General features: G+C 38.2%; 13 protein-coding genes across 22 annotated transcripts in view; 12 read left to right on the top strand and 1 right to left on the bottom strand.

Annotated features, from left to right (window-relative positions):
- The first annotated feature begins 16498 nt into the window (after positions 1-16498).
- On the top strand, positions 16499-23438 carry smarcb1b (SWI/SNF related BAF chromatin remodeling complex subunit B1b). 5 transcript variants are annotated; one of them, XR_013788270.1, is made up of 10 exons: positions 16784-16885; positions 17286-17397; positions 17560-17668; positions 17998-18135; positions 19016-19143; positions 20019-20185; positions 20528-20718; positions 20908-21050; positions 22004-22568; positions 23058-23435. XR_013788270.1 is itself a non-coding variant. In XM_079487249.1 (9 exons), exons 1-9 carry the CDS (start codon positions 16802-16804, stop codon positions 23095-23097), a joined length of 1122 nt encoding a protein of 373 aa, XP_079343375.1. In that variant the 5' UTR covers positions 16499-16801; the 3' UTR covers positions 23098-23438. The 5 variants fall into 5 exon arrangements, 3 of the variants coding, with proteins under 3 accessions (XP_079343375.1, XP_079343377.1, XP_079343376.1); XM_079487249.1 differs by lacking the exon at positions 20908-21050 and having other exon boundaries at positions 16499-16885; positions 20528-20739; positions 22437-22568; positions 23058-23438; XR_013788269.1 differs by lacking the exon at positions 20908-21050 and having other exon boundaries at positions 16781-16885; positions 23058-23438.
- Positions 23439-27763: 4325 nt separating this feature from the next.
- Positions 27764-45254, bottom strand: mmp11b (matrix metallopeptidase 11b). The gene is made up of 8 exons (XM_079485801.1): positions 44937-45254; positions 37463-37758; positions 34395-34538; positions 32191-32324; positions 31346-31584; positions 30657-30861; positions 30092-30352; positions 27764-29947 (listed from the first exon to the last, which is right to left on the bottom strand). Exons 1-8 carry the CDS (start codon positions 45039-45041, stop codon positions 29820-29822), a joined length of 1512 nt encoding a protein of 503 aa, XP_079341927.1. The 5' UTR covers positions 45042-45254; the 3' UTR covers positions 27764-29819.
- A 6880-nt stretch (positions 45255-52134) lies between these two features.
- On the top strand, positions 52135-54824 carry chchd10 (coiled-coil-helix-coiled-coil-helix domain containing 10). 2 transcript variants are annotated; one of them, XM_079486068.1, is made up of 5 exons: positions 52135-52161; positions 52272-52328; positions 52863-53091; positions 53341-53482; positions 54623-54824. In XM_079486068.1, exons 2-5 carry the CDS (start codon positions 52291-52293, stop codon positions 54640-54642), a joined length of 429 nt encoding a protein of 142 aa, XP_079342194.1. In that variant the 5' UTR covers positions 52135-52161; positions 52272-52290; the 3' UTR covers positions 54643-54824. The 2 variants fall into 2 exon arrangements, with proteins under 2 accessions (XP_079342194.1, XP_079342193.1); XM_079486067.1 differs by having other exon boundaries at positions 52146-52172.
- Positions 54825-55226: 402 nt separating this feature from the next.
- Positions 55227-57678, top strand: ddt (D-dopachrome tautomerase). Its single transcript, XM_079485803.1, has 3 exons — positions 55227-55495; positions 56224-56399; positions 56685-57678. The coding sequence occupies exons 1-3, from the start codon at positions 55370-55372 to the stop codon at positions 56755-56757; spliced, it is 375 nt and encodes a 124-aa protein (XP_079341929.1). The 5' UTR covers positions 55227-55369; the 3' UTR covers positions 56758-57678.
- Positions 57679-57693: 15 nt separating this feature from the next.
- Positions 57694-59938, top strand: gstt1b (glutathione S-transferase theta 1b). Its single transcript, XM_079485802.1, has 5 exons — positions 57694-57904; positions 58189-58276; positions 58398-58548; positions 59365-59541; positions 59697-59938. The coding sequence occupies exons 1-5, from the start codon at positions 57793-57795 to the stop codon at positions 59895-59897; spliced, it is 729 nt and encodes a 242-aa protein (XP_079341928.1). The 5' UTR covers positions 57694-57792; the 3' UTR covers positions 59898-59938.
- Positions 59939-60650: 712 nt separating this feature from the next.
- Positions 60651-64998, top strand: p2rx4a (purinergic receptor P2X, ligand-gated ion channel, 4a). 2 transcript variants are annotated; one of them, XM_079485783.1, is made up of 12 exons: positions 60651-60979; positions 61062-61209; positions 61650-61721; positions 61894-61966; positions 62051-62147; positions 62263-62343; positions 63225-63366; positions 63470-63606; positions 63702-63795; positions 64106-64171; positions 64331-64426; positions 64533-64998. In XM_079485783.1, the coding sequence occupies exons 1-12, from the start codon at positions 60840-60842 to the stop codon at positions 64554-64556; spliced, it is 1170 nt and encodes a 389-aa protein (XP_079341909.1). In that variant the 5' UTR covers positions 60651-60839; the 3' UTR covers positions 64557-64998. The 2 variants fall into 2 exon arrangements, with proteins under 2 accessions (XP_079341909.1, XP_079341908.1); XM_079485782.1 differs by having other exon boundaries at positions 60653-60979; positions 61062-61236; positions 64533-64993.
- On the top strand, positions 64998-71825 carry idh3b (isocitrate dehydrogenase (NAD(+)) 3 non-catalytic subunit beta). 2 transcript variants are annotated; one of them, XM_079485785.1, is made up of 11 exons: positions 64998-65151; positions 65669-65842; positions 65963-66083; positions 66173-66233; positions 66321-66453; positions 66659-66792; positions 67454-67556; positions 67662-67808; positions 67890-67984; positions 68267-68327; positions 70657-71825. In XM_079485785.1, exons 1-11 carry the CDS (start codon positions 65107-65109, stop codon positions 70732-70734), a joined length of 1152 nt encoding a protein of 383 aa, XP_079341911.1. In that variant the 5' UTR covers positions 64998-65106; the 3' UTR covers positions 70735-71825. The 2 variants fall into 2 exon arrangements, with proteins under 2 accessions (XP_079341911.1, XP_079341910.1); XM_079485784.1 differs by lacking the exon at positions 70657-71825 and adding an exon at positions 68914-70469.
- A 241-nt stretch (positions 71826-72066) lies between these two features.
- ptpra (protein tyrosine phosphatase receptor type A) lies at positions 72067-97077 on the top strand. 2 transcript variants are annotated; one of them, XM_079486288.1, is made up of 24 exons: positions 72067-72554; positions 82546-82647; positions 83193-83239; positions 83904-83991; positions 85338-85742; positions 85850-85876; positions 86065-86149; positions 86627-86700; positions 88055-88191; positions 88392-88482; positions 88947-89023; positions 89126-89162; positions 89311-89408; positions 89587-89706; positions 89838-90004; positions 90088-90223; positions 90490-90639; positions 90746-90839; positions 91424-91500; positions 91778-91912; positions 92083-92208; positions 92311-92462; positions 93245-93380; positions 93574-97077. In XM_079486288.1, the coding sequence occupies exons 3-24, from the start codon at positions 83219-83221 to the stop codon at positions 93646-93648; spliced, it is 2508 nt and encodes an 835-aa protein (XP_079342414.1). In that variant the 5' UTR covers positions 72067-72554; positions 82546-82647; positions 83193-83218; the 3' UTR covers positions 93649-97077. The 2 variants fall into 2 exon arrangements, with proteins under 2 accessions (XP_079342414.1, XP_079342415.1); XM_079486289.1 differs by lacking the exon at positions 82546-82647.
- Positions 97078-99494: 2417 nt separating this feature from the next.
- On the top strand, positions 99495-102650 carry gnrh2 (gonadotropin-releasing hormone 2; the record flags this gene model as incomplete). The annotated part of the gene is made up of 3 exons (XM_079487135.1): positions 99495-99632; positions 102385-102468; positions 102612-102650. The coding sequence occupies 3 exons, from the start codon at positions 99495-99497 to the stop codon at positions 102648-102650; spliced, it is 261 nt and encodes an 86-aa protein (XP_079343261.1).
- A 1514-nt stretch (positions 102651-104164) lies between these two features.
- On the top strand, positions 104165-106664 carry LOC306911647 (beta-1,3-galactosyl-O-glycosyl-glycoprotein beta-1,6-N-acetylglucosaminyltransferase 4-like). Of its 2 annotated transcripts, XM_079487136.1 has the most exons (3): positions 104175-104485; positions 105259-105295; positions 105390-106664. In XM_079487136.1, the coding sequence occupies exon 3, from the start codon at positions 105392-105394 to the stop codon at positions 106511-106513; it is 1122 nt and encodes a 373-aa protein (XP_079343262.1). In that variant the 5' UTR covers positions 104175-104485; positions 105259-105295; positions 105390-105391; the 3' UTR covers positions 106514-106664. The 2 variants fall into 2 exon arrangements, with proteins under 2 accessions (XP_079343263.1, XP_079343262.1); XM_079487137.1 differs by having other exon boundaries at positions 104165-104485; positions 105259-106664.
- A 5092-nt stretch (positions 106665-111756) lies between these two features.
- LOC306911560 (beta-1,3-galactosyl-O-glycosyl-glycoprotein beta-1,6-N-acetylglucosaminyltransferase 4-like) lies at positions 111757-121335 on the top strand (the record flags this gene model as incomplete). The annotated part of the gene is made up of 4 exons (XM_079487029.1): positions 111757-111824; positions 112254-112261; positions 114770-115171; positions 120158-121335. 4 exons carry the CDS (start codon positions 111757-111759, stop codon positions 121333-121335), a joined length of 1656 nt encoding a protein of 551 aa, XP_079343155.1.
- A 4070-nt stretch (positions 121336-125405) lies between these two features.
- LOC306911561 (beta-1,3-galactosyl-O-glycosyl-glycoprotein beta-1,6-N-acetylglucosaminyltransferase 4-like) lies at positions 125406-126533 on the top strand (the record flags this gene model as incomplete). Its single annotated transcript, XM_079487030.1, has 1 exon — positions 125406-126533. One exon carries the CDS (start codon positions 125406-125408, stop codon positions 126531-126533), a length of 1128 nt encoding a protein of 375 aa, XP_079343156.1.
- A 5104-nt stretch (positions 126534-131637) lies between these two features.
- Positions 131638-132421, top strand: part of LOC306911562 (beta-1,3-galactosyl-O-glycosyl-glycoprotein beta-1,6-N-acetylglucosaminyltransferase 4-like) — a gene marked incomplete at both ends in the record, with an annotated part of 4305 nt that continues 3521 nt past the window's right edge. Inside the window, one exon of the mRNA XM_079487031.1 lies at positions 131638-131693. Within this exon, the coding sequence (XP_079343157.1) occupies positions 131638-131693 (56 nt within the window). The remainder of the gene's footprint in view (positions 131694-132421) is intronic.

Genomic DNA, 132421 nt, shown 5'->3' on the forward strand with positions numbered 1-132421 from the left:
CATTAATTCTCTATAACTGCACAGCCATCAAGTAGGCCTATTTTCCAGGTTGTTGAGAGTTCCATATCACTTCACCAAATTATCAGAGCAAAAGAAAAATCATTTATAAATGACCATTTCTGGAGAGGTTTCAGCACCTGGTTGGACGCTGAATGGGGCAACTAAATTAAACACAAAAACAAAAACTATGTATCTTAAGGTGAGGTCAGGTGCATGTGTGAGAATCAAATTCTCTCTGTCACACACCTAAACGTTTTTAAGCCAACTGCTTGATCAATTAAACAGTGTCGCTATTAAAAAGCTACATTACTTTAATGATAACGCTAAAGTTTTAGGGACTAGGAAGGGTTGCCAAATCTGTGTTTTTAAGCAGAATTGGGTTACTTTTAAACTGTTGCTAGAGGTTTATTATACAGTGTTTTTTTTTAAATTGTGTGTAATGCATAAAGGTGTCTCCACGATATTTATTGTAGGTATTCGAGTGGAATAATTTGCGGTTTGGTAATTGGGCTGTGGTCGTTGGGGTCACTAGGGAAGTTACGCAGTTCTGGCAACCCTGGGGCAGGACAAATTTAATAGACGAGTCATATGCTCTTGGTCCTGACTTTAGATATATGACCTTTATCTGCCTGTAGCACACACACACAAGCTTTAAGACCAATTTCTGCTTCGAAACATCAATAAATATTATAGCTACTATAATAAATACTATAAATACTATAGTTATTCAAGAATAATGGTAGCTTGTTGTGCAATGCATAAATATCTTAATCAGTTTCATTAACTTTTTAAATCCACATAAACTCGATATAATACGATAATGTTTGTAAGTTTGATAAATGAAAGATATCCAAGTGCACATATGTTAGAAATGAATCAACACTGCAGCAGCAGGGCGATTCATTTGGTTACGCAGCGTTTTATCGCAGCTGAATAATGGCAGAGCTTCTGAACAGAGCAAACCAGCAGGCGATCCTAAAAATCCCTCCGATGTCACAGAGAAGCACCTACTGTACATCACAAGGCAGACCAGATGGAGGAGAACAACCAGCCTGGTTGTGAGCCAACAAAAACTCACCTCCCATATGGATGAGTGGGGTGGCTGACTTCAGAATGAAACGTTGGCGTAAGATCACCATCCATCCCAAATGTCCCCAAGCTCCTGAAGAGAGATGAAGGCCCTTCGTTCTAATAACAGAGCTGGCTGCTTTGCTCAGCATCTGGCCTGCCAAGATTCGCAAACACAGTGTGACATTGAGTAAGGTGCTTAACCATATTTTACACCAGAGGAGCTTTTCCTTCAATGATAAGAGTTTGGATAAGAGACAAGTGCTAACGGGTAAGTTACTAGCTACTTTAAACGTAACTTTTAGATAAACTTAATAAATTATGATCTGTTAAAGTGACTACAGAACTATTGAAAAAATGTATACAAATAATTTAGATAATGCAGTATTTACTGCTGCTACTAAAATGTTTCAAATAAAAAAATAACAACAACAAATATATTTTAGAACTTAAAATTTTGTGTCTGGTTACAAGATAATGTGTAGTTAGCCATCTCAATCTTATTTGCATTTGCATTTACATTTAGTCATTTAGCAGACGCTTATATTCAAAGCGACTTACAAAGAGCTCAGGGAGCAATAAGCGATTGTTATTGTTACCCATAATGCACTGCATAGTAGCTCATGCCATGTGTCTGCGGGAGACCAAAAAAGTTACTTAAAAAAGCATCTACTTCAACATCCAAACACAAATGAGCTAAATCAAATCTGAAATCTGAAAGGTGGAAAGTTAGTTCCACATCCTTGACCACCTCAAGGCACTCAAAGGAAAAATGTAGTTTAAATGGACAAAAAAGACAACAAACCAATAGCATGCATTTGGCTTGTGGCAGGGGAGAGTTTTTCATCCTGTAAATGGAACATTTTGGGAAGGAGAGCTGGATAATTGCGAGCCATAAGCATTATATTCAGGCTCCTTTATGAACACGCAGATGAAAGAAAATTCTTTACTTTTCTAATAGCAGAATAGGGAGCTGTTATCGGTCTCATTTAGTGCAAACAATGTTTCAATGGGAAACGGGAGTGTTGTAACATCTACCAAAATGATTCTACTGGGCCCAACACGATTACACAAAATAATAGATTTTACAATGTGTATAACGTATCCCTTTAAAACCGTTCCTGCTGTTTTAAATCACAATATTTTTTTTGTTTTGTTAAGCTCATTATATTGCTATAAAATATTTGAAATGTTAAGGAACACAATTATTTAAACAGATAAATTCATACATAAAAGGATAAATTCATTCATCCATGCAGTGCTTCAAATCACCTTGGCATAAATATGCAAATAGAACACGCTTTGAGACGCACACACCAAAACATTGAGTGGAGATGTTTCAAGAAAATATGTTGCAACACTCTGCAATCACCTCTTCAAAAAGATGGTGTAGATCAAGTCAGTCGAGGATTCTTCCCAGGAGCTCACAGATCCCGCGCCGGAATATCATGGGGGGTGGACGGAAAGTGGAAAGATGCAATTTCCAATCATACTTCTAGAGAGTCTGATAGAATGTCCTGCATGAGGTGTAGCAAGAACCCACCAGGATATAAGACTATAACAAGGATCTAAATTTCAGCTCGAGTTAAATATAGGGAGACACCGAATTCCAACAGCTTTCGTTTATTCATATTCATGATTTTAGTTTATAATGTTGAATGACATTTTTTAATGAAGTGTTTTGTTGTGGGGGTACAGAGAACAGTACATTCTTTCAGCAGTCAGTCATAGGTCTAATATTGGCTATTCATGAAGGGAGAGGGGCCAGAACATTTGGTTTCAATTTAGCCTACTTGTTTGGTTTGATTTTATTTTAACTTACATTGTATTATATTGAAAAGCAAGACAGAATATAAAAAGCGTATTTTGACCATTCACTTTATGCCATAATGAAAAAATTGGCAACATAAATTGAGGAAATGCGTAAAGCCATGTTTGGTGTTCGGTATTCAGCCTTCAGCCAAGGGTTTAATTTTGATTCGGCTTCGGCCAAGAATTAAAATTTCAGTGCATCCCTAGTTAAAAAGATGGAGCGGTTCTCAAGCCGGCGAAGAGAGGTGACTGCGACGCATCCCATAATACTGCCACCTGAGGAGATTCAACCACAACCAGCAAGCTTTCCATTAGCCAAGCCACAGGAGCAAGCAGACGAAGAGGTGAAAATCTAGGGTGGAATAGAGGCTTTGTGAAGGACATATTCAGGTGTGACTGACAAGCAGTCGAGGAGAGAAAAGTTAATGTAGGAAATGAGAAAATGAAGTGATGGAGTGACAAAGTGAAAACATACAGACGTTTACAATTAACATACGTCTCTCCTAGAGTAAAGAATCTATACTTTATACCACAACACTGCTCAGTTCTGTTATTCCAGTCTTATTTACTTTCCATATTTGACGGGAAGAGTTTAAACCAAGGTGCTTTTTTCTTCTCCCGAGATTCAGAAACAGGTTAATTGACGCACAAGTTCATTTTTAAAGACTTATTAAATGCATTACGCCAACTGACAATCACAACTGGCCCCTTTTTATCCTTTCATCCACCTGCCAGGAAGAGTCCAGGTGCCGCTCTACGCATGCCAAACCGATGCCTCTTTTCAGCGACAATAACGAGCAGAAGGCATTTATTATGACTGCAACCCAAGCCCTCCTGAGGGAAAGTAAACTTATTGTACTTCATCTCTCTCTCTCTCTCTCTCTCTCTCTCTCTCTCTCTCTCTCTCTCTCTCTCTCTCTCTCTCTCTCTCTCTGACTGATGCTCATTTTCCTCCAACTTTCGCCTACACCATTGAACATCATTTACACATGCACCGAAACTCTTCATTATCGTTCACAGCCATGACAGGTACAGCCTCATACCTGACCCTTTGTGTGCAGGCATTCGCTCTCAAAGGACCACAGCAAAGTTAAATTGAATTCTGCATTATCCGAAAGCTCAGTCACCACCCGTCTGGATTAATTTGAAAATTACAGAGTATATTCAGCTCTAACTAGCGTGGAATGTGACTCAGCCCTATTTTCAATGATGATAGTATTTATCAGACGTACTTAGTGAGGGAGCTTCTTGTAGTGATATGGATCCCCAAAGGGGCTTTTAACAAAACAGGAAACTCTGGTTTAATTAAGAGTTTTTGCGACTCGGGGCTTCTAGCTTCAGCTGTCATTCACTATGGAGGGTAATACTAAAGTTACTGTATATGGGGACACATTCACAAATTGAATGAGTTTTATCTCATAATGAGAGGAAGAGACCCACTGAAGCAAACATCATTCATTTTAGCTCATGAAGGGAACGGCGATCTTTAAGTATTTTAAAAAGTCATATAAAATGATTCAAAACGCAGAAAGGCATTTCAGACGATTGTAAAATGTAGTAAAAACCCTCATATGCCCGGTTTCACAGACAAGGCTAAAGACTAGCCCCAGACTAAAATGAATGATTGAGCTTTCTAAACTTAAAATAACTTGCCCTGACATATCTTAAAGTATGTCTGTGCCATTCTTTTGTGAATTTCTTTTCCTAGGCATTTTTATAAAAGTGACTCATGTATCTTAATTTAACTAAGCTAAGCTTTGTCTGCAAAACCTGGGCATAGTGTTCAAATCAATAAATCCTTTTGTCCTTTTAAAACCCACTTTCTTGAGCGGAGATGAGGATGCTGAGACCACTGGACTTTGACTGCGTGGTGTATCATGTGTATCATTAAGTCTTGTTTTAGTCATTTGATGGTTTGATTTGTTTAGTCCTGCTTTGTTTTGCCCCATCGTGGGAAGTATTTGTTTCATGTTTACATTTGGTTACTTTCCTGTCTTTTCCCCCATCGTGGGTTTTTATTTTATAATAAAAATTTAGTGTGTTCGCTACTACTGCTTTCGTTTGGGTTCTTCTCCCTCCTGCCAACCCTGACATTAAGAATCTTACCACATTCAAAAGGAGGCCTCTAAGGGTCCATTTTTATGAGGGAACAAAAACAAACAGAGCAATCCAGGCTTAAAGATAACAGGCTTGTCTGGGGATGATGATGCAGGCAGGTGTGTACAACTGCGAGTGTTTGTGTTGATCTCGCAAAGCATCTGCATTCCAACACTGTCAGGAAAAAAATAAAAAAGCTGTAACTGGTCCGAGACCCTTTCAAAAAGTACACCTTTGAACCAGTGCTAGTTTTTTTCTCATATACAAATGGATCAATTAGGGACATATTATTTCTAGTTTACCCATAGTGTTGTCCATTTTTTACTATACAATAGTAATATGTTTGTCCACAAAAGAATCCTGTAGAAACTGCAGTAATTCCTAGATATTATAGTGTTTTTGAACCTTACTATAGTAAATATTAAAGTATAATAGAGTTGATTAATTTACATCAAGAATAAAAAAATTTGCTACATCAAATATTATTGAACACTACTTTTTCATTGGAGCGTTTAGGTTAACCAGTGTTTTATTTTGGTAAAACACTTTAGTTGTTGTGAAGACACTCCCACAATATTAGTTTGTTTCAGTGTATGTAGTTCAATAGGCAGTTATTCTTACCTTACTTCTTGACTGTCTCTAAAATTATTCGTTCCGCGATTCATCCGTCGAGTCCCCTTCTATCATTGAGCCTACTCTCATGTGATTGGTAATATGTTGTAATATGTTGTGATTGGTCAAACACGTTCAGCTTGTGCCGCAAAGATCGTGTTGACTGACATGATAAAATGGACACACAAATGAATATTCTAAATTTCGTGTCTATGCCACGACCTGCTGTGAGATACTCATGTGTTTATGTCGTCATACAGTGAGACATACAAATCCATGAGCGTCACACGTGTAGCACGTTAAACTGTGCAACAAATTCACTCATACACGCAGAATCGGCAGATGACAGATTTAAATAGGATTCTGCTTCCGCATCACGGAAATCATAGGGCTCTAGATAACTTGTATATAAACTCGATGCACCAGGGAAGCGAGTTTCAATCGAAAAATACACTAAACTAAGTAAAAAAGCGGTGCGCCATTGATTAACGTCACACAAAACATGCACAAGGACAAACACACTTCACACAAACAAGCCGCTCAGTCTAATGCGCTTGCAAAACTGCACGCGTGAAACCTCGCAGCACAGACGAAGGAGATTCGAAAGCGGACCGAGCTCTCTGCTCTCGCGGTGCTTCAATGTCATATGCCAATGGGTCAGACAAGATCATGTTCCTCGTGATTCCGTTGTAAGGTGGATTTGAGGATGCCTTCAAGATCGATCGCGATTTAAGATCTTCAGATCGCCAACGCCCATCTGTACCTAAATGATCTTTTTAAAAGAGTACTTTCCCAGTGAAAGCTTTTGTACGTTTTCTTAGATGGTGTAGTTAGCTTGCAGAACATTGAAGCTTGCATTGGTTACTTGTCTGTATAATTGAACAATCTTGGCCTAAATAAATCCTTTTTAGCCGACCAGGATATGACTGTTCCTGGTGTCTCCCAAAGCAACTTATCTTCAGACCTGACTGGCTGAGTTGGGTCCCTGGTGTTCTTTATTTTGTCAAATCACTCAAAATAACCAGCTCTGGCACAAACACACACACACATACAAAAGCCTTGATAACTCTGGCTTTATTTTCCTATAGTCTAGTCTTATAGTCTAGTGAGTTATAATCCGTTGCCATAACCTAGATCTACAATTTAGGAGCCTGCCAGTGGATCAAAGTGACATATGGAACATGGCAAGCCTATGTGTCTTGTATGCAGGGTGAGATTTTGTGGTTGTCCTGGTATTCTGATAGTTTATCTATCTACTGCACGTGTTACATTTATAGATTTCAGTAATTATTTCAGTTATGTCAATTATGTACTTAAGGACCACAGTGTGACCGCATGTATTAATCGTTGCGGTTCTGAATTTTTAATTTGCTAATACTAAACAACATATAAGGCTAAGTCATAAAAAATCATTAAAACAAGTAGTGTACATTATTTAACATTAAAAGCCAAGAAGTGCCTGGAAAATACAACATGAGACCAAAGCACACAACCAATGCTGCGCCTCGCATTTTTGGCAGAGCCCTCATAGTGCCTGCAGTTGAGCAAAACGTAATGCACCTTATTCCCATTGTTCAATCAAATGATAGGAGAGAAAGGACTTCAGTTGTGGTGACCGACATTTTCAGTTGCTTGAAACGGAATAAAAAACTTGTGCTGAAGCAAGTTAACCGAGCAAGGTCAGAGCAAGCGCCTTGTACTTGTAGGGCCTACCTGTTTTAGTTTCTGCTAATATGACAAGTACCACGAAAAACTAAACAACAATTATTTAGATGTTAACAGGGTTGGTTGTGTTGCACACCATAGAAAACAATATTAGCAACTGTAAGTTATTACAGTGGAGAAAACTAGTTAATTTTGCCTTCCAGGTTTAAAATCCTCATCTGGCCAACGTCAAAGGGTGTGAAGTTACGATGTACGATAGTGCATTGATGACGCATCAATGTCTCACAAATATTCATGAGACTGTGTTTTCTTTTCCAACGAGAAGATATTTCTCCTAATTATTCATTAGTCATGACAGCATCTGGTGTGTTTCTATGTCCATGGCACATGATATTTAACTGATGGATAAATGAATAAAAAGCAGAAAACTTACCAGAAGTTGCAAAAATACATATGCCGATACAGATATATGCAAGTATATGTAAAAGTACAATATATGCTGTATGTGGGGGAAGGGCTTCTCCACGGAAAGTGATAAATACATGACAGTTGTATCTGGTTTCTCTCAGTTTTGTTTATGTGTGCATGTCGGACAGCACAATAGTAAAAGTTTCCAACGGAAGTTACAGTAAAAAAACGCATAAAAGTCCGCCCTCGATCATGCACTTGATATCAAAAAGCTGCGGAGAAGACATATAAAAATATCTCTTTGCTAAATGACTAAATGTAATGTAAATGTAAATGTAAGTCGCTTTGGATAAAAGCGTCTGCCAAATGCGTAATGCAATACAGTAATAAATACAGGTTCTGACCGTTTTTCTGCTGCATTTTTAATTACTATACAGACTATTGATGGCGACAACAATGCACGCGAGACACCTTGCAAATCTCAAACTCAACACGGTTCTCTGTGTAGCCGGATTATGATTATGCAGGTAAACGTAAAAACAGATTTCTTTCATAAACTTCTTTATAAACGCACTCACTGACGAAAGGGGGTTTCCCGACCAGCGGAATGCGATGGCATTCAAACAGTTGGTAAGCCTGCCTCAAATGCTAGTTGCTTTGTAAAAGCGCGCGTCTCCCATGCCAGAGCGATCGTGTATTTGAAGCCCGCTTGTCATGGATGCAAGTAAGGCCGGAACTCTTGTACTCGGGAAAGCTTTTAGAAATGGAGACAAGTGGACTTTTGGACTCGCTCATGAAGGCAGTCTGTGTCAGGAATGTGTAACCGTGACCTGAGGACTGTTCCATCAAATGCGGTATTTTCATATTTTAACTAGAACATTTATACTTGCAGTTAAAAAATAAATGCCTACATTACATTTAGTGTTTTCTGCAATACCGATGTGGCTTGAAAGTATGATAATAGACCGTATAAAACAGGTGATGACTAAGCCCAGTTTTTACCTGTGCGTCGGACCCAACGTGTCGGTTTTCATTTACACTTCCGCGTCGACAGGCAATTACCAATAGGCGTCAGTGCCCACGCGTGTTGCTTGTCCAAACCAAGACAAGAGCCGAAGAAGAATTGGCTCGTTTGAGAAGCATTAGCAGTGGTAGCGGCAAGTAAACTGTCACTTTTGTTGTAGCTTGAGATGTTAAATACAGAAGAACAAATAATTTACTTTGACGATTCATTCGGAAATGCATGATGCTATCGCTGAGTTTTTTTACTTGAGGGAGGGGTTCAAAACAGACCAATCACAGCCCTTGCGGTCCACGTGGGGCCCACGTTGAGTTGACGCGTTGTTACATTTTGGGAGAGGTGCAGTGAGGGAAATAACTATTTGACCCCCTGCTGATTTTGTAAATTTCCTTGCTTCAAAAGCAATGAAGGGTCTACAATTTTTATGGTAAGTTTATTTTAACTGATAGAGACCAGATATCAACCAAAAAACTCATTTGCATTTCAGTAAAATAAGTATTTGATCACCTACCAACCAGCAGGAATTCTGGCTCCACAGATTGGTTATGTGCCAATATGGACCACATATTCGTCTTTAAGAAAGTACTCCTAAGTCAGCTTGTTATGTATAGAAAAGATGCCTGCCAACAGAATCTGTATCTTCTATTTTAACCTCTCCACCACCATGGTCAAGACCAAATAGGTTTCAAAGCATGTCAGGGACAAGATTGTTGACCTGCACAAACCTTGAATAGGCTACAGACAGACGCTTGGCGAGTAGGAGACTGTTAGTGTGATTATTTGGAAATAGAAGAAATACAAAATAACTATCAATTGCCCTTAGTCTGGAGCTACCTGCAAGATGATCATGAGAAAGTTTAAAGATTAGCCCAGAACCACACGGAAGAGGCTTGTTAGTGATTTGTTAGTGAAGTTGCATAACATGCATAACAACAGCATAATTTGGGTTTATACGTGGGCTTTATTCAAATATACAAAAATGCTAAAATAAAAACAAGCTTAAAGTATAGATTGACTACAGTTATAGCAGTTATTAAGATTTTGTTGATCCCTTCCTGGGATGGTGTAAATTTTCCATAGTTGGACATAACATTTGGCCGCTACTGTACCATCAGTGATCAGAAAAGAGCAGGTTGAAGTAAAATATTTTATCTGACATTTTTGTCCAAATTTAGTTATTCACATATTTTTATTCTGTCACAATTTATTTACACTATGTGATGTATGTCCTTTACGTTAAGTATATTTTAAGATTTTAAGTCTACAAAGCCAAATGGAATGCAAAAACTCAAATCGCTTAATCTCAAAGCTGCTCCGAATGCAGATAGACCATATAATTTTAAGGTGGTGATTATTTTTCAAAGAAAAACTGTATGAGATAAGCTAGATACAGAATGTATATGGGATAAGCACTTTTTTGGACTAAACACTTTTTTACTGATGATTTTCATTTTAGTTTTTTTCAAAGACACACATTTATTTTGAAAACCGCATGTAACACCCTTGACTTCTTGCTATAAAACTTAAATGCCCACAACGCTCCTATAATTACCAAGCCACCTCACTGTCTGTGAAAAGCAAACAGGTCAAATTGGTTCTTCCACCGCAGCCCTTTTCAATTCCCATCTATAATGAGCCAAGTGTTATACTATACAGCAAGATCAGTGCTGACCGGTCATTAGTCCTTTCAAGAGATGACAGCCTCCTAGAAACCTTTTGAACAAATCACATCCCTGTTATTTATAACATGAAATTGTGTTGTTTTTGTTCACCTGCACTAATCCGCCACTATTGTTGAAAGCCCCTCGACTCAACCCGGACGAGCCTGATAAACCAGCATTACAAAGCATAGGGACAAAGAGCCTCGTTCTGAACAGAAGGAAAGAGCCATTGAATTTTCAAAGGACCATTGTAATTGCAAGAGCCCAGGTGTAATGGGAAAATGGGCATGTTTCAGCAAAATCCCCTCTGCTATCATCGTTTTTCAAGTAGGGCAGGCATCACAGCTGCACTGTGACTCAGAAGTGAAATTTCCATTGGAAATGGGAGGCTTAGTCCTCTGGCGTGACAGCGGAGCGGTGCAGGTGGATGAGAGAGACAGCATGAGGATCCTGTGGATCCATCCTAAAGAGAGATGTTGCATCAATGTGAAAACGGAAAACTGCATCAATGTGGCTGAGGGAGTCTCAGCGAAACCTTTCTAAAGCTCACGGGGGCCCTCATAGCATGTAAATAGGCATCAGTGAGGATCCCCAGGACGGTGAAACAGAATTTGAAAAGAATAAGGTAATAAAAACTGCTTTACCATGAAACCGCTTCAGAATGGCATAATAACGGCAATTCGGTAGAACGGTTTGACTTATGAATAGGCATGAATATACGCCAAAATGCATAAGCCCCCTACCGTCCTTTGTCCATTGTTGCGCGCGGCACAGAAGTGGAGTTTTATGTCGCTTGGCACGAGAGCTTTGGGGAAATGAAGGATTTTTCCAAAGCAATCACGCTAATGGTTTCCAAGTCCACAGTGGAGTCAGTGTGTGAACTCTGGCATGGCTTCATGCTTTTAGACACGGCAGGCGGACTGGCACTGCCTAGATTAACATTTCATTTCCACTGCGCCAATAAACTTGGGTAAACAGGCCCAGTTGCTGTTCAAACCTCAGGCAGATTTATCCACCGTGAGAAGGCCGCTAGGGTCAAGACGAGGTCCCACCCTGCGCACCTCACACTGTGATGTGTCAACCCCATCCCAGAATCCTGTTTTTAACAGCGGATCTGGATGATTCCCACATCTCGGGAGGAGAACAGGACTGATTCCAATAAATCTCAGAGATGATGAGCAGTTTAAAAAGCGGCGGCTGAATTCGCTAAGCGTCGGATTTGCAAGAGTGTGGAACGAAATCAACCGACCTTAATTAAGGCTCTCCAGTTGAGATGTTTCACAGTAATTATGTTTTCAACAAACACACTCAGAGCGACAGGGTCGGGTTTGCTGCTGAGTGTCGGCCCCTGCTGGTAGATGTTGTAACTACACTATTATGGGATTATGGGATTGACAGCTATTAGTCCAAATAAAAAAGTTAGAAAGCAAAATAAATAGCACAAATGTTTTACCAGTTCCTGATTGGTCGTCTTGGAAAGTACTGAAGATATGAAATCATATATTTCTCACAGATCTTACGCCTGTTGCTTTAGAGCGACATGACATATTTGGAACATCTGATTGGTTATAAAGAAATTAATGTCACATATCCATGTGGCGGATGTCTCTGCCGCTCTTGAGATGAATGGAAATTGTAATGAGCTCTTTCCGGATCTTTCTTCATGGAGCACCTATTCAAACTGGATCAGGCCTTAATGGAACATTAATAGACATGCTGAGAATTCATTTTAAATCTGTTATTGGACTCTCAGAATGACACTTCACTATTGTAAAGGCTTTAGAAATTTCTGGTTGTCCAGTTCAATACATTAACCTGATCCCTAATGTGAGCAAAGAATGGGGTTGCCCATGAAATGTCTTTTAAGGGTCCAATGTATTAAATTTACCAGCATCTAGTGGTGAGGTTGCGAAATGCTATTAACTGCTCACTCCACTCCACCCACCTCCCCTTCGAAGCACTACGGCGGCTGACACAGGACTATGATGTTGTCACGTTTTCGCTTCTTTGCTGAAAGAGATAACTTATTTACAAAACGCGATCTGTAGATCAGTTTGTCCATTTAGGGCTACTGTAGAAACAACATGGCAAACTCCCTGCAAGGGGACCCGAGGTGTATGTAGATAGAAATAATAAAACATAAAGCTTCATTATGCAAAGTACACCTCTTTAGACTTATAATATAATCATGTACTGTATAATATATTGCATTTCTGTCAATAGATCCCCCCAAAAAATACACACTGGACCTTAAACATTTCATTTACTAAAAGCTGATGAGAGTATTCTTAGCATCACTGCCCCGAGTAAGTCCAATAGTTAAGAATGTCTTCTTTTTTAGTCTCAACATCAACTGAATTAAGATGTTTTTAAAGATGTGACTTGAATGTACAAAGTGGGATTAGATATTGAGCATTGCGCATTTATTCAAGTTGTTCTGAACTATTAGAGGAAAATCTCTGCTGTATCTTGTGGATTGGGCTCAGTGTCAGAGACGCGACAACAATGATTCAAAGTGGATTTAGCAGTGAAACGCAGTTAGTGCATGAAAGTGAATTTGTACTGAAGTACATTCACAATACACAAAAGAAACAAGCATGTATTTATCCGTGCACAAACATCTTTTGTGCAGGTATCTGTGTGGAAATATATGAGAGAGAACAACAAAACAAAATACAATCTGTTGGATAACATAGAACTGAACGGTATCAGGAAGGCTACAAAAAATATATATTTTGTGTTTTAAACATTAAGTAATGCTGACAAATGTCATGCAGACATGAAACAATTAAAACATAAGTCAGAAAGAGATTTCTAATAAAATAATACAGAAAAAGCATCAGAATTGTTTACTAACTTTCCATGGCCACAGGCAGACCCGGTGCTTATGTGTATTGTATCTTTTCCACCTTTTGTACTGTAAAGTAGTATCTGTAGGTGCATTTATGTTTCATCCAACACCACAGTCCCCCACAAGCTTTATAAGGTTATGCAATGCACCACTTTCCAGTTTAGCCTTAATCTAAACAAAATAATATACAGAGAGACTGAGAGACATTCAGCAAAACACATGTTCTTTACCCGTTACACTGAGATTTGGAGTCCCATGTCCTCAGGGTAGGGCAGGGAATATGTTTTACTACTTAAGAGACACTTCTGTGCTTTCTTGAATGTGAGCCATCATCCCAAATGACTTCTTAAAGCATCTCTCGGTCTCCCCACCCATCTCTCTTTTTTCTACTGCTCACGATTTCTTAAAATGTATGCTCTGCATGCTTGGCTGCGCTCACGACAACAATGCATCAATCACTGGCAGCCATAATTAAAAACATAATCAGAATCCTCTGGATGCATGATTTGTAGCAGGTAAATTCTGGTGTTTAAATCGGACAGAAACATTTTTTGCTATAGATTTCCTCTGGTGAAGTCAGAGACTAAATTAAATCAATGTGTGGGTTTTGTGGCTTTGAATTGTACTGTATGTCTTTAAAATTTTAAGCTATTTATATGTTTTTCATACTTTTAATAAAAATTATATTTAATTGCACTTTTAAGAAATGTACAGAGTTTCTATCGCAGAAGAACTAAAGGCCCAGTATATGAAATTTAGCGGCATTTAGCATTCATGTTGCGTATTGCAACCAACAGCTCACTCCACCCCTTATTTCGAAGCACTACGGCGGCTGACACAGAACTAAGATGTCGTCACGCTTTTACTTCTTTGCCGAAGGAGATAACGTATTTACAAATCGCCCTGTGTAGAGCAGTTTGTATGTAAAGGGCTACAACATGACGAATTCCAGGTAAGGGGAGCTGCGGTGAATGTAGATAGAAATAGTTCATTCTAAGGTAATAAAAACATAACGCTTCATTATGTAAGGTTTTCTACACCTCTGAACACATTGTTACAAACAGTATGTCGCTCTATAGAATGAAAATTGCAGTTCATTTGGGTAAACAGACATAAATATTGTCGACTCAACATGTACTAGTTTTTGTTCTCTATAAGAAAATACTGTGCAACTTTGTAACTTCCGCATGCAATAGGAAAGACGTCAGCACAGTATAGAAAACCGTGCTTGTCAAGCAATTTCCACAGTCCTTAATTCTCTATAGAAAAGTGTATTCAATGATCTTCATGACAGGCCTGAAATGCACTTGGATATCCACTTTCACTGGATACAAGCATGCAGGCTGTAGCACAGAAAATCGATTACCGGGAATTAGGCAGTGAAAAAGACAGCAGGACACAGCTGTCTAAATTGCTAAAGAGCTGAGAGCAAAGTGAACAAAGCAGGAGGCCTCAAGAGTGACAATAAATGTAAGTAAAAAATAAGGGAATAGCAAAAAGAGAAAGCAGTCCTGAAGGTTTTCCAGAGCCGACAAGTGTCAGGAGGATGAGCGTTTGAACCATATTTACAGATGAGACATTATTGATTTCTTTATTCATGCAAGATAATAAATTACAGATCAATCCAGTCTGATTTACTGTCTGATTTCAAGGGGGTCTCCAACACTTCCATCTCTTTTAATACGAATAGCTCTGCAAGGCTCCAGTTTGCCCCTATATTTAACTCTCATAAAAAAACAGAAGCTTTCTGTAGGGTCACAAACAGTATTGCCATTGTGCATGAAGCCTATGCAAGTACATCCATATGTGCATTGAATTATAATGACAGGAATCAATCATCATAATTTCTTCCCAGAAGTCAGGTTTATGTAGGCAATATTGAGTGAATTGAAAATCCTGCTTGCACTGTAAAGTTTATGGCTGGTATGAGCGCAGGATTATGACCAGTCTAATAGAAAAAACATGTATTTTCAACAGGACGTGCACGTACACTCACTTATGCATACAGAGACGCCTACAAATTTTTTTTTATAATAATATTACCTTTGGGTGTGACGCATATAAGTGCACAATAGCACCAGATGCAATTAGAGTGTCTATGTGAGATTGAGAAATATGGAACCCTGGCAAATGTGCCTGTATTTCATTTCATTGCTTAGTTTGCAGTTTTTCGGCCTGACAACTGTAGCCATTCAAATCTGCCTCACCACACAACACAATAGCCCATTTCGATAGCGCCAGACCGGTGATACACTCATAGACTCCAGCACAAAAAAACAATTATTCAAGTTTGTGAAAGGCAGATTGCCCTGTGACAATTTACCCCATAGTAGGATGTATCATTCAGGGCTCTTAATGAAATATTCCATACCTTTTTGTAGACAATAAGTATGTGCCTTTACATAAATTACAAAATGAGCATACCATCAGAGAACGGTTCACCCAAGTAAAAAGAGCGTGTCTCCTCTTAAATAAAGTTCATGTTAAGGAACACTTATACAAGACTGCCATCTTGTGTTCATAACAAATAGAGCAGTCAGCAGAATCCAAACCGAATTGAGCAAATTGAAGTAAAATATATCCTAATAAACACTGTGTTCATTGTGTGTTGTATTGGGTGCTCACTGTTTATCAAACATGTACTATTTATGTCACATAAAAGTAACTGCTATTCAAACATGGTCTGAAATATAAAATACATGACATCTACGTCATCATTTCATTTGGATTAGAGACCAGTTTAAAGCAAACTGCATGTTATTCTGAAGATCATAAAGAAACTCTGTACAAGTAAGATTAAATCTCGTTCCTCTGAGTTTATGCTTCACCCCATGCCTGACAACTCCAATGTCAAATAATCTTAAAGTAGCAGTAGAATTATAATTTATTTTATTAGTTGATTTATCAGATTAACTTTTAAATAGGATACAGAAATAGGGAGCCAGAAAGTACAATTACAGCATAGTGTCCCATGTGTAGCAAGATCATTTTTGCATTGACCAAGTGTCCTTTTGCATTGGTATGGGTCATAATCCCATAGCCTACTAAATGTTTTAATGCATCTAGATGAAATAAAAGTAAAAAGCATGTATAACAAGATCGTAACTTTTCTAAAATAAAACATTCTGCACGTGAAACTTTTAAAATAACACTTTCCCTGAGAACAGAAAACCAAACCAACACTTCTTCTAAATTATTCCCTAATTATGTATTTTTTTCAATAACTTTCATTATTTTCTTTTCAACGGGTGGGATCGTTTGCTTTAGTTCACTGGATAATTCTTCCTTCAACAGATGTGATTCAGCAGCCTCGGGGCGTTTTTAACAGTGAATGAGATTGGTAATGACCGATTATTAATGTTCCAATCAAAGCTATAATATGTAGTTTAATGTAGCGTGTTAAATGAAAATGTGTTTTATTGATGAAGCAAGTTCAGGCTGTGTCCGGTGTTAATGGATTAAATCAACGGTCTGCTCTCAGAATCGGGCTTCCAGTGGCGGGCCGATCCGCAGGCCTGCAAACTCGCGCCTCGCTGCGTGAGCTCTTCCCCCTTTCGCCGGTTACTGTACTGCGCATGCGTCTTCTCGCTCATTGTGTTCGCAAAGATGGCGTTGAGTAAAACGTTTGGACAAAAACCAATAAAATTCCAACTCGAGGAAGATGGGGACTTTTTTATGATAGGTTCCGAGGTATGTTTTCTGACTTACTTTATGAGCTACGAGTGTGTTTGAGTCTGATACGTTAACGTAGCAATCACATAAATCCAAAATATTATCTTCCCCCACTTCTCTTTGTTGGTTCCTGTCTGTTTAAGATGCTGCACGTCCACTGAATGAATGATTAAACGTTTATTAGAGTTTAAAAATACACGTGTTCTTGTATATAGTAAATAACTTACACTTCCGATCTACAAAAGTCAGATCAGAAATGCGAGTATACATTCAGGCCAAACGAGTAAGTTCGCGCATGGTGTTACGAATTTATAGTTTCGCTTTAAAGTGCAACAGAACACATAAAAGCGTCTATTAAATTCAACGATGTTGTTTAGACCGTGCATTTATTGTGTAAAACATTGCTTTTGTCATTTAGGTCGGCAACTATCTTCGTATGTTCAGGGGCTCTCTGTACAAGCGGTACCCGTCGCTATGGAGACGCCTCGCATCCGTGGAGGAGAGGAAGAAGGTTGTAGCATCATCTCACGGTAAGGGAATATTTTCTTTTCAATTAAGTCCAGAAAGCATTTTCCAAGTGTAAGGTTAACCACCGTAGAAGCTTCATAGTTTAGTCATAGTCCCAGTCCTGCTTCTGGACGGCAGATTGTGCAGTGTTTTCTTTGTGTTCGATCACGCTTGCACAATATTAGCCACCAGTGTGACCCTGCTGAAGGCATCGGAGTGTGAAGAAATCTTCGAGGGCAATGATGAGAAGTACAAGGCGGTGTCGATCAGCACAGAACCTCCAGCGTATCTCAGGTAAGGGGACAAATCAATATTCAATGAATTGCTGGTTGATTGATTCTCTTTTTAAAAATCCCAACTCGCGTTTCTTTCTCCTGTTTAAACATGTAAAAAAATCTGAAATAATTTTACATTTGTGGGAAAAACTACTTTGGTTTGAGCGATTTGATCACAAAAATGTCGAGTGATTTCCTTGTGACAACCTTTCGTGCAGTTGTTTTTTGTGATCAAATCGCTCCAACCAGAGTATCACTCAAAATGGATGTAGTCCTTAAGAAAAGTCTTCGTTCTGTTGGATTTTACATCCATCTCTTACGTTTTATCTCTTTTTATTTGACTGTTAGAGAGCAGAAGGGAAAGAGGAACAGTCAGTGGGTGCCCACCTTACCCAACAGCTCCCATCACTTGGATGCAGTGCCTTGCTCCACCACCATCAACCGAAATCGAATGGGACGTGACAAAAAAAGGACTTTCCCATTATGGTGAGTTGACTAAACGTGATATGTCTAGAAATAGGGCGTGGAAAACAGATTTTAGGTCAGAGCTGTCAACATTCTTTCAGCACATTATTCAATGTAACCGTAATGACTCGCCATAAACATTTAAGCATTTGTTTATTGTAACAGATGTTGTTATCAGGGCAACATCAGGACAGAGGATGTTTATGAAGAAACCAAAGCATATCTCCACTACATACTTCCCAGTGTTGTTTTAGATCAGCAGATGTAACGACAAACCAGGGCAATGACTCTAAGGTTTCTTAAGGTTATCTGTAGTATCTCATCTGATCATGATACAAAAAATGCATTTGTCAGGCTTATTTTCCTTTAGTGTATCTTTCTTACCTCACACAGGATACATTACCTCAAGAAAGCCTACACTCCCAAAAAGGCCCTCACAAACAAAACTCAGCCAGATGGAATTGTGGTTTTAGGTCCTCAATTTACACAAAATCTCCTTATGTTAGGAGGCCGTCCTCCTGGAAAATCTACTCCAATGTCAACAATCCCCTCTGAAGGCTGTGATAATTGTCAGCAACTGGTTTTAAATGAGAAAGAATTCAGACTGAAATACTGCCAACCAGCTGTTGCTTTCAAACAGTGTCCAAAACAACCACTAAAGATTCATTACAAGACAAGTGTTCTAAACCTCTCGCATAATCACGTATGATGATAAACAACATATCCACTGATGGCATTTGGCGTGTCTGGAAAGGACAGATAAGTTCATGCAGGACATAGAGAGAGTCATGTGGGATGTTGTTTAGCTGTTGTGTGGTGTTTATTTGGACATGTTGAACATATGCTGCTGAGTAATGATGGCGTGTGTTCATCTGTTTCTTTTGTTTTCTTCAATGCCTAGTTTCGATGACCATGACCCTGCAGTTATCCATGAAAACGCATCTCAGGCAGAAGTTCTGGTGCCCATCCGTTTGGATATGGAGATCGATGGGCAGAAGCTAAGAGATGCCTTCACTTGGAATATGAACGGTAAAGCAGACAAATGAATGTCATGAAGGCCTAAGCAATACTCGTATACAGCCGTGGAAGGAAATAAGAGATCACTCGAATTTAGCAAAAATAAGCATTTCAAGATGTATTGTGGCAATTTCCAGTCCAGTGTTGTGTTGCATATCAACAGAAACAAACCTCAGGAATGACAAAAAGTCATCCAACCGAAATGTGAAAAACTGAGAGAATTCAAAGACGCGTAAAAAATGTTTATTCACATATTCATTGGTGTTGTGTTGAAAACATGAATATGAACTTGTTGTCTGTGCTCTTGCATATTTTTGTTATTTGACCAGGTTATCCCGTTTCAGTGTTCTGCAAATAAAAACAATAATTTTATTTGGAATTTGAAATAAACGATTTCACTAGTTCACAGAGTGAAACATAAATAATTATTTCATTTAAACACAAACCTGTCAATGGTACATTTAGAATGAATAATTATCGAGTGGTCGCAAGTGTTTCTGCAGCGATATATGAAAAGCATTACTTTCCTTTTCATCAAATCTAGATCGTTCTTTTTTTATTTTTGAAGATAATTGAAAGAATGTCAGTACATGTCAAACAGATCTCATCCCCATTGACTCCCATAGTATTTATTTTCCCGACTATGGCAGTAAATGGAGGGTGGGATCTCTGGGATATCTTCCTTTGTGTTTAACAGAACAACCCGAGGGTGAACGATCCATTTAATCTGTAGTTCATAAAGAAAGTCGTAATTGACTCACTCTTTTCATTCGGAAGCTGAATATGTCAGACGTCTTTGGAGACCAAATCTGACACCATTGCTCTGAATAAACTTTTCGATATGTTAAACATTGAGCACAATCGTTTTTCTCCTTCTGCATGTCCAGAGAAACTTATGACTCCAGAGATGTTTGCTGAGATCTTGTGTGATGACCTGGACCTGAATCCTCTTGCCTTCGTCCCTGCCATTGCATCGGCTATTAGACAGCAGATCGAGTCTTACCCCACCGACAGCATTCTGGAAGAGCAGATGGACCAGAGGGTCATCATCAAGGTGGGTGTTACAGTCACATCCAAAAATCCGTATTTACTTTTTTATCAGTATGACCACTGTCACCATTATTAGATGCATTTAACTATTTATTAAACATTGTTGTCTTGCATCCCGTTTCGGGTGCATTTGTTTCATAAGACACTCCTGACCAATTGTTCAGTTTTTCCGGGGTCATGGAGTTTGTCTACGTTCCTTATTCCTTTTTTACGTAATTGTCCAAGGCTTGATGAATGTGGTTCTGGACAAGTTTCATTATAATGAAAAGGGGCTTACTGTAACAAATGTGTATAGCTGATAGCTGAGGGTTGGCATTGGCTTTCCTCCCTGTGATTGTACTTGCAGCTAAACATCCACGTCGGAAACATCTCGCTGGTGGACCAGTTCGAGTGGGACATGTCAGAGAAAGAAAACTCCCCAGAAACGTTTGCTTTGAAGCTCTGCTCTGAGCTGGGCCTCGGAGGAGAGTTCGTCACCACAATCGCCTACAGCATCCGAGGACAGCTCAGCTGGCACCAGAGGACGTACGCCTTCAGGTGGGCATCACTCGAATGCATGTACATATACAGCTATTTGCACATTGGTGTCTCGTAGAAGGTTGTCCAATAAAATGGTAGTATCCCTAATCGTACTATCAAACCCCCCACCCACAACCAAAATCAGTTCTGTTGTTGTTTTAAAAATCACTGTCACTGATGATTTATATGTGCGGGTATGATCTCCAGACTCTCATATAAACAAGAAGATTGATGCAGCAGAGATCTCTCTGTGGTTTGCATTCTTTTTCCTCTGTGGCCCGACGTTGAGAAATGTATCTTCAGAATTTATAGCCGTGTATACCACCAGAAGCCTCACGATTTATCAGAAGGTAGAAATGAATTACGTCCTTATGTTGCCTAAGCATGGGAGGTGTTTTGAAATGGGAATCTTTTTTTTATATATATCCCCATGGACCACCAATTGTTAATTTTTTTTATTTGTTTGACACACAAACTCAATGTTCAACACTGACCAATGAAAGCTGTGTTTTGGGGTCATGTGTCCAGACTGGCACATTGTTTGTGTCTGAACCTAAAAAGAAATGACTGTAGCTACTGGGGCTAATTGCTCATGAAGCAGACTTGTCAAGCGTACAACAGCTTTATTGTTTGTTATGATTTGCAGGCCATTTATTATAATTCTGACAAAAGAGGATTTAACATTAGGCAACACAGCAGTCACCATCTTTCATCATCGCATTGAGTTTGTTTATGTCGCCCTTGTGTTTGTATTTGTATCCTGTATGATTCTAGAGAAAAGTGATTTACTTCAATTTAAGCTTTTTTTATCGCTGTTTATTATGTGGTCGTAAACACGAACACGCGCACTCTTTTATGCCACTAAATTAAAACCGTCTCTAATGTGGTCTAGACCATCCGCTGGTTTCTTACAATCACAAAAAGCAGGCATCTGTTGTGTTTTCCTCATTGTGCCTTAAAACGTTTTACTCTGTGGGTGATGGTTTGTGTTCATTGCGTTGTTTAGTTTTCCCTTTACAGTACAGCCCTGCTAGATATTCTGTTTGTGTGTCATGAAATGTTTCATTATTCTGTTGCTTTGATCCTGCATGCAGCCCTGGTTTTATCTGTTTTTAAGGGATGGGGGGCATCAATCCAATTCACATTACACTTTCTAATGCTGTCTGTGGCTCATGCTCGCTGTAGATGCTAAATGGCTTTGTTTGCAGCGAATATTTAAATAATTGTTCATTTGCTTAAAATAACGTCATTGCTTTGCCATAGTCTTCTAATTGTTTGCTTCTCCCACTGTCTGTTCCAATAGGTCTGATTTCAGGTCAATATACTTCAAAATTTCTTGATCTTCTCTCCCTCTTACCCCGTTTCATACCCCGGAAAGCTGAGTACTTTCATCACTTATTTTGCATAGGCTGTTTTTGCAGGGATTCTCCCTGCATGTGGTAATGTCTAATGTCATTTTTTTTAGCTGATCTTGCAACGTTACATAAACATGCTATTTGTCGATTTTCATTTACAGACATATTTTCTACACCCCTGCATGTGCAGTTGTAGCGTGGCTTTAATAATGCTTGATTATAATTAGAATAAAGGACAAAACAATTATTATTAAGTTTAAGTTAAGATGTTTTTATTCATCACCTTTGTGCCTTAAGAAGGGTCACCCATGAAGCACCATCCAGATGTTTAAGTGATTCCGTTGTCAATTTCTGACTCTGTGGTGATGTCACTTCCTGTAGTGAGAACCCTTTGCCAACGGTGGAGATTGCTATAAGGAACACAGGCGATGCGGACCAGTGGTGTCCACTGCTGGAGACTCTGACAGACGCAGAGATGGAGAAGAAAATTAGAGATCAGGACAGAAATACAAGGTGAGAGATGCACATATTTAAAATACAAGAAATGGCTCTTTATATCATAAGGGGTTTTCAAAATGGGGTCCGGGACCCCAGGGGGCCTCCAAAATTTTGTTTTAAAAAGTTATAAAAATCTACTGAAGATTACTACAATTTCATTTAAACAATATGTTGTTTTTATAATATCACACTTACTATTTTAAACTGTTTAAATGCTTCTTTATACAAAAAAAGGATATGTACACTGTTGGGGGTGGCCCTAGCAAAAGGTTTAACATATTTGGGGGTCCTTGGCATGAACATTTTGAAAACCCTTGTCATAAACCTCCTGTTCCATGACATGCAATCAAAAAAAATATGACAATAAAAGCTCAAAGCCACATTATTTTTACATTGTTTTCTTGGAAAATTACTTAAAGCAAAATTTTTGTAATCTAGAATGACCTGCTACGTGCAGTTTTTATCAGATTTGTTGATATTTATAATGTATTACTTATTTCACAGACGCATGCGGCGGCTTGCCAACACTGCCCCCGGCTGGTAGAAAAGGGGCATTACTGATGCTGCCACTCAATGAGCTTTCAGTCTATAAAAGGGCCTCAGGATTGCTGGAGACTTTTGCACAAATAAACAGCGTTCTAGATGACATTTCTCTGGCCTTCTGACCTCCTCAAAAGCATTACACACACTCCACACACTGGGCTTTTGCTCATAGGAGCAGTTTGGACTTCTCTGATCATAGGTCAGATATGAATTTGCCAGTCATTGTAGTGGGCTCCAGTTATAGAGACCTCTGTATTGAGTATTGTGGTTTTTTTTTGTTAATCGTGCTAATCCATGTGAACATTACTTGTTTTTTTTTAAATAAACGAATTTGCAAATTGTATGGATGTGGATCTGTTTTTCTTGTGGGGATTTCTAGATGTGTAACAGTGGAAATGAATGAAATAATGTCGTGGGAATATAGTTATATTTACCTCTGAGAAATGACTTCCAATTTACTGAAATTGGAATAAAAGGCGTGTTATGTTACTCAAAACCAATGAAATCCTGATCATTCTAGAAGTGATTTAAATGTCAGTTCAAGCATTCCGCTCTGGTCCGCTTCAGGTTTATAACTCTTTTTTTCTGTGCATTAGCACATCAGCTGTGCCCAAAATCTGTCCTCTTAAACACATACTTCATGCACAAAGACCCACGCGCTGTGGTTTCCAGAGCATTTCTTTGAAATGTGAGATGTTGTATCTTTAATGTGTATGGAAACTGGAATCAGTTCAATCAAACCCCAGAAAGGCCTCATTATCTGATGCCTGTGATAGATTATATATTCCCATAATCCTCTGGCAGTCTGTCGTTGCACATACAATGGGTGGAACAATAAAAAGTAATGGAACAGTAGAAATTGAGTTGTTACAGCTCCCCAGGGATACATTTTTCTTGTGCACTTTAACTGTTAAAGATTTTCTATTGTTGAGACTTGGCGACGTGCATCTTTAGAGGGGAATAAAGGTGGAATGTTGACTTGTTGAAAGCTCTTCAAGTTACATATGAGGAACTGGACATGCTGTTTACTTTGTTCTCATTTATGTTACATTTATGCATTTGAATATCCAAAGCAACTAATAGTATATAAGTAATAGTTTAAAGTTTAGGTTCCCTGGGTATCCAACCCATGACTTTTGCACTACTATGAAACACTAAACTATGACATTCTAACATTGATAATCTGTGCAACAAATCATTATAATGTGAATAAAACCGTTTGGATTGCACGTTTAGATGACAATGTGTGTTTGTCTCCTTAAAATCAATTTAGAAACCACAATTCTTTCAAGTTTGTTGCAAAACTAATATATTTTTAAATGTATTACACTTGTCGGGGTTTTAAAAATGACATTAAATAAAATGACAGATGAAAAAGCCTGTTTTGAGGTTCAGAACCGTTCCCTTTGATTGATGTGAAGATACGAATGATCTTCTTTTTAATTTAATGAGAGAAATGCTGCAAGGTCGATCAGGTCAAATGTGTGCGCATGCTTGTGGTTAAACCAGTGTAGACTTGCTTTACCCTAAAGGTAAAATCCCTCTTCAAGTTCAAAATGCAGACATGTTTTACAACGAGTGATACATGCGTGTGTGTGTTAAAGCACTTTGTCTGTGTCTGGCACAGTGTCTGGCATCAGAAATAAAAAACAATTTTCTGAAGACGTCATGCCTGTGCAGACCTCGCCACTATGTTGCTAAGTTGCTTGGATGATTGTGAGAGTGGTTGTCATGGCTCGGGTCACACTTTCTATGTCTGTGGGATTTTTGTGTGTACTTTTACTTTCCAAATCCTTTTTTGCAGATTTCTTAATCTTACAATGATACAAAACCTCTGTTTGTAGTCAGTTTTCTTGCTACTGTGCAATATTATGTTGCCTGTTGTTCTATAGCTCAGACAGTTTGGGGAAAGATATGACAAAGTGTAATGCTCAAGTTATGGGTTTTGAAAATGAGCAAAAGTGATGCTTTCCTTAACAAGCACTACTTGTAAAAACACGATTTTGGTTCTAAGTGACTGGTTCGCTGACCCATTCGTCACACTCTTTTCGTTTGAAAATGATAAATGAACAGGTTAAACATGAGGTGACGACAGCACAATTACTTTAAAGGGAGATAACGGCAACTTTGATCTGAATGGTAATTGTTCAAAAGAGTAAAAGTTGTTAAAAGTTGTTGCATTTGGGTCAGAGCTTTAAATTCATTTTTTGTACATAAATCTTAAAAACTTGATTTACAAAAGACGTATGTCAGCAAAATATAAGTAGTATCTCTTGATTGAACTTTCAAAGAGAAAGAAATCATTAGAAACACATCTAAAGGAGTTTGGTAACCAGATTAAGAGCAAGACTTTCTTAAAAGCAAAACAAGGTCAGTGGCTTCTCAGGGTGAAGAAAACATAGTAAAGTAAACTCTAATGCTAAGCCCACTCAGTAAGCGCATGATATGAATATCTTCTGTTTCAAAGCCTCCCGATAACACAAGGATTAGAGTTTGGGTTTCCTCCAAAGGAGGCCGACATCTGTATTTACTAAAGTGAAACCCTTCAGAATGCGGTGACTAAAAGTTTACGGCGCCAAGTTTCATCAACAGATGCTGGAGATAAAACATAACTGCAATGATGTCAATATGTTAGAATGGCATTGTGTTACAAATGAGGTTTCATTGTATGGGGGGAGAGGGGAATTACAGTTCGAAAGCTCTTTGTGAGAGAGCGTGCAGAACAGTCGTCTTTCATTTCCACTTTGAGAGCTTTGGTAGAACATAGTAGAGAAGTGAGGACACATGGAAGAGTTTCTCACTTCTTCCATCTGAGGTCATACACAGATTCTTTTACTATGGGCATTTTAAATTTCACCACAAAAACAGGTCCTTAAAATGATCTTTTGTGTTTGATAAACACCATATCTTCTGTGAAATTGCAATAGAGTATAACGGTTGGGTGCCGTAATTGTCATAAGAGGTTATTAATAAAAAGTACACGATAGATGCTAAAATGTTTTATACATGTACAGTGGGGCAACAAAGTATTTAGTCAGCCACCAATTGTGCAAGTTCTCCCCTGAAGAGGCCTGTAATTTTAATCATAGGTACACTTCAACTACGAGAAAGAATGAGAAAAAATCCAGAAAATCATATTGTCTGATTTTTAATCAATTTATTTGCACATTATGGTGGAAAATAAGTATTTGGTCAATAACAAAAGTTAATCTCAATACTTTGTTATATACCCAATGACAGAGGTCAAACGTTTTCTGTAAGTCTCCACAAGGTTTCTACACACTGTTGCTGGTAGTTTAGCCAATTCCTTCATGCAGGTCTCCCCTAGAGCATTGATGTTTTGGGGCTGTCGCTGGGCAACACAGATTTTCAACTCCCTCCAAAGATTTTCTATGGGGTTGAGATCTGGAGACTGGCTAGGCCACTCCAGTACCTTGAAATGCTTCTTACGAAGCCACTCCTTCGTTGCCCGGGCGGATCATTGTCACGCTGAAAGACCCAGCCACATTTCATCTTCAATGCCCTTGCTGATGGAAGGAGGTTTTTACTCAAAATCTCACGATACATGGCCCCATTCATTCTTTACCTTACACGGATCAGTCGTCCTGGTCCCTTTGCAGAAAAACAGCCCCAAAGCATGATGTTTACACCCCCATGCTTCACAGAAGTTATGGTGTTCTTTGGATGCAACTCAGCATTCTTTCTCCTCCAAACACGGCAAGTTGAGTTTTTACCAAAAAGTTATATTTTGGTTTCATCTGACCATATGACATTCTCCCAATCCTCTTCTGGATCATCCAAATGCTCTCTAGAGGGGCTCGGACATGTACTGGCTTAAGCAGGGGGACACATCTGGCACTGCAGGATTTTAGTCCCTGGCGGCGTAGTGTTACTGATGGTAGCCTTTGTTACTTTGGTCTCAGCTCACTGCGGGTCATTCACTAGGTCCCCCCATATGGTTCTGGAATTTGGGATCACTGTTCATGTGATCATTTTGACCCCATGGGGTGAGATCTTGCGTGGAGACCCAGATCGAGGGAGGTTATCAGTGGTCTTGTATGTCTTCCAATTTTTTTAAATTGCTGCCACAGTTGATTTCTTCACACCAAGCTGCTTACCAATTGCAGATTCAGTCTTCCAAGCCTGGTGCAGGTCTACAATTTTGTTTCTGTCCTTTGACAGCTCTTTGGTCTCGGCCATAGTGGAGTTTGGAGTCTGACTGTTTGAGGTTGTGGACAAGTGTCTTTATACTGATAACCAGTGGAGGACAGAGGAGCCTCTTAAAGAAGAAGTTACAGGTCTGTGAGATCCAGAAATCTTGCTTTTTTTGTAGGTGACCGAATACTTATTTTCCACCATAATCCTCTCATCTTTTTAAATGGGAGAACTTGCACAATTGGTGGCTGACTAAATGCTTTTTTGCCCCACTGTGTATGGTTTATAGGTTTAATGATTTAAAGAAATACATGGTTTTTACAGTTTTTCATTATGTAACAATCTTTTTATTATTAAAAAAAATCAATATCTTGGTAAAAATGCACAAGGAACAAAAAATATAATATTCCAGCTGTAAGGAAAAGTAGGTTAAGAGCAAAAGCTATTTGGCGTTTTAATATGATGAACATCAATAATCACTTATTTTCTCCAAACAATAATCAAGACACAATAAAGAAAGAGTTTAGTTTATTGGAGCTGAAAATATAATACAATTCTTTTTACAAACGTTTCACAAAAATGTACACAGTAAATTGATCCTTAAAAACAATACCAAGGGAAATAACGGGTTACATACATAAAAACAGTGAACTGAAAGCAAATTATTACCAGTGCTTCGTGAGAACCAAAGGGATTTTTTACCTCATCATCCCGACTACGCACGCAGAGAGTTTATTTGAATTATTAACATGATCTATAGAAAAAGACCTCATCAGTGACCTGCACTGCAACACATACATTATGAATATTCAAGAACAGGTCTTCCAGAAGTAAGTTAAACCCAATGCTCAAAGAACAACATCAGTTGTAGTTCTATACTGTATATAGTTAAGGTACTTCAACGTTTCAGCAACTAACATTTATTATACGTTAAAAATTGTTTATGCTCGACTTAGAAATAATGGTCATGTTAGCACCTATATGTACTACATAAGAATCTTCATATAACCATTGCTGCGAGAAGTCAAAAACTACAAGATCTCAAAACCAGTGTGGTTACAAAAAATGTAATGCATCATCATTCAGCATATTTGGCAGTGAAATAGTAAAAGCTGTTGCTTATGTTAAGAATACTATAATGTACACGAGGTACCTTTTCTTTTAGCGCCTTTATTTGTACCAAAAGTGCTTACACATTAAAGGAAGAGTTCACACAAAAATGAAAATTCTGTCATCATTTACTCACCCTCAAGTTGTTCCAACCCTGTATTTCTTTGTTCTGCTGAATAACATTCCATAGTGAAAAAGATTATTATGTTCTGTTGATAAGCATAAATGCTGAATAAGCATTTAAATTTGTCCTTCTATGGTAGTCAATGATGACCCAGATCTGAAAATTGCAAACATTCTGAGTTAATGATGACAGAATGTTCATTTATGGGTGGAGTATCCCTTTTAAAGTCCACATGAAACGGAAGTTGTTATAGACTTCTTTTCCATATCGTGATGTATATCTGAGTTAAAAAGCTTCTGAAATTAGAAAAACCTTAAGTCGGGGCTTTATTTTGCCCTTTCCTTTTTGATTACAAGTGCAAATGATCAAATAAATCATGGTGTGGACGGATAAATCGTTTATCGTTTCAACACCGTGTAAAACACAATTTCCCTGTTTGATTTCATGCTGACCTAAAACTGATGATTTATAAAAAAAAAACTTTTATTTTGAAAATATGGGAATTAAAACATGTATGTGTTTTATGAATGTTCGGTGTTCGATTCATTTCGCTCTATAGTAAAGTACTTGCAATGAAAGTATCTGGGGCAAAACATTACACGTATTATTAAAAAAAATATTAAAATATACAACTCAAAGAAAGTTAATATTCAATCATTACACATGTTAACATGAGTCTCATGACCTGTTTGTGTATGTAAAAAGTTATTTGCGCCTTCAGATGCCCCAAATACTGCCATTGTAAGGATGTTACTATAAGTACTATAAGTGTGAGTCATTGTAGTGGGCTCCAGTTATAGAGACCTCTGTATTGAGTATTGTGGGTTTACGCTTGTTTTTATTTTTTACAAATTACAGGAGCATATTGTTTCCTGTGGCAACTGCAAACTTCTCCGGAAGAATGGTTGTTACATGTTCCTAACACTCTCGACTGCCAACACAATATACAGGTAATAAATAATCAAGTACACAAAACATGTCAAATATTTTAAGGCCAGAGTTTCCTGCTTTTCCTGAGAGAGAGGAGTGTATTTGAGAAGATCCGCATGTTCAGATAAAAGCATCCAACTAATGTCAGTTTCTACAAGTGAATAATTTTTCAAGAAAAGTGTTGCAGTAAACATGAAATAGCACCTTGGGCCACAGATGGAGCAGTTACACGGTACCTGCTCGAAATGAAAAGTGTATGATCCAATTGTCAAATATACTGCATATCTGACACTTTACCTGAAATAAAATATACCAACCCTGCCGCTCGTAAAAAGATCTTGCAAAAATGCAGGGGGAATTAGGTGCACTAGGTGTGTTAAAAAGAGTAGAAATCAGGGATTAAGTTAGCGATAAAGAGCCGGGGAGCAACCGAAGAAATCCATGCCGATGTATCGGGGATAACCTTCTAGTACGTTCACTTCCACTGGATCAAACTTCCAGTACTGGTTTCCTCTAAGGAAGTGTGCGAAGCCTGCGAACAGAATTACAATGAAAATCACATTAAATTTGTAACATTCATAATTCTATTAAACCATATAAAAATAAATGTCAGCATCTGATTTTCTATTTGTATTTAAGGCAGACAGTCTGAATAAATTCAACGTGACAGCCGTACCGTAGCGATCTTGGAAAGCAGCATCTATGTCATTGGGTATGCCCCTCCAGTCCCTCATGCTGCGAGCCTGAGTCGTGTCTATGCGGTTTTCCATCAGGTTGAAACGCCAGTAGTTGCCTGATTTGAAGAAGTAGATCTTCTGGGTCTTGTCTTCTCCCCACATCAGGGCAGCTTGGATGTCGGTCACGGATAGACCCAGCCGATGAACGGAGTCCGGCCCAGTGATCTGCCGCTCTGCGTCAAACACCCAGTAACTCTGCCCTGTAGAGACGTTGGGTGAGCCAGGTAACAAAAAAGGTGATGAATTTTACATTTAACACATATTCCTGCTTTAGTCTATTAGGCTATTGTGAAACTAAATGCAAACTTTGCATTTCTGTTTTTGAATTTATCACCCTCCATAGACTTCCATTGAAACTGAACTTAATCTCAATTTGACTGTAAACAGAGTCTTAATCAATGGACCTAACATAGTTTCTATTGTATCTTTTTTAATTTAAATGTCTGGCATTTTTAAATGTATTCTTTTGGAATTGTATCACATAGAGTCTTATTTATTATTTACCTTGAAAGAACCAGATATTTCCAGATCTGTCCTCAAAAGCAGCATCAATTTTTTCCGGGATTCCTCTCCAGTGCCTGGACGCCAGCGCAGGATATCCAGCCTGCAGTTTTCCATCACGAATCCTCCACACGTAACCCGACTTGAAGAAAAACAGCTCGCCTCGGATCATAGATACTGCATCAAAGTCTGTCTGACAAGCATCAGGCTTGGAAAAAGATAGAAAAAGGCATCATTAACAGATTGGAAATGGATTGTTTTGCAATAATTGCAATAATATTTTATTTGAATTGTGTTTTTCACAAAACATATGGTCTTATTATAAGCGAAGATATTTACATAGGATGAAGATCTAGCTAAGATGGGCTGGCAAATATCTACAAGAAGGAATATAATGCATACATAATACAGTCGCTGTCCTTCTGAAACCTTGTATTTCCAAATTAGCTGTTTTTCATGAAATGGAAAAAAAGCTTTCTCAATGATTGCAAACGGTGTTGTCAAAGTTGACAAGCACTTTTTATTGGTTATATATTTGCAAAACCCAGTGATAAACATAAAGGGTGACTAATAATAATGATTTATGGCCATGAAATATGGAGATACAAGGTTTCATAAGGACACCAGCGATATGCAATGTCAAACACTATGAATAATTTAAGGTGAAAGCTAGAATAATGCCAAACACGCACCACTGTGATTTCAATCTCATTTGTTTCTGGGGCTTCTGGCGGTATCTCATTCTTCTCTACTTTCTCCTCCATTTGTTTGGCACCGTAAAGGGACTGTATGCCCCGCTTGTCATCCACACTCAGCTGAAGCGGGTACGAGAATGAGTAGAAAGGTGACATCACAGCTCCAGGTTCTAGGGAGTGTTGCAGTCCTAAAACATGACCGATCTCATGAGCGGCCACCTGGAGGAGGTCAGTACCTAAAAAAGGATTTAAAAAATAGTAAACATGGGTTCCGATGATCCATGTTCGAAAGCCTTACATAGCAATCTGCATTTATTTTTCATTACATTTTAAAATGAATTATAACACACGTTGACAACATTTCACAAAGGTAAGGTTGTCCAGTGTATGAAATTTAGCGGCATCTAGTGTTTAGGTTGTGAATTGCAACCAATGGCGCACTCCAACCCTTCCTTTCAAAGTACTACGGCGGCTGACACAGGGCTAAGATGTCATTGCATTTTCGTTTCTTCACCGAAGGAAATAACGTATTTACGAAACGCGCTCTGTAGAGCAGTTTGTCCGTTTAGGGCTACAGTAGAAACAACATGGTGAATTCCATGCAAGGGGACCCATGGTGTACGTAGATAGAAATTGCTCATGCTAAGGTAATAAAAACATACAGTTCATTATGCAAGGTCTTTATACACCTCTGAAGACATACTCATTATGTATATTATATTGCATTTCTATCAATAGGTCCTCCAAAAAATGTAACATTGCACCTTTAAATGATACAATTGTGGTGTGAGATCAGCCTGTAAACACATTTAGGTACAGATTTCTCAGACTCCCTCACTTACCCATGCTGTTGCCAATTGTCCAAGACTCATCATAGTCAAAGTGGATGTCCCCCTCCCGATATGTTCGGGGAAAGAATGCATGGGCCAGAATACCTCCTGTGCCATCAAAAGGTAGGTTGTCTCCATGCCAGTACCTAAATGTCAAACATAATAGCGTTTTGCTTTCTTTGCTGATTTCAAGTACCTGTTAGCATACTAAAAAAACACACTTCATTGCATAAAATAATTAGACAAGAACGAATATACGACCCGGATAGAGATTTTGCTGGGTCTCACCTCATATCATTCCTTATTCTTTGAATTCAACATCAGATTTGAACAGAATGCTAAATTCCACCCTGGTCGAATGGTGTTAAATAAACTCAGCCTACAATTTTCCATTTTGAAAAGTAGAGAGGTTAAATTATCCTGGCAACATTCAGAAGAACCACGTTCAGAAGAAATGGCAATGGCAAATTCAGATGGATGTCGGAACTTACAAAGCTCTATGCTTTACTGCACGGTCAGACCTCCATATGTTTCAATTTATGTGTGATGGACACAGATATTTCCATCCGCTTTGAAGAACATCAGTAACATTCATTAGAGCTGTAAGCGCGTGTTACAAATCCACATTAGCGCTTTAACAAGAAGACAAATTTTAGGCTTTCATTTTCAAACAGCTACGTGGGCACAGAGCCATCGGCATAAAATGAGCTGTTTGTAATACAGTACGAAACAAAATAGCCTGTCATGTTTATACAACTCTCTTGCATATAGATAAACAAGCACGTTTTTGCATTAAGGCATTTGTGTGCATGCCAAATGAAGGCATATGCTCAGCAAAAAACAACAAACATTCCTCTTTGTAGTGCACTTTGTAGTTATAATCTGTCACGCTTTGCAACCATTAGGTTTTGTTTTTCAAACCCAAAGAGAAGCATGTTAACGCTGGGATTTCAAGCACCCTTGCGTGTCCATACGTAAAGCAAATATAAACCTGTGAACTAGCCTCGCAGATGTTCTGAGTTACGGCTTTCCTCTGCTTTCAGTGTCCTGTTACCTTGCCGATTCATAAAGTAACACAAGAAAGGACGTGCTGTGTAAATTTTCTACCCATAATCCTAAACCGACACCCTCTCTAATCCGCCGCTTCTACAGGAGACGAAAAGCATCTGTGTTTGTCTAGTGAAGTGGAAACCTTTCCTTTTTGTGTCCGTGCGCACACATCTCTTAAACGACAGCGTGGTGTTACAAGTTTTGGGAGACTAATGCTCAGAAAAACTTAATGGCGAACAATATTTTAAGAAGATGCTGAAGAGATTATGTAATGTAAACAAAATCATACCGTAACTTTTAGAACTTGAATCCAGTCCAAAAATGACTTGTTTGTTTATTATTAATATTGAAACATACAGTATATGAAATAATATTATTAAAGATGAGGTAACACACTATTTCATGCATTATGATTTATTTACACATGCTGGCTTCTCAAGTTTAACATGGTCAACTTGTCAAAAAACGATTTTTAAGTATGACGTAGTATTTCTGTGCACATTCATTTCATGCCCTACATCTGTTCTCCTCTTGATTTGGTTCCCTATTTAATGCCCTTGTGTCTTATGTCTTGTGCTGGACCTTTTGCCTTGTTTGTCCCTTGTTACCCCCCTGGTTGGTATTGTTATCTACCATGTCTAGTGTTGTGCTTAGTCTTGACCTGTTGTTTATGTTTTGAATTTATGATTAAATGTCTGTGTACCCGCTGTCTGCGCCTGGGTCCTCTGTCTTTGTTCCCTCACCGATCCTGACAGGTCCCAGTGTATCGTATGTATTGTGAGCTCGTGCTGTTGTTCTGAAACCAACCACCACTAATATTCTGTTTATTTATACCATGTGGGAGCAGTGGAAACCTTGTTCTGTATCTTGCTATGTGTAATGCCACAAGAACTATACTGAACCCAAAAGCAAACCCACAAGCGAGCGGTGAACCAAAAATAAAATTCACTATCACAGATATTTTTAGGATAAATAAAACATTTAGTTTGAAGAGGTCAGACAATTGTCATGAACTTATATTTGAATAAAGAAATCTTGCTTAATTAAACACGAGGTTTGTGGGAAATCATGAAACGTATAATACCACCCCTTTAAACCAATATAATAAAGTATGGGGTCATAATTGATTCCCAACATCTGCTACGCATTCAGGAGCATCTTTTTACCTGTTGAAGTCGATGGTGATATCCGCCCGGCCGCTGGTGACCTCAGTAAAAGTCAATGGGGTGACGTCGCTCCAGGCCTGCAATGCCTCATGCAGCACATGTCTGACTTTCTCTAAACTCATCTGCCAAGGCGTGCGCATGATCCTGTTACACAAACGCACACAGAAACACACATTACAGACCACCCAATGTGACTTTCATTTGCTCTCTGGTGCATTACCCCATGATCAACTTTGTGTGAAAGCGCTTGCTAGTCTCCTTGGTGGTTCCAATGTTAACCAACAGTCTTTGGTTTGGATATGGAACTGAATCTGACAGCTGTAAAAACACCAACAGCCTGAATGTTCACCCAGATATGGATTAGACACGGTATTGACTACAACTCAACTCCTGCATCCATAAGACAAATCTGATACCTTATATTGTGACAGTGATGGCACTCCATGCAGGTTTATTTAAGTATGCAGGTCTTACCAAAATACACACTTTTGTATCATATTTTAAGACTCAGACCCAGATAGATAGATGCATGTTGCACAAATCTTTTCTCTGATGTACATCTTTAAAATACAATACATCAACATATGAAAGTATTTTGAAGGTTCTGTCCTGCAGCTACAACGACTCGTACCTCTGTGTTGTTTTCATGCATGGAAACCTCCACTTTTGGTCATTATTGACTCTGTGGGACTAGTATCGCTCTGGGGCTGCATGCTGGAGCCACAAAGCATCTCAGATTGTGGGGCCCCTGCAGTTTGCAAGCCCAGACATGAGCTTTGACAGCAGGAGAGAGCCCAATGCTGGAGTCTGTGGATTTAAACATCGCCTCTGCCATCTTTGTTTATCCAGTTTGAGAACCCAGTTATTTTCTAAACTTAATAAGTTTGAATAACATTATACTACAGTTTACATTTAACAGTCATGGTTTAGAGCTGTATGCTGTAGGCTATCAGGTGACTGAATTGACAGCAGGGGAGTGGGCATGGGACTAAGGGTTTAACATTTTTAGTGTCTGTGAGTTCACTGTGCACATGTACGGTCCATCATTAGGTGAGGACAGAAATTACAGAGGACAGAGAGGTACTATAACCCATAAACAACGGTCAGAGGTGTGAGTCATGACAGCTCATAGACACGCGGCATTAGAATGCTGCTGACTTGGGTTTTGTTTGAGATAAAGTGCATGTGTTGCTTTCTTGACATGAGATCCTGATGAAGCAGCAATGAATTCGGTTGTTTTCTAGAGTTCTGCTTTAATGAACAGGTAATTTTCTAATGTTATATCCAATATTGACACAACTTCATCTAAAATAAACGTTAGCTAAATTTTGTATTTACCATAATGAAAGATACTGTTACTGTCTTAAATATATAATACATATCTAATGGAGTTAAAGGGATTGCTCACCCCAAAATAATTCATCCACCCTCTTGTCATTCCAAATTTGTATATGGCTCTCTCTTCTTCAAAATAACATATTTCGAGAAATGCCTCAGTGATTTTGTGTCCATCCAATAGAAGTCAATGGGGGCCAGTGTTGTTTGGTGGCCAACATTCTTCAAAATATATTTCCTTGTGTTCTGCAGAAGAACCTCACACAGATTTACATCTGAGTAATGTGACATGATGAAAGATTTTCATTTCTAGGTGAACTATTAATGGTGGTCAGCAGACCCTCCCAAACCCCTGGCAGCTCTGGTGTTTTTCATTTTTATCTTTACAGTATGCAGACAAAAAGACTGTGCCCTCCAGCATTGTAGCTTTATGGAAAATCATGGGAGAATCATGGAACGGACCATAAATCAGGAGCCGTTTTAATAAGTTCAGTAGTTGCACAGGCTGATTCAAGATTGAATTCTTTGTCTGGGCTCTCATCTCACCACCTGCTGAGAGGTTAACTAAAAACCCTCTTACCACAACACACATGGGTGCTTTAAAATGACGGGGTCATGACCTCACGACTCCAAATTATAGACTGATGGGCTATGTCCGGTGGAGATCCCCTCCGACAAAGATGGTAAGGCAAATCAATCAAAATGTAAAGTGGTGACCAGACAACCACAATAGAGAGGTGAGTATGTCATTCACAATGGGTTCTTAAAAACCAATGAGATTCGAGTCAGGTTCCCTTGCATGGAATTCTACAATAGCCCTAAATGGACAAACTACTCTAGAGAGCTCGTTAGGTAAATATGTTATCTCCTTTGCCAAAGAAGCGAAGACGTGACAAGTTCTTTGTCAGCCCCATTGCTCCAAAAGGGAAAGGTGGAGTGAGCCATTGGTTGCAGTTTGCAACCTCACCGCTAGATGCCCCTAAATTTCACGATTAAATAATTAAACAGAATTAATGTTAGATTTTTCAAAGTTTTGTGTGAATCTTTACAAATAAAGGGTAAAGCCTTGTGAAGATACTTCAGGGGGTCCTCACTACCATAAAAGGCCCGTAAATCAACCAGACCGTGTTTTGCTTTGTATCGGGTATAGAGCTGGAAAATATTATTCGATATTGGAGTATATGAGATGTCCTCACTAATATAACTAAACAAATCGTTGTGTGTTTGTTTACTTAAATGTGTGTTAATGTCAATTCTTTACTTTTTAAAACCAAAGGGGGCTTATGGGAGCAGATACATTTTTCTGGCTGTGCTCTGGAGCCATGAAGTCCCGAGACTGAGACAGTTTACTGCTTCTAATTAAATGGGTGTAAAGCAGAAGAGTGTGTGCGGTTTTCTTCAGACCCGATAACAACTACAAGAAATATGAGGAGATAAAGCAAGGATTAGCTGTTTGAACCTGCTGTGCGCGCAGGAAAAATACTGTAATTCTGCTTAATAAATTAGGAAGAACTGCAAACATATAGTGTTAGGAGATGCTGTCTGGGTATGAGAATTATTTTTTCTATTTATCGAAGCCCTTATGTGGCATAGATATATACAAGTCTAAAAATATTACCCCGGTGAAGTTTCTACATCCACAGATTTATGATTTTATGCATTACATTTGGCTATAAAACCAGCAGGTGTAGAGACGGCAACTGGTTGCAATGCTATCCATGCAAAAACTTTACCTGTATGTGAGGTCTGTTTTGTCCCATCTTCCTCCAAACAAAACAAATCTTTTTTGGCGATGACGACCCCCAAGCAAGGCTCCTTTTTGAGTGGAGTAGTGAAAGGAGCTCCTTTCTTTCTGCGAGGGGTAGTCTGGAACTCCACAGCGAGGTCTGTTCCAGTCAGAACCGTTTTTGGGTAGAGACAAGTGTGGCTTCACTCTCTTATTGCTAAAGTCTTCATCGAGTGTGTCCTGATCATGATGAAGTCTGACGCTTTTTTTAAGGCCCTGGTGATGAGTCTTGAGAGGCCAATCCTGTAAACAAATACATGAACCGTCAATCGCACACCTGAAGGGATAATTCACTTTTCATTTTGTCATCATTTATTCACCCTCATGTCATTAAAAACCAGTTTTTTAACCTGTAAAAACTTTTTCATCTGTGGAAAACAAAAGACGATATTTTGAGAAATATTTTTAGTGGTTTTGTGTCTATTCAATGGAAGTCAATGGGGGGCCAGTGTTGTTTGGTTACTAACATTCTTCAAAATATCTTCTTTTGTTTTATGCAGAAGAATTTCATACATGTTTGGAATGGCAAGTAAATGATGTTAGAGTTTTTGTTATTTTGGGTTGAGCTATCCCTTTAAACCATTAAGACTAAGGCGGATACTACGATAAAGTCACTGGTGTTTTTAGATGGTTCCTTACCAGCTAAATTCATAAAACCCCACCCCCAAGTCTTTACAAGGTTCTAGATGACCGAGATCTCAATTTGTCAAATTGCTTGGAAGAGTTATGTAAAAGATGGTCTTACATCAGAAATTGAAGAGGCATTATCACAGTCAATTTCCTCAGGCAAATTTTGAGGAAATGGTTCTGTTAATTGACTGGGAGGTGAGCTGCCTGGAGGTAAAGTCAGTCTGGCCTAATTTCTCTCCGTTCTCCCGATCACCCCCATGTGTTTCCTGGTTGCAGTTCTGAGCTACAGCTGTGCTACAGACTGTGCTCTCTCTCTCTAATTTGAGTGTGGTTATGAGGCCGGGGGGGGTTGGGTGAACTTTTTCAAAATGCTTTAAAAACATCCTTTGTGGCTATAGCCATGGGGGCTTTTAAAAGCAGTAATTTCAAGACAAACTATACTTGGACAGCAATAAAATGTTTAGAAATATGAAGCAGGAAGTCTGAAAGCCTTAAAAAAAGTTATTTAAAAATGTGATTACAGAGAGAACATAGGAGCGCCCATCTCATGATAAAAAAGCATGTGCTCTTATAAATAAAGATGCTTAAAAGGTTGTCATAGAATGCCATAAAATAATCATTTTTGGTTCCATAAAGAACCATCTCTTTCTTACCTTTTTATTATCTGAAGAGCCTTTTTAGAGACAATTGAGAGAATTTTGTTTTTGTGAGATGAGAGAATTTAAGATTAATTTAAGTAATTTGCTCTTATTTTAATCTCTTGACGTCTGTCAATCTATAGGAGTAAAAATAGAGATATTAAAGAGATCTCATATGTGATATTTATTTCTATCAGATGAGTTTGTTATGGGTTTTGTCATTAGAATCTTGAATTGTTTCATTTATTGTACACAAACAGCAACACTTCACCCCTAACCTATATCTGCAGCACCAGCAAAGTCTGACATTGTGTCCTAACCAGATATGATATAGACAGAAGACTGCTTTTCAGAACACAAGACAATTTCCAACAAATAAAATAAAAACAACCAAATATTCATGGGCAAGTTGAGACAGACAGTACCTTGGAAAAAAAATTCGCTGACAAGTGAACTCGATAGCAATGCTTAAACATGACCCCTGCACCCCCGGCAAAGAGGAACCACACAAATTCCACAGACCGAAGTGAAGAATCCACTGCACTTCATGCAATCTCTGTTTCTCTTCAATCTGCTGAGTGAGCACGGCTCTTCATGGGCTGAACCATTATTAAATGCTCATACATGTTGAAAGCATGTCATTTAAGCACTGCGTGCACGCTTTTTGTACAACAGTCAAGACTGTTTACTGTGGAGCAGTTGAAACTCTCAGCGATGACAATCGGATCACTAGTTTTCTTAAGCAGCAATGCAACTGGAAGAAAAACACCCGGGTGTCTCTGGTTCAACAGGAGTCAAGGGTCAAAGGTTAAAGTCTAAGTCAACAAAACACAGCCCTTGGGCCAAAACACACATGCTCACATTTCAAACCTACAACTTGGTAGATAGTCCACAACTAATAGATTGTTGTTAAAAGTAAAATAAAATGGAAAATTTAAATGTTTTATCTATTTATCAAAAGTAAAACTTGTATGTGTTTCGTATAAAAAATATTAATATATTATTAATATTCATATATAAAAATATACTATACGACTTTATAAAAATGCATAACCTGTATAATATAATACATTAAAATTATAAAACTAAAACATATGTAGCTGATTTTGTAACCACATTTTATAACAGGTTTAGGTTATCATATTTTAAAAGAGGTGGAGGTGATAAGTGCAAACAAGATGGCTCGGGTTTGATGATGTAATGCCAGATAGGTGCGTATTAGCACCTGAATTGCTAAGCAAAGCTAAAGCCAAAACTCAAGACAAGCAGCATGCAAGCTGAGACTCATTATTTGCTCATAAATCAATCTATCATTAGCCTTTACGAAACATCTTTGTGCATCTATGAGTAATCTTCTCTTGTATCATTTATACGCGCAACATTCATCCCAACACAAACTTCTCACTTTAATTTCAATCTTTTCTCAACCAGACATTCCACAAGTCTGGACAAATTTAACAGGATCCACCTGCATGATTTGAAATAGGTGAAGCTGTGAATATTTATTCGACCGCAGGAACTTCTTCAGATTTACTACTGTGGTTACACGTGTTCCATATAAAACAAAGGTCTCTCTTTTAAACTTTATCATGTGGAAGTGTTGGGCCAATGTTCTCCTCAGGTGGCGTTTTTTATGATAGCTCCCTGACAGATATATTCTTTTCTTGGTTGATCTTTTCAAAAGATCTACCATGTGGTACTGGACAATATAAAAGAGCCATTCATCTAAATTTAAGGTCCAGTGTTTGAAATTTAGAGGCAACTAATGGTGAGGTTGCGAATTGCAATCAATGGTTTACTCCACTACTCCCCCTCCCTTTCAAAGCACTATGGTGGCTGACACATGACAACGTATTTATGAAACGCGCTCTGTAAAGCAGTTTGTCCGTTTAGGGATACTGTGGAAACAAAATGGCCACTTCAATGTAAGGAGACCAACGGTGTGTGCAGACAGAAATTGCTAAAGTAATAAAACCACAACGTTCACTATGTAAGGTCTTTATACACCTCTGAACACATAGTTGTGTATATTATGCTGCATTTCTGTCCATAGATCCTCCAAAACATTCCACCCTGGCAATACACTGCTTATGGATACAGGATTCATTTATGTTTTCATAACATGTGCACCTTTGCATTTCTAACATGACACAGTTAAGTTTTTGGATAAAAGCAAAACACAACGGCCACAAGCTTTGGGAAAATCTAGAAGAACAGAACTGACATGTCAGAACAAGAACTTGGTTTGGAGTGGGCTAGAGTTCCTGGCATCATGCCAACTCCATAGGGCTTCTGAGGATAACCTCTTTGTTTGGTAGCCAAATCATTCTCTTGGGGGCTTCCGGCTGATGTCATCTCCGACCACATCCTAGTCTGCACCAGGGAAGCACCACACTGTAAATTTAAAAACACGCTCAAACATACTCAAATTCCTTTCCTGGATTCGTATCACTGATTTAATACTGAGTCAGCAAGACTTACAAATACAGCCAGAGGGCTTTCAATATTCCATCCTTCTTTGGCCTTAAGCGTCTGATCCAGGCATTCAGGCATCTCTTACTTAGTAAATAATACTGTATGTCACTTTCTAGTTACCACGCAGAGAGAAACGGCAAACAAGACGTTCCATTGGCAAATTAAAATAGGCCACACTTGAGATAAAGAATGAACATGCAGAGGAAATCAGACTAGGGTAAATATTTACCACCAAAAACCTCCAGAGATCTGCATTCTTTTGGGTTGTATACACAAGTGATTACAACGAAAGGGAAGATTGTTTTGTGGGAACAGGATAGAACTATGTTGATGGAAAATGATAGATGAAACCATTCAATACGACGGTCTACGCAGATGAGTTTGTACGGAAATAGCTTGAGGACTACTGCGCTGGAAACATGTGTACCCAGAGGAATATTGCACAGAGGTTGCTCTTTCATAGCTCAGGAAATATCATTGAGTTCTCCAATGTGTTTTAGGTATCAACTGAGTCTCAAATGTTTCTCCCGAAAATTGTTAAGGAAAGATAAAACAGAATCAAATGAGACCATTTTTAAATACATAAACAAGAGTACAAAAGCGTAAAACTCACCTTCGAAATCTGCATAAATGTATTTCTTATGATGAACACAGAGAAAGATATTTGGAAGAATGCTTGTAACCAAACGGTTACTGGACCCCACTGACTACCATAGTAGAAAAATATTACTATAGCCTAATATTATATAATGTTTTGATATTTTGAAGATTGTGGGACAGCAAACAGTTCTGGGGCACTTTAGACTACGATTGTGATTTGTCCTATCTTGAGTAATTCATTACAGAATTTTCTTTTGGGTGAAATATCCCTTTCAAGTAGATTATAAAAAATACTCTGGATTTGGGTAAATTTGATGAGAAATGTTTGACGTCATATTGAAACCTTCAATAATAGTGACTTTTCATTGCAAACTTTTAAAATCTGAGATAATTTGGTGAGACTGTTGAGACATCTTCTGTAACCCTGATAGATTTGTAAGAATTTCTAGCTCTTTTCTCAAGAGAAATATCTATGAGACTTATGCAAAAGATTGCATTTGCTCTTCATTTAATCTCATTGATGTCTGTGAGAGAAATCTCATCTGATTTCTCTTTTATGGACATTGCAACCATTGTAACTTTGGGGTGTTTTTCAACTTAAAGGTTCGCATATGACTTTATTATGATTTGATCAAGTGCTTTTATAGGGCACAGATGTAGATGTGTTGTAGATCAACGTGCAAAGCTTAGGTGACACAGAAATCTGTGATTTTAATTAGAACCAGGTAAGACGGTGTTGCTGGTGTCAGTCATGCTTACATTTGTCCCTGTGAGCAAGAAACCTAAACCCGCAGGAGGTGTGTTTGCAGGTGACCTTGACCTTACACTTTACTCTCCAGACCCTTGTGTGTGTATATGCCTGTGGCATCTGGATAGCTTGAAAATGTATCTGTGTATCTTTTTCTCAAATGTTTGGAGATTGGGTCAAGACGACAAGCCACACTAAAGAACTGATGCTTTTGAACAGTGGCTCTAGAATAAACTTCAAGACGCTTCATAAAACCATAACAAAACGCATTGCACATGTGAGAATTAAACTGCGTGTGATAATGTAGAACACAAAAGAAAACAGCATTTGTTGTTGATCTCTTTTCTCTTGCTCTTTCCTTACTGGACACCTTTGGACATACATTATGGATTACACACTAAGCATGTCTAGTTTATTAGATGTCGCATAATATTTTGGGAGTTTTAATAAAGTTGTCAAGCATGCACAACGCCTTTTTACAAACACATCAGCGTTTTTCTCTGGGGTTAAGGGGGGTTCAGTAAATGCAGTGGTGGCTGGATACTTCCATTTTCCTTCTGTCAGCAAACGCAGGGTTTGTTATCCTTCTCAACGTGCCAGATGACTTGCCCCTGCCTGCATAATCTCCTGCTCGGGCTTTGTCAACATTCAAGAACAAATTGACAGCACATGCACGGCATCACAGCTGCCCCTCTACATTCAGAAATGAGTCTTTAAAGAGATCTGGAGCTGGTTTAAATGCAGGTGCCTGTTTTGTGTCACTGGCAAAGTGTCTCAAGACATGATGCTTTTTATATCCTTTGATATAATGCAATTATTCCTTGCCATTTTGCTTTGTATCTGTTGCTATTTATCGTTCTGAAAAAAAAACACTTTCAGCTGTTTTAATCCCTGTTAAAACTAACCTCTTTTTATTCCCAGATTCAAATAGAAGAATGTTTTTTTTGCCTCCGCCAATATTTTTCCTGGAATAATCTCTTTTGGGTATTTGCCAACTGGGTTACAACAGCCTTCTGTAGCTTTTCTTTGTCAACTTCCTCTAAGCCATTGGAGACGCTTTCTTTGTGCACAACGTTTTTGCAGGTTTTATTTCTTAGAGGATCAGCAGGAAGACTTGCATCACCATTTACATTATGAGACTACATTGCTCATCATATTTAGGAATCTTCTAAACAAATTCAGCACTAAGACTACTAAAAATGAGCTACTCAAATGTGGCATACCGCCAAAACAAACCATGCAAGCATAGAATAGGTACATTATGCACATAAAGAAGAAACAATAAACGTGCAGAATTGCAGTGACTCTCTGAACATGTCAGGCATTTTCAAACACACTACCTGAAAAAACATTTGAGTCTTCAATGTACCTCCCCTTAAACAAATCGTTATATTATATATAAAATACGTTTATTTTAATTCATTATACAACTAAGACAAATCACATGCATTTTATCACGCACATTATGCTATGACTTTTACCAAAGAATCTTTGCTATTCACAGGTATTGGCTTTTGGTTAATTTTCTCCTATGCCACATTGTGTGTATTTCGGGATGTTAGAAGTAGATGCATCTTAAAACAGACGACAAGGTTCTAATACATCATGCAAGGTGCAATGTGAATTTCACCATACGAAACCCTGTTCATGTTGTTTAATAGAACATCTCTATAGCAAACAGTATTGAGGTAAACATTTGAATGCCCTTTGGCAAATTGTCAATACAAGTGTGTAAAAAATGTTAAAATCTTATCGAGTCAAAATGTAACTTTAAATTGTGCCCCGTTTTGATGGCTATATAAAAGTTGCATAAAAATAATAACCACTTTCCGCAGTTTTAGGCTATATAAAAGTTGCATAAAAATAATATAACCCCTTTCCGCAGTTTTAGGCTATATAAAAGTTGCATAAAAATAATATAACCACTTTCCGCAGTTTTAGGCTATATAAAAGTTGCATAAAAATAATATAACCACTTTCCGCAGTTTTAGGCTATATAAAAGTTGCATAAAAATAATATAACCCCTTTCCGCAGTTTTAGGCTATATAAAAGTTGCATAAAAATATTATAACCACTTTCCGCAGTTTTAGGCTATATAAAAGTTGCATAAAAATAATATAACCACTTTCCGCAGTTTTAGGCTATATAAAAGTTGCATAAAAATAATATAACCACTTTCCGCAGTTTTAGGCTATATAAAAGTTGCATAAAAATAATATAACCACTTTCCGCAGTTTTAGGCTATATAAAAGTTGCATAAAAATAATATAACCACTTTCCGCAGTTTTAGGCTATATAAAAGTTGTATACAAATAATATATTCACTCACCGCAGTTTTGTACCGCTGGCTGTTTTTCACTTCTGGCACCGGTAGAGAATAAACGCACACTAAGCAGTAAATGACTGCGGCGATAAGTTGGACGGATCGCATCATCCTGATCTGACTCGGAGCACACCACCTGCGCGCGAGGAGCTGTACAACACGAGCGGGGAGAGCCCTGTCTGGGCTTTATTGTGACTCGTGCAGAAAACCCGAGGGACTTTATACCCTCTGTTGTCTTTGTTCTGTTTTCTTCAAATTACACATTTCATGGGCTGGAGTGGCAAGTTCACCGGTGGTCACGTGATCCAGACCTCCATTCCTCTCGTTCGCTCCGGTGGGTAGTAGGCAATAAGGATTGTTTTTACAGTGGGTTAGTAGGAGAGTTTGAGCGTCTTTCTTCTAGACAGTTATCCCTGTTGGGAACAAAAACAATAGAACCCTGCCCAACACAATATAACATTTTAACGCAGGTACTGGTTATAATGGAAATGGTATTGGTTTTGGAAACTATAATGGTGTCTATTGGTGGAATCGCATGATTCCTACGAAAAGGAATTTTGTAGTGGCTTTAATAGAAAAAGCTATTGGTTCATTGTGTTTTTAATGGAAACCATTTTCATTTGTGTGATGGTTTCTATGTATGCTTAAACGATTCAAATGGTTTCCATAACAAATACCATGCACCAACTTTAATTAAAACCATTACCAAATGCCTTTATGTAGTTTGTTTTGGGTTTTCTTCAAGTAGCACATTTTTATCGGTTCTCATCTATCAGATAAGCCAACCCATCACCTGTTGAGACCAACTGAGACCATTACAGCTTCCATTAAACCAATACATTTCCATTTTAACCATTCAATCCAATAGAATTTCTGAAATGGTTTCTGTTGTTTCAACAGGGCATTGTTGTCCTGCCAACCACATATTCGGTCATTTTATTCAATACACGTTCCTGGAGACTACTATAGTTTTGTTTCCATCGAGCTTCTATAGACACAATTGAGGAGCACCTGCATCATTCCTTTTTATGAAACTATGGAATACAAAATATACATAAAATCATTATAACAATAAAATGTTTTCTTGCTGTTGCGTAAATAGCCAGTGCAAATAATTGGAATGACCCACCTCATTCATTTAAACCCAGAGCTATTATTGGAACCACTGGTGCTTAGCGCCTACAGGGTTAATGGCTTTGCTTGCTTAGAATTCAAGCTGTTTTTATAGTTTAAGACAAAGCTTGTGTTCCGTATTTGGCTCAGAAAGTGGCACGCTTGATTTATCCGTCTGACCCGAGAGCACCTGACAATGAGAAGACACATTTCTCAGATGCCTCTGGTTAAAGTGCATGAACGGTATCATTAGTTTTGGGTCCATTGTTGAGGAAATTGTCTGCTTAGAAAGCATCTGTAAATTAAAGGGCTTTTGCAATGATCTCTTTTGAAGAGCAGCGGTCTGAGGTGTCATCAAGGAAGTTGTATATGTAAGGACAGGTCTTCCTTGTGTCCGAGATCTAAATCAATATGCAGCCATTTGTTAACCACTGCTGAAATTACGACTGCCAGAGACATCTTGCAAAAATCACACGAATAGTTAATACTACAGTTGTTTTTAAAATAGATTACAGTGTTTGATTTATTGCTGCTTCTGTGTTTCTAGGCCACATTGAATTGACTCATTTTGGATTGTGCTGTAAACAGCATTCTTCATCTGTCATGTCCCTTGTTTGGTATCAACCACACCACTTAAAACAAAAGTAATAACACTCATGGAAGATCACTCTACTTTATCACTATACATCACTATAGGATGAGGAAAATGCTGATGCTATATCTATTTTCCGTTCTAAAACTCTTGCCAAATGACTCAGTGCCTTCTTTGTCTCCGCCTGTGTAACAAAGGCCCTTGTTTAATTTTTGCACGAGAATTTGGATCCTTACCAAGAAAAATCCTGCTAAACGAAGCAGTTTTGTGTGAGTGGACTGATGATGGTTAACAATTGTTGTTTTTGGATGGACTTGCAGGTACTTTTTTATATTGGAGGAGGCTGTTATTATTGCTTGAAAGTCTTCTCACCTCAAGTGGATTTTATCCAGAGCTTTATGTGTGATTTATTAATAATAATAATTTATTAATGATTAACGTTAATGTGTTAATTGATATAGTATTGAGTTACATTTTGAGAAAGATAAGCAGAGATATTTTAAATTTAAAAAAAAATCTTTTTTTATCTCATCTCTCTGAATTGATCTGGAAAATTCTTATATTTTTATGACATGTATAGCTTCTGTAGTGGGCAGTAAATCCAATACAATCATCCATAAAGATTCAAAACATTTTAGCACCATCCTGTGGATAGAGGAAGTGTGTTTCTACAGCTGTCTTTCTCCAGACAAAACTGTTCATCTAACTTGTTCATTTAAAGAAATAATTCACTTTCAAAATGAAAATCTTATTATAATTGTCATTATTTACATCTTGTCATTTCAAATCTGTCTGACTTTTTCTTCTCCAGCACACAAAATAAGTTATTTTCAAAAATGCTTGTTACAGACACTGTTAGTACCTATTGACTTGCATTTGTTTTTTGTACATACAATAGAAGCTAATGGGGACCAACAGTTTTCGGTTACCAACATTTTTCAAAAGATCTACTTTTGTGTTTTGCAGTAGAAAGAAAATCACACAGGTTTAAATTGCCAACAAACGATGACAGAATTTTCATTTTGAAGGTGAACTATTCTTTTAATAAATAATTCCGTCTTTCTGTCTGTTCAATGCAAATAATGTGCTGATTTCAGTTTTGACCAGTAGAATGGATTTTACCCTGCACCAACCCCAGATCACTTCAACCTAAACTCATTTTTTCTAAAGACCACTATTCACTTTGACAGAATCAAGATGAACCAACCACAACAAAGCCAATGAGATAATCAAGGATGTATGGCTTTACCCTAAGGACACACTCATAAATCAATTATGTCCTCAGAAAGCTGTTTGAAACAAAGAAAGGCTGTCCAGCAGGACTTCCTTTAAACCATCAACCATTTCCTCCTCGTTTTAGAGGAGAGAACCAAAATGAGGTTGACTCATCTCAAATAACAGGGTCCGTTTTAAGCACCCCCCCCCCCATTAGAAGAGGGTCAGGTGTGCAAAGCCGGGAGATCCGAAAAAGAAATGAACAGGCTCACCTAATGGTGCGTTCTTTCTTAGTTATGTGCAAAATGCAAAACATCAATACATGTTACCAAATCTACTGACTGTGGGGACATCTTAAGAGTATTTACCTCAGACTCGCTCACAGTTTGCTGGGACAGCCGTGCTGCGAGCATAACTGTGATTCCCTTTGTTGTGGTGAGCCATAAAGTTAACAGCCTCCCTCTGTAAGATCTGAACATCCAAAGAACATTTACAGCAGGGTGTATCAAAGTAAGCACACAAAAAAGTTGCTGCATTCTAAAATGATGTTCATTTTTCTTTCACACCATTATTTGTTGTTTTGGCCATAAACTTGTACAAAATCTCTCTCGTGCTGTCTCACTCGTTCTTGCTTTCTCTCATCCGCACACACAAAAAGCAGACTGCAAAAAATCATAGTCAGCATCTGCAAGGGGTCATTATAGGGAGGAGATCCTTAGTCTTCCCATCATTGCATCAAGCTGTGACTGAATCACTGACACCCAACCACGGATCCGTGAAGGATGGTTGATGATGCAACGCAACATGGTCCCACACTGGTCTCACATTTACATCCACTTGAAATACAAGAAATTAAAGTAGTTCAACACATCAATGGCATTTCCAACATACGGTGCACTACTAAGAATCCATCTTTTCGTAATCTGCTGATCTGAATCTTGAACAAAAGATGTGTGGTAGCAATTATTTGATCTTTTCATGTATCTTTTGTCTCTTAGTGACAGACAGCTCTATGTTCTCGCCACTGGGGGAATCCATGTTTTTCTGTGAATGTCAGATGTAAAGAGGACTGACAGGAGTTCATCTGTGTACAATAAATGATTCATGCATCACCCATACCACACTGTTTCATTCATGATTTGAATGTATAATTTCTCCATATGAGTCTATTTCATATCATAATAATTATGCATTGTGCGTTCATCTAGGACTTGAGATGATACTTAAGCCAGGGTTTTCAACACGGCAGAAGAAATGTCATACAGGTTTGGAATGACATGATGGTGAGTACATAATGAAAGAATTCAATTTTTTGTGCTATATTAGATTGCTCAAGTTGTCTATAAAAATAATGTCTGTGCACAAGTTTAGATCCTCTCAGGTGAAATTTGAAGAATTATTCCTCTATCTTCAAAGCATGGAACGTCTGGCTTGAAGACTATTCGCCCTACTAAATAAAGGATTTTATCAAAACCTTCACCTTTATAACAGACAGTTTTTCTAAAGTTAACAATGCTCTCAATAAAAGTTACTTATGTAGTCTCTGGACACACTGAGAGAAACGTTCTGTGTTTCAATGCCAAACATTTGTTCGTACAATTTGGTAGTGCAACCCTTTAAGGTTAAGTGAGCTGTAACAGGTGGGTATTACTAATGATGCTTATAGGAGGAGAGAAGGTTTACAGTTTAAAAAACTTGCTCTGTATACCGTGATAGTCTATTTCGAGACCAGTTTTTTATTGCACTTATGTTGTTCCAATTGCTTCCTTTGTTTACCTCTTTAACTTTATCTGTGAGTCGCTTTGGATAGAAGCGTCTGCTAAATGACTAAATGTAAATGAAAAAGATTATACGGCCAAAACCGAGGCTTCCTTTTGTCCCTTTTCTGGGCCCCATAGGACTATTCAATAACAAGGAATCCTGTGAGGAAATTGCAATGCTGGAACTCTCACATCCCACCGGGATCACAAATATTTGGGATAAGAATGGCATTCGGTCTCTAATGAACTACGCAACAAAGGACGCTGGCAAATGGTATTTTTCTTTATCCTGCAAGTGTATGCACGGGTGTGTGTTGCACGTGCACATTTATCTGTACTTTGTTTGTCAGCATGTCATTACACGTTGTTCATGTCAACAAATATAAATCTAGCACTCTTTATTCTTCTGTGCTTTAGAAATATCTGGATCTAATTACATACATTAAAGGGTCTATAAAAGCATGCATTTTTCATAATGTCTTTAATAGTCTGTCACCTGTTGATAAAAAGGACTAAGGTTATGATCGTAGACGACAAGCGAGGTTCAAAACAATGGTAATAGTTTGTTCACATGTCTCTTTTATGCTGTTGTCAGCCTCTTTCTCGGGGGTCCAGGGGCCCCTAAGTCTGATAAAATGCAGGCCAGACTCTTCAAGCTCTCCACCATGGATGCAGCTTCAACTAGACCCCTGAGGCTCTATTAAACGTTAGTCAGAGGAAACATGAAAGAGAGCCCTGTGGAAATGAATCATACCCTCTACCCCTTCTCACTCCGAGCCCTCCATCTCATGTGCCAGTGACCACAAGAAAGAGTCCTGTGGAGGTTATAAAACACATGATGGCTTCAGTGCAACTTGTTTGGAACTGTAATGCAAATGTCTGCTTAGTTGCGTCTGTTTCTTTATCATTTTTGGTTTGTGATCTTCATGTGTGGATTAACTTTAAGACTTTTAAAAAGCCATGGATATAAATTTAGTTGATTTATCAACTTTGGTCCAGATGTTTCTTCTTAATTTGTTTGACAATTGCTCAAATAGAGGAAGAATATAGAACTATACAACTTAAATATCAATGCATTTTAGATAAGATAATGTAGTTTTTGTGGTAGATTAAGTGGTCTTGGGTTAATTTTCATATTGTATATAACTCATATTGTGTGTCTGTGTGTGTGTGCGTGCGTGCGTGCAATATATGTGTTATATACAAAACTGAGGTAAATGATATTCAAGCAAATGTCTTAATTTCTAGGAGAAATAAAGATATCCAAGACATCATTACTTTTGTTTTTTGGAGCCACTGAAATCGTTTTAACTTTATAATTTTTATGTTCTTCTTTATTCCTCATCTCTAAATCTGTGGAAAGTGGGAAATGTAATTTACAACTTCTGTCAACACCAATTACATTATCCACAGAGCATGAATGTTGACCACAGAACAAAAACACATATGCAGGTAATCCCCAGATGCCAACTGGTTTCGAACCTATGAAAGTCTTGGGATCTTTTGTTTGAAACAGCTGTTCAGATTTTGTGAATCATTCCGGAATTTACCGCGGACATCTGTGTAGGTCCGCGTAGCATCATTACAGGCGGCGTGGGCACTGAACAATAGAGACCTGGTGGTTCTTTAAGTTCATCTCATTAAGTCTCTAGGTATAGACACACAAAGAAGGCCATTATGTTGAAATAAAGCAGAACCATATACAAAGCACAATGCATTCTGAATCACAGCCTGCCATCTGAGATTGGGGTGTGAATCACAACAATTAAGGTAAATTTGAGCTCCCCCTGCCACCCACTAAACAGAAATTATCAGGCCAGCTTTACCCACAACATTAACTACATTAATTGCGCTGTTTGTGTCTCACCAAGTAGTCTGGGGGCAAACTGCTCCATTTGAACTAATGATAGCCATTTCTGAACAAATACATGTTACTTGGGGTAAAAGTAGTTAAAGTAATTTGTGAATTATGCCACATACTGTAGGCTATGGTATGCCAAATATTCCATTTATGATACACACACAGTATGTGTTATTTAAGAACATAATAACTTAACCTGACCAATAAAGGGGTAAAATTAATTTTGATATTCGTTTTTATTTTCGTGCCCGACTAATATGCTATGATTTATGACATTGATAAAAATGCTCGCGTGCGTTTACATAACTTCCACCTATTATATCTCAGCGCCATCTAGTGGTGATGTTTTATGTAAACCATGTGACAGCCATGGTTGCCTGTGATGTTCATGTATCTATTCAGTAACATTTGCAAACGTAACACAAAATGTAATGTATTCTATTTTTGCACACTAAATCTCACATATCTGGCTGAAGTAGAATTAATTATTCTGTGGTAATTAAACTTTGTAATTTTTTATATTTGTCAAGTCATTTAAGGTGGCTATTGAAATTAAATCAGAATGCAAATACTTGCATAATACAACGAAATAATGCAGAATTAGATAAATATTACACTAAAAATCCACCGTAACACTTTTCAAGAACCCTGAAGCGCGCATGCGCAGTGACTCGGTTACGCTCACACAAGGTCACACACACGTGCGTCGGTTGTCATTCAGTGGGTTGTTCTTGAGAGTTTTCTCTCGTGCTTGTCAACAGCTTTAATAATCTTAATTGTTTATTGTTTTTTGATTACAGATTACGATTTACCTGTAAAATGGCGAGAGGAAGTCGCAGTCATCCGGCACCGGCGAGGTATTTGAGACCCTGATATCGTAGCTTTGTTAAGCGAGCTGCAAGCTAACTTTGACGCAATAACGAGGTCTATTTAATTAGATTAATTTCATGAAAAACATTAGACTGTACACTACTTCTCATACATGTGTTGTCATAGATTTGTTTGCTTAGAAGTGAGTTTTAATGATTTACACTGATGAATTGTATCCAATGCAATAGACGAAAGGTAAAAAACTTTGAAAACAGTTGGACAACCTTGGGATATATGCCTGTTTATAATTTCATCATCATCATTTCACCGCCAATGACGCTAACCAGGTTTAAGACCCTATCTTCTTTCCGACTGAGGTGGCCAAAAAACCTCAAAGGCGTCTTTGGCCTGTAACTGAGCAAGTTTATGTATATGCCCAAATAGGTTTCTGTATGGTTTGGCTAAAGGCTGTTTTAACGAAAATGTCATTTATGTCTGTCCTATGCTTTGTAACTTGTTACATCATGTAGATCACATGATGCAAGATCAAGTAACACATTTTATCTTTCTTTCCCTCGCAGTGCTCCTGCCCCATCTTATGCTCCGGTCCATGCACCGCCTCCTCCAATGGCAGTGGCCCCTGCCGCTGTCCAGCCCAAGCAGCCGGGACTCATGGCGCAGATGGCTACCACAGCAGCAGGAGTGGCAGTAGGCTCGGCTGTGGGTCATGTGGTTGGAAGTGCCATTACAGGTTCATTTAGTGGGGGCAGCAGCAGCTCGGAGGCACCTAAACCAGCACCCACATATCAGGTGAGTTCTGGGAGGTCATGATATGCAAAGCCTTAGTAATCTATTAGTCTTTATTTACGTATATTTACAGTGTATGGTGGTTACAGCTACCAAAGAACTCTTGGGCTGTATGTGTATGATAAAGTGATCTAACAATCATAATATACAGTACTCTTCTCATGCTTTTTCTTTTGAGGAAATGAGGATGATCTCATTTTGCATTTATCGTTCTGCTTTATAATCTTTTTCGGTTTCATTTGTGCATTTCAGGAGCCTTCGAGGATTCCACCCTCTCAATCTGCTCCGTGTCTCTTTGAGGTGCGACAGTTCCTGGACTGTGCCACGACTCAGGCTGATCTGAGCTTGTGCGAAGGCTTCAATGAAGCGCTTAAGCAGTGCAAACTTTCACGTGGTAAATTTAAATATATTTCTTAATTTTTGTCGATACGATATAATTCCGATAAAAATGTAAGAAATAAGTTGAGATAGCCCTCTGATATGAACAATAAAATGCTGATCAAAATCATTCTAGATGCCAGCAGTGTGCAAGTATTTATGTACAGGTCTGTGCCCTTCCCTTGTGCAAGTATCAAATATTAGAATCATGTTACCAATAAAAGAGTAATAACTTCTCTAAGTGTGCTTCAAAGCATAATTCCATAATTTCAAAATGTGCTTTAAAACATGGGCGTATCTTCAAAGCTCTGGGGCACATGCCTATACATTATACTTTTAATTGAAAGTCTGCTTTTGACAAACAAATCTAAATGAATACTCTTGATTTATTAACGTCCACCGAATTTTATGTATGACTGTATTTCCATTTTTTTTGTCAAAACTACATACAAGATTTGCCATGCTCTCCTACAAGTTGACATGTAGAACCATTTAAATTCGTTTTAGTGTCTTTCATACAGCATGCTTCAGTTTAGCTATAAAAAAAACTGTACAAAATTGACATTGAGAACTGTTTAAACTTGTTTTTGTTTATTTTCCTACAAAACTTGTATTTAAGTCGAAATGAGACGATCCTTTATAACTTGTGCATCATGGCTGTCGCACACACCATGAACACAACACCATTAAATCCTTGAATTTGAAGTCAAGACTTTCTTCAAGAACCTCATTATGAATGTAGACAAAGCAGCAGTGGCCACCGGACTAGACATGGATATCTGTGCGCATACGGTTGATGTGTGTGAAAATTATCAATTTTAAACTTAAACTAGAGATTTATATTGGGGCACGACAGACTGCCGCTCCACAACACAAGCAAAGTCGCTGCCACATAGCAGAGCGAGGGCTCAGACCCGGACGTGTAATGTATATTGAAATATCGAAAATGTGTTTACAAATCATATCACCGTTATCGAATATTAATTATATCGCAATAGATATTGTTATCGAATTATTGTCCAGCCTAAGCCATTACAAACATTTAACCTGTTATTTGCATCTCACAGACGATGCAGTGAAGTTAATTCAAGAAAAATTTTGCTGTCTAATAACTTAACCTCTGAATGACTTTGTATTATATTATACTTTTTTTTAGGTGTCTCATCTCTGGTGTAATGGAGAACCTGGAGGACTACCAGAAAACATGGAATAAAAACTCTAAACGTAGACAAACTATTGGTCCAGAATCGCAATATCTCCCGCAGTTAATGTGTATAATTTATGCTCATATTCGTGACATATGCCACTTTAAATCTGTGATTATGTAAATGAGATTTTACAATAAAAAGTTGCTATTTATGCCGTTCTTTTCTGATTTGGTTGTTATGTGAGCATGAAAGTACACATATTGGCTGGAAGAAAATTTATATGGTAAACAAAATGCACCATACATTCTAATGTTACCTTTTTTTAATGAAATGTGCATCAAACAGACAAGAATTGCTTGTGCAGAATATGGTGAAACTTTTAATATCTAGGTTTATGATAATCTAATCTAAACTTGTGAACTTTGAACTTTAAAACGAAATTAGGACATCAAGATATGATTTCACAATATTTTTTTATTTAAGTATTTTACTTGAAGATTATTTGAGTATTTTACTTTAAGAAAATAACCGGATAACATTTTTACTTTGCAACAAACGAGAAAGAAAAGAGGAGATTTTGTACTATATCATCCAATTTTTCTATTATGTTTCAATGAACAGCGAGGAGGAGTGCAGGGTTTGTGCACACGAACCAATCACAAAGCACGGTGAACAGGCGTCTCTTCTTTCAACCAATGAGAGAGGGCGGTGTATCACAAGGAATGGGTCGTCTACTGGTGACTTTTAGTAGTTAAATGTGCCTTTGTGCAATAATGCCGTTCATCGATTTAGAGACAAATTTACCTTCAAGCAAGTTTTCAGAAGACTTTCTGAAACGACTATGTACTACGACAGCTTTAGCGTTAGGAAAACCAGAAGACGTGAGTATTGACATGTTATCTCCGTGCATTATGAAGCTGTTATGTTTCGGTTAAGTTACCCTCTATGCATAGGAGCTAAATTATGATTATCTCTCCACGTCAAACCATTGACCCAGATCATATGACACAGGGGCGGCGTTTGCGTATTGCAATGTTGCCATTATCCTAGCATTTAGACAAAACACTGGAAACAAAGTGTGCATATTGATGCTGATTTAAAGATAATCAAAATATGTTAGACTACTGTATATCTTTAGCAAGCGCGTCGTAAACATGTATATTTGTAGTTTAAAAACGCCACTCGCTCTTCAACAGTTCCGATTGTGTAAGTTAGTGGGTAAAACGATAGCAATTTGACATTATCGCTATTGCTGCAGAAATTAGTGCTTTAAAAGCCAATTTTTAGACCATATGCGGGTTTGTAAGACTTGTTTGATTTGATGCGGAGCAGCAAGATCGGACAGCCTGATGACATCAAAGTACCGCGAGAGCGATTCGAAAGCAAACGTTTTATGGGTTTTAGAATAGCTCTCGCGGTACTTTGATGTCATCCGTCTGTCGGATCTTGCGCAGCCGCATCAAATCGAACAATCCTATAAATCTCAGGGGGAGTCAGATTTTGACAGGACACGTCGCTGAATCGCAGTAAAACGCGTATTGATTTAAATATCCTCTACTATAATACGTTATTTGAGTTATAAGTAAGACTTTTTGGTTTGTTTCTGCAGCGGATGAACTTGGTGGTTAAGGCTGACCTACCAATGCTGATCGCGTGCTCTTGCTCCCCGTGTGTGATGCTGTCCGTGTCGGCCATCGGAGTGACTGACACTGCGGACAAGAATAAGGAGCACAGCGCCAAAATCTTCCAGTTCCTGACAAGAGAGCTTGAAATTAGCGAAGACCGGTAAACAAATAGTTTATTCAACGTAGTGCTGCCCTTAATATAAGAATTGGGTTTTCTGCATTTTATCTACTTCCGGTTTTCATTTAAAAGGCGTTTCAAAGACAACTGGCTTTATAAATCCTTTGATTCGTCCTGCCCTCGACATCTTTCAATAGAAAATAAGAAGACATGAAGAAAACTGTGCTTGTCATTTAATTTCATAGCCTGTGTACATTTAAAGGGGTTTTGTTTAGAATTTATTGTCCTGTATCTGATTTATTGGTTTCTTTTGTTTGTTTATTTTAGCATTGTGATCAGGTTCCACTCTCTGGAGCCCTGGCAGGTTGGGAAGAAGGGAACAGTGATGAGCTTCCTATAAAACTACACACTTTCTTTTAAAGTAAATTCTTATATGTTTGGGATGTAACAAGGTGGACTAAAGGATCATGTGTAAGATTAAAGTTTGTATTAAGGGATTAAAAAATGTAGCACTCAAATGGTCTGCTTTCTAAAACACGAAACATTCTTGTTCATTGATATGTTTAATACCATTAATAAATCCAATATGCACTACACTTTTAAAAACGTTGGTAGCTGCCATTCAGTTGGTTGAGGAAAATAAACGTTCTCTGTTTTTATTTGGGAATGTTTACTGGAATATATCATTATATTGGCCCTATGTTTGTCAAACTGTTTGCGAAGATCTAATCAAACAGACCATACAGTAGCATCTACTCACCACCATAAAGAGCAACCGACATCCAGTTCAGGGCTAAGATTTAGCTTTTAGGTGCACACTCATTTGAATGATAGTTTTATTGATTTTTGACTAATACTTTTGTCATCAAAACAAGTACCTGGCCATAGGTTTTCAAGCTATGGGGTGATGTGAGTATTGATCGTCAACAGGGGGCAGCAGATCAACACACGTTATTGCCAAGTTCAAGATACCACAAACTTTGGATGTTTTGCACATAGATAACTGCTGCACTGAAAACATTCCGGCCATAGGTATATAGACCAATTTATATACAAGTGTTGACACTTTATTTTCCACAAAAGTTCGCTAAAATTGTGTCAATATCAGAAATACACGATTATTTCAGCAGATGTCGCCAATTAGACTGAAGAGAAGCAGAAAGAAAACGCAGCAAATCAAAACCTATATGCCATCAAATGGTCATGTTGTGTCAATAAAATGTATTTAAACATAACGCAGTCAATTTTGTGTCTTGGATTTAAATTCTATACTCTCAGTCTCCAATGCACGTGTTTGACTTTCCCCGCTATCAGATCAGAGTTCAGTAAGTTTAGGGGTGTGGCGTAGTACTTGGAGGGTTTATTTGCGTAAAGCAGCCAGTACTCCATTTTTCTGTGGCTTTCACGGATTGCGCTTCAATTCAAATCTTCTAAAATGGTTTTGGAGATTTTCTTAGATCTGTTTTCGCAGCCTTGTCGCTCCGTTTACATATTTGCCAAGAAAAACAACATCCAGTTTGACCACAAGAAGATTGTGTTGTTTGACGGTATGCACTGTAAATTATTCTTTTTTTTGAGAAATGGCTTGAATAAAAACAAACCAACTGCAGTTTGATTTATATTAATTGGAATGCACAACAAAACTATATTTGCGTTTGTAATATGGTGCATGCAGTTCACTAAACGTTACTTGCATTCTAACCCCAGACGTATCGTTAATTGTACGTCTTTTGTGTGTTTAAAGGGCATTGATATTGTTATTTTAGCATTTTAAATAAATGAAATCTGTCTTCTAAATTACTAAATGTAAAAGTAATGTAAATGTCTTCAGGTGAGCAATACAGTGAAGAGTTTGGGAGAATCAATTTATTAAGAAAGGTACCAGCTATTAGAGATGGGGACTTTGGCTTGACTGAAAGGTCCGTGAAAAGCAAGTTTTCTTATTTCAACTGGTTTTTAAGATGCATATCAATGCAAGGATGAAAAGGAGTTTTATGTTACTTTATATTGTAAAATACATTTGATTTCCTGATTCTGTAGCGTTGCAATTCTAATGTACTTTGCTGAGAAATTTCACACTCCAGACCACTGGTACCCAGCTGACCTCCAGAAGCGTGCACTTGTGAATGAATACCTATCATGGCAACACTCTGCCACCCGAATGCATGCAGCCAAGATAATCTGGTTAAAGGTAAGTAAACTGCAACAGTTTAAACCTAGCTTGTTTTCAAGGTTTGTCTGAATATTCAGTCTTTGTAGTGTGCCACATTGATGAAATTAGAAATGAAAATAAAATGTGTCATAGTAATGTACTTGCACTTGCAACTTCAATTTTATCCATTATAATTTCTTCTTTGAATAGAATTTACAGTTCAGCAGTAACAGTTGTTTTCTTATTCAAGGCCCTATATGGTGAACAAAGGGGGCTTAGATTTCAGCAATATCTTGGCTTTTGCCCATTGCTTGGTGACCTTGAATCTTGGAATTCATACAATGTTAACTGTTTGTTTTAACTCCTAGACTGCATGAATCATCATAAAAAGTTAAAACAGCCATGATAAAAGTGCCTCGAACAGAAATGTTTTTTGAACATAACGCAGTCAATTTTGTGTCTTGGATTTAAATTCTATACTCTCAGTCTCCAATGCACGTGTTTGACTTTCCCCGCTATCAGATCAGAGTTCAGTAAGTTTAGGGGTGTGGCGTAGTACTTGGAGGGTTTATTTGCAGTAACAGCAGTAACAGTTCAGTTCAGCAGTAACAGTTGTTTTCTTATTCAAGGCCCTATATGGTGAACAAAGGGGGCTTAGATTTCAGCAATATCTTGGCTTTTGCCCATTGCTTGGTGACCTTGAATCTTGGAATTCATACAATGTTAACTGTTTGTTTTAACTCCTAGACTGCATGAATCATCATAAAAAGTTAAAACAGCCATGATAAAAGTGCCTCGAACAGAAGGCTCTTTTACAACTTGTGCTTCTTTCACAAGTCTGTTGTGTTGCTGTAGCTCCTGATTCCGAAAGCTATGGAAGTAGAAGTGCCCAAGGACAAGATGGATTCTGCAATAGAGAATCTTGATAGAACACTGAAACAATTTGAGGAGAAGTTTCTTCAAGACAGACCATTCATTGTTGGTGACCAGATCTCATTGGCTGATCTTGTTGCTGTAGTTGAGATCATACAGGTACAAAATAGATATAAATAGTATTTTCTTTATGCTAATGCTTTTGCATCTTTGGAAGTTTTTAAGATATACAAACATTATGATATCCTGGAGGTTAGGGAGGGAGTCAAATCTGTCACCTGAATGACCTTGACACTTCTGATGATGTATTTCAGCCTTTAGGTGCTGGTCTGGATGTGTTTGAGAACAGACCCAAGCTCAGGGCATGGAAGGACAGAGTCAGAGAAGCAATTGGAGCTGAGCTTTTCGATGAAGCCCACCAGACCATCCTATCTTGCCAGGAGATAGTGGAAACCATGGGCCCGAACAAGTTTGGGGAATTGAAACCCCTAATTGTGAAATATTTCCTATCGTGAACAAACTGGAAATGGATGTTGTCGATTATACAGTACTTCTCCACTTCTCACAAAATCCACATTTTGGAAGAAAAACAGTGCAGATATAATCAATGTTTTTGTTTGTATTACCTCATAGATATGCCTTTACCGTGATGTTATGATTTTAAACACTAATAGCAATAGTACACTGACATCCAAGACGGAATTATTCCAGAAAATAACTTTTCACCCATGGGAATTAGTTGGGTGGAATGTTTCCTCTTTCTGTGTTTATGGAATGTAATCAGATATTATGTAGTTTCCTGTGGCACAGTTTGCACCTATTCCAGACTTTATTTCTTTTGTGTAGAGGGAACTGAGCGTGGAACACATTTTGTGTAAAAACATCTTAAATAATCGTAAATATTGGCAATAAATCATTAAATAAACTGTTTTGTGTCTTTATTTCATTTTCTCTTTTGCAGTTTTAGGGTATTGAAATACTTTACTTGATACCTTTAATTCTGTACACGGAAAATACAATTTGGTCAATAGAATTTGTTATATTACAAAATGAACACTTTTTAATACTAATATTAAAGAAACGCTGTCAATATGACCCCAGCATAGATGAGAACTGCTAAACTCTTTAAAACGTCACCTAAACGTTTGACCGAAACTGTTTCATCCGAACCTTTAAACCTGGACAGGACAACTCCACCCACATCCAAGTGTGACGTTGGAAGCCACTACCTGTCCGCCCAGATATGGGCGTGACTTCTGGCGTCAGAAGTAGTCGGGTTGGATTTAAAGTGGGCGGGGTTGGACCGCCGCAGGATGCAGCTTGTCATACTTGGGGAAAGTTAATAACTAGCCACATTAACCAGCCATTAACCCTCTTGTGACTGTGAGTGTACAGGAAGGGAAATAAACAGCGGTATGGAGTTTTAAAATTATTTAGGGATCATATACGTATTTATAATGAGCGAAGGAGGTTGCTGTGTTACACTGGGTCAGTGTTTTTTCGACTACTACACGGCAAAAATCTTGGTGATCCGAAGCAGGAAAGTGGGTACGCTAAATCGATTCACACAAGCTTTAGTCATAGCGTATGTCATCGGGTAAGTTGGTCGTAAAACTAATGACACGAACGACTCATACATGCGATGTTTATTTTACTCTCCTTAACACTTGTGAGTACAGGTATGTGTGTGTTTTGAAGAAAGGCTACCAGGACACGGACACTATCCTCAGCTCTGTCACGACTAAAGTGAAGGGCATTGCTTTTACCAACACTACCGAGCTGGGTGAACGGATCTGGGATGTTGCGGACTACATCATCCCACCTCAGGTAGTCCTTCGATACGACGAAGAGGAGGTAGACAAACCTAATACCCCAAACCAAATCACCTCAGTGGTGCAACTCGTGGGTTATGGATTGGAGAAGTCACTGGTTGATGGATTCTTTGCACCTGCATGGTTCTACACCGTTGTATTTGCCTAAAGTAGAAATTACTTAAGTCGTTTTATAAGAATAATTTTTTTTACCTGTAACATTTTTACGATATCATATATGACACCTTTTTAATAGCACATTATATCTTCACGTGCTGCCTGAGTATTAAAAATTCTGTTTACTCACACAGCTGTGAATATGCATTTAGATTTACGCAAAAAGAGAAAAGTCGAAATAAGAGCTACAGTTCAATATGCTTTTGCCATTATTCCTTTAGGAGGAAGTGTATATATCTTTGTGTTTGTGAACGCAGCCACGTGCATTTTGTGTTACAGGAAGATGGATCATTCTTTGTGCTGACCAACATGATCATCACCCCAAACCAAACACAGTCAAAATGTGCAGAGGTGAGTCATTGGGCGTGAGCTGCTGTCACGTGAAAAACAATGGAACGTTTTATAGAAAATGTTTCAGAATGTCAAAATACATTTGTCTTTATTTTGGATCGTTGCCTTTCAATTTTCTATTGTCATATATTCTATATCATATCTGTTTCTATATTATATACTTATAACTTAGATTCCAACCTCAGCATCACTGTGCAGCTCTCACAAGGATTGCAAGAGAGGCTTCAATGATGCTCGGGGGAATGGTAGGCCTAAATACTATAAGTACAATGATACCAACTGTGAAATTCTATCTGTCTATACTGCGAACTAATTAAAATTGTCTATAGGTGTTCGGACAGGAAGATGTGTTAATTTTTCTGACACAGTTAAGACATGTGAGGTTTTGGCCTGGTGTCCATTGGAGAAGACTGACGAACCTCCAGAGTAATATATATGTATACATATACTGTATATAGTATATACATATTTGTTTATATGTGTAGTTTTGGTACATCCAAAGGAAATTCAGTTGTATTTGTGCATTTTTTTATTGCTATAGTCCACCACTCCTGGCAGATGCTGAAAACTTCACAGTGCTCATAAAGAATAACATCCGGTATCCCAAATTTAACTTCAACAAGTATGTCCTTACATTTTCCTTGATGTTAGCCATGTCGTGTAAATTAAAAAGATAGTTCCCCAAAAATGACAATTAATTTCAAACCTGTATGACTGACTTTCTTCCACAGAACCAAAAAGAAGATATTTTGAAGAAAGTTGGTATCAGAACTACCCATTCACCTCTATTGAATGGACTCAAAACCATACGTTCATACTAATGTTCTTCAAAATATCTTCTTTTGTGTTCTGCGGAGGAAAGAAAGTCATAAAGGTTTGAAATGAAAAGAGGGTAAATGATAAATGATGACAGAATTTTAGTTTTTCAGAGTCAGAAAAGCTTTATTACCAAGTATGCTTGCACACTCAAGGAATTGTCTTTGGTGTTGGAAGCTTCTAGTACAGACATTCAACACATATAAAATAAAATACTATGGTACAGAAAATGGGGGATAATAACATTGTACAGGATAGTTTACTGTATAGTAGAATATACATATTAACAGATTGTATGTAGACTAGTGCAAATGGAGTAGAGGTAGTGTTATATACTATAGAAATAAAATTCACATATAATAAGGCACTAAGACCACACTATAGGAGCAGTGAAAGTGGAAAATGGCTCTTAAGGAGCAGTTATCTGTTTAGGAGGGAGATGGGCTGGGGAAGAAGCTTCTTCTGTGTCTGAAGTCCTGGTGTTTGGTGCTCTGAAGCTCCGGCCAGAGGACAACAGTTCAAAAAGTTTGTGTGTGGGGTGTCTGGAGTCAGAGATTATACTTTTTTTATTATTTTATCCACAAATCACGCGTCGTAGATGAAAAAAGAATAATACGTTGCTTGTGCCATTTTATAAATAACATGAAAAATGTATTAAATCAGCATTCCTCATTTCCTGTCTTACAGAAGAAACATCCTACCACATATAAATACTTCCTACTTAATGCAGTGTGTGTTTAACCGTGAGACTGACTCTGACTGTCCGATCTTCAGACTGAAAGATATTGCTAAGGAAGCTCAGGAGGATTTTCAGACGATGGCGGTCCATGTCAGTGTCTTGATACGTTTATCTGACACTACAGTTTTTGTCATTTGCAGCAATCATCATATTTCATGCATTCGTGCATTGCTAACACATTTCCTTTGCTTAGGGGGGAGTGATGGGTGTGCAAATTCGGTGGGATTGTGACCTTGATTTGCCAGGGAGCTGGTGTGTGCCGTGCTACACTTTCCGCAGGCTAGATAACAAAGACCCAGATAATAACGTGGCCCCAGGATACAACTTCAGGTAGTTTTTCGGCCTTTGAAAAAAGTTGAGCAGTTTCTCAAGGTTGCTTTGTGCAAAATGTGATGATGATGATGATGATTATAAATTCTGTGCAGATTTGCTAAATATTACAAGGATAGTGATGGGAAGGAAGTCAGGACACTCATCAAGGGATATGGAATTCGCTTTGATGTCATGGTGTTCGGTGAGGTAAGACCTCTAACCAGATATGGAGAGTGTGATCCTTTCAAGTGTTATTTGGACACTGAGGCCACACTTGAATTTAATAATACCCAATTTCCATCTGCAAAAGAAAGACGTACAGTCTTAAAAATAAAGGTGCTTTAAAGGTTCTTCACAGCGATGCCATAGAAGAACCATCTCTTTCTTATTATCTGAACAACCTTTTGTGAAACAGAAAGGTTCTTCCGATGTTAAGGATTCTTTTTGGAACCAAGAGGTTCTTCTATAGCATCACTTCAATTTGTTGTATTAGGTACAATAGATGTTTCTCTTTCAGGCTGGAAAATTTCACATTGTACCAACACTTCTGAATATAGGTGCAGGCTTGGCACTTTTAGGCCTGGTAAGTACAGTACATCTAAATACAATGATTTAGGATCCCAAAATAAAAACATAGTAGTATGTTAGTTAGTAGTATGTTAGTTCTATAGTGATAGATTTGATGTTTTAGTCTCACTTTAAACAATCAGATAATCTTGGGAACAAATCCTTCCCACTTTAGGTGACTGTTATATGTGACTGGATTGTTCTGACATTCATGAAAAGAAAACACCATTATAGAGAGCAAAAATATACATATGTCAATGACTTTGGACTTGTGAGTATTTTCATAGCATTCACTTTAATTACCTTGAACATTGGTTGTATTCTTTTTTTAATCAATCTTGTAACTAATGAACTAATAGAGATGTTTATTTTATTAGTTATCCAATGAAGATGCCGCATAGAGGATCTTCAGTCATCAAACATTCTCTGCTTATACAAATAGATACACTTGTTTGTAATATCTGATTCAATGTAGCATTATTTTGTACTTATTCATCTTTCTATCTTGCCAGTATTACCATCGGGATGTGAATACCATTTAAAAATACATTTGCATCTGTACAGTATATGATATAGTGTGATTCATGAGCATTTGAATTGGTCAGTTAAATTACTGAAAATATTAATGTTTATCACTGTGTTCCCAGTTAGATGTGCCAGTTAAGATGTAAAACCTCTTAAACGTGTAAATTAATTAAAAACGTTCTTAGAATTTTAAGGACAACAAACTGAAGTTTGAATTCATTTATTCTTTTTTTTAATGATTATTAACCAATGTCTCGCCAATAAATTGGTAACAAATTGTTGACAATAAATAACAGCTCAAAGCATTCATTTCGCTCGTAGTATTTGTGGTTTAGTTTCCGCTCACTTACACCAGGCGGCAAAAGACAAGCATGAGCACTGCGACCGCTGATGCGCATGCGCAACCTTCTGCCTGTTGTTTAAAGCATGATGGCGGCTGCGTTGAGAGGAAGACTTGTAACATTGGCCAAGGTGAGTGTGAAAAAACATTGCTTACAGTTGACCATGGATAATTGACTGTCTTCACGTAATTAAACACTCAAATATTAAATGTAGCTTAACCACGGTGTTTTATTTATATGGCTTGTGAGCTGTGTAAAACGGGTATAGACTACTAAACATGGCTGCTTCAATACAGTGATATATTGGTGACAGAATACAGAAGTATTAGTTGTCTGCTTATTTCCATTAGAACTGAATTAGCTGTCTGCATTTATGTCTTGTTTATATGTCATTTGTTTAGCTGGGGTCTAGCTTAATGGGTGGGGTACCGGATTTATACAATACATTGTGTATAACATTGCACCCTGTTATATTGTCTATGTAATGTTTTACTCCATTGATACATGAAGTTATGTTTTTGTGAGAGAGGTCAACTAGGTCACCAAACGTGATGTAGATACACCGCGTAACAATAGCCTAATCTGTTTGTATGTCCTTTATGATATGTGTCATCTTCATGTGACCTTTGACCTCTGTAACCCTTCAGGGTCTAAGCGGTGCCCGATTGCAGCCACTGTGTGCCCGGGCGCTGAGTTTGAAGGGCAGTCAGAATGTGTCGGAAAACCCACCAGCACGTGCCGACAGCACTTTCAAAGTCACCCTGGTCCCTGGTGATGGAGTCGGACCTGAACTTATGACTGCGGTCAAGGAAGTTTTCAAGGTATGGAAAACATGTTTTTTCTTTGGATCTGTTTTTACATCTTTAAATTTTTTCCCCATCTTGGTTTAAAAACACCCCTATTTACCCTGATTCCTAACGCCCCTCTTGCCTTCCCTCTAGGCAGGTGATGTTCCTGTGGAATTTGAGGAGTTTCATCTGAGCGAGGTGCAGAACATGGCAAGTGAGGAGAAGCTGGACGAGGTCCTGGCCTCCATGAAGAACAACAGAGTCGCAATCAAAGGTAATTGTACAGATATATCTTAATATGATTTTGATATGAAGGTGTAAGCTAATCGGAAAAGATTTAAATTGGTTGAATACTTTGCTCAGGGAAGATTCACACCCCCATGGAGTACAAGGGTGAGCTGGCATCCTACGAGATGAGACTTAGGTACCGAGTCATGTTTCCAGTTTATTTACATTTGACATGAATGCCTCACCTGCTTATATTTGGGTTGATTGTTTGCTTTTGTTACAGGAGAAAGCTGGACCTGTTTGCCAATGTGGTTCATGTAAACAGCCTGCCAGGTTACAGCACCCGACACAATAACCTTGATCTGGTCATCATCCGTGAGCAAACAGAGGGAGAATATAGCTCTCTGGAGCACGAGGTACCTGCTGTTCTCACATATGTGTTTTTCATTTTCTGTTAAATAAATGTGGTTAGTATATCGAAATTGTCAACTGTAAACTTTAAATTGCAATGTTTGTGTTGATATACACGTACCACAGGTCACTCTTTGTTGTTTGGAGGTTGTCTCTTTCTGTGTTTGGTTATATTGCTCGGGAATATAAAGAGCATGTTTGTGTTTGCAGAGCGTTTCAGGAGTGGTTGAGTGTCTGAAGATCATCACCAGAGAGAAATCCCGTCGCATTGCCAAATTTGCGTTCGACTATGCCACCAAGAAAGGCCGTAGCAAAGTGACCGCCGTACACAAGGCAAACATAATGTAAGTGGTTATGCATTTGGCAGATGCCTTTATCCAGATCAGTACATGCTTTGTCCCTGGCAATTCTAGTGCCATGATTTACACTACCCTACATTGTTGTGCTGCCTATACAGGTTTACATATACATTTAGTCATTTAGCAGACACCTCTATCCAAAACGACTTACAGATGAGGAAACATTGGAAGCAATTATAACAACTTGGGCAACAAAATACGTAAGTGCATCAAAACTAGTCCATTAAAGCCTAGCACAGTATACAAAGCTAAGAATAGTGAGGTTAGTAAATATATATGTTTTTTTTTTAATAAGAAGAAAGAAAGGGAAAATAATTGGGTTAAATCAATCTGCGACGTGTTGATGGAAGAGATGCGTTTTTTAAAGATGGCAACAGAGTCTGCTGATCTTGTAGCAGCAGGTAGATCATTCCACCAATATGGAACCGATCCAGAGAAGGTACGGGAGAGTGATTTTTTTTTTTCCTTTTTGGGATGGTACCACTAGTCGTTGTTCCTTTGCAGACCGCAGGGATCTGGCTGGAACATAGGTCTGCATTAGCGAGTGAAGATACGATGGTGCAGACCTGGTGGTGGTCTTGTAGGCCAGGAGCAAGAGTTTTAAAGGTAAACACAAATATTCACCTGCCTTGGCTTACACCCACAGGAAACTGGCAGATGGTCTCTTCCTGCAGAGCTGCGCAGAGGTGGCAGAACTTTACCCTAAGATTAAATACGAGACCATCATCATTGACAACTGCTGCATGCAGGTACTGGTCCTGTCTTTGTTACTTTTTTTATTATTGTTTTTATTATGTTTGTGTGGCATGTGGAATGATCTCTGTATGTATTACTGATTTCTCTGTGGTCCACAGCTTGTACAGAATCCCTACCAGTTTGATGTGCTTGTGATGCCTAATCTCTATGGCAACATCATCGATAACCTTGCAGCTGGGCTGGTTGGTGGGGCTGGTGTAGTTCCAGGGGAGAGTTACAGCGCCGAATATGCTGTGTTTGAAACGGTTGGTGTCTTATTCATTAAAAAAAGCTGAATAACAATATGACTGAAAATTATCTGACTGTGTTCTTGTGACTAATATTAGGGTGCCAGACATCCCTTTGCTCAAGCTGTCGGCAGGAATATTGCTAACCCTACCGCTATGCTTCTCAGTGCATCCAACATGCTGAGACACCTCAAGTAAGTTCTCGTCTCCATCTGTTGATCCTGAAATAATTTCCAAATGTGCTGCTTTGGTTTGTTACCATATGTTCACATTTAATGAATAGGAAGTGGAACTGGATGTTTTGTGTTTTCTGGGTAATCTCGGATGGATGGTGTGATTGATTAATCCATTGTTCCGGAGAGTTGTTTATAAAGTGTACAGAAAGCATAATGTATGAGTGCTGTGTTAATATGGGATTAATGTAGTCATGAAATGACTGACAAGCCTTTTGTGCTCATGTTTTGGTTTTCTTCTAGCCTTGAGTATCATTCAAACATGGTGTCTGAGGCTGTCAAGAAAGTCATCAAGCAGGGCAAGGTAAGAGATTTTGATATGCTTTCATGTCTGTGTGAATTGCAAAAGTGATTTTGTGGAGTGTAGAACTGTAGTATAACTGTTTTGTGACCTTACTTGCATACAGTAAGATGTTGTATTTAGCACAACATTGCCCTGTGCCACTAGCGACACTTTAGTTGCCTAGGCATTTTTTTGCCTGTGCATTGCACCCATTTGTTTTGGTTAAGTTCATCAACTTTTTTTCAGTTCCTCATTGTCATTAGCATATTAAAAACCCCAGCCCTGCACTTGGATTTTTTGCATAACCTCCCAGCAACTTGAGAGTTTGCACCATAAATAAAAAAATACTTTAATCGTTTTAAAACCAATAGTAAGGTCCTAAACTAAAACACAGACCCAGGCATTCCACTCATCTGCTGCCATATAAAGCTATTTGAAACTTCCATCTTTCTCTGTTACACAAGAGTATACAAGTTACAAGCAAGTATGTGCTTGTTATTCCCAAATGCTGAAGTGGTCTTCACCTTCCGTTTCTCCACCTCTTTTCTTGTCCTCTGCTTTCACATCTCCTTCTGGGTGTATGTGTGTATCTGTCTCTGTGTCCCAGGTGAGGACGCGAGACTTGGGGGGTTACTGCACCACTAGTGACTTTGTCCGTGCGGTTGTGGCCAACCTACGCCATCGGCCTGTTTGAGGATACTTGCCCACCCCAAAGTTTTTCCCGGATCACCCTTAACCCACCACTGCTTTACCCACCTCTGCCAATTTTATAGCAGATACATGTTGTATCTGTCTTTTTCTTCTGTCACTGTGTTTGCTCCTAGCTAAAGAGGACCCTTCAGTAAGCCCCGCCTTAAAATTATACTGACCTATCAGATCTTAAAAACAAACTTTTGGTCATTTTTTAAATGTGGCTCTGTTTTGGGTGTTTTAAAATAAGTTAATAAACTGAAAAGTGCCTCCTTTGCTTCAAGGAATTCCTTGAAGCTTGTCCAAGCAAGCAACAGTAACAAATAGGGCGGGGCTTAGTGAAAGGCCTATCTGCTTTCAGATTACATCCATGTACATTCATTATTTTCATTCCTGTTTGTCAAAGTATCTGTTCCACCTGTAATTGTTTATTACATTTCATTGTAATATTGCTTTATTTTCTGCACCTTACACACCTTAGAGTTGTTCCAAATCTGTATACATTTCTTTGTTCTGATGAACACAGAGAAAGATATTTGTAAGAATGATTGTAACCAAACAGTTCTTGGCCACGATTGTCTACTATATCAGAAAAATTACAATTGTAGTCAAAAAGTGACCCAGAACTGTTTGCTTTGCTACACTCTTCAAATATCTATTTTGTGTTCAACAGAAAAAAGAAATTGCCGAATAATTTTTTCCTACTATGGTAGTCATTGGTGGTGAAGAACTGTTTAAAAATATTCTTCAAAATATATTTTTCTGTGTTCATCATAAAGAAATTTGAGATTTGGAACAACTTGAGGGTGTGTAGATTGTTTTTTTTTGGTGAACTGTTCCTTTAATTTTAAATTCCAAACGGCTTGGTTTGTGTTGTTTCTGTTTGACACGTTATAATTTCTGCTTATGACCTATATTCAGGGCTGGTCCTCCTTTATTTGTTTGTTCTAATTCCAGGACCTCACTGAAATTGAACATTTCAAATGCGATTTGGCATTGACCGAAGTGCCTGCAGTTTGATGCTTAATCGTGTTTCTCCTTAATATTACAACTTCAAACAACCCTAACAATCCACCGCTGCTAAAAATCAGATGGCCCAGATGGTTAGGGATCATTGTTTTTCATTTCACTATGCCAAGGCTCTGGCGTCAGTTGAACAAGAAGTCTACATGTGTCATGGCTGATTTATAGTTTTAGGAAAAGTGATCAAAGAAATGGCTGGATCATTGCAAATGCAAACATTTCTCTGCCTCTCAGGCATTTAATCTTACCTCAGTGATTGTAGTAATGAATAAGAACCTCACTTTCTGCAGTATTAACTTTAAATGCTGTTGTATGCTTACCAGTGTTTTGGCCGGAGGGCAACCACACACAAATTTGTCTTGAGGTCCATTCATGTCTTATCTGAATTAACCAATGCTTATTCAAATGTGAATTTTCTCCGCGTCAAAAATAAACGTTAAACAAAAAGGATTCAAGAGTGTCACTGTTACTGGTATTGGATTGGTTTCTCTTCATAAATTTTATATTTGATACAACTATTTTAGTGGGCTTGATAATTTGTGTACTGAATGATTTGAATCATATGTTTGGAAAAGACGAAGAATGCATTTATCGAGTGTCTGATCAGTTTTATATTGTATTGCTTTCTTTGGTGCAGGTACGCACAGCTGATCTGGGGGGCTACGCATCAAGCGATGAGTTCACCAGGGCTGTCATCGCTAATCTGACCGTCTAAGCTTCTTCACAAAAGCCCATTTTAAGCACAGTACTTGACAGTAGTGGTTGTTCAGTTTTAATATATTTTCAAACTCTTGTGGTTCAACATGATGTCCTAGGGCAGGCCTTACGATTGCCCTTAACTTTTAGACATACATAGTCTAGAACAAGTGCACAAAATATACATTTTGCCATGCAACAGTAACAATGCAGATTATAAAATAGCACTGTATTTCTCTGTGATGCAGCTTCAAATGAAAATTATTTATTCTGATATTTATCTACTAAACGCAAATGATACTTGCCCATTCGATAATAAAGTATAACACATTATAGTGGCAAGTTTGTTGTCTTTGTTGTAAAAACAATTGATGTTCTTTAAAATGAATGTTTTTAAGATAAATGTTGAATAATAAATGGTTCCTCATGCAATTTGGATAAAAGTATCTGTTGAATGAATAAAAGTGAATGTTAGTTCGATATGGTTGTATTTATGTAAACAAAATAAGAAATTAAATTGTGGTTGAATATTATAAAGTAAATGGGGATATATAGTAAGGTTTGAGGTAACGTTAAGATAAACTTAAAACTTTAATGTGTTGACAATTTATCAAACACTGTGAGGTGAATAGACCAGTCTTTCCCAACCAAGATGACTTAACCCTCCTGTTATGTTTGGTGTCAAATTGACCTCAGAGCTGCTTTTACATTTTTATTAAATATGCTAAATATATATTTTAAACTTGATTCCTTTTTCTCATTTCATTAAAATAATTCATAGACATGTTCATCTTATGTTACAGAGTTTTCAGAATGTCTGTACACATTTTAACCCAATTGTTGATGTTTGGGGTCATTTTGATAAATCAATGTATACTGTAGATACATTAAAAATAATGTAGCCTATATCTTAAATGCATTTACCCTTTGAAAAAAGCTTGTAATATTATCCTAAATGTTCTATAAATTAATGTGGTGTAGAATGCTGTTTTTCTAGGTAAACAAAAAAAGTTAAATTTAGAAAATAAGTATATAAAATTAAGAAATTATGAAAATGTTGTGTTTTTTCTTAATACTTATTGTAGAATATTAGTTAGGTTAATTGTGAGTAAATAAATAACAAAACATAAAACTTTCTTTTTGAGCAATTTTGTATAGAAGTATTACATAAACACATTAAAATGCAGCTGTAAAAAAATGTAAGAGTTAAAATATTCAAGTTAAGACAAAACGAGCATTAAAATAGACTAACACAACTAAAAAATAAAAACGCATTTGCGTTCTTGAATTAAAAACGTCTTCACGAAGAACCCGTGTTCCTTTCTAACCCACTTTCCCGCTACTCGCCATCGGGTAGCGCATAGCATCTAACGTTATCCCGTTCCCTTCTGCGGGAAGCGTCTCGTCCGCCAGATGTCGCGGCGTCGTTGCGTGGGAAGAGGAGAGGAGGGGCCTGGCCTGGGAATCCGCTGCTTCCCATTCCAGGCGCAGGGGCACAACATGGCGGATTAAGAGGCGACCGACGCGCCCGGATACAGCGAATAAATCGTGGGATACCGAGTCCCCGTGTCGCGGAGACGCTAGGAATACACGTATCGCTGATAGGAGGATCTACGCTTATGCTATCTTCCACGGACATGCGTTTTGGAGACCAGTAAGCCCTGCGTTCCGTTGCCCACTCCAAATTGGCTCTCTGTCCGAGACCATTCCTATCAACCAGGCCCCCCACCCCGAACACTCTCTCGGTTCCTGGGGTGTGTAGACAGGGGCCGGGGAAGTGGAAAACAATCGCACTTTTTCTGGATTACCAAGCGGCTAGTGCGGGACAGGGGTGACGAGGTGAGTAAAATGCCTGCTTCTTTACATAATTAACTGTCCAAACTTCTGTTCTCGCTTCAGTTTTATACCCCAACGTTGTGTAAATGTTATAAGCACACGCAGGTTTTGTCACATTAGTGGGTTGGCTAGCCAAAGAAAGCAAAGCCTTTGTGGAATATCTGATACCTAGAAGCATTTTATATAATGTAATGTTGGAGCAGAGTACAGGGGTGTCTCGGGAGCGCCCCGGTAATGTTTGAAGCAACTCGAACATTTGCAGAACTACTAGCTGGGAGGCAAGGAGGGAAAAATGAAGGAGGGGGAAGGGGGGTCTGCTGAGAATAGGGAGGAGGGAGAGGAAGAGAGACACGCATAGTTTATTGGAAGTCAGGCAGAATTGGTAGTCAAAGCTCAGGCGTGATATCTGACTGGAAACATCGTTGCAACATTAATGGGTTGCGACTGAAAACATTGTTGCAGTATTAATTGTTTTTGACCATACACATTGTAACAAAATGCATGTTTTTTGAATTGCACACATTGTAACATCATCAAAGATTTTGACGCGTTCGGAATGAACGGAAAGAATAGCAATGCTTTTCTTTCCGAATAAATTGTAACAGTGAAACATTAACATGGATACTTTGTAAAAACACGATTGGTTCTAAACGCTATGCATTACAGCGGTAGTTACAATCTCAAACTAGTTACATTCTGAACATTGTAACAATAACAAATGGTCAGACAATGGGAGTCCTTTGAATGTGAACGTATTGATCAGTCGCTACATGTTTTTAAAGGGTGGGCTGTGGAGGCAGGGGTCCGTGAGGGAGCTTTCTGCCTGACAGACACGCGGGTTTGGATGCTCGGACATCCCGTTAAGTTTTGTAAATGGTGTCTTCCTTTAAAGAGACGTTTTGGGTTTTGTTTGTCCGAGGTTTACGCAGCCTCCGCAGTGCTGGAGGATACTGAATTGAAAATCTAGTCATTCACTGGCTTCGGTCTCATTCACTGGAGCTGTGTCTTTATGAATGGTGCTACATGTGGAGGGAAATGGAATCTAGATGCCCAGTTTGTATAAGCAGAACTGCCTAAGTACATATAAAAGGCTATCTGTATTTGTTCACATTTTCATTCCCTCCACCATTGTGGTTAGCCAATGCGGTATCAGTGTTGTCTACAGATTTAAAAACCGTTATTGTAGTAAATATGGCGAAACTATAGACCCGTGCTTCGATGTCTGCAGTGCTTTGGATGTGCTGAGGCAAATCTTGCCTTGTACCATTGATTCTCCATATCTATAAATTAGTTCTCTGTTCTCTTATCCCGCAGGTCCTGTCTGGACCTGTTGTTAGGTCTCTCTGAGAGCTTTACGGTCATGGTCATGAAATAACCCTCTTTGACAACCAGAGCCTGTTGAGCTCCAACACCTTACCTTTTAAGATGAGTGTGTGTGTGTGTGTGTGTGTACTAGGTGGATACTTGGTTGGCATTTCAGCTCACGCAATACCTGTTTGGCTTTTTGTGCTGTACTGATCGCTCCAGGCAATGTTAGGTAATATTTCATGTACATCCTGACACCGTTTTGACAAAGGACAGTACTGTAGTGTGATTGGAGGGGTGGAGAAGGGCTGGACTAAATAAAATTTAAATAAATAGTTTGCTGAGTGCGAAGTAATGTTGATGTGAACACAAGTGCGTTGTCAGATTACTTGATTGATTGATTGATTGCATATTTTTGTGTTGCGTAATAACTTGATGTCAGAATATGTACGCAGATCTTGTCTTCAGCTGCCTCACATGTTCTTAACACTGTGTTCTGTTTCCTAAGAGAACAGAAAGTTTTTCCACACATTCATTACAACATGATCAATCATTTTAATAGTTTGTTAAATGAAACTTGTAGTCTTGTTCTGGGATGCAGTTTTGCCAATTGCAGGAGGATAACCCATACAGTCTATCAATTGGTGGGCAGACTTTGTGTGGTTCAGTCCAACTGTGTGTTAAATACTGACCTCATCTCTGTCACTTCCTGCCCTCTGTGTCTGATGTGGCTAGACCAGAGCATTCCCTGGGAAACCCTGATGCATGACTGCAGTGCAGGCACAGTAAATCACACCTTTACCTCTGGATTGGTTAAAGGAACGGTTCCCTTTCAACATACATTTTCATGATAATTTACTTACCCCTGTTGTCTTCCAAGATGTTTATGTATTTCTTTCTTTAGTTGAAGGTTTTTGATGAAACATTCCATGATTATTCTCAATATAGTGGACTTCAATATACTCTCAAAATGACAGTTTCAGTGCAGCTTCAAAGGACTTTAAACGATACCAGACGATGAATAAAGATCTTATCTAGCGAAACGATCAGTAATTTTTTAAAATAAATAAAAATATATATGCTTTATAAACACAGATGCTCGCCTTGCTCTGCACAGTGCCCTCTCAACTTCACATAATTACGTGGAAAAGGTCACGCTTGACATAGGCGGAAGTACGGAGTCAGTGTTAACAAGTTGAACGTGCAAAAACTAAGTCAACGCGTTTACAAAAAAAAGTTAAAAGGTAAAAAAAACGATGTCGGACGATTTTGAACTTGGAGGAGAAGATGAGATGGATTTCTTTGCCCTGCCCTACCAACATCAAGCGTGACCTTTTCAACGTTATTACGTGAAGCCGTGAGCTCGCTTTGCATAACAGAGCAAGGCGAGCATTTGTGTTTATAAAGCATATAAACAGTTTTATTTTATTTAGAAAATGACCTATTGTTTCGCTAGATAAGACCCTTATTCATCGTCTGTTATCATTTAAAGCCTTTGAACAGTTTGGAGTCCATTGAAGTCCACTATATGAAGAATAATCCTGGAATGTTTTCATCAAAAACCTTAATATCTTTTCGACTAAAGAAAAAAATACTTAGACATCTTGTATGACAATAGGGGTGAGTCAATTATCATGAATGTGTGTTGAAAGTGAACAATTACTTTAAAATTTTACTTTACATGTTACTCTCATGGTCATATTGTTGCAGTTCAGAGATCAAAATGAGGAATAATGCATTGCTGCCCCTAGATCCAGGTGTGGCTTTGAATCCAATTTTTAATCCAGATAGTATACCTTTCTGCCTCATGTGTAAAATAAATGGCACCAATAACACATGTTTCTGTTAACAGATATTGATTATTCCGCTAATAAATCTGACTCACAAACGCAAAGAAAGCCTTTCTGTAAACAGTAACTTTATTCATCGCCTCAATATTAAAGGTATCATTTGACACGGCTAAAACAAATATTATTGTTTGCTTTAGATGCAATACAATGTGTATACACGATTTAAGATTTAAAAATGCTGTCTTTTCCACATACTGTGCATGTTTGTATCTCCTCTTTGCCCTGCCTCTCTGAAACGCGAATACTTGGTCGAATACTGTATGGAAATGTGACGCCTCTTACCATATTCTGAACAAACCTTTTCCAAAATTAGTGACTGGTGATAAAATTGCATTGATTCTTCCTTATCAATTCGAGCCCGAATCTGATCCGGAAAATGAAGATCAAGCCGATACAATTTTGCCAGTGTGACTCGAGCAGGATGTAAAGGATTGGTTAAGAGTAATGCTAGATGCCCCTTTAAGTCAAATTAGACCAAAATACGCATTCCCAGTCGTAATGCGCAAAATTCATCAGCATTCATTATTTCAAAGTTAATCATGCATCTAAACAACAAACTTGCTTGTCCTCTGAAAGAAGTTTTTGATTTTTTGATTTGATTCAATTTATTGTCATTACACACATACAAGTACAGTGCAACGAAATGTTTGCTTGCTTCAGTCCACATTTACGGTCATGCAGCGCTATGGAATGAAAATTATCCCTCAGCTATTTTGTAATCGAGTAACTTGAGTAATTATTTGAGTTCTCGTTCCTGGAAGCGGTGCACAGGAAGTTGCAGGAATGGTTGTGTGTTGTGGAATGGCATGGGAGCGTTTTTATGACAGCAACGGCTATAGGATCAACTTGCTGTCCCAGTTTGAGCGCAATGAAGAGGAGCATTGAGATTTCGTGTCATGCTGCACACTCCTCCAGGGTGCAGAGCAGAGTATTAATAAACCGTGAATGAGGACAGACAGATACCCATTATATGTCCTTAGGAAATTCTTTCTGGCTGCAGAAAGGACCTCTACTGCTACATTCTCAGTCGGATGGGAATCAGCAGGGACCTGGCGATACGAAGTATTGATATTTACATTGTGATGATATTCACTGCAAAAAATGACATTCTTACTAAGTGTCTTTGATTTGTCAAGTTAAATACAATAACTTGACAAGAAAAGTTACCTAGGATATTTGGTCTTGTTTTATGAAAAATAATATAAGATTTAAGTTTATGGTAAAAACAAGCAAATCTCCATGTGGTGAGAAAATGAACTTGAATTAGGTACTTGAGAAAAAGGTAAACGTTTGTTCTCACCCCATGGAAAGATGGTTTTGCTTGTATTTACCATATTCTTACTTAATTCTTACATATTTCTCATTAAAAGAAATGTTTTCTTGTCAAGTAATTGTATATTGATTCAAGAAGCTTTAGATATTTTCACTAAAAACAAGACAAAGACACTTAGTAAGAATGTCATTTATTTGCAGTGTTCACAGTGATACTCAATATCTTTGTGTTTTGTGTGTAGTCGAAAAAGTTGATATCTTTAGCTCACTTTTCCTTTCTATTTTATTAATTATTTGAATTAGCGATATTGGACATAAAATGTTATTTAAATCGTTCTAAATTCAGATTTTGGTCAAATAGATGGATAGATAATCTCACATTTTATGTTAATAAGTGCAGAATTGAAATGCTGTCATAGTCTGTATCTTCTTATTTGCTTCACTGGTAGTTTCTAAAGAGATATTGAAAGGAGGGTATGCCTTTTGACTGCCTAACAGGTTGATAATGTCTAGAATAGTTGTACTGTTTTTGTGATGGTTTTGCCATACGGTAAAGGAACCCTAGGAAAGAGGAACGTGGCCTCTTGTGACTGGTGCTTTTTCTTTTGAGATGTCCCCTGGCTTGGTGCAAAGAGAGGCCTGATTAGACAGACAAAGAGAGAAACTGTTAGTCTAGCTGTATATACAGCATGACTTCTCTGGTATGTTTAGAGTGGAACAATTCATCATGGTCACCGGTTTGGACTGTTTCAAGATAGTAGAACTACACATGCAGTAAACGCCATGTTAAAAAGACTGGACTTCTTGTTTAAAAAGAAGGTTAATTGGCACTTGCCTGTACCAAATATGTCTGGGGTGTCAAGGCTGTTGCTATGTGGGTGCTAAGGTAGTTTGTACATTGCTAGTAGGAAGGTGGATGTTTGATGACCTGAGTCAAATGTGTCCCCACTCCCCAATTATATTCGGTTCTCTAGGAATCACTTGGGTTTATTCTTCAAGGTGTCGCAGGTTCCCTCTGTCTTTCCCTATGGATTTCATTTCCCACACTCCCACACCTGTCACTCGTCTGCAATCCACGCACCTGTCAGCGATCCTCTCATCATCGCACTATATATATATAAACTCAGCCTTTGCGTTTGTCAATATTATATTATACATGTTTTGTATCACTTGTGTTTAAAAAACATTAAAGCTGTTTGTTGTACCTCCTCATCTACGTGGCAATTATGTGACACAAGGCACTTTACAACAAACATTTTAAACTTTATTCATGTGAAATCTAGAAGTCCATCGACAGATTTTTCAATTTGTTGTGTGGTATGGGACAAGATACTCACCGGGGTGCAGTACTGGGTGTTAGAGCCCTAATTTGTTATTATGCCTTTGTTTTCTTAATCTGTAGCTATATGTCTAAAACATTACAAATAATGTGCAATATACAAGATACTTGATGTGCCATTTTTGAAGCTCCAATTACATGATGTAACAATTGTGACGTCATTTCCTAATTGACATCAGTTTGTAAAAGAAAGATTGGCCATTTCCCCATTTCTGCCCATTTTTTGTCATTTTTGTTGTTGAAAGAAACACACTGTAAAGAACTGTTATTCAAGGTCAAATAGGCCTTTCTAATATTACAGATGGAAATAATTACTTGAAAATTAGACGGATTGCCACCTCACTAGGGGTTAGAGATTTGTTTATCTACAAGAGTTTAACATCATTTATCCCAAATGGCCCTCCAGCTGTTTATTCAATTCAAACTATTTAAATGATTCCTGTTGTTGGTGTTCAAACATTGTTTATTATTAGCTATTTAGACATTAAGTCAGGAAGCTAAACTCCCTCCGGCGCCTGCCCCATGTACCACTGAACTCTGACCTCATCCGCAGGTCCACCCCACAACATACACTGACCCGCACAAATCACTTTGTGCAGCCTTGGACTGCTCACTACCTTATTCAGCATCGGTCTGCCCCTCTTCAACAACCTGTTCTGACAGGTTTAACAAAGCCGGCTCTTTTGTCACTTTAAACAGATTCATAAGCTTTTTGCATTACCATACATCTGCACTGTTGTGTATTTCACTGGTTTGCACGCTATCTTCCTTCTTTTTTTTATATCCCTGCTTGTAATAGTTGTATTTGACATATATGTATATTCTGTATTTATATATATATATATATATTTTATTCTGTGTTAGTGTTATTTGTATGTACCATGGGTCTGAGAGTCAATTCATGACACAGGAAGCTTTCTTAACGCCTCCTTTCTTTTGATTCAAGCAGAGAATGGCTTCTTCATTCCTGTCACCGCATTATATATGATCCGGCTCTATTATTCTAAAAGAATTTGATGTATTAAGTCATTCCACACCTGAATGACCTTTTCTTGCAGATAAAAACCTATGAACTGCACTTAATAGATTTCATACAATAATAGTTTGTATAGTCTTGTTAAACTGTTCTTAGAGCAAAACTATAAAATCTCAATCTTAACTCAATTCTGTCAAAGCAACTTTTTAAAAAGGAACCATTGCAACCTTGTTGCTCTGTATTAATGTTGAGAAAGGTTTCTTTCTCCTCTGTCCTCACTAAGGTGTAGTCTCGTGCAATTGAGGTGTAACTCTCTCTATAGAATGCAGATTCTTTTGGACACGCCCAAGTCTGTGTTTTGGTTTGTCTAGAGATCTTGCTGCAAGCTGTCACTCAGGAACAAGTCAGTGGTTCTCATAAGCGCTGTGGAACTGGAGACAGGCCATTTGTGCACTTACGAATGACGTCACATCTCAGGGGAAAACCCCTATTATGGGTGTCATATATTAGAGGTGTGTCGTTTCCTCTGTTACTCATTACAGCCTCCGTAAAACAAACAGGAGGACTGACTAATCTTTTCCCTCCAAAGAAATGGATGCAAACTTGCATATGCATATTCAGCTGAATCAACCAAAGTGTAATTATGTCTTCGCCTGGCACATTTCAGACATATTCTTTTGCTTTTTATGATGCGTTAGGTGAGGGTGTAGCTCTTTTGGGCCAAATGACGGATCTGGCAGGCTATCAAACAGATGGCTACGGAAGGAAGGGAGCAATATGGTCTCTAGGGGGTTTTACGTCTTTCCTGCCAAATCCAGACAGGGCGATACGGACCAAAGTAACTCGTCTGATTCTCTAATGAACTTTTTAGCATCAAATTTAGATTTGTCTCACAGTGCAGTTTCTTTCTAAAAGTGCTTTCTGTAGGGAATAGCAAAAATGTCTCAACTGATTTCTGATGTAGAATGCTCACAGTTGGCAGTAGAATAACAGGTCTGTGGACGTGGAATCTGCAGTCGCATTGTAGTGTCTGATTTGATTAAACTGTCAGTGAATGTTGCTGTGTGAATGTAACAACTTTGTATGGAAATTATCAGATGTTTGCGTGAAATAACTGCTGATGTCGCAGTTTTAAAATGAGCTAATGAAGCATGACAAACTCGAGATATTCCCCAGACTAACACACTATGTCATCTTAAGTTAAACTAGAGATTCACTTTTAGTATAGTTGCTAAATGTGTTCCTGTGCTTACTGGCTCAAGTCAAAAGGACCCAAAGGGATGGTCCCCCAATTTTCTTTCTCTTCTTCTGCAGAGCACAAAAGGTGATATTTTCACTCAACATAAATGTCAAAGGAAAGTTCTACTGCATTCAGAAATAATTCACTTTTTCCTCGCTGTTCATGTTTTTTCACCCCTTTTATATATCCAGAAGGTGAAAATCTTATAAACTACTCTGACTTTTCAAAGTAACACAACTTATTTAATATTACTAGCATTACCTTTCTTTTGCATAAACAGTGTGGAATGACTTATTTTATAACTAACCATAACTATGCACAATAGTAATAGTAATGCCTGCCTTAGCAAACACCACTAATGAGTAGGAAAAATACATCGGCGAGGACAGGCACAGTTCGAAATGCGGCATCACTCTCAGACTAAGTCGGTTGACATGGTTTGTGCCCTGGAAAATAAGGTTGTAATTGTGGTCAACTTTACAGCAATGGCTATATAGATGTGGGCTAAACAGAACTCTAGAGAGGGGGCAAGAGGCCAGTGTGGTGTTTTGAAGAGCTTGTAATGCCAAAAGAATGTCTTTTTATTTGCTCATTCAGAACAAGAAAAATTGACCAACAGTTACTGAAAGGATGTAGAGCTGTTTTCTACAGCCGTGTTTTTCCCAGCTAGTCGGTCACAACTAGAGGTCGACCAATATGGGTTTTTCTCTGGCCGATGACGAATTTTAGAAATCAGGCCAGCCGATGGCCAATATATGAGGCCATATTGGCCCAAAAAAATATATTTTTGGGCCAATATGTTTGCCCGATTTTCTTTTTCCCGCCTTCATCTCATAAAATCTAATAAAGTAACAAGAAGTGATACAGAATATTGCTTAAATTTAACATTTATTGAAGACATCTAGAAAGCTTGAGTAAGTGTCTATTGCAGGGTTCAAGATAGAAGTTTAATTAATTGTAATAATACATTGCTCAAAACATTTAAGCACTTTCTCAAACAGTTCTGAAGCATGCTTTTTGTTTATATTATTTTTTTTACTATTAGTCGAATGCTCATAATCTTAAATAAAAAATTAAAAAATCACTCCTATTACACAGCTCTTTTGGTCGAATGCGTTTAAACAGCCACAAAAGACCACCTACGGACATAATGCGTAAACAAGAGGAAACAACAAGTCAGGATTTCAACTTTGACGAATGACGAAAAATGTACCAAGCAAGCAGAATGTTTTCATTCCATTTCAGATTTCTAACACACACTTTCAGTGTTCAGCGGCTGTCAGTGCAGAAAAAAACGATTTTCATTTTTGGGTGAAGTATCCCTTTAAAGTTTGTGACAGATCTGTTGTGACGAGGTCTTCAGTCTGTCACAATGTCAAATTAAATGTATGTAGTTTATGGTGTTGTTGTTCATCAATTTCAGAGTTTGATTTCACGGACATGCTTGTTTACTTGCTCTATATGGTCAAACACATCATTATTTAATAAAAAAATAGGTATTGTGTATTGTATACTATTTGTATAATTTTATGCCCCTACTCTTATCTGTTAACTTAAATGGATTGTTCACCCAAAAATGAAAATTAATTTCAGTCATAATTTACTCACTGTCTAGTTGTTCCAAACCTGTATACATTTATGTTAAACACAAAGAAAGATATAGGGAACAATTTGAGCAATTGACAGTTCTGGGACACCATTGACTACCATAGTAGGAATATTAAAATGGTTGTCAATGGTGCCCCAGAACTGTCTATTGTTAACATTCTTCCGAATATCTTTCTTTGTGATTGACCAAACAACATTTTTTTTACAGGTTTGGAACACCTGTAACTTTTTTTGTTTGGGGTCAACTATCCCTTTGAAAAAAGTTTTTTTATGATTAATCATATTTGGGGTAGTTATTGAATTTCTAATGTAAACAGCTCAGACTGATTCTTGATACACTGAAAGCTCTCCTCAGAGGCGGCGGGTGGATTACTGGGCGTGACCTTCTGATTTTTCGATTTCAGCGGTTGCCAAGCACTGGCGGAAGCTGATTGGCCCGCCCTCAGAGCGACAGGAACGGGGATGCTCTTGCTTGATGAGTGGCAGACCGGCTGGATTATTTCAGGGTTTGTCTCTTCAGATTGGCACTGGGATTATCACGGTTTAGTCAGCAAGACACCACTGGGATTACAGCCCTGGTTGATGGTCAGCCTGATTCCCGCTGACCTTTAGCTTCAAATTCTGTGATTATATTTTTGCTCCCTATTCAACCCGACTGAAACTGCAAATTTAATCCACTCGGGTCAAATCTGCAGGCTGGGTTTTGGATTTATAATGACACATAGATGTCTGTTTGTTATCTGTTCCTAATGTCTAGTGTGTGGTAGGTAGTCATGTGCATGGTTGTCAACAGAGAAGGAAGTTTGATATGTGTCAACTTTTCCAAATGCGATAGACTCCATTTAGACAGATTTGTCAATGTAGAACATGTGACACTCGTGTGAGATTGACTGCATGAGGTTCAAATCCACATGCACATTATTTTCTGTTTTAGCGTTCAGACTTTGCGCGTGTTTCTGAATAGGCTGGAACTTCAGATTAAAATAAAACTGATTCATATCTGTATCTTTAGATGTTTAACACAGTTGTCTCTTTCTTTCCATGTCTGCAGGAGATCGTTGTGCGAATGAGTGAGTGATGCGGGTTTCGTTTCTCCAGGTAAGTAACTCCATTCCTCCACCTCAGCTTTTTTATAGACAAAGTCCTATTTTGAATAGGAGATTATTATATGTTGGTTACTTCACAACACTGTACCAAGCCCCATCGATGATTGATCTCACTAGAGGGATCGTTGGAGGAGTAGTTCACCCAAAATTTCTATAGTAGGAATACAAATTACTATGGTCAAATTATTATGGACCATTTTTTGGTGAAATATTCCTCTGCATTGCTCTTTTTCCCAATTCTAAGTAGTAGAACCGTGGAATCTTGTTGAAATCTGTAATCTTTGATGTCGGTGGGCAAACTCCGATATCCTTGGCCGCGACCAATAAGATTCTGCTCACACTGAAAATCTGATAATCCATTATCCTCCTTGGATTTCATTCAAATCTTTTCTCTCAGCCAAATGAAAGTCATCCGTGGTGAATGTGCGACCAACTTTCTCTAAATCGGTGTTTGAACGTATAAGTTATTCAACAGATTTCATCCGAATTCAGTCAATTGCAGCTGTTAATTGTTAATCAGTGCATGTGTGATTTATACCTAAATCTGGTTTTAATGGCTGGTGGGATTCTGCTTGTTGTCTGTTGAGAAGGTGTAATGGGATGCTCAATTTTAAGACTGAATTGTGTAACTTGTGTTTGTGTTGTGTGTGTTTCAGGGCAGGATGGGTGTAGGTCCTCTGCTTCTGCTGATACAGGTGGCCTGTGTGGCCCTCAGCACAGCTCAGGATGTCTCTGACCCTTCAGGTAAGCCGTTTATTTCAAGTCTTTCCAATTTGAATTGGGAATAAAATATATCTAAATATGAATTTGGTGTAAAAATGAAACTGATGTGAAGTGGACATTCAGACAGCAGTGTTGAAACAAAGACATTTATGTCATATGAAAATTGTCCAAATGTCAAATTGTGTCAAAGGAATAGTTTCCCATGATTCACTCAACCTTATGATATCCCTGATATATGACTTACTTAATTAGTTGAACACAAACAAAGTTGGTGCTTGTGACTAGGTATATGACTATATATCATAGTCATATGATATTTCGTCACAAGACATAAGAACCAATGAGATTTAAAGAGATAGTTCACCCAATGGAAATTCTGTCGTTATTTACTATGGCAGTTAATTGGTGATTAAATCTGTTTGGTTACTGACATTCTTCCAAATATCTTTCTGTGTTCATCAGAAAAAAGAAATGTACTTTATATAGGTTTGGAACAACCTGAAGGTGAGTAAATGATGACAGAATTTTCATTTTTGGGAGAACTGTCCCTTATAGGTTATGGACATGTCACCATATTTGATGTTAGCGCTCGTAACCTAGGTATTTAACTGGGTGTGTTGTCTTAAACATATCTTGTTTGTTTTTCCCAAAACATGTTTTTTTAAAGTCAGTTTTATTTAGCATCCCATAGATGCTTAGGTTGAAACATAACTGGTGAATATTTACATAAATTTCCATGTAAATGTCCTTTAGCATTTACATGTAAATGTAGTTTTATTTAGAGCAGTTTACAAATGAGAAACATCACAAGCAATTTGCAGTCTCACGCCAAGTTCTTTAAGCGAGCAGAAACTCATATAGCAGGTATGTTTCTGCAAAAGTACATGAATTGAACTGTGTTCATGATCAAAACCACGTCAAACATCTTGAGGGCATCTCAGTTATCCTCAGGATTTACCCTGCGGATGTGATTACTCAGGAATTGTCTAGATACAACATTTCCGCACATGCCTGGTTGTGGTGTGGGCAGGTCTGTTCACTTGGCGGCCATCTTGGAAACGCCCCAGGCAACTGTTTTCTAGTCATGCACGTTCAGTTCCAAACTTCTTGAAACAGAAAAGATCCAGAACTGCTTGGCGAGCTTTTTTTATTTTACCTACATCGACTATAATAGTATCATACCTTTTAAATAAAAAAATCTAACAGATGAATCCTTTTTATTCAAAGATGTCATTATGTTATCTCACGCACTTCATATTCATGTCGGCATTCTTAGCATCATTGGTTAACCTGTGTGTAAAACCTATTTTTTTTAAAGATTCTTGTCACATTAACTGTTGTCTAAAGTTTAACAATCTCTCTTCCAGGTGCAGTTCCGACCACCAAACCTACAGACCCTCCTCCCACAACTCCCTCAGCCACAGTCACCGAGAAGCCCCCATCAAACACCTCACTTGTAACACCGTCCCCTGTACCTGTTGTCACAACAAGCTTCAATGACTCTGTAGCCATGGTGGACCCACAGGTTTTGACTGACCTACCTTTGGTTCCCACTCCAACTAAGTCCGTCCCAGCTAATCCTCCACCTGCTCCTTCAACCTCGTCTGGTGGGTTGCCATCCCTTCCCACCAACAGCACCGGGCATCACGAGACGACTGTTTTAACTACGGCAGAAAGCCTGTCACCCGATCTGCCATCCACTCAGACTCCTTCAGGGTTCGAAACCGATAGTCCGTTCGATCATACAGAGCCTGAATCGAACCTGCCTTCAAGTAAGTTTTTGTCCATTTTAAAGCAAGTGTATACCATTGTTTATTTAAGAATTGTATTTAGGTTACAGTTTGCTGATGTTGTTTCTCTGTTTTTTCGACTGGTCAAGATGGAAATAATCAAGAAAACGGACAAGGTACGTTTCAGCTACCCATTGTACTTTTCATCAATAATATCATTGAATTGAGGCGTTTTTAGTTTCCATTTATGAACCACACATATGTCAAGAGAAGTTGGCAGAATTTTATTTTAATAACGGCTCATTTAATGTAATTCTATAAAATCTGTTTATAACTGCGATTTTCACATTTTATTGTCCCCAAGATGAGACGCCGATCATGGCTGTGATGGTCGCACTATCCTCTCTTCTGGTGATCGTCTTCATCATCATCGTCCTGTACATGTTAAGGTCAGTCACAGACTAACATCAAACAGAGGTTTTTAGTCATTTAATGAGTATTCACACGATGACAATAACTATAACTAATTATATACTGTATACAACACATATGTAAGGTTATGTTAATTCTAAGATTGCCTGCTCTAAAATGAACGTGGATTACCTGCTCTATGTTTTCAAAGCAGAATGTCTTTCCTCCAAAAATCTGACTGCATACAAGGCAGGAATGTAAAGCATATATGCAACTTGCTCGGGCTTAATATATGAGTAGTATAGCAATAAGTATATCCTACCGAAAACACGCCACATCCCAACTATTGCCTTCTTTACTTTGGACATATAATGTCAGCACACATATACACCGTTGAGAAAATGTGCTAAAGCTCCATTCATCAGGAAACCCACAATAGCAGCGGGGGACCAATGGACTGAATTGTCCAGTTACCATGGTAATGATTGGCTTTTTGTTCTGCTCACTTGTGGCAGGTTTAAGAAGTACAAGCAGGCAGGGAGCCACTCCAACTCTTTCCGGCTGACCAATGGCAGAGCTGATGACACAGGTAGGAATAACACTGTGTGGGTGTGTATCCTTTAGTAAGTGTTTTCTTGGAAATATAAGCACTTAAATAAGAAATATATTGCAGTCAGATGAAAATAAATGTTACACTGAATGAACATTTGTTTGTTTTATAAGATGAATACATACAATAGCATGAGGATTTAGATTTGTACCTTGAATTGTACTGTGATGCCCCCTACTGGTTGCACCAAGACAACATTGACAAAGGACAAATTGCAAGTCATTCTTCATGTATAGCCTGCTCTGGAAAATTTTAGAAAAAATAAATATTTTGGAGTGGTTTGATTTTTCTACTGTATTTGGGTAGTTGACAAAAAATGTGTATTATGATGTGACTCCAAAAATGTAGGGGAAAAAACTGACAATGAACAAAAATCTCTTATGCTTTTTTTTATTATAAATATCAATATTTTTAATATAAAATAATATATTATTAACAGTTTGTTTTCTAAATTTTTGCTATGTTACACAATATGACACATTTACAGTATATTTAACCCAAGTATATTGCGATCTGTTAGTTTGTCTTTTTGTCCGTAACATACATATTGTCCTTCCAAAACCTTGGATATCAAGTCACGTTTTTCAAGCAATTGAAAAAATGCTGCACTTTTTAATGATTAAATACTGTGTTATCAAAGTTGACAAGCACTTTAATATATATATATATATATATATATTTTGCAAAGCCCAGTGATAAACATAAAGGGTGACTAATAATAGTGATTTATGACAAAGATAATGGAGATGCAAGGTTTCAGAAGGACAGCAGTGATATGAAGTGTTATTATGTGATGTACAGTATCTCACAGAAGTGACACCCCTCACATTTTAGTAAATATTATATTATATATTTTCATGTGAAAACACTGAAGAAATGACACGTAGTTATAATGTAAAATAGTTAGTGTACAGCTTGTATAACTATAAATTTACTCTCCCCTCGAAATATCTCAACACACTGCCATCTATGTCTAAACCCCTGGCAACAAAAGTGAGTACACCCCTAATTGAAAATGTCCAAATTGGGCCCAAAGTGTCAATATTTGGAGTCCTCTTGGACGACATCATGGAGCTGGTGGATGTAAGAGACCTTGCGCTCCTCCACCTTCCGTTTGAGGATGCCACACAGATGCTCAATAGGGTTTAGGTGTGGAGACATGCTTGGCCAGTCCATCACCTTTACCCTCAGCTTCTTAAGCTGTGTTTGGGGTCGTAAGGGGTGTACTGACTTCTTTGAGATACTGTATATGCTAAAGATACGTCTCTTTCTTCACACGCATTGCTTCCCACTTTTCCGCTCCTCACGCCTCCTTTCCTGCTCCATTTCACAGAACTTCAGAGTGTGCCACTATTGGCCCGCTCCCCTAGCACCAACAGGAAGTACCCGCCTCTTCCTGTCGACAAGCTGGAAGAGGAAATGAACCGTCGAATGGCTGATGACAATAAACTCTTCCGGGAGGAATTCAACGTAGGTGCACACAACCATGACACACGTTACTTATGTTAAGAATCAAATACAGCAGTTTCCAGTACAGCACACCTTGAGACGGATGCTATGCTACTCTAGCATGTCCCAAAACAAATCTGCCCACATTGTGTCCATATATCACTCTGTCATGCTTTCCGGCCACGTGAACCGCAGGGTTGATGTTTTCTTTCTCTCTGCAGTCGTTGCCTGTATGTCCAATTCAGGCTTCATGTGATGCTGCTTCAAAAGAGGAAAACAAGGAGAAGAATAGATACATCAACATCCTGCCCTGTAAGACTTTCCAGCTACATTCTGAGAGCTGATAAAGCACACTTTAAAAGAATAGTTCACCAAAAATTAAAAATCATTTAATGTTTGTTCACCCTTATGTCGTTCAAAACTCGAATGACTCTTTCCTCTGTAAAAACACACAAAAGAAGATATTTTGAGACATTTCTCAATGGTTTTATATCTGTACAATACAAGTCAATGGGGGTCAAAACTGTTTGGTTAGCAACGTTCTTTAAAATATCTTCTTTCTTGTTCTACAGAAGAAAGTCATACAGGTTTGCAATGTCGTGATGATGAGTAAATGATACAAGCATTTTCATTTTTGTGTGACTACAAGGATTATGAGGCCTATGAAGAAAGTTCCTTATGTGGAAAGCAATGGTTTTCACATGTAACATTTACTTTGTGATGTTTTACTTCCTAACTCAAACTCGCTTTTTATTAAAAAATGTTTACTCCAATAGATGATCATTCTAGGCTGCATTTGACCTCTCTGGAGGGCGTTCCTGACTCGGACTACATCAACGCTTCTTTCATAAACGTGAGAGTCACATAAGGCTTTAAGCTTTAGATTTCCATCTGATCATGCCCAAAGATGTGCTTATTGTAATTATTCTTTTCATTTATTTCACGTTCTAATCAGGGTTACCAAGAAAAGAACAAATTCATTGGCGCACAAGGTAAATGAGAAATCAGGAACGATCACACTTGACATACATATTTTCATGTTTATTTCTTGAATGCACTGTAAGTTGCTTCGGATAAAAGCATCTGCCACATGCATAAATGTAATGTACTGTAAACGTAACCCAAGATTATGCATTCCAGGGCCAAAAGAGGAAACAGTCAATGACTTTTGGAGGATGATCTGGGAACAGAACACTGCCACCATTGTCATGGTAACCAATCTGAAAGAGAGGAAAGAGGTAAATGCCCGGAGATATCTGCACAATGTAGTGTAGGGTTACTATGGGATAGTAAGCTGATCTTTCACTTCACGAGCCTTTCTGGCAGTCGTACATAATAGATAGAGTGTGATGGGCATTTATGAAGATTTATGATCATGGTGTGATTATAATTTTGACTGTGCTTGATATCCTGCAGTGTAAATGTGCCCAGTACTGGCCAGATCAGGGATGCTGGACTTATGGGAATATTCGCGTATCAGTGGAGGACATGATGGTTCTGGTCGACTACACCATCCGCAAGTTCTGCATTCAGCAGGTAAACCATTTTTGTAGTCGGGCATAATTTTTTTTAACCAATCATTTAAGCCATTAATGGCATGTGACTTTACAGGAATAACTAACTCTATATATAATTATTATAATGTTTATTTGTGACTGTGTGTTCAGGTGGGGGACTTGTCTGGCAAAAAGCCCCAGAGGCTCGTCACGCAGTTTCACTTCACCAGCTGGCCGGATTTCGGAGTTCCTTTCACTCCCATCGGCATGCTCAAATTCCTCAAGAAGGTCAAGACATGCAACCCGCAGTATGCAGGACCCATAGTGGTACATTGCAGGTGTGTATTCTCGTGAGATGTCAGCAGGAATGTAAGCGTGTGTTTGTGATGTCCAATAACTGATTCTCATCCGTACGTCTCAGCGCTGGGGTGGGCAGAACCGGAACCTTCATCGTGATAGACGCTATGCTGGATATGATGGGAGCGGAGAGGAAGGTGGACGTCTTTGGGTTTGTCACACGGATACGAGCTCAGCGCTGCCAAATGGTTCAAACCGACGTAAGCTCAGACAAAACAAGTTATTGTATAACAGTAATGAGTGTTTCTTTCAAACATGAACATTTTAGCAGATTTTATTTTCTTCTTTGGAATGCAAAGACAGAAATTATAAAGGCTATGCTGGTTTCTTCATGCATGCTATTACAATGAATGGGGTCTAAAGCTTAAAATAAATCATTAAGAATACACAGATTTGGAGCAAACGACTTGTTCAAGGATTTTGATGTTTTTTATTTGTAATATATCACCTTGCTGTTTCTCTACAGATGCAGTATGTGTTCATATTCCAAGCTTTACTGGAGCACTATCTGTATGGGGACACAGAGTTGGAAGTGACGTCTTTGGAGTCTCACTTGGCCAAACTCTACGCTCCTCTACCAGGGGCCGGCTGTGGAGGGATGGAGGCGGAGTTTAAGGTAGGATTTCTAACAATTTATAATACATGTTATTTTTTTCCTTCCAATGCCATTTTGAAATGTTTAACATATTTTCTTTTCTTGTGGTTTTGATTATTCTCTTTAGAAACTCACCTCCATTAAAATTCAGAATGACAAGATGAGAACAGGGAACCTGCCAGCCAACATGAAGAAGAATAGAGTTTTGCAAATCATTCCATGTGAGTTTTTTTTAACTCGCGTATGATAATGGAAGCATGCTTATGCACTATGTGTGTGTTTTAATACCATGGTTTGTGTTGCAAATTTGCACTAAGTAAGCTACCTGAATGTGTATTATGTTATTTATTTTGATTAAGTTATACATTGGACATATGCTTTAGCCAATGCATTTTCTAGAATGGTATTGTGGCCATTCCAGTCCAGTGTCTGTTAAATTTAAACAAAAGTCATCCAACAGCAGTGTGAAAGACTGACAGCATGACAAGACACATGGCAACTGTGATAAAAATCTAGGTTATCACGAAAAAATCTATTAAATACATTCTAATAAATACGTTTATTTCTTGAAAGTAAATATGAACTTGTTTTATTTACAGTATTTGAGGTCTGAAAAAATACAGAGCATCTTTTCTGTTATTTTAACCCGTCTCTCCAGTTTACATTTTCTGCAAATAAATGCAAATAGAAACTATATTTTCATCTGAAATTTGGGAGAATTTTATTTTTTAAATGTTCTCTTAATAGTACGCAGCTGTGCTGTGCATTCAGTGTTTACAGTGTGCTTTCTCCCTGTATCTGTCAGATGAGTTTAACAGAGTGATTATTCCTGTAAAACGAGGGGAGGAGAACACAGACTATGTCAACGGCTCTTTTATAGATGTGAGTAAAACATTTACCCATTTACAATGCAGAACCACACCTTCCGTGTGGAGGACCATTGTTGGCTGTGACTGCTTTGTTTTTAATGATTTCCTATTCACTTCCTCTCCTGTTGTGTAAATAAAGCTCTTTAATTAAGTGACATCATCACATCAGACATAATCACAGCGTCTGTAATGGAAACTTATTGTGCGACCTTTAAGATGTACTGATAAACAGAAACCTATTTCCTCGACAAGGATATGCTGCGTAAACAGTAACATGTCTGTATGTGCAGGGCTACAGGCAAAAGGACTCCTATATGGCGTGTCAAGGGCCGCTGCAGCACACCACCGAGGACTTCTGGAGGATGATCTGGGAATGGAGAAGCTGCTCTATTGTAATGCTTACCGAGGTGGAGGAGCGAGGACAGGTAGATGAATAAGCAGTAAAGCTTTGTGCTCAAAATGTGGACTTGCAACATAAAGGTTGTTGTTTTGATGATGCGACTTCATTATTGTAAAAAAACATTATCTGTTGAAATATGAATGATAATATTGATGGCAATAACTCTAATAACTCCTACTTTTTCACAATCGTTAGGAGAAGTGTGCTCAGTATTGGCCTAGCGATGGAGCGATGGTTTGTGGGGACATTTCCATTGAGCTGAAAAGAGAGGAAGAAAGCGAGAGCTACACTGTTAGAGACCTTCTCGTCACCAATAACAGAGTAAGCTTTTCTCACAAATAATTTTTATTAAGTGTGGTATTAATAATAGGTTTTTCTTTGGGCACCTGGTGCAATGCTGACCCTGTGCGTTTCACTCGGCAGGAAAATAAGTCTCGCCTCGTGAGGCAGTTTCATTTCCATGGTTGGCCAGAGGTGGGCATTCCCTCAGATGGGAAGGGCATGATCAACATCATTGCTGCAGTTCAGAAACAACAGCAGCAGTCTGGAAACCACCCAATCACTGTGCACTGCAGGCAAGCCACACCTCCTCTTTTAGCCAATCAGGAGCCTGAAACCCAAAACCCACCGGAGACGTCCCATCTGCTGGTTTAGCATGCGTTTATAGTTATCAAGGAGAAAAGCTCAATGATGTTCTTTGATACGATGTACACAGCAAGTTAGTGAAATTAAAATTTACAACTGGCTATAAATATGTGGCCATTAAAGGATAGTATACCCCAAAATCACCCTCATGTCATTCCAAACATGTATGACTTTCTTTCTTCTGCAGAGAAGAAGAGTTTTAAAGAATGTTGGTCACCAGACAACATTGGCCCCCATTGACTTATATTGTATGGTCACAAAACCAAGGAGACATTTCTCAAAATATCTTTTGTACCACAGAAGAAAGAGTCAGGTTTTAAATGACATGAGGGTCAATACATGATGACAGAATTTGTATTGGAGCGAACTAAAACAATGCTCTACAGGAAAGCGTGTTTTTTCCCTCACGTGCTGAAACCACATATCGCTTTTGAATAGTCTTTGTGTGCTCCAAAAAGGAAATCTTAACGCAAAGGTTTGTTGAGCTAAGTAAGATTTATTGGTTTGGTTTTGCCCGAAGTCATCCAAAGTTTGCCCATCATTACATCTCCAAAGCTTTCTTGGTAGCTAATGATGATACTACGATTGATATTGGGTTGCTGTGTCCTGTGGGACTTCAGGGTCAGCCAATTAAGAGTCTTTCCTCCGAGAAAAGCAGGAAACTCATTAATATCCACAAAGCATTGTGTAATAGGTGTGTGTGTGTCTACAGTGCCGGCGCGGGGCGTACAGGGACATTCTGTGCTCTGAGCACAGTCCTGGAGCGCGTGAAGGCAGAGGGCATTCTGGATGTTTTTCAAACGGTGAAGAGCCTGAGACTTCAGAGACCGCATATGGTGCAGACACTGGTAAGAAAACACTATTCTCTTCGAAACTGGATTTTTCCTTGGTTAGTTTATTTAGCATCTGGATAACCTAAAATGGCGGTCCTTGCGAGCAATGTAGTATAAAAGCATTTGAAACTTATTCACATACCCACTTGTGTTTATTGATGTGTGCTGTTGCTCAATAAGTCTCTCTTATTCCTTTTGTTGTCCACAGGAGCAGTATGAGTTCTGCTACAAAGTGGTTCAGGAATATATCGATGCCTTTTCTGACTACGCCAACTTTAAGTAAAGCCACGCCCACCTGATGAGTATTGGACAGACTCTCCAGGTCTCGCACTAACCACGCCCACCTGACGATTGAACAGACTCCCCCAGTCTTACACAGAGACATGCACTCACGTTCACACTCTCACGTACACATTGCAGAGATACACGACTGGGGAAACGGACAGACTGCCAACGCAAAGAAAAGGGGAATTAAAATCCTTTGACCGGCAAGGACAAAATCAGTGGTGCAGAAGGTGAAAAAAACAAGACAACACCATTAGAGATGCCTTTCGGAATATTTTGTAATATTGCTCTTGTTAATATGGCCCTTACCCAATTCTCAGTGTAAATATGCTCTTGTCATTTTGTTTTGTTTGGTTTTAGAAGCCATTTTGCTGCAGTTTTAGAGTGAAATTTTTCATATATAGTTTAGCGGTATGTAAAAACACACAAGTATTTTACAATACCGCTATATGGACGGACGCAAAAGAGCGGTGGCCAGAGGCAAAATAAGGGTGTTTTTTTTGCGGCCTGTTTTTATGAGAAATTGTTTCCTTCGTTCTTTGCAGTTGAGGGGCTGAAATGTATTTGAATGGCAGCTTGATCTCTCCGTGCTGTTGCCTGTATCCACGTGACGATTCGACCGATGGTGACACGGCACAAATGGATGCAGTTACACGTACGCAATTGCGTTTTCACTGTGCTTTTTGATAGATAATGTTTTATTCGTTTTCGAAGGCGCTATCCTTGCTGTCAACAGGGACCCTTTTGTGACTTAAACCCTCAGATGATGTTCAGAATGAGACTTGTCAAGTGTGTGTCTTGAAATATCTGATGTTATACAAACACTGTGTGTGTCAGATCCGGCTTGTGTTTGGTGTCAGTCTAGATTAAGATCAAATCGAGTAAGATTAAAGACGGCAAATAAACACAAGAAGGGTTTCGATTAGAATGGTTTGTCAGTCTAAATACAGTTTGTTCTTGTAGGCTCTTTGTAGTTTCAATTTGTTTTGCCTACTTTGTTTTTGCACAGTTCACCCAAAAATGAACTCTTTTAGGTCATTTACTCATGGTTTCAAACCTGTCTGACTTTAATCTGTAAAACACAATACAAGAATTGCACTGGTGGCAACTTTTTTGTAATTACTCCCGGGGTAAAAAAAGATGTGGAAATACTATAAATGATTAAAATGTAGTTGATACAACTTGTACACTATCTCTGCGGTTTAAATCACTGCTCACACGTATTATTTAGCTTTATACGATCTGTTAATTAAAAATATTATAAAAAATAACCCTTTTTGGACCGTTATAAATTGGACGTTACTAACTTAACAAATTCCGATTTTGTTTTACAAAAATCCGCTCCATACACACTTTAGAAGACTTGAATATATCGTACAAGTTGCATGGACTACTTTTATGATGCTTTTATGGTACTTTTGTGTCTTTTAAAAAAACTTCAGGCCCCTTTCATTGTATTGTAAGTGGAATTCTGTCAAATCCATACTCATTCTACAAAACAAAGCAAGTCAAACGGCTTTGAAACTACACAGTAGGAGTAAATACAGACAGGATTTTCATTTTTGGTCAAACTAAGGCTCAATGTCGTTTTCTTAATCCCTTTGAATGGCACATTGTGTATTTGAAACCTTGAAAGTGATGTTTTTACTCACCCAGACGTCTGTTGGTTGGCCCGAACGATTGTGGTTGACAATAATACTTTTTCTGGCTCTGAGCAGAATGACCCAGTGGTCCTGCTTAGGCAGATTAGAAATACTTGCAAGGTACAGCGTACCTAAGTAAGCGTAAGTTTATCCAGAAAGCTCTAAAAGAGATGTCACCTGATCATCTGTTCCTGCCCATATAGCCGTTGTGCAAAAGCCAATGAGCCTTTCCAACCCCACTGAGCCAGTTAAATCGATACGTACAAGATGCAAGATTGCAACGATATTTAGTAGTGTTCTGTTGTTCATCTTAAAGGGAAAGTGCCTCAATTTGATCGCTTTTCACAACCACAACTAAAGACGTCATGTGAAAAGACTAAAAGTTGTATGATGATGTCTGTGCAAAGAATGTTAGATAGTATAATGTGATGGGATGGATGCGGCCCTGGTTCAACACTGCCTAATGTATGTTTTATGAAATGTTTTAGCTCATAAATGTATGTAAACCCAATGGGTGTCACTCCAGATCAAACCATTACTCGCTTATTCATTCAATATCTTTCTAAAATTGATTTGTAATTGTTTAATTTGAATATCCACTATGTTGTTCTGTGAAGATCTATGATGACACAGATTTGGAAGTAGTTCCGTGTCACCGGCTTCATTTTAGGAAATTATATCCCAAGATGGTCCGACAAATATTGTGAAAGTGAATCAAGGGCTTTATAGATTTTGTTGTTGACTGATTTTCTCAAAGCAACACCGACCCCCTTCTACATGAGACACTGTGCCAATACCAGCCTCTCACGGGCGGGATCCCTCTCCAGTGCTGTTCAGTTTGCTGAGACTGTGCCTCTTCATGTTTGTGTGGCTTCAAGCTTATTTCCGTCTGCCCATGTTTTCCTAATTCCTCTACCTGATACATTCACAGCTGAAGCTGATCCACAGCTCTGCCCCATACAGCATATGATAATGTGTAAAAGGACCCACATGAGTAGTCGGATGCTTTTTAATCGTGTCCGTTTCTATGTTTTTGATGTCGGATTATCATTTTTCAGTTCTTTTTTATGACATTCCATGTAATTTCCTAAGGTCACAATCGCGTTTCTTGAAGGAAGCAACAGTTTTTTGGGCAGTTGGAGAATTCTTCTTTTAAAACGAAGCTCTTAATGTACAGTGAGCGATCAAGTTCTTATGCTCAAGAGGGGAAGCCATGTCTGGAGTCTCATCCCATTCCCATGGTGTATGTCGCGCTCTGCTCCGTGACAGAGCTGAAGATACCGTCTCCTCGGATGAGAGAATGAGAAGGACGGCAAGCAATTTTCATATGGAATGGCTGAATCTCTTTAGTGTTTCTATTTCAAAAACATTTCCCATTTTTAAACTCCTCTTGAGTGCAACTGCACGTTACAACCTTAAACGTTTTCCGTTTTTCTTTCCTCTTCATGCGCCCTTCTGTACATAATGTAAGGATATTTATATTTCATTCCTATCTGTTGCCTTGCATTTTCCCCCTTGCTTTTTAGATACATGTATATTAAACTGTACTGGGACCATTTTGAAATGTATCTGACATTTTATTATTTCCTGTTTTAATTCGGTATTATTGTCTGAAATCTTTATTTTTTAATTTGCATCTGTTTTTCTAGTGTTTTGTTATTCACATTTGAATATATATGTATATATAATTATATATATGACGCAAATTATATATAATTATATAATGCCAAATGGCCTTCTAAACAAGAATACTGTTCAAACCTAATAAAAGTGCTTGAGATTTTATCTCCTCTCATTAGTTTGTAAACCATATTGTGAGTCTTTTACTCGACCTTGTTTGATATAATTTTTCATTGGCAAACAAAAGTAGACCTTCAGTTTTCAATAACTGTAACTCTAAGAAAGCATGGTTTACATGTTTGAAAGCCTTGGTTCTTAACATTTTTAGATTTCAAAGGCCACCTAATGTCCCCAACAATATTTGAAGGCTCTCCCCACTAACAGTTTCTACCCAAATCCAATATTCGGAAGCCTTGATATTTCTAAAATATGTAATCTTTAACAAAAAAGATTGATCTAGATTAAAAACGAATTTAGATTATTTGAATCCTTATTTTAAATGATTTTTGGTTATCTTGATGCCCCCTTGAAACTATGCCAAGGCCTCTAGCTGAGAAACATTACTTAAGTCACAAAACACTAGACTACATTTTCTCAATTTTGATCAGAGGTATTTTTGCAGAAGACAGTAGCATCCGTTACTTTTATTTGTAATGGAACTTTTATTTTTCTATTCTTCCCAATTTTTTATCCTTTCAACTTGTTGTCTTCCACAGAATACCAAAGCAAATTTAGATGTTATCTTTTTTCTTTGCATTTGCAGTATAAAGAAAATTGCAATGCGTCACTACATCGTTGCATCAAGATGTGTAGGTCTTGTATGGGTCCCTAAGGGGTAATTTATAGGGAGTGAGTCATGTCACCCTGTGTCACCTTGTCTCCTGTCCTTCCTGGGCCTTTAGACCTGGTGTCCAATGTGTGGCGTGGATGGATTAGCTCGACGACGCCCCTGTGCGTGTTTAAACACAATTTGACAGAAACTCAATCAGAACTCGAGATGCTGCAATGAGTCAGATGTACGACAGCCGTCACTTTCTCTGCTCGGGTCACCCCATGGGGGAACCTTCTCCGTCATTAAAACCAAAGTCAGGCTAGAGTGTTTGTACACTCTTTCGGCTCGTGAGTTTCTGTGGTCAATGTGTGTCTTGGGGAATCAAAGGTCATAAAGGATAGATGCGAGGTCAGAACTATCACTTTTTACAACTCAAAGGAAATTAGCTGGACGTTGGCTTTTTAATGAAACACATTTATCTAAAATGATATTGGGGTCAATATTGAGTTGCCATGTGTGAAATATTAATGACGATTTGTTTACGGAGTAATACATCTTCTAGTTTAGTTTCAAGTTTTTAAATTATTTTGACCGCATAATTTCCTTTTCAAAAAACATTTTCATCCTATTTTTGTTTATTTGTACCCTGGCACGTTATAGTGTACATAAAAGTTTTTTTCACGTTTGGTCATCTAAGAAAATTGATTGCGTTAAACTTCCGCATGTGACGTAGTGGCCAACAGTTGTGTGTTTCTGGGATTCACTAATGATGTGTGCAGTCATATAAGTGTTTGCTTTAAAAAAGGACATCGTCCCATAGGGATCAATAGTGTTTGGAGATGATAATTGGAATTGAGCTGATCTTACACAGACTCTCCTCCCAATAGATGTACACTGACCAGGCGAAGTGTGTTAGCACTCGGCAGGTCAGGGTGTGTGTGTTTTTGGACAGGGAGGGGAGATCTGGTGCGGGACATAAATTGTGAGGAAGAGGAGGAGGAGGAAGAATCCAGAGAATGAGTGGATGACTGAATCTCTACTTATATTCCATTGAACTGCTCACCTGAGGGAAAGATTCTATCAGGATTACTGAGATCACAACTTCAGAAGAGGAACTGCTATAGAAAATATTTCAAGAGACCTGTTGAAAGATAAAGGTAAGATTGATGATTGTTTCATTTGGGATGTAATTGAAAAAATAATTGTATGAGGACTCCCCTTTGTTTACCGTGGTCATTATATCTACTTTATCATATGTAGTTAAATGGATAATTCACCAAAAAATATTTCTGTTATTTATTCAACCTTATGTTGGTCAAAACATGGATATTATATATTTGTGAGTATTTAATTAACATAATTATGGTACATTTTTCACTTTTGGATAAACTTCCTTTTAAAGTAGATCATTATTTTTCAGACATGCATTTCGTTAGTATGTGTTTCATAAGATTTAAATCCACATTCTTGACTTGAAAGCATACGCAATCTTGCTTAAAGCATAATGTTTACATCACAGTAAATGTTATGTGTTTTGGGGTAAAAATGACTGAGAATGGTGGATAGGGTTTCATATTCTTATTCATATTTAAGTAGCCAAAATTACACAATAATTAATTATATTTTCTTTTGAGATTTTAGCAACATAATTTATTATATTGTGTCTTTGGTAATTCAAAATCTACAAACTTCTAGGCCGTTGAACTCAGCAAATCTGACCTTTTTTTCCATTACAGACCAGAATCTTATCTCTCAATCTTCATTTGTCTTTAAAAAATCTCTATTCTAAATTAGCCTTTTTCCGCAGTTATGTTGAACGTCTGCAGGCTGTTTTTGGTGATGGGGATGCTGCTGTGTCTTAGTGCCCAGTTTGCCCTCTCTCAGCACTGGTCTCATGGCTGGTACCCTGGAGGAAAGAGAGAGATTGATACTTACGACGCCTCCGAGGTGTGTAAACTATTGCTCATTCTTTTGCTCTCAGAATATTATTAAATAACCTGATATACTTTAAGGATAAAAGTACAATCGCCTGTTAAATTCCAACTAACCATTACAAAAATCTATTTAAATATGTTCTATAAATTCCAATCTGCCGATAACAGCTCACCAATAGATCTCAATGCATTACCTTAGGGACTATACAGTTTCTATTAAACCATTAAAACAAAACCCTATTAACCTGTTGTTAAGCTTTTTTAGTAGGAGGTACATTTTATTTGTTTTAATTTTATTTGGTGATGTATTTAATTTAGTAGGCTGAGACATTTCATCTGTTTTTTATTTGACCACTAGATGGCACAGTTTGATGATTCTACGTTCAGGATCTCTCAAGTTAATGGAATAATAATTAAATTCTGTCCTGAGCCTAATCTGTGGAACAACACAAAAGAAAGATATTCTGATACATGTCTCAGTAATATACAGTAGTTTTGTGTCCATTAAATTCAAGTCAATAAGGGCCAGTTTTATTTGGTTTAGTGTTCTGTAGAAGAAAGTCAGGGCCCGGTTTTTCAAAAGGTTTAATCCGGATAAAATTGATCCGGATTTAGTAATCCTTTTTTTGCGATCCGTGATCACGTAATCCATCTTACTTTTGGAGCCAGTTTTTTAAAGCAACATCGGATTGGATCAATCTGATCCGGATAGGAACTTTTCAGGATCACCAAATCTGGATAACCAGTGCTGGATAACCAGTGCTCAAACAGGATAGCAAATCACAATGTAGAACTATAGATATGTAAAGAGCAACAAGTGGAATAGCCAATGTGGGGTCAATATAAGTTTATTTTTATTTGAAATGAAAACACACACATTTAAAAAAAACTTAAAACAGGAAAAAACCCACCCCATCCTCTTCCTGCAGTCCGCTTATCTGAGACCTACAACACAAACACTGTACATTGAGGATATTTATAACAAGCATCAAGTATAGATATATTTCTTTTGAAAAACACATTTTCAAGATTTGATCCAATCCGTTATACAAAATCCTAGTGGATTACTTTTGAAAAACTGGGCCCAGGGCCCGGTTTTTCAAAAGGTTTAATCCGGATAAAATTGATCCGGATTTAGTAATCCTTTTTTTGCGATCCGTGATCACGTAATCCATTTTACTTTTGGAGCCAGTTTTTTAAAGCAACATCGGATTGGATCAATCTGATCCGGATAGGAACTTTTCAGGATCACCAAATCTGGATAACCAGTGCTGGATAACCAGTGCTCAAACAGGATAGGAAATCACAATGTAGAACTATAGATATGTAAAGAGCAACAATTGGAATAGCCAATGTGGGGTCAATATAAGTTTATTTTTATTTGAAATGAAAACACACACATTTAAAAAAAACTAAAAACAGGAAAAACCCCACCCCATCCTCTTCCTGCAGTCCGCTCATCTGAGACCTACAACACAAACACTGCCAGAACGAGCAAACAGGACGTGCAACAAGGGACACAATAGTTAGACACTATTTCTGATTTGGTTTTGTATTGGATTTCAAAAATCAGTGATTGCCATTCTTTGCATTTTTTTGGTTATTCTGTAATCCTTGCATGCATCACTAATAAATATTCTAAAAACAAAAATATTTATCAAATATATATATATCAATTAGTGACAGAATTAAAATGTATTGTTTTTGGTTTGGATAATTATTTTATGAGGCCAAACTCTTTCTACTTTGCTTTAGGCCTATACTGAAAGGCTGAATACGTTTAATCACTGTAGCCTGACGGATGAACAAATACAATTAAAACCTTATGAACAAATACAATTAAAACCTTATGAATAAATAGGATATCTTGTAAGATACTGCATTTTTAGATTAGATTAGATTCAACTTTATTGTCATTACACATATACAAGTACAGTGTAACGAAATGTAGTTTAGGTCTAACCAGAAGTGCAGTTAGCAAGTGCAGGATATACAGTTAGAATAAATACAGAATACAATATGAGAGAATATAATACAGTGGGCATGGATTATAAAAATATTTTGCAGTAGGAATGTTCTATGAAAATATGACAGTAGGTATATACTATGAACAATATATACAGATGGCTATATACTATGAACATTAATGTACAGGTGGATATGAACTGATAATAATTTAGACTAAAATAGTGCAAGTGACTTAGGTATGGATAAATTATTGACATTGGCTATTAAAGTTGCAGTGCAATAGGTGCATGATCCAAATATAGTATTATTTGATACATTTTTTAAGTTTTCATTACATTTTGGGCATGAAATCCACGCTGAATCCACCCTTCTGATGGGATCAGTTTAATCCAGATATTTTGGATCAAAGTGATCCAAATCCTAAAAAAAAAATTCAGAAAAACCCAAACTAAAGGTTTGATCCGGATCAAAACCAAGATTGGATTACGTGATCTAATCCGATTATGTGATCCGTTTTTTCTTTTGAAAAACACATTTTCAAGATTTGATCCAATCCGTTATCCAAAATCCTAGTGGACTACTTTTGAAAAACTGGGCCCAGGTTACAATGACTTGAGGGATTAATTGATTTCCTTTTTAGGTGAACTATACCTTTAAAATTTACATTTTCGCTCAAGATAAAATGTATTACGACAATGTGTCTTTGGTGTCCCTCACAAAACGGAACAATTGATTTTAGCAACCGATAAGTGATGGTGAAAGTATCATCATAACCAAGGGTGTGCTTTCTGTTACAGGTTTCAGCTGAAATTAAACTCTGTGAAGCAGGAAAATGCAGCTTTTTGAGACCTAACGGAAGAAACATACTTAAGACGTTACTGGTGGGTACAGTGTTTTGTTTAAATAGTAAATGCATAATCATAAAATAAATACAATTCTTATTTATTTTTCTATTTACTTATGCTTATCATTTCTTAAGTATACTTATTAACCCTAACTCAAACTTTTTCTATGGTTTTAACAGCTGGACGCCCTCATAAGGGATTTCCAGAAAAGAAAGTGACAAAACAAGACGTACTACTAGCATGTGTCCAAAGAAACGCGTTTTCCAGCAAAGCGCATGACTTTTTCATCCACACCGCCTTCAATGATTTATGTGATCCTTATTTGAACTGTTCTTTATTTTGTTTTTGCATTAACCAATTCCGAGTAAAGCTACTACGGGCACTGTGTAGGCCTATCCATTTCCAGCTGTTCCTACAATAAAAAGGCTTTATTTTGGTATTTTGTTTTAATTGTTCAGCGTGATGATATGAATTATATTTAAGCAGTTATTGTTTGCTGAGATGAGTCAGATTATGTTCCTTTTTAACCAATTCTTCATTTTAAGGACATTTGACCATGCTTGGTTTTGCCCCAGTTAACAATTCTTGAAAGCATGTTTTTGTGTGTTAACATCTGGGGTCATGTTAAAAATAATATTTGGTTTAAAGACCCACAGGTTTGATTAAACAACCAAAACAGTATTATATCCTATGATATACAATGAGAGAATTGCTAGGTGGTATATATTCGGATGAAAATGCAAACTACCGCGTATCAGACGGTTTATATATAATCTAAAGGCTCAAGGGAAACCTGAATGAGTTCTTATTATTGTGTTTATAGTGTAGACTACGTGGCATTGAATCAATAGGCCTGCATTTGCTCGTGTGTTGTCTGCAATAACATTTTGCTAAGCCTCCGAAGTTTTGGCCATTGCTGTAGCCACGCACACACACAGGGGCGCATTATGATGTACAAAGAAACATTCACTGGTTTCAGGGTTATTGGGATGGAGTAATAACTTCTGGTTAAAATCGAAATCAAACTCGCTCAGGAACGGCGTTAACTTCTTTGCACGAGCCTACGTGCCCTCCTCCTCCTCCTCCTCCTGTCTGATTGAATTTCACGCAACATATTAAATATTTTCAAAATATGAGCATGACATTTTTAATATAGCACTTTTTGCCAAACCTCTCACTCCAACCAATGCATATGTATGTTTGTTAGCGCACATACATTGCATTCTACAAATGCCAAACTTATCCTTTTAATACTGTAACTTCCTCGCAAGTCGCCGGTTTGCAAATATCATAAAATAACCTGTCGTGGGGAAATATCCACGGTAAAACACTTACACGGCGCTTACTGTACATGTGTTCAAAAGGGCGTTGAAAACGTGTCGGAAACCCCGAATCTGGTATGACGGAATTTGCGGGCATGACGGGAAATTGCATTAAAAAAATAATATGAAAATGTATTACCAGGTTTGCTTGACCTTGAAGATCACAGCTCGCATTTGGCCATTTGCATTAAGTTACCGTCGTCGCAACACAACGATTTGTAAAACAATTTTTGTGCAGCTCATAAACTTTATGTATAGCAGACCCTCATCATTTAAGCAAAAAGAAGCTAGCTGTAGGGGCCGAGTAGCCCTTGTCATTTTCCTTTTTGCTCCTCATGCACCTTTCAGACATTTTAGCTTTAGCTCCACCCGCTTTGTCTTCCTGTGGTCCTGGGGGGAACCAAAAAAATGTATTTGAATAATCATAACTCCGTAAGATAAAGCGCTAGCAGGTTTTCTGTAAGTCATGGGGTTGGGAATTGTTTCTCTATATTGCTGTTGTAAATAGATAGGGAAAAGGAGGAGGTGCTCGGAGTATGTGAAGGTCTATTTTTCAACACTGGAGCACTTTTCTCAAGCTTTCCTCGTGCATGCGCCGTTCCTGGATTTGCAAAAGTTGATAAAGTTCGACCTGTCACCTGGAGAAATGAAGGGTTATTTGATTTTTTTAGAGACTTACGACAGACTTTAAATTCCTATTTGCAATGCCAGCGATGTAACGGCACCATTAGGTAAGTTTCACTTACTGTCTTAACGTTACAAGTTCATGCTCGGGTTCTGAACGAACTTATTAAAATATAAATATAGCCTACATGTATGTTTAGTCTGTTTTACTCGTCACTTTCACTGGGGCGGGTATAGGAAGTAGTGGATGTAAAATAGCGCTTCGTCTTTTCCTGTTATCTCATGAGCGACTAGATAATAAGACAGGGAATGTTTCAGTTAATGTAAACGTTAACAACGGAGTTAATCATTCAGTGGTTTATTTGAGAAGAATTCATTTAAAGTTAAACAATCACTTCTGGGTTGGTCTTTATCATTTTGGTTTGCAAGATTTGAAAGGTACAATCTGCTTATAGTCTTTACGAAAATGACCCCTAGACTAAATAGGTTATTTGTAGTTAACCCATAATAACACAAATGTATCATATTCCAGCTACGTGAGCCATCATTTAACCATTACATTTGTAGTAAATTTATGTTGACACAAATTATATTTATTCTGCCAAAAATAATAACTAAACTATTGTTTTTCTATACAGGGCATAGTCACAAAAAAGGTTATACATAACTCAGGCACTAGGTTAAATTTAGTGTTAAGGTTTGTGATGTGATTTGTAACGTGTGTGTGTGTGTGTGTGTGTGCGCGCACATTTTGAGTAAAAAAACTCAAGGCACAAGTCAGACCTTGTGCTTCCTCAAATTACTTCATTCTTCAGCGTTTGAGCTTTTGTAAGACACACAGAGACATGAATTACTAACAGAGCCTCTATTTACCCCACAGAATGAGAAGATTGTGGCTTCAGCGCATACTGACAAAGGTTATTATTTTCTTTATAACCTTGATACTCCTTATGTATGTTTCTACAATCATATTTTCAAATGAAAACCGCCGTATTGCCTTGGGATCCACAGGAATGTTTGAGAGACAGCGACTGACTGTCAAATATGGAATTAATTGTTCTGCAGTATATGACATGGATCCCTTGGAAGTGGGAAAATGTTTAGTTGTCCGTAAAAACAAAAAATACCTGGGGCCATCTGACCAAAATATTGTGAACGCCACCTCTGACTGTGATCGGTTTGTTGTATCCGAGGGTTTTAATGTGAAACAAGGCTCTGAGTTTGAGCGTGAGTTTCCTCTTGCTTACTCTTTGGTTGTTCATAAGAATGCTGATCTAGTGGAGAGGTTACTGAGGGCCATTTATATGCCACATAATGTTTATTGCATACATTATGACCTGAAGTCTTCAGATGACTTTAAATCAGCGATGCAAGGACTGGCCCGCTGCCTCCCTAACGTCTTCATCGCCTCAAAACTGGAGAGAGTGCAGTATGCAGGCATCTCACGCCTCAAAGCGGATCTCAATTGCCTGTCTGATCTCCTGGAGTCTGAGGTCAAGTGGAAGTATGCCATCAACCTGTGTGGTCAGGACTTTCCACTGCGGACGAACGCTGAGCTGGTGTCAGATCTAAAGATGCTCAAAATAATGAACATGGTGGAGAGCAAGAGACCTGGAGGAAAGAAGCACCGCTGGAGTTTTCACCATGCTCTGAAAAATGACAAAGCCGAATACCTAGAGTATCCTGTGAGCACTTCAGAGGAAAAGCCTCCACCACCTCACAGCATCGAAATGTTTGTGGGCAGTGCGTACTTTACAGTCTCACGAGAATTTGTACTTTTTGTTCAGTGGAGTTCTCTCGTCAGAGATTTCTTGGTTTGGTCTGAGGACACATACTCACCCGATGAACATTTTTGGGCAACTCTGGTTCGTGTGCCAGGAGTACCAGGGGAGGTGCCGAGATCTGACCCCGACATCACAGAACTGACAAGTAAATCTCGACTAGTGAAGTGGTCATATTTTGAAGAGAATATTTACCCACCATGCACTGGTGATCACATACGGTCTGTTTGTATTTTTGGTGTTGGTGAGCTCAGATGGCTTCTAAACTATGGTCACTGGTTTGCTAATAAAGTTGACCCGAACGTGGACCCTATTCTTATTGAATGTTTAGAAGAGAAGCTTTTAGTAAAGTAAAAATACTTAACTTAAGTTACTTAAATAACCCAGAGGTGTATATTTATCTTTTGTGTACAAATGTAATAATGTAACTTTTTATGTACACAGCTTTTAAGTAAGTTACTGCGTACATTTTTCAACGTATATTGCAATAAAACTACTGTATCCGAAGATTTATGAGTGTTTGCTTTAAATGTTTAAATGGGCTCTCTTTCTGTGGTTCATTTTGTGCTGATTTAAACAAATTGGAAAATGCTGAACTTCCTTCTTAAATCTGTTCTGTATTTCATTTTCAAAACATCTTTAGTTCACAAATTTTCGTACGCTTTACAATTATATTATTTACACATTGCACTTTAAAATACACATTTGTTCACCATTTTTTCTAGTAAAAAGAAATTGTGAAATGTGTGAAGGGAAAAACTAAACTTCTTTGTGACAGGTAATATAACAGTGAATTATCCAAGGTTGCCCATGGATCCTTTTACCGCAGAGACATCTTTTGAATTCCTCCTTTTGATTATCAAGAAAAACCAGCCACGATCAAGTCATCCAAATCCTTTCAAGCAGTTTTGGTGGTAACATGGGAGGTGGCTTTTTAATGTTATAAAAGATATCATTGCCTTTCACTTTGGATAAAACCCCTACTAAAATCCAAGAAAAAAGGACATCGGCATATAAATGATGTGTCGAGACGAAATATAAATACAAGATAAACATGACCTTCTCTGGAGGATATTAATGCAGTAAGGTATTTGAGCTCAAGACATCATCAACTCAGTTTAAGGCATGAAGCGTATCAATATGGCACGGTTTCAAGTGCCCTACTTATCTTTAAAAATGTTAAAGACAAAAAAAAGCCCAACAGAGATGAGTATAGGTCAGTAAGCAAGCCAACACAACAATATTAAAAATACACTTTTGGTATGACCAAATAGTTTTAAGCGTCAGACACTATTATCCATCCCTGAACTATTCTACTTCCCTGTACTATGGAATTGTTAACTAATTGGTTAATCATACATTAAATCTAGCTGCTAAACAAATGAGGTAAACTAGCTAATAAACTAGTGCAGGGCTCAACACTAAGAATTTTTTGACTGGCCCAGGCAGTGTAATCAAATATTTTTCTTGCTCTGCCAACATTTTCACTGGCCCTGACACACAAAAAAATGTGTTGTTATCTTTGTTTTTGACACGTTATCTTGTACTCTGATGCAAATGCCACAAACATCAGTGGAGTTATGCACAAAGAGTTTCTTCTCTCTGTCAACCACCCTGAACACCCTACCGGCTGCATATTTTACAACCACCATGAACAACACCCTAGAAACTGGATAGCAACACTCTTGCATTAACCATAATACCTTAGCAATGGCCTAGCAGTCACCCACAATAACATGCCAGGCCTGGAACCCTGATGAATAATCCAGAATATGATGGTTTGGTATGGTTTGATGCTGGTTTGTGCTGGTTAAAGATTAAATTAAACTTTATTGTCATTACACATATACAAGTACAGTGTAATGAAATGTAGTTTGGGTCTAACCAGAAGTGCAATTAGCAAGTGCAGGATATACAGTGAATAAATACATTATTCCCAATATAAGGGAAATATTATACAGTGGGCATGGATTATGAAAATACTTTACAGTAGGTATGTTCTATGAAAATACTTTACAGTAGGTATGTTTTATAAACAATATATACAGATAGCTATATACTATGAACATTAATGTAAAGGTGGCTATGAACAGATAATAATTTAGACTAAACAATAGTGCAAGTGACTTAAGTGTGCATAAATTATAGACATTAGCTATTAAAGTTGCAGTGCAATAGATGAGTTAATGCAGTTGTTGAAGTTACAGTGCAGTGGATGAGTTATACAGCTATTAAAGGTATGGTACAGTTTATGAGTTAATGCGGTTATTAAAGTTACTGTGCAGTATACAAGTTAATTCAGTTAATAAAGTTGCAGTCCAGAAGATGAGTAAATGCAGTTAATAAGGTTGCAGTGCAGTAGATAAGATAATGCAGTGGTCAAACCAGCATCAAAACATTCCTAACCCACCATATGCTGTTTTTTTTCAACAGGGGAACCCCCCAGAACACAACCGAAACTACATAGCAATACTCTTACAACCACCAGAAAGCCTTACTACGGCCTGGCAATCACTCAGAACAACACAGAAACTGCATAGCAACACTTTTACAACCATCGAAAAGCCTTAAAAACAGCCGAGCAATCACACATAAAATCACAGAAACTGCATAGCTACCCTTTAACATCGTCTTTTACTGCTCAAGCAACATATCTTGCAACGGTGAAAACACTAGCCAATGACCGCTTGTATTTTAAAATGTGTCCTACCGTAATCTCTAATATATGGGCGCACAGAAAACACACTCGAGGGATGGCTTGTATGTCACTTTCAAAGTGGAGCCTGGCCTGACTGCAATCTTTAAGCACATTGTTCTCTAACGTTACACCATAATGCAGTGTTTTCGACTTCTTCTGTAAGTGTAAGAAAGTCGACAAGCTTAAAATCTTTCAAACCTCGTTACACCTCCCAGCAAACATTGGTGTGATGGCAACGTCGTGTCCCTGGCCGAAAATAGTCGTGGCAGGACAGCATAAATCGATAAAAATATGTGACAGAACATTTCCTTAAAAGGCATTTAGATACAAAGACAATGCAATCCTGCCGATATGCCTTATTCAACATTAGAAAGGTTAGGCTCTATCTCACTGAGCATGCGGCACAACTCCTTGTCCAGGCCCTGGTAATCTCAAGGTTGGACCAATGCAATGCTCTTCTTGCTGGTCTTTCTGCAAAGGCTATCAAACCACTCCAGCTGGTTCAAAACGCAGCAGCACGCCTCGTCTTCCAAGAGCCCAAAAGGGCTCATGTGACACCCCTTTTCATCTCTCTCCACTGGCTACCGGTTGAAGCCCGGATCAGATTCAAGTCACTGATGCTTGCCTAGAGGACTATCACTGGATCTGCACCGGCATACTTTCACACCTTCCTACACTCCGACACCCCATCAAGAACCCTGCGTTCAGCAAACGAGTGGCGCCTTGTATTGCCTTCTCATAAGGGAACTTAATCCCTTTCCCACTCATTCTCCTTCACAACTCCTTCCTGGTGGACGTTCTTCCTAATGTGGTCCGGTCAACCACATCTCTCACAACCCTTAAAAAATCGACTTAAAACCCATCTCTTCTGGGAATACTTGATAGAAAAAATTAAAAAAGTACACAAACCCTCTCTCTTCTCTCAACATGTAGTGGTCTAGCTTTTGTTGCAGCTAGCTACTTTGTATTAGCACCTGTCATGCTATTGCTCTTTTATGACATAAAACGCTTATTGCTCCCTGAATTCATTGTAAGTCGCTTTGGATAAAAGCGCCTGCTAAATGACTAAATGTAAATACATGTGTACATGGCAACAGTTCTCTATGGAGGAACGGAAGAGTTGTGTGTAAAGTAATAAAGCATTTCATTGTTTAATAACTGTGGTGAGGAAGGCGGGACGAGAGCCGTGACGCGGGGCCGGTGGCGTGAGTGATAAGCGGAAGCAGCTGTGCGCGCACTGGTCCCGCATCTTATCACGGAGGAGATTGGGAGCTTAAAAGGATGTTCGGCAGGACTGTTGACGAGAGAGGACCGGGCCCGAAACTATGTTTAGTTTGTGTATGTTTTATGGCCGGCAGTCTACCGTGAGGTGGCTGTCGGTCAGTTACGTCAGTGTTTATTGTTTATTTAATTAAAGTTTTATTATTGAATGTTCGCCGGTTCCCGCCTCCTTCCTTCCCTTCTTACGAACTTTATTACAATAACTAATTCTACAATAAAAATAGGCATTAATACATTTGTTTAAAACTATCCAAATATAAATAGGCGTAATCAATCACAAGAATTTGCTCAGTTTCGATTGACTCGTTTCGGACGGCTGCGTTCTCCGGAGGTCTCATTTCAGTCCTGCCCTCATAGACAGTACACAGTAGCGTCTACTATATGGTGTGTGTTTGCTGTTTCACAAAAAAAACATTATATTTTTTAAGTCAAAATGGCGGTTTTAATCAGATATGCTTTAATGGCAAAACTGTTACATTTCGTCATGTTCACGTGAATCCCTAAGTATTTTAGCCATAAGCAACGTAACTTATGTCACTTTAACTACGCATGAGCAGGGCATCAAAAACAGACTAGGCGCATAAATTAGCATATGCCCTACATACAACTTTTTTTGAGTTAACACTACTCTCACTTTCTACATGACAGTCTTTATTCTGCAGAACACAAATGGCAAAATTTTCAAAATCGCTAGTCATCTGAGGACATCAGATCCTAATGTAAGCAATAAACTATGTGGCAAATAAATGGCTGACATCAATCCCACTGTTAGCTATGTAAGAAATCCTGATTAAACTGATGAAAAAAACTGATTAAAAACTCTAATGGTGAAACGAAACATGCATATCAGGTTCGTCCAGTTTATCAATTCGTTGAAACAGTGAAGCATTGAGACAGCAAAAAAAAAGTTTTTGTTTTGATCCTTGCCTTTAAACATCATTCAATATAGCAGAGACGACAAATCCTGACTAATGAATATTTTGACATAGCGTCTTAACACATTATAAAGGTATGGCAACTGTAACACGGCTCAGTAAAAGGAAGGAAGGAGGTGGGAACCGGCGAATGCAACATAAGCCACAAAATAAAGTCCAGGCCTGGTCCTCTCCAGTCATACCCTCCTGTTGCTCGTCCCTTTATGCTCCCGAAGCTCCTCCGAGAGAAATGCGAGGCCGCTGCTGACACTCATTATCACTAGTGTCACGAGGAATAGGCATTCTAGTGTTTATATGCCCGGTGGAGCGGCTGGTATTCCAAGCCCAGTATAGGTGAGGTTCACGAGGCGAACCCTTGTATCTGAGCTAGTGCTCCACGCGTAGTGACTCCCCATCCTTGGGTAGTCCCGTCTGACACTTCTTCCCTCTTGGTTCTCCTGCCGGTGAACCTGTGACCTCCCCGTGGTGGACTCCACCGCTCCTGTGCACTACTGGTAGGGGTCCCACACTTCTACTCCCATGAGTTCTCCCCACCATTTTATCTCCCTTCGGCAGATGTGGTCTCGTAGTAACTCCGTTTTGTCAGTCTCGACACAACGCTGAGATACCGACAGAAAGGGAACATCTTGGTTACGGATGTAACCTCAGTTCTCTTATGGAGGGAACAAGACGTTGTGTCCGTCATGCCACAAGCACTGCACCAGCCCGCTGCAGCAAACGAGAGGGCATCTCAGATTCCTCAGCCCAAAAGGTGAGTGAATGGGCAAGCCATCTTCCCTTTAATACCCGCATGTATGGGGCATACAGTCCCTTTTGCCAAGTTTATTGGCCTTTAAAAAGTAAAATCGGCGATGACAGATTCTCAAGTCAAACACCATTCTTTCAGTCTCGACAACGTCTCGTTCATTTGGCATAGTCGGCAGGGTGTGATAGCTGTTGCCCCTCGGTGGACAGGTCGTGGACAAACATGCACCATCTTCCCCAGTCTGTGGGAGTTGTTAGGAGCATGGTTGGGGTTTGCTCAGAGATAATTTCTGTTGATGGTTCAGCTTTGTTTTGGCCTTGGATGTAACAAGGGGGTTTCAAAATGATGAGCTAGATTGTGGCAGGACAGGCAATCGCCCTCACCTGGTCATTATCTGAGGTTTGTCCTATCGGCTGTGTCCTGGGTGTGTTTCAGAAGAGAACGTAAGTTGGGTGGCATGCGTCACAATTCCTGGCCGACGACGTCGTGCCATTGCTAGTGTCGGAGTTGGGAGTTGATACCCAATGCCATAATTTTTTTTATTTTTGGCTGAACTATCTTACTGTTAATGTTTGTATGTGCTCTTATGAGCGTGTGTTTATTTCAGTTCGTCCGCAAATTAGTTTTCTGTGTTTGATAAAGTACACAAAGAAATAGCGACGCATCAGTCTCCATTTTCCTTACAGAATGAGAAGATTGTGGCTTCTGTAGCAAGTCACTGACGAGGGACGATATCACACGGAAAAGGAGGTAAGTGAAAAAGTTATAATGATAAAAGGTGAAATCAGGAACAAAAAACGGGATAACATACACGGGAACAACACAGAAATCGAAAAAGATATCCACGGGAACAAACAGGTTAAGCCACATGACATCCAAAGAACAAACAGTGTAATCCAAACTGACAAACCAACGTACATAAACTAACATCACATTAATACAAGACAACAAACAATGGGCAAGTGAGAATATGTAGGCTGGGTCTCGTTTCGGAAGGCTGCATCTTCCTGAGGTCTCATTGGAAGCCTGTTACGTCATCAAGGCTGTCTCGTTTCCTAAAAGAAGGTATGACACTCTGTTGGCACACTTCTAATGCGACCTACTTTCACGAGAATTCGGAGGACACATGAGGTGTATCCTTATATGTTAGAGATAACAAAAATATTTGCGTCGGCCAACATCTATTAAATAAACATGTGTTGAATAAACAGCTGCAATTGCACATCCAATCAAATATGTGGTGTTTACATGTAAACAGTTTACAATTTGTCTCATGTTTTTTAAAAATGTTACAAGTTGTAGCAAAACGTGGCTCGACTAGTAGTGACTACGCCACCCCGAATTACCCGGGAAATAATCTAATAAACAGGACACAAGTCCGTTGGCTCAAGGCAGGCAGGAGGCGCGAGTTCGCGAGCTGCAGAATTAAGAAATGAAAGAAATAAATATAAACAATCCACTTAGAGAGACAGAAAACAACAATGACAAAACACACATTTAAGATGACGTGGTCACGTCACAAACTACATAAACAACACAACCAATTGGCTGCGATCAATCCATGAAAGTCATTAAACAGCGATGATCATGCAGCTAAAGGACTGGTGACATAACCAGCCAAATCCTTACAAAGACAGACACAAACTATCTTGAAATTACAGAAACCAGAACCCTTTAAGGCCCACTAGAGCCTAAGACAGAGCGTCTGAGCAACAGACGAGATGGGATCCCAAGCAAAATTCTGTTTCCCCCCAAAGCAGCAGACGTAGCTCGATAAGCAAGGGTCACCTGACAGCAAGTTGTAAATAGCTGCTCAACCTGGCTTTAACGAGAGCAAAGAGATTTCCTAAACAAATATTTATTAACCATCTAATTAAAACAATTACAGATTAAAACGAAACAATAGCTGTAGCACCCTAATTGAATATTGGCACACAGAAGTCATACGATGGATCTGCTAGTGAGTCAAACAGCTGGCACTCCGACACGCCCACCAAGAGATGCCACACCGAGGGAAGCCCCGAAGGCCACAGTAAAATGCATTGCAGATCATTCAAACAAACCTCCCGAAAAGTAACGATACAACATTCAAACTTACACTGTGGATGTCACCACGAAAACAATGAGCAGCCTCGATGGCCAAGTGTCACACTAAACAAATACAAATAAAGAAAGATGCAACATTACCTAATACTAAACTCAAAACAAGCCGATGCACAGTTGAAACGCATACCTCCGCGATCTCTTGGGATGAAGACAAGGGGCGGGCTTTCGACAATGACGCATCCCAGGAGGCACGAACACAGAGTCTATATAGCTGAGGGCAGTACCCCATTGGCTAAATACATAATGAGGATGACGTGTTAACGAGTCACTCACTTCACCACAAAGTGTTTAGGGATTTTTAAACATTTTAAAACAATAAGGCAAAACATTTCACATTTGCTTTACTCTTTTGGCATTGGGTAGAAAGTAACCAACTTTTTACCTCTTAAAATCATGTAGAAATCATTTTAAATAATTTGACAGGGTTTTCTGCTATTATGTCCTACGTCTCATTTAATTCTATGTTGGGAATCCTCTGCATGTCGCATCCTTTAGAGGATGATACCTATGGAGGACACAAGGACGCAGCCTTATGAAACGAGACACAGCTATAGAGTCTGGGTAATGGGGTGCAGGTGCAAATGTCAATGATTAGGGAATGTTCAGCTTCAGCGGACACCGATAAAGGCCATTGCTTTTTTCTTATTTTCTTGTTGACAGTCTTTAGTATTTTTTTAAGAATAAATGAAGATGACATTTCCGGACCAAAAGAAATGTTTGTCAAATATGGAATTGATTTTTCTGCAATATATGACATGGAACCGGTGGAAGTGGGAAAAAATTGCATAAAAACAAAAGCTACATTGTGAACGCCACCCCTGACTGTAATCGGTTCGTTGAATCAGAGGGTTTTACTGTGAAACAAGGCTCTGAGTTTGAGCGTGAGTTTCCTCTTGCTTACTCTTTGGTTGTTCACAAGAATGCTGATCTAGTGGAGAGGTTACTGAGGGCCATTTATATGCCACACAATGTTTATTGCATACATTATGACCTGAAGTCTTCAGATGACTTTAAATCAGCGATGCAAGGACTGGCCCGCTGCCTCCCTAACGTCTTCATCGCCTCAAAACTGGAGAGAGTGCAGTATGCAGGCATCTCACGCCTCAAAGCGGATCTCAATTGCCTGTCTGATCTCCTGGAGTCTGAGGTCAAGTGGAAGTATGCCATCAACCTGTGTGGTCAGGACTTTCCAGTGTCAGATCTAAAGATGCTTAAAGGCAAGAACATGGTGGAAACCAGACAACCTGGTGAAAAGAAGTGGAGTTGGACTCATCACCATGCCCTGAAAAATAACAAATCTGAATACTATAAGTAGTGGTAATATACCATTTCTGAGCAGAAACTACCACCACCTTATATTTTACAAGTTTTTGTGGGCAGTGCGTACTTTACTCTCACAAGAATTGTCAGAGACAGAGATTTCTGGTCTGAGGACACATATTCCCCTGAGGAGCATTGTTGGGCAACATACATGTGGATCCTTTTGTTATTGAATGTTTAGAGGCGAAGCTAAAAAAACAGGTAAAGCCAAAACACCCATAAACGACTGAAGGAGAGGAGCTTTACATTTGCATCCTGTGTATTCTGTCTTGCATACTGTTTTCAAATTTTATCTACCCCAAATAAAAATTTTAATTATAAAAACTTGATGTGTCTAACTTTTGGTACACTTTTCGCTCTCTTTGGCGAGGTTTTTCAGCAATTTTGGACATTCCTGTAGAAAAAATGGGACAAAGTGTCTCAAAAGGCAAACTGGTTATTTCAGTTACTATAGTGTTACTTAAGAGAAGAATAATGTTGGTTTCATGTATTCAATTTAGCTGTTTTTGTATTGTTTGTCTTTGTTTGTCTATGTGTCATATGTTTCACTGACCACTCTTTCATATGCCCAGTGAGAGAATCTCAACTCTTAAATCGCTCATCGAATCTCTCTTTCATTCCATTGGGCAGAGATCTGTCACCGTAATAACTACACTTGAGGCACTTGTAAAGCTGTAAATCATCATCTGTTTTCTTTGAAAAAATGTTTGCTGTGAATCAACTAGTTTTAGACTAGTCTTAAAAGTTTTCATCACCCCACCCCACATTTAACTAATCTCTGCATTTCATTCCGTTATTCAGAGATTTGTCAGACTATAAAAGATTGTAAGACCATAACTAACCACACAGAATGATTTCTTCGTGAAAATAACCTGTGCCATTCAAAATAGTTATTTCAGATAGTTATATAAATATGTTTCGGACTAACGCTATATTTGACCTACTCACAACCAACTTTATTTAGTAGTGGCATATTTTGAGTTTTGGTAGTGGGGTTTGTTGTTTACTCAGATCTGGCAACCCTTATATTTATGAAATTTATGCATTTATCCAAACCCTGTTGAGTAAATAAAGACAGAATAAAAAAAATATGAACTGTTCCTTGAGCAAATTATAGCAAATTTCTACTTTAAACTAATTCTTGGAAATTACTTTTTGAAAGTTTGTGAGACAGGTCTTTTGTTTTTTATTATTTGCATTGTACTAATACAGTATGCAAATATTTTTAGCTGTCCATGTTTGCTTACATTTGTTAATCTCTTAATTTTCCTACAAAGTAACATGTTTGAAAAAGTAAAATGTCCCCATCTGGTGTCCACCCATTGAATCTCAACCACTTGCACTCCTGGGTTTGATCAAATAAAAGGCACACAGCCAAATGTGTGCAGAACTTAAAAACATAATCCTGATTCTACACACCTTGCCTATAGGTTCCACGTGGTTCCAAAAAAGGCCAGACTGTTGATGAATGTCGAGTAGTCTATTCATGAAATTTACTTGCACATTTAGGCTTGGATTTCAAGAGGGGTCACCTGAAAAGTTGAATAACCACTACATAATTTTTTTTTAAATTCTGTCTTCATTTACGCACCCTCAGATTGTTCCAAACCTGTAAACATTTCTTTGTTCTGCTAAACACAAAGGAAGAAATTTGGAAGAATGTCAGAAACCATACAGATCTCATCCTCCATTTACTGCCATAGTATTTATATGGCGGTATATGGGGGATGAGATATGTTTGGTTGATGGCATTCTTCTAAATATCTTCCTTTCTTTTTGCATGCTCAAAAACAAAAAACAAGCTAATACAAAGTGAAATGCACCTGCCCTACTTACAGTTTTTGTCAAACAGTATATATTTCAACTAAAGCTGTATACTGCATTTTTTTAATATTCACAGATAAATGAAAGAAATAACTATTTCTTTCTATTAGTGTGTAGGCACAGCGTCAGTAGGCCAGGGGACTTTGCAAGTAATTGTTCCAATGACACGGAGTCGTTGCTTACTCATGCACAACAAGTTTTCAGTTAAGCATTTGCATTCCATGGCAGGAAGTCAGTTAGAAACAACTTTCGTTTTTTGTTTTGCTAGGAGTGCAGAGCCATGTTTCTGTTTATTCAATTTACTGGATTAAACGGGTGACTTTCAAATATTTCTAACATTAACAAATGCATAGTGTCATTCAGACACAATGACAGCAACTTAACCGAATGTGACTTTTTAGAAAAAAGGTTCAGTGTGAATAATTAAAGATGATATGCTCTTTCACGCTCAAGTAATGGATAGCAAACCCATTATAGCAATCAGTTCTTTCACGGATTTTAAACTTTATTTTGCTTATTCATAATGCACGTTTTGATGTGTCATATATTTTGCACCTCCTTTTAAAATATTTAACACGAAAGTACAAAAACCTGTCTTGTATTTTTATTGTCTAAAATTTCTAGATAAATACACAAACAAGTATAAGATTTACGCATTGCACGTTAAAATGCATATACTTTGCAGTTTCACACAAGTTTTACAGAATTTTCACAACAGTTCAAGTTATCTGTAATGTATATACAGAAAAACAAGCATGTCAGTTTGCTATTTATAGTAATAGCTTTACTTGGTTTTCTGTCTCCACAGGAATAACCTTCTGCCAGCCATTCGATCCGCACCCTTTTCCTTAGATCTACGTTTGAGCCCGATTACAGGGCTTTGGCGAAGTATTCTGTCCTAGTTGCAGTAGAAATGTGCTGTATAAGAAATAAACCTAAGCCTTAAAAAAAAAACATACAGAGAGAAACACCAAACCAGAATTGTAGGTTTTGTCTTTTTCTCCATTATAGCAGGGGGAACACATGATGACAGCTGTGAATGCTATCCGCTATCAGATACTGTTACATGTGTTTTCAACATGGAAGCTTAGATGCGTCTCAAATTCAGGCCTAACAGTTCACAGACATGATAAAGCCGTGGTCCTTTGTCATTTTGTACACCCATTGTATATTATTCTTTATACGTATTTATATATTAAACACCCAATTGGAAACTATTTAAATCTGTTTGGATGCTTTGCAAAGGTGCCAGGTCTGACTAGGGGTCACACCCTATCATTTTATTCCTTCTTTTCCATATCTGTCATTACATTACAAAGAGGGAGTTACAATGCTGATAAATATTTAAAGAACTCCTACCTGGAGTCTTCACTTGCTCGTCCTGCACCTTTGGCAAAGCATCATCATACATGATAAAGGTAGGGCATTAAATCTCCTGTTTACGTTTTGATGTGGTTAGGGTTCTTAAATTGAAATAGGCCTTAATACATATTATTTCCATACAATTGCATTTAAAATAATATATTGCATTGTGCATGATATTATAAGCTTTTATTTATTATGATCACTTTACCTTAATTGAAGTTTATAAGAACCAAATGTTGAGTCAAAAAAGTCGGGGAATGGGGTGAAGAGGTTTTGTTTTAAAACCCCTTATTTTAAATCAAATGAGAGAGAAAAGCTGTTTTTTCAGTTGTTTATGTATTAAGATTAAACCTGTTTGTTGTCTGTTCCTAGAAGTAAACTTTAAGCACTATTTACTGAGGTAAAGGAAAATTATATACAGCCAGGGAAGAAATTATGAGACCATTCCAAACTTTTTATCCAACAGCAATGAACTGGCAGCATGACAAGACACATGAAACTGTGATAGAAATAGGTGTATTGCTTAAAAGTGAATATGAATTTTTCTTTATTTGAGGTCTTGTTGTGGAATTTTCTTATTTCTTAAACTAGGTGAGTCAGCCGAGACAAATCCAATGCACAGAGAGATCATGAGGTACTTTGCAAAGTATTTTATATTTTATTGTCGTTTAATCTGCATCATAAGCAATGAGCATGGTGCAGAGAAAAGGCGCTCTTTCCTCCTGCACACAGAGTTTATATATGATTCAAACGTGATACCCCCTCCCTTTGCCCCCCAGCAAGAATCCTGAGCTGGTTTACGAGAAGTGATGCTCGTTATTCCAAACAGAACATCTTGGCCTCTGCTCAAGGGCAAAGGCAGAGTGGTATGACGCGTATAGAGAAAAACATGATAACATTCTTAAGAAAACAAACACTTCATAAACATAAAGACAGACACATCAAGAAGCAAGACTAGAACATTTCCATTACAGTCTATAAAGTAATAGAGTATATTTAGAAGAGTATATTTTTTGTTATTTTGACCTGTTTCTCCAGTTTTCATTTTCTGCAGATAAACTGGAAATAATTTTGAAATAGTCAATATATATATATATTTTATAGTGACAATGACAGATTAACTTAAACCATCAGTTCTGAACAATGGGCAGCATTTGTGAATCAGGCAGTTTTCTGTATTTTTTGTTGTTTGCTATGTATTATTGTTATTTATGTTGTTGTTGTTATTGTTATTTTCAATGTCATTTTATTCAAATCCTTTGAAAATCTGATTTTTCATAATTTCAAAGATATTTAGTACTTATCCTAATTGGCTATACCTTTACATTTGAACATTTTCTACAGTCATCCAACCAAGTGTTTTGCAGTAACTAGTTTTGACAATATAAAAAGCTAAAACGGATTCTAGGCCCTGATACCTTTCATACAAAGAAGGTTAGGTGGTTCAGATAAATATAGTTAGATGGACCAAAGGTCTAAAGGTTGGGAGCCTTCAGGGCCTGATAGTAAACGGAGCTCCAAGAGACTTGTTTAAGAGGCTTTGTTCTTCCTCAGTTAATTTTAGACACACAAAGACATGAATTACTAGCTCAGTAACAGTGCCTCCATTTTTCCCTACAGAATGAGGAGATTCTGGCTCCAGTGCAAACTGACCAAGGTCATTCCTTTCTTTTCAACATTGATTATCCTTGTATACGTTTGTATAATGGTATTTTCAAATGAAGATGACAGTCGCCATAATACCTTGGGATCAATGTTTGTGAGACCACGACTGACAATAAAACGTGGCATTAATTGTTCTGCAATATATGACATGGAACCTGTGGAAGTGGAAAAATCTTTAGGTGTCCGTAAAAGCTATGTGGGGCCATCTGACAAAAATATTGTAAACGCCGCCTCTGACTGTGATCGGTTTGTTGTATCAGAGGGTTTTAATGTAAAACAAGGCTCTGAGTTTGAGCATGAGTTTCCTCTTGCTTACTCTTTGGTTGTTCATAAGAATGCTGATCTAGTGGAGAGGTTACTGAGGGCCATTTATATGCCACATAATGTTTATTGCATACATTATGACCTGAAGTCTTCAGATGACTTTAAATCAGCGATGCAAGGACTGGCCCGCTGCCTCCCTAACGTCTTCATCGCATCAAAACTGGAGAGAGTGCAGTATGCAGGCATCTCACGCCTCAAAGCGGATCTCAATTGCCTGTCCGATCTCCTGGAGTCTGAGGTCAAGTGGAAGTATGTCATCAACCTGTGTGGTCAGGACTTTCCTCTGCGGACAAACGCTGAGCTGGTGTCAGATCTTAAGATGCTTAAAGGCAAGAACATGGTGGAGAGCAAAAGACCTGGAGGAAAGAAGAAGCGGTGGACTTTTAGCCATTCTCTGAAAAATGATCAGTCCGAAGACAATGAGTATCCTGTCAGCACTTCACAGGAGAAGCCTCCACCACCTCACAGCATCGAAATGTTTGTGGGCAGTGCGTACTTTACACTCTCACGAAAATTTGTACTTTTTGTTCAGTGGAGTTCTCTCGTCAGAGATTTCTTGGTTTGGTCTGAGGACACATACTCACCCGATGAACATTTTTGGGCAACTCTGGTTCGTGTGCCGGGAGTACCAGGAGAGGTGCTGAGATCTGACCCCGACATCACAGAACTGCATTGTAAAACTCGTCTGGTGAAGTGGTCATATTTAGAAGAGAATCTTTACCCACCATGCACTGGGAAGCATGTACGGTCTGTGTGTGTTTATGGTGTTGGTGAGCTCAGATGGCTCCTAAACTATGGTCACTGGTTTGCTAATAAAGTGGACCCGAACGTAGATCCTATACTTATTGAATGTTTAGAGGAGAAGCTTTTAGAAAAGCGGCTGATGTCATTCACAGTGAAATCTTTTTACTAGTAACTATAATATAAGCTTTGGCCCTAATCTATGAAACATACTATGCCTTGGGTTTCATAATATCTCCTCCCTACAAATGTTCTGTTCTAAACTTACACATTTTATTTCTTAATCTTAACCTGCTTGGTATTCAGAATGGTTGAAGAACTTCTGTGTTCTGCATTTAGAAAATGTGTTTTTTTTCTCTCCATTTTGTAATGTTTTTTGAATGTCTTATTAATGCCTTGCTGGGAAAGGCACTGTGTAAATATTCTAACCAAGACTAATTTATGGTTTATAAATCTTAAATACAATTTTGTGTGATTTAAAGGTTGTGGTTTTAGATAAAATGAGATATCAGCATATATTTTTTATCATTTAGGTTGAAAAGTAACTGCTAATCTTTCTCAATAGTCAAATATACTGTGCAGTATAATCAGACTGAATTAAACCGGTAAACATATTTAACACATGTATTGAAATATCTTGTCACACTTTATTTTAAGGTCCAATTCTCGCTATTTAAAAAACCATTAACTATGACTTTTGCCTCCATAAACTACTAATTTGGTGCTTATTAATAGTTAGCATGGTAGTTGTTAGGTTTAGGTATTGGGTAGGATTAGGGATGTAGAATATGGTCATGCAGAATATGTGCTTTATAAGTACTAATAAACTCATATTCTAATAATGTGCATGCTAATAAGCAACTCATTAATAGTGAGAATTGGTCCCTATACTAAAGTGTAACCAAATATTTCCAAAGCTCTGATGGTAACTTGAGGGAAACAATAAACTGACTTTAGCCATTCAGAGTCTCTTTGCAAATTCTCCTGAACTGATTTTTGCGTTTTCCTGTGGCATCCTGTTAGATTACTACTTGGATTTAATGGTTTTCAATTTAGAGGAAGAAAAAGAGACAGTGTTTTCTATGCAATATAATCAATTATAAAAGCCTTCACTCTTCATGAGCTCCTTTATGTGCTTAGTCATAGTATCACGTAAGCTCTTTCAAACACACACACACTGGGCTTGTTGTTTGTCCTGCAGCATCGCATTTAATGTTTAAATATTAATGAAACCCTTCTTTTCTTTTCCCCTCTGGGCTGTTATAAGTTATGGTATACTTCATATTAAAACAATATTCCTGGTGTACTTTCTTTCACTTTTATGCTCATAAATTTGCTTTGTGGTCAAACAAGTTTTATGCAGCACAGTGGTAAGAGCATGGCGTTAACAACGCCAATGTCGTGGGTTCGATCCCAGGATATTGCATATACTTAGAAACAAATGTAAAGGATAATGCGATGCAAGTCACTTTAGATAAAAGCGTCTACCAAAGTCGTAAATGTAAATTTAATTAACCTTTAATACTATGTTCCATAATGTGCGTGTGGGTATGTGAGCTGTAAGAAGATGTAAAGACTGCTCAGCATCACGTTACAATGAATCATTCATGTTTGTCTACAAGCATTTCCAGATGGTTCTTATACCACAATTTCTTCTTTTTCTTTGGTGCGAAAGGTATGATCTGGATCTGGATGAGCTGCAAACTAATTTACTTAAATCTGCAAATGCCTGTTTATTTCCTCATGTACGTCTCTGTGCAAACTCTGGTATGTACATTGAACAGTATACAGTATTTGTATGGTTACTAGAGGAACACCATGATATACAAATTTGTTTAGTACGGTTCTAATGTCTTGCAAATAAAATCTGAGTTGCACCGGTCTGCCTGCACACACAGGGCGGTTTGTTACTCCTGCAGCATCACATTTCAAGTACGATTAAGTCTTTATTAAGCCCCTCTATTCTTCTATCATCCAGGCTGTAGTCTGCTGATATTAATTTAATAAAACCTGGTAACTATTATAAAATACATCTTTTGTACAGTAAACAAATGTGTCAGTTTAAACTGTTAATTCAATTGACCTAATTCAATCTTCATTTTAAGTAGTGGTTGGATTTGTCCATATAAGACCCAACCGTGGGAATATCCCTACAGAGTATACAGAGAGAAAAACCATACCAATAGATTTCAATTAGTCAGTTCTTTTCATTTAGCCCAAAATTCTGGGTTTTAATCCATGAGCGATCCAGATGTTTTTTTACAATTGTGATTGCAAATGTTGGCCACCAGGGAGATCTATTGTTCACTTTAGTATAGTTGTCTCCATAGACATAATATTTAAATGTATGTTTGTCAAGTAGTTGAACCAACAGCGCCATCTATTGTATCGTGCAAAATATACAGCGGAGGACAAAAAAATTCACATTCAAAATAGAAATTCTGTCATGGTTTACTCACCATGTTGTAATTTTAACCCTGTGTAATTTTCTTCTGCAAAACACAAAAGTAGGTATTTTTTTAAATGTTGGTAACCAAAAAGCGTTGGTCTCCTTTGATTTTTATAATATGGACACAAAACCAATGCAGGTCAATGGGGACCAAAAGTTTTCTGTTACCAACATTTTTCTGAATATCTTCTTTTGTGCCCTGCAGAAGGAAAGTCATGCAGGTTTGAAATGGCAAGAGCGTGTAAATAATGTCAGAATCTTCCTTTTTAAGGTAAGCTATTGCTTTAAGGGAGACAGTTTTGTCTTTAATCAGATTTGCAGCTAGTTGTATTGTGGCCATTCAGTCCAGTGTCTGTTAAATTCCAACAGAAAACCTTAAGAAAGACGTAAAGTCATGCATCAGCAATGTGAAAGAACGCAAAGGCACATCAGAGTAAGGCTGATTCCGCTAAATATTCATTTATAAACTGTTCCCAAAACACATGAATATTGTTTTGTCTGGTCATTCTATAATAAACAATGTAAAAAAAGAGCATCTGAACTTTTAAACCACTTTTCAAAGCCTCTGCATTTAGGTCCATTACGGTAAAATTTGTCAGTACCTTAAATCTTAAAAAGTGATAGTAATTATATTGTACAGTGAAAGTCTGATATATAGTTTTATATACTTTTATATATATATATACTGTATACAGCGTATAGTTGTTTAAAACCTTTATGCCATTTGTTTCTATGGCAGAATGTCTCAGGCACCATTCACTTCCATTAAATTAACGTACATAACATCACATGATTTGTTACTGAAGAAAGGTCAAAGTAAATGCTTGGGTGAGACATCCAGCTTTAAAAATATCAGGTTCAGTATGTATTCTACTGAGATTGTATTGTACTGAATTATTGTGTTTGTTCTCTCACAGAGATGAATGACTTTTCATTGTGTAATTAATATTTGACGTTACGATGTGTATTGGAATAATAGGGAGTGGCATCCACCATTGAAACCATCATCCAAAGCTTTTGTGAATTTTAATCCGATCCACACTAACGGTTATTTCCATATTTATCCATTGGAAACTCTTTTACTCAAACATCTACATGTCTTGATTAGTTATTTGCTATTCTGTCCAACTAATATATTGACAAGCAAACCAACCTCTACATTGTCTGACTGAAAGCAATGTTTCCATTTTTGAGATGAGATCAAAAGCGTTCATGACCACATTCCTCCCTCCTGTTTGATGTTATAGTTTGGACAAATGTCCTTTGAACAAAAGAGAGAACCACATTTAAGGAGAGACCCACATGGTACAAAAATAAAAGCGCTGTGAATATAATCTTTTGCTGCCACTTATGCAAGTGTGTGTGTTATGTCAGCACGCTTACTATGTTCACAGTTTTCTCAAGCTTTTTCTTCTTTAAATGCAGTTTTGCAAGAGGACCGTTGATTTTTTTTTGTATTTGCTGAATTTATTCAAATTGGCATTTTATGACAACTAAGTAGAAGGTAAGTTTTATTGTCATTAGATTTTCATAGCTCTGCCTTAAAGTTTATGTTTATAACTGGAAATACTCAAATAATCAGTTTAATTTGAAGAAATCTATGTCTAACATTTTCTACAAAGGCCTTATATTTACCCCCGTTTCCTCCTTACAGAATGAGAAGATTGTGGCGAATGCGGAAAAATATATTTTGTTTCTTTTTAACGCTGATGCTTCTTTTATATGTCTTTACCTTATTTTTTTCAAAAGTAAATGAAAGCTATTTCTCTCTTAAAACCTTGGGATCAATAGGAATGTTAAAGAGACAGAGACTGACAGTAAAATATGACATTAATTGTTCTGCAATATATGACATGGAACCTGTTGAAGTGGGAAAATCTTTAGTTTTCCGAAACAAAAAATATAAATGGCCTTCTGACATGAACATTGTGAACGCCACCTCTGATTGCGATCGGTTTGTCGCATTAAATGGTTTTGATTCGGTACAAGGCTCTGAGTTTGAGTGTGAGTTTCCTCTTGCTTATTCTTTGGTTGTTCACAAGAATGCTGATCTAGTGGAGAGGTTACTGAGGGCCATTTATATGCCACATAATGTTTATTGCATACATTATGACCTGAAGTCTTCAGGTGACTTTAAATCAGCGATGCAAGGACTGGCCCGCTGCCTCCCTAACGTCTTCATCGCCTCAAAACTGGAGAGAGTGCAGTATGCAGGCATCTCACGCCTCAAAGCGGATCTCAATTGCCTGTCTGATCTCCTGGAGTCTGAGGTCAAGTGGAAGTATGCCATCAACCTGTGTGGTCAGGACTTTCCACTGCGGACGAACGCTGAGCTGGTGTCAGATCTAAAGATGCTTAAAGGCGGGAACATGGTGGAGAGCAAGAGACCTGGAGGAAAGGAATGGCGCTGGAGATTTCACCATGTATTAAAAAATGAAATAACTGAATATTATGAGTCACCTGTTACCACTTCTGAGGAGAAATCTCCACCACCTCACAGCATTGAAATGTTTGTTGGCAGTGCGTACTTTACACTCTCACGAGAATTTGTACTTTTTGTTCAGTGGAGTTCTCTCGTCAGAGATTTCTTGGTTTGGTCTGAGGACACATACTCACCCGATGAACATTTTTGGGCAACTCTGGTTCGTGTGCCGGGAGTACCAGGAGAGGTGCTGAGATCTGACCCCGAAGTCACAGAACTGCATTGTAAAACTCGTCTGGTGAAGTGGTGGAGTTTTGAAGATATTCTTTACCCACCATGCACTGGGAAGCATGTACGGTCTGTGTGTGTTTATGGTGTTGGTGAGCTCAGATGGCTTCTGAACTATGGTCACTGGTTTGCTAATAAAGTGGACCCGAACGTTGATCCTATTCTTATTGAATGTTTAGAGGAGAAGCTTACAGGAAAAGTTTGGAAATAACAACAATAATAGGATTTTGTTTTTTCACTTGCATTGATGTCAACTTTTTAAAATTTCCTCTTAAGAGGAAACTAATTTGAGCTTGTAAAATGGAAGAAATACTTTATAGAGTTATGGAACTCGAATAGTACAGTAATTTAGCCAACATGCAGTGCAATAAATATTTTATAGTAGTTTTATGTGAAGAGTGCACAGTGTTTGATGTACTGTGCTCTCTTCTGTGTATCGTGCCTTGCAAGTTTTAAGCAAGATAAAAAATATTAAACTGAAAGTTTAACATAAAAGGTAAAAATGCTGTTCTGTATTTTCATTTCCAGAAATGTTTGAATGAATAATATTTCTTCACTTTAAAATGTTATAATATACTGTACATAATGCACTTTGAAAAACAGAGTCATACAGAGTATATTTAAAGTTTTCATTTGGAGTTTACTCTGGTGTTTCTTTTTGAGGGGGATTTAGTCAATGCACTTCGTCACTGTTATTTGTTTCTTTTCTTTTACGTATTTATAAAGGCAACATATCACTTCAGTTTTAGTTACGTTTCGTTTTCTTTTTGGCAAGTTTATTAATATAGCGCATTTCATACACAAGAGCAATTCAAAGTGCTTTACATAAAATGATTGACATAGAGAAATAAAACGTATCTTAAAAATGCAAATGATTTAAGATCACAAACAAAACTTAAAATTTTCAGAAACAATAAAACAGCAATAGAATTGATTAAAAATGAGTGTATATATAAAAATAAATTAGAAATAGAAGTGCAGTTGATGTAAACCAGCACATTGCTCAGGTTGTAAATGCACAATCAAACAAATGTCTTTTTAATCTGGATTTTCAAGTAGCTACTGCTGAACATCTGATGTCTTCTGGAAGCAGATTCCAGCAACAGGTGGCAAAATGGCTAAACACTGACTAGCGTTATTTTGAGTGAACCCTTTAACTGAATTGATCCTAATGATCTGAAAAGTCTATTTGGTTTATATTCAATAAGCATATCTGAAATGTACCTAGACCATTTAGTGATTTATAGACAAATAACAATACTTTGAAGTTGATCCTGAAAGTAACAGGTAACCAGTGTAAGGACTTGAGGATTGTAATGATATGCTCAGATTTTTTGGTTCTGCTCAGAATCCTGGCTGTATGAGCTGCAGCTGTCTGATGGTCTTTTGGGAAGACCTGTAAAGTGTCCATTACAGTAATCCACCCTGCTTGAGTTGAAAGCATAAACTAAGTCTTGGTTTGATTCTGGCTATATTTCGCTGATTTGCTTATTGCATTGACATGACTGTTGAAACTAAGGTCAGACTCTAAAATGACACCAAGATTTTTTATCTTACTTTGTGTCTTTACCTTGTTAGTGTCATCCTTTTTACCAAATACTTCAGTTTTGTCTTTATTTAACTGAAGGAACTTTTGACACATCCAGCTGTTAATTGTCTCAATGCACTGGCAATTATCAGTCATTATCCCTCTAGTCATTGGGTGAGAGGACTAGGTAGATCTGATTATCTGTGGTACGCAATTTGGTACTTTTTCATTATTTGGCCAAGTGGGAGCATATACAAACTGGAGCGGAGCAAGAATTGAGCCCTGTGGAACACCTCAAGTCATGGGTGTCGGTCAGATATATGTTTACTATAAGGAGTGTTCACATTGTAACCTCTCCCTTTAAGGTATGACCTGAACCATTTAAGGACCAACCCAGAAAGTGCTTTTTCCAGCTTCAGAGCTCTTTAAAAGCCAAGTGCACAGGTCTCTAACAGGAAGATACTATAACAGGTGTTTCGCTGAATTAAAGCGGATTATAAATGTTCATCAAGTTGCCACCCTCACTAAACTAAGGATTTTTTATTGACAGACTTTGGGTACTGTATTGTGAGGAACATTCAGAGATTCATTTCAAATCAGCCTTTGATGGGTTGTTTACACAGCTATGATGTCATTAAAAACCATGTGTACCAACCACCTATTGACAATCTTCCACTAAAACTAAATGTGCCTTTTTATCAATAATTGCTAATATTCAAAAATTCTAATACATATAATTTTAGGAATATATATGACATCAGATTTTCAGATTATCCACTTAATGAAACTACACCATTTATGAAACAGCATCCACTTTTAAAAACAGAAAATATTCTGTTTAAATCGTCCTAGATCGTCTGAATCAGATCTGTGTAGTGTCTTTGACAACAAAAACACAGTAATCTCAGCTTTTTTTTCAAAATGCTTTATTTTTTTCAGCCCCGGATTGGCTAATCGGGAGCACCGGGAGAATTCCCGGTGGGCCGGTCTGTTTTTTTGGCAGCGAGGGCCGGTGTTGTCACGGCACGGTTGTGGATGCTGCTTGCCATAGGCTGCCTGCACTCACAGCAGCCCTAATCTTTTTATTTAATATTTTTTCGCAGAGTGCAGCGTGCAGGTTAATGATGAGGTGTTTATCTTTTGACTCCCTTTCCCCGCCCCCGACAGCGCCACTGCAAGTTGCTCAAAATAAAAAACTGTCAGAAATAAATATGGATGACAGAAAGCGCAAAGGCGGCGCTGAAAAGGCCAGAATAAAAAAGAAGAAAGCTCTGGTAACTGACGCGGCCAAATGTTCTAAGCGGACCACATTTTTTCTCAAAACAAATGAAGACGACGAGACGGCCTGTAAGCCCAACGTTAAGGTAGCTAGGAATAGGAGCACTGCAAGATGCTAGCGGCCGTGCAAAACAAAGTTGTCTGCAAACCACCGTTCATGTATCAAACTTTTTCTTGTTTTATTCAAATATTCTCATATTTGTGAAAAATATTTGAAGTTGTAAAGCAAACGTTTCATTGAAAAATAAATTATAGTGTCATCAGTCAGTGCAATACATTTTTTTTTAACTTTTTTTTATTTTGTTTTATGTTTTTGTCAGATTTTTTTCCTCATTTCAATGTTTGGATATTTATCAACACTAATTCTTAAAGAAAATAGATTCTGATACTGTTCTAATAAATCTTCACTGTGAAGCAAAACTTAGGCTACTGTATTTTCACTGAACTGGAAATTATGATATTTTTGAAAAATACAATGAATTAAAAGGCTGTAGAGAACAGTGCGCTGTTGCAGACTTATATTCTGAGGTTTTAATTATCATTATTTAAATATAGTCCGTCGTAAACTAAAGTGGGCCGGTCTAAGGCATAAAACTCCAGGGCTGAAAATGAGTCCCAATCCGGCCCTGTGCACATTTGATAGGGGAGGAAATTATCCTAAAGGTAGAATATTATTATTTCGTTTCGAAGCAGAGGCTCTGATCTTTCGTACAGTTAATTGGACAAGACAAGACAAGAGCAAAACAAACATGAGACAAAACCCAACCCACTTGTTTGCCTGGTTTCTGATTTTCTCAGGGTTGTCTGTCTCTTCTCTTTCTCTTGTTGTTGATCAACCCTTTTTTTCTTGTATTGAGCTTTAAATGGTTTTTGTCCCTCTTTCTTTTGGGCTCTATTTCATCTTCATCATGTTTTCACTTTTTAAAAGTATAGCAAAGCCAAAAATGAAAATTCTTCCATTGTTTACTGTCAACGGCAACATGTTGCTCAGTTACTTGAGACTACGCCACTCCACTTTAAGGTATATGAGTAGGAGATCCCAGACAGGAGACAGGGCTTCCCGCTCAATTATCCAAACAATGAATACACAACATTACTATAAAATAATCAGCACATTTATTACGTTTTGTTCTATTTCGATTAAATATCGGTCTGGACTTGGCAAAACTGGCATACACAGTAGTGACAACTAGAAGGGGTTACAGACACAGAAACACACCAAAAGCCACACATACCCCTCAGACATATGATTGGGAGATACTAGTTCCACCTCTAATGGCGGCCTACAAAATGCACAGCAGATATAATCTGACCTGGTAAGCCAAACCAACAATTAGTCATGGGCCATGTTAGATGCAGTAGCTGCCACCGCGAGAAATCGGATGTCTAGTTGTTTACTGCTAGCTGAGTTGTTTCATGTATTCTTGCCATAGGACACGGGAAATAAACAAATTAATTGAGCCCAAAGTTGGCAATCATTCCAGTCTAAGTGGTTTAATTTCAGAGCTGTCTCGTCACACGTACTTTGACCAAAGTTCCCAAAATAAACAAACAGAACAAAACAAAATATTTAAACTGACCGATCAGATCTCTTTTCCTCAGCTCTGTATACTGTGGTAGGCTATATGAGACCAGTATTATTGCATTTTGCTGCATGTTGTTCCAATTGCTTCCATTGTTTACCTCATTTGTAAATCACTTTGGATTTGCTTTGTAAAGTGTCTGTTAAGTGACCAAATGTAAATGTAAACTAACTGTACAAAACATTGAGGGAAAAACATGCTGAGAATAGTAAAACAAGATATAAGACCTAAAGCATCAACAAAGACATTATCTGCAGGTGATTTACAACACGTGGCAGCCCTTGGCCACACACTCCTCTCTCCACACAAACTTTTATGGAAGCATATTCTTCTTTCCGCCAAACCCTAGCAGACCTTACCAACTATAGGGGCAGATTGAAACCCCTAACAAAGAATGCAATTTTAGTTCCGCATCACGGCTTTCACATATACCTTTAAACATACACGCATGATCATGAATAATATCACATCACAACAATACACATTCAAATAATGATAACAGTTATCCTTCTTCGTTTGAAGAAACCTATCTCCACTCGAAAAGGCAAAATACGCTATAAAGAGCTGTCATACGCATGCCGAAATAACAGGGGACGATATAACCCTAACCATCAAGTGTTGGGCAATCTCTAGCGAAGTGGCGCTAGCGCACACTTTTAACCATCCAGTGGACAGATAGGGGTCCCAGAGCTTTGGCAAAGAGGAGTGGCCCAACATCGGCCACCACGGACGGATGCCTTGTTTCTCTAATGGCGAGAAGCCGCTGGTACCCATAGGGGCCACTGGGGAAGCGCTGTTTCCTCAATATGGAGGCACGCTACAGAGACCACTTCGCAGCTTAGGGAGGAGTATAGTGGAGACACAAACATGGTCTCGCAGGCAGGGGAGAACTTATGGGAGGAATGTGCGGACTGAAGTATCGCGAGATGGATGTCCACCTAGAGGAGGTCATGGATTGCCATGAAGAGAACCAGCTCATGAGGTTACATCAGACGGAACCGCCCTGTTGGGGGGTTACTGTGTGTGGGGAACCAGGTCCGGTTCGAGCTATGCGTGGATAACTCGGCCACAGAAGACAGGGCTGCTCCGCCCAGCCCACCACTAGTAAGTGCTTAGTGATGGATGGAATGCCTATACTTCGCATATTCTCTTTTGGTATCATGCAAGACTCGGTCTAACACCGGTTCTATGCGGAGGCCGTCTAGCTATTTTCGTTGTTCTCACGGCTTGATTGTACACATTGCCCACAACAACAATGGCTTAGCCTGATGACACTGTGAAGGAGCGTGGAACTATGGAAACTGTTGTCTTCAACTCCGCCGCATCAATCAGACGGGAACGATAAATCATGTTAGCGGATGAGGTAAATTAATAAAGTTTTATTAATGACTGCTCGAATACATACAAATGAAAAGAAATCAGGTTGTTGTGCCTGAGTGTGGACATCATTGGGCATCACAAGAGGGGGGGGAAAGGTGACTGAGTACACAGGGCCTTGGCATTTGAGGGCCCTTGAAGTTCCTGAAATAAAATTATTATATATATATATATATATACATAACCGAAGAGAGCACATGTCACTCCCCTCTTCATTAAGTTACATTGGCTCCCTATAGTCGCTCGCATCAAATTCAAGTGTATGCTCCTGGCCTACAAGAGCACCACTGATTTGGCACCCCCTTATCTTTACTTGCTCATGCAGACTTATGT

This window comes from Barbatula barbatula (assembly GCF_947034865.1).
Source record: "Barbatula barbatula genome assembly, chromosome: 22".
Lineage (NCBI taxonomy): Eukaryota > Metazoa > Chordata > Actinopteri > Cypriniformes > Nemacheilidae > Barbatula > Barbatula barbatula.

Coding starts and splice junctions, on each gene's coding strand:
- smarcb1b (XM_079487249.1), top strand. CDS start 16,802: ATGGCGTTGAGTAAAACGTTTGGACAAAAACCAATAAAATTCCAACTC. Junction 17,398..17,559: donor GGTTGTAGCATCATCTCACG/GTAAGGGAATAT, acceptor GCACAATATTAG/CCACCAGTGTGACCCTGCTG. Junction 19,144..20,018: donor CTTCACTTGGAATATGAACG/GTAAAGCAGACA, acceptor CTGCATGTCCAG/AGAAACTTATGACTCCAGAG.
- mmp11b (XM_079485801.1), bottom strand. CDS start 45,041: ATGATGCGATCCGTCCAACTTATCGCCGCAGTCATTTACTGCTTAGTG. Junction 32,325..34,394: donor ATCACCATCGACTTCAACAG/GTAAAAAGATGC, acceptor TTTGACATTTAG/GTACTGGCATGGAGACAACC. Junction 30,353..30,656: donor AAATATCTGGTTCTTTCAAG/GTAAATAATAAA, acceptor ACGTCTCTACAG/GGCAGAGTTACTGGGTGTTT.
- chchd10 (XM_079486068.1), top strand. CDS start 52,291: ATGGCGAGAGGAAGTCGCAGTCATCCGGCACCGGCGAG. Junction 53,092..53,340: donor AACCAGCACCCACATATCAG/GTGAGTTCTGGG, acceptor TGTGCATTTCAG/GAGCCTTCGAGGATTCCACC. Junction 53,483..54,622: donor GCAGTGCAAACTTTCACGTG/GTAAATTTAAAT, acceptor ACTTTTTTTTAG/GTGTCTCATCTCTGGTGTAA.
- ddt (XM_079485803.1), top strand. CDS start 55,370: ATGTGCCTTTGTGCAATAATGCCGTTCATCGATTTAGAGACAAATTTA. Junction 55,496..56,223: donor CGTTAGGAAAACCAGAAGAC/GTGAGTATTGAC, acceptor TTGTTTCTGCAG/CGGATGAACTTGGTGGTTAA. Junction 56,400..56,684: donor CTTGAAATTAGCGAAGACCG/GTAAACAAATAG, acceptor TGTTTATTTTAG/CATTGTGATCAGGTTCCACT.
- gstt1b (XM_079485802.1), top strand. CDS start 57,793: ATGGTTTTGGAGATTTTCTTAGATCTGTTTTCGCAGCCTTGTCGCTCC. Junction 57,905..58,188: donor GAAGATTGTGTTGTTTGACG/GTATGCACTGTA, acceptor AAATGTCTTCAG/GTGAGCAATACAGTGAAGAG. Junction 58,277..58,397: donor GACTTTGGCTTGACTGAAAG/GTCCGTGAAAAG, acceptor CTGATTCTGTAG/CGTTGCAATTCTAATGTACT.
- p2rx4a (XM_079485782.1), top strand. CDS start 60,840: ATGAGCGAAGGAGGTTGCTGTGTTACACTGGGTCAGTGTTTTTTCGAC. Junction 61,722..61,893: donor CACAGTCAAAATGTGCAGAG/GTGAGTCATTGG, acceptor CTTATAACTTAG/ATTCCAACCTCAGCATCACT. Junction 64,427..64,532: donor ATGTCAATGACTTTGGACTT/GTGAGTATTTTC, acceptor TTATTTTATTAG/TTATCCAATGAAGATGCCGC.
- idh3b (XM_079485784.1), top strand. CDS start 65,107: ATGATGGCGGCTGCGTTGAGAGGAAGACTTGTAACATTGGCCAAG. Junction 66,234..66,320: donor TCCTACGAGATGAGACTTAG/GTACCGAGTCAT, acceptor CTTTTGTTACAG/GAGAAAGCTGGACCTGTTTG. Junction 66,454..66,658: donor ATAGCTCTCTGGAGCACGAG/GTACCTGCTGTT, acceptor TTGTGTTTGCAG/AGCGTTTCAGGAGTGGTTGA.
- ptpra (XM_079486288.1), top strand. CDS start 83,219: ATGCGGGTTTCGTTTCTCCAG. Junction 83,240..83,903: donor TGCGGGTTTCGTTTCTCCAG/GTAAGTAACTCC, acceptor TGTGTGTTTCAG/GGCAGGATGGGTGTAGGTCC. Junction 90,005..90,087: donor CCCATAGTGGTACATTGCAG/GTGTGTATTCTC, acceptor CGTACGTCTCAG/CGCTGGGGTGGGCAGAACCG.
- LOC306911647 (XM_079487137.1), top strand. CDS start 105,260: ATGAGAAGATTGTGGCTTCAGCGCATACTGACAAAGGTTATTATTTTC.